The sequence below is a fragment of the Aplidium turbinatum genome, chromosome 7, assembly GCF_918807975.1.
Source record: "Aplidium turbinatum chromosome 7, kaAplTurb1.1, whole genome shotgun sequence".
In the NCBI taxonomy this organism is placed as follows: Eukaryota; Metazoa; Chordata; class Ascidiacea; order Aplousobranchia; family Polyclinidae; genus Aplidium; species Aplidium turbinatum.
In genome coordinates, this window is record NC_137478.1 from 16,743,347 (window position 1) to 16,856,348 (window position 113,002).

The following is a 113,002-nucleotide window of genomic DNA, read 5'->3' on the forward strand; positions in this document are numbered from 1 at the left end:
AGAACACGGCAGCACCTGCTGCAGGTGATCAGGAACTCGGCGCGCGAACCATGAAATGCTCGCATATGGTCCTGATACGCCTGCCCATCTCGGTAAGGTTGAGATGCCCTCCTGCAAGTGGAGAAAGAACAGAGAAGGGGGAATAGATTGGGGAGAGTGAGGCGAATAGGGCAGACGGACTTCAGTCTATTCGACCTCGCGAAGGGTGACTCGAGGTGGGTGGGACAGCCACGATGTGGTGTGGGATTGCGGATCGGACACTCGTCACCGTGTCGAAGTGACGAGTTCGCAAAAAGCAGAGAGTCTACCGGGGAGGCTTCACCATCTGGGTTGAGTGAGTGTCCACTCACAGGAACCTGCTTCCTCGTCGGCCAGCCTAAGCTAGTGGACTCAGAAGATGGAAGGGAGAAACCAACACCGGTCAGGTTATCTCTAGAAGTCTTCAAACCTGCACGACTTGAAAAGCTAGACATAGTTTAAATATAATAGTTCTAAAAAGCTGGTTATTATAAAGATAAAGAGTTTAAAGTTTAAAGCGACGTTTCTATGTTTTGGAGAGTTAACTAACAATTTAAATAACAAGTGACAGATTGCAATCAAATTGAGGGTTGAATCAGAGATTTGCTAAAGAACTGACAAAATAAAAATAAAAAACAATTTACGTTGATTCTACGTTCATCATCATCATAATCCATCGTCGGTTTGTTCCCCACTAGTGGGGGTGGCCGATTGGTTCCGCGCAGCAATTGTTTTAACCCCTTTTCTCCATTTCACCCTGTCCCTTGCATCTTCCTCCTTCAGTCCGACTTTTTGAAATTCATCCTTCACTTGTTGTTTCCACGTTCTTCTTGGACGACCGCGTTTCCTCTTCCCATCCACCTTTAGATCTAGTGCCTTTCTAAGAAAACTTCCTTCCTCCCTCCTTATCACATGTCCATACCATTTTACTCTATGGTCTCTCTCATCTCTAGCATATCCAACAATTCTTCAGTCCTTTTTCCCTTCTCGTTTTCACCCCACACATTGCTCTCACCATTGACCTTTCCGTTCTTCTCAGGATTGCCAGTTCACTCTCTCTCAATACCCATGTTAATGAATAATATTAAAATGCAAATGTCGGTTAAAGTTGAAAAGAAAACAAAGTTTGATTACGAATTAGTGAGACAGATTGGAAAAGGATAATTAATGCTTTAAGAGCAATTGTTTGAATTTACGATTGTGACGTCACGTATTAAACTTTAAGCCAGCTGGCAAAGTGACCATACGAGATACTTTACGACTAAAATACAGGACAACAATAAAATATACAAGACAAAAGGTCGCAAAATTGGTGGAAAACAATCAGTTCAGTTCAAGGATGAGAGATTCCGGATGAAAAGAAAATATGAACAACGTGTAATTTAAGATTAAGAAAGAAATAAAATTATATTGAAAGATCACTGGCAACACTAGGATTTTCGCAGAATTAATGCTAAAAGGCTATGATAAAGAAAATGGTCAAGATGGGTGAAAATTTGGGTAAAATAGATGGGTCAATTAGCTTATTTTTACAAAAATTTAGAAAGCACACAAGCTGGTTACACAATATAACTAAAATTATTTGAATTGATAAAAACTGAGCGACAATATTGATGCAAAGATGTTCAAAAATTAGGCTAGGATTTTTTGGTTTTTAAATGCTGCAACTGGATTTGAATTTATTTATGAAAATTACTATAAAAATACTATAAAACAACAAAACACAAATAATTACGGTTTATAGTGTTTTTGATCTTCTTTCTTCTTAAACCAAAACTTCGGGGTAAAGATGGGGGTAACAAGCCCAGGCTGGAATTGCGAATCCCGGTGCTTGATAAGGGTGGGAAGGGTTAGCTAGAGTAAAGGTTGGGTATTAAAGTATTCCGTGTTGATTGGGTAGGGTCAGGGCCGGATTTACCAATAGGCTAGGCAGGCTGAAGCCTAGGGCCTCAACGTCCAGGGGCCTCGAAATTCGGTTTCAAAGTTTGTAATTCTTTTAAAAACTTGACAAGTTTAAACCCTACCTAAAGTACCTTTATACATATCAAGCTTTTCAGAGTAGAAAATTCTATACACAACTGGTTTCAACCACGTGCAAACAGTCATTATTACGTCGTTACTCGTTTGCATCATAATAAAGGCAATTATTACGCGCATTCTGCTGGAAGCTTCTATGTTAAAGCACCGCAGTCTTCTCTGCAAAAAACAGTACGGTATCGGCAGTTGACATCAGGGCTGCAACTCCTAGTCGTTTTCCACTAGATCTAGTGGTTTTTGAAATAATCTAGTGATTTTCTTTTAATTTTGAGAGTGGCAGCATCAACTTTCCTTCTGTTGTTAACGAAGAAGATTTAGATGATTTGCAAAAAGAATAGGGAGCTTTGCCTCAAGCGTGCAATGCTCTCCATGATAGTGATAACCTTAGCCCACCAGAGTTTGGGCTAAAAATGGAAATGGACAACCAAGGTTTAAAACTTCTAAAGGAAACGTATCCGGAAGATGTTGACCCGAGTCCCGAAACTTACTGATGAACTTCTACATTTTCATTTGTACGTGAGACAAACACAAAACCAAGGGCTTACCGGTACAGAAGAGCAATCTATTTCCTTGTCTCATGGAAACCTTTATGAAATTATGTGCAAGGAAAAAATTAACACTACCTTTCCTAATGTGAAAGCAAAATTAAGACTGTTTCTAAGCTTAATAGTCACTAACTGCTCAGGAGAGAGATCTTTCTCAAGGCTCAAAAGCATCAAAAATAAACTGAGATCGACAATGTCTCAAGAAAAGTTGTCTGCACTGAGCAATTGAGCATTCTGTACATTGAGAGTGACAAACTTAAACAGATGAATTTTGATGAACTTTTGCATGATTTTGCTTTGACAAAAGCTAGAAAAAAAATTTGGTAGCCTATAGTCTTACTCTATTTGATGACTGTAACTATTTCTTATGTTCTCGTAAACAGTGGCGTAGCCAAGGGGGGGGGGAGGATGGGGGTTTCAACCCCCCTTTGGCACGCGTGTGACGGCCACGATATTGACGATATTGAGAATGATGCTTTCAGTCTCTAAAACAAAGTTTGCCTAATTTTAACAGAAACTGCATTAAAAGAGCGAGTTTTACCAATACCAAACATTCAAATATCTCAGCCAGGAATTAGCAACAAGAAAACATAGAGACTTAGCTTTATTTCCGAAAAATGCCGAAGAAAACATTATCTTATCCTTTTGCTATGCCACCGGACAGTACCATTTTACAGGAATATTCATACCCACATTTTTGTTGAAAATGCTCTCAGAATGCACCAAATTCAAAGTAATTTTTTAAAATATTGTGGGGGAGGCCACCCAGACCCCCGCTGCTGGGTGTCGTTTTAGGAAAACACGCCGTCAACCCCCCCCCCCCCCTTCCAAAATTCCTGGCTACGCCACTGCTCGTAAATAAACTTTACCATTATTGTAACGGTTGTTTGATCAAAGAAATTAAAAGCAAAACTGCCTTAACTAAATTTTTATTCTTTTAATTAAAAATTTGCACCCATGAATGTGGAAAATGAAAAGAACGAAGAGTTTAATGCACTCATATTTTTAACATTAAGCAATGACATGTGAAGTTGTTTAGAGAGAAATTCTGAGCTCAAAAATAGTGAGGGGCCTCACAAATGGAATAGCCTAGGGCCTCTCATGGTCTAAATCCGGCCCTGGGTAGGGTACTAAAGACTTGAGGTTGACGAATTTCCTTTCTTTAAATTTCCGAATGGTTCGAGACTGAGTAGGTTACCGTACTTTTCACTGGCAGCTAGCAAATTTACTGTTTCTGAAACTGATAATTTTCTTTTTGCTGAGAAGTTTTAATTTCAACTTTTCTGACCAAGTTTTGATTTCATTTCACTGCAGAACAACAAACTGAGCAATAAACTGACTGATTTTCCCCAATTCAGAGCCGAGAATCCTTCTTGTCTTGAACACTTTTTTGAGATCGTTGTCGTTCGTATGAAGCAGAAATTTTGTGGTCAGCCGAATGGAAAGACTTAGAGCCAACTTTTCGTCAAGTCATGTAGTGTACGGAGGCCTGTTATTGCATTGGGAGGGGAATAGATGGGACACCCAAAGATGATGTGGTTAGCTGTTTGCTCCGTCGCACCGCACTGACAAGCAGCAGAGTCCCTTATGCCCCAGCGTGTCAAGCAAGCATTGAAGCGGCCAACTCCCGTTCTTATTCGGTAAACTCCGCTAAATAGAATTTGATCAGTCAGTTTAACTCTTATATTTGTGGAAAGAAAAGAGCCAACAAAACCAGCAGGCGCCAGGGCAAAGGATTTACGAATGTCCCGCTGTAAAGTCGAATCTGCCGTGCGCACACGAGCTCGTCGAACGAAACCGTCCTTGTCAGGAAATACCTCTTCAATAATGCCATTGGGCCAAAGGCCACGTCTGCAAGTGTTGTCGACCACAAAAACGAACCAAGTCTCCTACCGACATATTTCTGACTGGTTGAAGCCATTTCTGCCGCCTTTTCAGCAAAGCAATTAGGGGAAGGTTTGGTTGGTTGAGCCGGGTAACGGTTGATCCATCCGGTTTTATCGCAACGTCGTGCATGATTAGTCAACCGTTTCATAACGAAAATATGGAAAAACTTGAAGTCCATCAGCACATGTAGTTTTAGGGATTTTGTACAAGCAGAAAAATTGTGAAGCAGTTAAATGTAAAATGGTAGGTAAAAGTAGTTTTGAGAAAAATAAGAAATGTGTTATTTTTTCCTACGATGTTTCATCGTTGTCTTAATGGAAATACTGGGATAGGTGAGGGTAACTTACTCTTTGTTTTAGTAGTTCTCGTTGCTTGATTAGCCAGTTGGTTCTTGGCAATTTTTCATGAATTTTGAAAATGGCGGCGATGTTAACAGTTGAGCCACTTGCAATGTTCACGGTTGAGCCATGCCTTTATCATAAGGAATGTAGTTTATGAGCCGATGGTCCTTACGTACTGCCCTAATTTTGTTGTACCGTACTGTAATTGATGCGTAGAACTGGTGTCCTAGCCGGGGGCGGTCCACTGCCCCCCTTAAACTTCCATAAAAGTATTTTTTCTGTAATGCGCCAGTTTGAGGGTAATTATTTTAGCACTCTCCCCCTTATAATTTTCTCGATAGCAACGCCACTGGTAGCTAATGTTCGTTTTCTTCACAAACCTCGCGAAATCGTTTCAGAAAGGTAAAAGCACCTTCGTGCAAAGTTTCCTATTCAATGATTTTCAGTGTTTTCAAAAATATAAATTTCTGTTCGTTCAGTGTTCACTGTTCTTTCATTTTAAGACACTAGACACAATACACAGTTTAAACTTTTTTTGATTGTTTATTTGCAAGATGTTCAAGAGAAGAGTTTATTGTGTTTGATGCAGATTGAGCTCTGTTTTGAGATATCTTTTGGAAGTGAAATAATGGTGGATCAACCGTGAACAACGGGTGGCTCAACCGTGAAATTTAGGGTATCATTTGAGCCGGCTAAATTTCAATTTTAAAATGCCGATAAATGATATAAATCGGGGTCAGTCGCAAACACAAACATGTTCACAAGAACCGCATAAGACTGAATTTTATCATGATGGATTCGGATTTTTGGTAAAGTTTGTCGTTAAATTTTTATTGCAGAAAAATCGATTTCTGGCTCAACTAACTAGACCTTCCCCTACTCCTTCAACCACCTCTTCCAGAATTGGTCAGCCAGCAATTTTTTCTTTAGTCCAACCAACCTTTTCTCCGCCATAGAACGGTTGTATGGCAGCTTAACATTATCGGTTTTCCATGGTAAGCCTATAGAGAAGTATCCCTCTTCCTTTTTAATGGTATCCTGCATGATGCTTAGTGCTCGTTTGTCTCCAGCAGAGATAGTTGTGATGTCACTATACTGATCTTCTACAAATTCTTTTTCAAACATTCTTTGCTTTTGGACATGTAGATCCTCCGGTTGAGACGTTACGAAATTTACAAAACAACCTGTGTCACAATTCTGTCCAGCAGGAAGCGACTCGCGACCAACCAGAGCCCAGCCAAGTCCAGTCATTACTGTTCTTGGTTGATCTACTCCTCCCTTCCTGATTTCGTAAATATCGTGCACTTCTTGCGCACCGGCCCCGATCAGCATGTCCACTTCATCTCCATGAAACGATGGCATGCTTCTCTTGGGTGCATCAAAACCATCGCGAATGGTAGTTGCCACAAGATGCATGGCTGGCATCAAACAATTGTCCGTGTTCTGCCCTCGAAGTTTATACTCTGTTGCCGGCCCCATGACGTCACACGGACTGGATTGTAACACCTGAGCAACTGGAGCACTCTGACTTGACCTTTCCAACATAGGAGGTACAAAACCTTTAGCCAAAAATTGCTTGCAATCTAGCGAAAACAGAAAAAGGTGCGAAAACCCCGGGGGTGGTCTAGTAGATACTTCGCACTCAGCCGGGCTGATAGGCATCGACAGGTTGAGTGCACTACCATTATCCTTCAACTCAGCAAGGCTGATGGAAGGAGTTGGCTGAGGTTGTGGACGTTTTTCCATTCCCGAGTTTCCATAAGAAACAGACTGAGTTGAGTCTGGATGGAAAACATTCTCAAAGACTGGGTCATCAGGTTGTTCTTCAACATTAATGGGGGAATTTCATCTCAGAGACTTCAGTTCCTCTTCGATCTTGCTTGTCTCGATCTCATACTCTAAGGCTTCTTTTTTGGCGGCAAGCCTTTGTTCTTCTTCTTCTATTGCTCGCAACGCTTTCTTTCTTTGCATGAGCAGTTCTAGAGCCATTTTCTTCTAGACCTCTTTGGCGGCTCTTCTGCTGCTGCTTGCATTGGACGAGCTCGATGATGTTCTGGGCATCATAAATCTTAAAGGAATATCACGACGTCTTATTCAAATAGAATGTGAACGAACTTGAGCCCTGCACTCACGTCGTTGAAATAATGTGATAGACTGTTGAAAATAATTCAACCACTATTCGAAATAATGTAGAACCCTATGTTCTACGTAGCAAGCGATTTCACCTATTGAGATCTCTCGCCAAACCCGAATAGCTAAGATAAGACGGTGCGGCTTTCTTAAGCAATTGGGTCGCTAATCTTCTCGTCTGCAGGTGCCAAACGAAATGCTCTCAAATAATTTCTATTAATTTTCAACGTTTCCACTCAAAAGGACAGTATACGTTTCCAATAGACAAATTCGAAATAAACTACGTCAAATTGAAATTGGTATTTAAAGACAAAGAAAAAGAGAGGGAGAAATTTCGAATAGTTGTGGCAAACACCTACAACGAGCTTAAATCTTGTATTCAAATAGAACGAAACTATTACTGTTTATATTCATCCCATAAATGAAGCTACACTAAAATAGGCCTACCATATTTTCATCCCCTAAAAAGAGGACATATTTCGCCAGCGAGTAAAATACAAGTAGGCCTAGAATGTTTCGTATGAAGAATTTTTTACATCCTTTTGGATAATTATAGACGTATGCAGCAAAAGCTACAGCAAAAAAACAGACAAGTTTGTTTGTTTCTCGAAAGCCGATTTATTTGATTTGTGTGACAAAATGAAAATGTGATGTGATAATGTCATAAAAATGTGACAAATCAGACAGTAGCCTAGGTCTGCAGGCATGAGCGCCGATCCCTATAGGACAGCGGGAACATGTCCCCACCATCTTTTTACATGTCCCCGCCATGTTTTTACATTATTTTTATAACGTACAAGGGAAAATATTAAACGAATGTCACAATTTTATTAGTCAGACGTTTAAAATCTATTGAAAGGAGGGAACAACATTTTGAGGGGACTTCAGCATGGTCAACCTCCTCAACTTCAAAAACCAGAGACGAAATATCGGTTAGAGAATTTTGCAGTCATTGACAGCGCGCAACAAAATCATACTGACTATTTCAAGTCGACTGATCTTGAGCAATACAAAATTCTACAAGAATCACTCTTTAGTGGAAAGCTACAATCACGTGTGGTAGACGATTATCCTGAGTTCTCTGACACAGAGTCCCTTGCCCAAAAACTATGCTTCTTCCTAAAGCAGTTCAATGGAAAGTCGGTGCAAGATTTTCGAATGATATTTAAGAAGATGCCATCCGCTGCTCGGCAAATGTTTCCGCAAGTGGAACTTTTTGCTCGACTTTTGCTCGTTTCACCAGCCAGCTCGTGTTCAGCTGCACGGTCATTTTCGACTTTCCGACATGTCAAAACTGACACTAACAATTAAAATATATAGGCTATACACCGCATTAGACTTGTACTTACTGTATTTGTTTACTTGTCAGAACAGACCTCCGATCTTTCTAGCTCGCTTCGCTCGTCGGCCCTTCATACCTTTCGTAATAAATGTCCCCACCAACTTTAGAGAGCGATTGGCGCCCATGTCTGCAGGTAGCCATGCCTTAACTTTTTTTCAGAAAAAAAAAGGATCAACTTTAACGAAATCATAAAATTACTTGCACAAAATATACGTAATTGAAGTTGTATAAGCTACAGCATGCTAAGGACAGACTCAACTAAAAGGCTGTTTCTTTCCTTGTAGCCTACCATTGTGGCTGCATCATAGATTAACGTGATTCTACGTTTGCATTCACATAAGTTGTAAGTAGGCTATGGCTATCCACGCCAGATGCAACGATTTATTTTGAAATAGGCTGTATGTCATGCATAGTGTACTTTGGATTATTTTTCGATTTGCTTCATTTGACAAATTACTTAGCCAAACCATTAAGTTGGTATTGGCCGAGTGGTTAGCGCGTTGGGCTCGCAGTCGAGAGCTTGCATGTTCGACTCCAGCCACTCGCACTTGCTGTTGTTTCTCTGGGCAAGAAACTTTACGATAATTGCCTCTACCCAGTGATGGATTTCGAGTAAATGGTAGTACCAAATTTAAGTCATAAGTAGAGTAGACAACCGGAAACAGACATTGCAGTCGGCTGCAGCGTGGGTCGGTGTACCGTACGTCGGAAGGTCCCTAGTCGGAAGGCGTACACCGATGCATAGCGCTCAAGTCCGCTTTCCCGCAATGCAGGATAAAGATAATAAAACAAAAACAAAACAACGTTTACAAGAGCTGAATCAATACAAAATAGATCAGAGTAAAAAAATAGTTTATTGTAAAAGTGTAAATAAATGAACCTTAAAATGTAAATATGTCAAACTCTTTTGCAAGTTTTTGCTCTTTTTCAATGTTTCATTTCTTTGTGATTTACTCCATTTTATGATTTTCTTATTTTTTTTAAATTTGTCCGCAATTTTTCGTTTCAAACTCTTTTGCAAGTTTTTGCTCTTTTTCAATGTTTCATTTCTTTGTGATTTACTCCATTTTATGTAATTTCTTATTTTTTTAAAATTTGTCCGCAATTTTTCGTTTTCATAAATTGATTGATCAGATTTCCTCAAATGAGGAAATTTCCTCACAAGTGGATTTGCTGTTCCACTCGCATTCATCGCTGACCATTATTGGGGTTTAAGACAATCGCAAAGCAATGTAGTATGTTTCAATGAACGTCTAATATTGTTTAGAACAGCAGATCAAATAGTAGCCTACGTCAATGTTTTTTTGAAAATCTATAAATCAGAATGTTGCATTAGTACAGAAATGGTTGGAAATTGCCAAAAAGTCACATAACAATGAAATCCTGTTGAAAATATGAGCAAGAAAACTGACAGTGTTGTACGCGTCAATGAAATAAATTGACGGCGTCAGCGCGAATTGCCTAAAAACTTTACGGGCTAAAGTACTGCGTAAGCTCTTAAAGAAATTGACGGCGTCAGCGCTAATTTCTAGCGCTATTTTAGCCAGGGTTTTACAAAACGGAAGTATTCGACTTCTAACGAGTTTGTCAAATTGACGGCGTCAACGTACAACACTGAAAATTGAAAATGTAAAAAAAGAGGACATTTGAGTATTTTTGGGTGTCCTCGGAGGACAATTTATTTTTCTTCAAAAAAGAGGACAAATCCTCTTAAAAGAGGACATATGATAGCCCTACACTAAAAGTACAAATACATGCCATGCTCACATCAAGCTACTAAACTGGTCAAATAAATTGGAGGATGGATGGAAAGCGCGTTCTACTGGACAATTGTGCGCTTAGAAAGCAGTGGCCCATATTTTGCTAAATACATAGAAGTTACGTTGAACAACAACATACAGACATCATAGCGAGAGAGAAAGTCGCTGTCCCATGACTCCACGTGATTCGTATCTAGAGTTTTAAACGCCGCGGCGTCGCCACTCTGGCGACAAATGTAGACCTAAACATGACGATGTCAGGACGAATATTGACGCAATATCTATGTACCGTCAAAATCAGAGAGAAAGCATTTCAGCCGGCCCGAACCGACGATGTGTTTGTAACACTTATGTTATGAAAGTTATGAAGTACAACCAATCAGTGATCACCATGCTTCTGAGAGGCTACCAGAAGGTGAGTAAAATGACTAGTTGACTAGCCTATTAAAGGCATACTAAATGAAATTTTCAAACGGGAATTAAGCCTTAAAATACGTAAACTGAACATTCAAGAATACATTTCAAAATAAATTACCGAAAAAAAAAGTTTTAATGGCGCTGGCAAGGCCCAAAGTCCAACGTTTCATTTATTTTCATTTTTTTTCAAAATGACCAAAAAGTGCAAACTCAGCTCGAGAATACGTCACAAAAGATAGCAATAACAAAACTTTACCACATCTGATGTTTTAACATCAGATCTGAGGTTTTGAGGAAACTGTCTGATGTTTTGATGTACATACATACATAGCCTACAATTAAATCGCCGGCAGTAACAACTGTTGCGTGATCAGTTGATTGCTCGTCTTTTGTTACGTAGACTGTACACTGTATAGTCGCACGCTTCGCTGCTCAGGCCCATTCTGGTTTTGAAAGCTCTGACAAAAGCACGCGCGCAATGATGGTCAGACCGCAATGGGGCAAAATTTTATTGAAAATTGTTTTATGGTAGCAAGTTAAACACAAAGAACGTGGAAAATCGCCAAGTCAGGTTTTTCCTTTAGTATCCCTTTAAGTTCTTACTACCTATACGTTATTTTAAAGTATGAAGCTAATGATCATACCAAATAGCCTACCTATTCTAGGCTATATTTGGAAGTTCTGATTATTTCACTTTAAACCATTACGGTTTTGTTTGTTTGTTTATCTTTATTCTGCATTGCGGAAAGCGGACTTGAGCGCTATGCATCGGTGTACGCCTTCCGACATACACCTGACCCACGCTGCAGCCGACAGCATTGTCTGTTTCCGGTTGTCTACTCTACTTATGACTTAAATTTGGTACTCCCTATTACTCGAAGTCGATCACTAGGTAGAGGCAATTATCGTAAAGTTTCTTGCCCAGAGAAACAACAGCAAGTGCGGGTGGCTGGAGTCGAACATGCAGGCTCTCGACTGCGAGCCCAACGCGCTAAACACTCGGCCACGGCTGCCACCTTTTCTTTTTGTTGGCTTTATTGCTGTATGATATTTTGTTTCTGCAATTGGTTTGGTCTTTTGATCTTTATCCTCTGACTGAAAAATCCTTGATAGGTTATTCCTGGTAGTTTTGCATACTTGTAGAGGCTTTTGATGCAATATCGCTTGATTTGCATTGATCAACAAAGAAAAATGAATTCAATTGAAGGCATCTTTAACATTTAAAAGTCATCGCAAACACACAAACATGCTAGGCATGTCCAATGGTGGATCTATAAAAACATTTTTGGGAGCACCAAGCAAGGGCGCGGGAAGTAGGGTGCTCAAGGGGCTGCAGCCCCCCCTAGAGCTAATTCAGCCCCCCTGGAATTTTCGATAATTGCTTCAGCCTCCCCTAGAAAATTCTGACAATTTAAGGTTACATAACGTTGTAAAGGAGGTGAGGCTTGTTGCCGATGCCCACTTCGTTTAAACAGTTGCAGTTGTAATTCGTGAATCGTCTAAACGTAAATATTTATTCATGTCGCTTTTTGATTCCGATGAAGTTGCCTGCAATTTGCTGGGTTTGTGTCCTACTCGTTGGTGCGTTCGTGCTTCTGCCCTCGCTCGTGTTGTTAAGTGCTACCCTACCCTGTTGCAATGTCTGACAGACATGACAGAAGATAGTTCAATGAGAGGAGACGCACGTACAAAGATATTCGGCTTGGTAAAACAAGCACGCACGATGCGACCTTATTTTGCGATTACCTGCAGCGGTAAAGTTTTTCAGCCTGCAGAAGCCGTCGCAAGATAGCTCCAAAACAAGAAAATCTCTGCTTCTACAGCTTTAGAATCCATCACCATTCTCCACAAACGGATCAAAAATCTCAGAAAATATGAATCCGTTTACAAGCCTATGGAAGCAGCGAACGTCTTTACGTTTGCTAATAACCTAAAGACGCCAAAAGATCCCGGAGTGAGCAAAACTCCAGTAAGATTTCGAAACACAGAGGAATCGGATGCTTTGTCGTTTGCGGGAGAAGGAGCGTGGAAACGGCAATACACTAAAGCCCTTAATTTGGTTCAAGCTGAGCTTGATCGAAGATTCAACCAGGCGGATCTGCTTACAGCAGCCAACAGAGAGAAGGCCCTTCTGAGCTGTGCAAACGGTGACGAAAAGTCTGATACTGAGATCAGTTTACCCGATGCCATCAGAATAATATCCTAAAAACGCAACTTACCTTGCTCAGCGACGTTGTAAGTGGAAAAATCGCAAACTCCGTTAAAAAGGTTGCTGAGATACTATCGCAACTAAACCTCCAAGCACTAGATCTTTTCAAAGAAACGCAGAAATTCGTGGAGCTCTGTCTTTGCCTCCCGATTTCAGCTGCATCATCAGAACGTTCTTTTTCTGCTCTAAACGCCTGAAAACATGCTTGAGAAGCTCAATGCCACAAAAAAAGACTTACTCATCTTGCGTTGATGCATGTCCGGCTGCGTAGTCGTCGGCATTCGTCGGCTGCGTAGCCGAGTGGTTAGAACGTCTGCGCGACGTTCGAAAGGACGTGGGTTCGACACCGCTCCAGAGCACGCGGCTGTGTCTCGGTGAAAGACACTTAAAGGCGAGCCAAAATAAGGGGAGCAGCTGACTCGAAAATTATATGTCACTTCGCTGCTTCCTGTCGTATCGCATCAGTGATCGCAGTGTACTGTATGTTATCGCAATGGGCGCAAATAAAAACATGATTATGTTCACTGTCGATGTCAAAGAACTCATGACACAGTTTATAAGGCACCTGCAGCTAATAAGGCCCGGCCAGTAATAAGGCCCACTCCCTGGATCTCCGTTGTTACAAATCTTTTAAACAAAATTGGAAGCTCTGATTGCTGCTATGGTGAATTGACACTAACTGGTAAAGTTTCACAGCATAAAGTTGAGAACTTTTTGAGTTACGGAAAGTTGAAGTTTGGGGGGACTGAAATTGAGTGGTTTTATTAATTTTCACATATTTTATACTGTTCTACAGTTAACAAACCGCTTTGACTTCCGTTTTTTTGCATTTTATGTGAAAGATATGTGCATGCTGATGCAGTAAAACCAATAAATTTGAACTTTTTTTCTAATTAAAGCAAGACTGATAATGATGATCAGACTAGGCTAATTTTGGTAATGAGGCCCATGGGCCGCTGAGGTAACGTTGTGCACCCCTGGTTAAGAAAGTGAGGGTTAAAGACTTGAGTGACCTAAACAATTCTTGTTACACCATTAATCCAATTTGTTATTGCAATGGAAATATCATAATTTCAAAATCAAAATACTTTATCATCCCTCATCATCATTGTCACAATCAAGGTGCAATGCCTCGCGATGGCTTGTTTTATTCTTCAACGAGCGTGTTGTTTGGTTGTAGAATTCTGGTGCGATGGGTTATTATCGGTTATGACCTGAAGTAACCTCTGATGACGAAATCTGTATTATGTAACGTGTTTTCTGGAATCATTTTCCCTACGTGACCTTCTAGAGACTTCTGTTGTTTACATTTAAATGCTACGTGACCGAACGATGGTTCTTTATGATGTAACCTTCTCGAAGTTACTGGACGGAACAGCCAACTATAAATAGTGGTGTAGTTTGTGTAATGTTTATTCTGATTATTCTGAGATTATTATTATGGTGATTATTATGATGATTATTATTGAGTTGGTTATGAGAGTTGTGCTATGAGTTGTGAATTGGTAGTTGATGCAGAAATTAGAGTTATTTGAGAAGCCGTTCGTTAAAGTTCTTCAAGAAGTCAGATTATCATTTCACTAGTAGAATTATTCGACATTTAATTGACTGCTTTTCGGTTATAACCCATTAAACCACGTCATTGAATCTTTCCAAGTCTTTTTCCTGGTAAGAGATAGAAAGAAATCGTGACAATCATCATTTTGTTCCTTCCTCGTATGGAGGGTTGGATACAATGCGCCATTGTTCTCGACCATGAGCTGTGCGTACTGCACATTCATAAGTTAATGTTGTCCATTTTGTGATGTTTGTAGTCCAAATCATTCTTGGTCTGCCTTTACTTCTTTAACCGTTTATCTTCCCTTCTATTAATGATCTTTGTAATGAATTTTGCCTTATTGTGTGTCCGAAATAGGCCTACTTCAATTTTCTTCTTTTGACTGTTTGTAAGAGCATTTTGCTTGAATTGAATTTGGTGAGTACTTCATCGTTAGTGATCTTTTGTTTCCATAAAATTTTTAACATTTGCCTGCATGTCCAGAGCTTGAAGGCATCGATCCGTTTCTCCATTTTTTGTGATATTGTCCAAGTTTCAGAATTGTATAATAGGGTCGACCAGATATAGCAGACATATCATCCCTACCATATCTAAAAACACCATGTCGCTTTTTAAAAAATGGGGCGGGGGAGGGAATAGTTGTCTCTGTGTATTTAATTATTAGTCATGTGCCTGTGTTGTCGATTAGAATTTGTTTTGTGGTGTTGTTATAGTGAAAATACACCTTTTCCATCACTTTTGGTGCTAATTCAAACCGGGCCTTATTCACAACACGTGCATCTAATAAGGCCAACTTGAGATTTTTTTTATTTTTTTAATATTTTACAACCTCTTTTACTTAGAAACTTGTTTCATAGATATGTTGTTTAGATAGACCCAAAGTATCCTCATTCCAAGTTTCGTTCAAAATTATGCAGTATTTAGAAAAATATTGAGGTTTGAAAATTAGCGGGCCTTAATAGCTGCAGGTGCCTTAGAAAAAACACTTGAGCGAAAAGCACTCTTCGGAAGCGTATTTTATATTGATTTCCTGAACAGCTGCTTTGTTGTTACCGTTCTTCATTTGTTACAATAACAAAGTGTGTGATTTGGCGTCGTTTTTTTGCACAGGAGGGGACCGAATTCTTACAACCCGCTCTTAAAGTTCACCTGCATAAGGGAGGTCTGGGGGGCGAAGCCCCCCAGAAGCTGACAACACTACGGAAGCTTTGGCCCCTCCCCTAGAGAAAAATAGTTCCCGCGCCAGTGCACCAAAGTTTAAAACAAAGAAAAATTCGTAATACAACATAGACAATGCAAAATTTGAAGTTAAGAAACAAACAGAGTGGTAGAGGGTCTGGGATGCTTGCCCCCCATGAAAGTTTACCTTGCTTTGATGACGTTTCGTGCACTTTAAGGCCTAATAATGTATCATATATTGTGTATCAAGACACACACTTTATATTTGACCAAGTTTATCAAAACTGGACTTCTGTAGAAGTTTGTGTTACAAATCTTGATTTCAAATTAAGGAAGCGTTCAAATATTACGTAACGCTGTTTTTCCGAATTTTTGACCCCCTTCCCCATGTGACTCCAACGTGTAACGTTTTTGTCAACCCCCCCTCCCCCACGTGACGCTTTTCCATTACAAAGCCCGTTTTGCCAGTTTATATCAAAATTATGATGTGGAAACACGTGCTGATAATATATCTTGGTTTGTATGCACCTAAAGCTTACGCTTGAGCAGGGGCTCTGGACACTTCCTGAGAGTGGGGGGTAATTTAAGCAGGGGCGGGAACGATGTTTTGACATCGACAGGGGGCTTATTGGATTATCGCATCATATATACTTCTAGGAGGTCGCCACCCAGACCCTCCTTCGCATTATTGAAAGCTTCAGTTTCTTATACAGTGTCTTAGGCGACATGTTTCGCGCCGAAGGCGCAAAATTTTTGCCTTTTAGCACGATTTAAAATCGAAAAATTACTTCAACAAATCTAAAATCGTGAGCAAAAGCTCTTTAACATTTGCCACATTTTTTGAGGTTTTTAGACAATTTTGACTGGAAGAGGGGTGGTACGTAAAAATTCCTCTCTGTATTCTTCCTTGGCTCAAGTGCTCCATATTTTGCACTTCAGACGCTAAATGGTTAGATTTAAAACATCAAAAGCTTTAATGCCAAAGTTTTCTATAACTTAATTTAGCCTACAATTGCATGAATACAACACGATAACCTGTGCCATAACATCCGCAGTGAAAGAAAAAGTTTCAGCATCTAGGGCAGTGGTTTTCAACCAGGGTTCCGCGGAACCCTAAGGTTCCGCCAGTAAGTCTAGGGGTTCCGCAAGTTTACATTCAAACCCGAGAAACTATTTTATTATTAGATGGCTCAAGTTTCTCATTGAATTTTTTATGAGAATAAATGTAATTTTTTACAGTTTGTATTTTTATTGTAGGCCTACATAAATAAATCTGAACATGAGTATTTTAATTTAATTTTTTTAATCAAACGATGTTTTTTGCATAAGGCAATTAAATTATTGAACAGGGGTTCCTCGAGTTTTTGGAATGTTTCATTGGGTTCCGTTCCACCAAAAAGGTTGAAAACCACTAATCTAGGGTCTAGGCCAGGGCTACTCAACTGGCGGACCGCGGTCCGAATCCGGACCTTCTGGGTGGACCTCGGGCTTCTGGAAGAATAACCTCATTGCCACATTTTAGGGCCTCTTTAAACAGATTTCCATTAGGGAAAAACAATTTTTTGTGATTATCCATGGAGCTGGGGGCTTCGCCCCCACACCTCCCAACGCTTTGCGTCTTCTCTGATGTGCCCTCCACACAGTTAGCCTACACTACAAAGAAACACAATAGGCTACATTTTTCCTTTTTTATTTCTTTGTTTGTGTCAGACAAAAATCCAAGTCGTGTTGCATACAACCTCAATCATCAATCATTTTATTTTTCGTCATTAACGCGTCCGGGACGAAAAAGATAATAACTACAAAAATCGATATAAACCTACCAGCACGTTAACGAACGGGAAAAGGTGGCAAAACCTTGAAAGGTTTAAAACGTGCCTAAATGAAAAATTATGTAGTAGGTTATATATCAATAGTTAGCACGGCCACAAAACCCAAAAAACAAATAGCAAAAAATAAAACAAAAACAGAGAAGCACACATGTAGAAATGAATGACAGCCTAATGAAAAGTGTTGTGGATTAAATTTGCCAGAAAAGTGTTTCGGTGCTCGTAGGCTACATATGAAATATTCACCGGACCGCAAAAATATTCAACTTGTCAAAATGAACCTTTGCTAACATTAGTTGAGTAGCCCTGGTCTAGGCCTACATTCAATTCAGAAAAAAATAAAATAAAAGCTAAAATGCATTAACTTTTACAACAACCGAAAAAGAAAGACATTGAAACAATGCAACTGTGGTGGGTTTCGTTCGTGAGTGGTAAAAGCGAAATTAAACAGTTTGTAGCAGTAAGAAACTATGACGTCACACATAGCGCATTGTGATGCGCAGCCTATATTTTTGACAGGATACATTGGCCATAGGTGACTTGGCGTTTGCGATTCGGAGTTTCCAAGCAAAAACCTCAAAAGTTGTGCAACAAAATAAAAACATGAAAATAAAACACAAAAGTAAAAAATATATTAAAAAAGAAATTTTTATCTCTACAATAGTGGGGGGGGGGGGGGGGTAATTTTGCATTAGTTACCCCCCACTCCGATTGGTGGGGGGGGTAATCACCCCCACGCCTCCCCTCTAACGGAACCCATGCGTTTGAGACATGAAATTTTAGCTACAGTATATTCTTTTCTTGGAATTAAAACGTTATGTAGCCTACCTACTGAAAACGTTTAGTAGCCCACCCGGTTCAACTCAATAGAACCACCTTGTCCACAGCTAACACATTCTCTAATCTCTATGTCTTTACTTCAGAGGTGACGAACCTGCGGCCCGTCAAAGAATTTGTGCGGCTCGCAAAACAATTTGACAGTCGCTCATGCATTAAAGACATCTCAAAGCTGTTTTATGTCTTTACGGGTACATCTTTATTTTGCTATTTTCTTGGTCTAAACACTAACTTTCAGAGTTTAATGAAACACTATTCACCAACTTCACCTTGTAAAAAACTTTTCAAAAATCCCACTAAGCAAAAAAATTCTATGCTTCAATGTTATTTTTTATTATTTGATGCTTCAATGCTGCATTAGATAGCTTCAGCTGTATGATTCGCATGGGCTTTTGTTTGTTGTTTGAAAAAGAAATTTCATTAACTGATTTGTTGTTTCGAAGCAGAATGGTCGAAACATTTAGTTAAATTGAGCAAAAAGAATAGAGCCAAAAAAAGAAGAAGTCATACTCATATGTAAGCAAACGCTTCGAAAATTAAACTGTCTTCATTATCAGTGCAAGTAGGTTACTGTTGCTCTATCCTTTTTGCTCAAGTTGATTTGTTTATATTTTTTACTGTTGTATGTTTCGATTCTGCGTAAGATAATTTCAACTGTGCGGGTTTTATTACTTTTTTTGCCGTTTGTTACTTTTCATAAATAATATCTTGAGTTGCTTCTAAAAGATTTCATAGTAGGTTACGATTGAAAAGTTGTGTGGCCGGATAACGCATATGTGTAATTGACAAAGTGGACCGCGACCGCATCTTTCACCGAACGAGGTCGTGTGGTTTCTTGCGTCACAATGCTCTGGGCACGAGTCGGAAAACTTCTACACTAACACCAGTATTTTATACTGTGCAAAGTTTCATTAGGCCTTTTTCTTTAGATTTATTTTTGCGTGTCATGTGAGGGAAAGTGAATTTTTCCTGGGCGTTTTCTATCTTACTGTAATACCAAAACTTAACAATTTTTGCTGCATCTTGCTGTAATATAGCCTACTCGTATAATCTAATTTTGTAACCAACCTTGCCATCAATATTACTTGGAGATCAAAGCTAGACATTGTGACGTAAAACTTGAACTAATTTGTGCGTGGTTAGTGTAGAAGTACCAGTATTCCCATCAATTCTTAGAGAAAAATTCACCTTTATTACGTTGATTCAATGTCATCAATCGTTGAAGCAACGTAAAAATCGAAAGTTTTCCTTCTGGAATGGAAGCTAAGGGATACAGTATTCACATTTTCTAGATGCGCGGGAAATTATATTCTCGCAACAACATTGTTCGTGCTATGCAATGACGATTTGTAGGCTATCGCTTAATTGTTCCTGTGTTATTTCTCGGTGCACAAATATGACCGATCTAGATGGTAGGCCTACTTCCCGCGGACATCACATGCTGTGACGCGTACATGTCCGCCGTGAATTTTGAGGCCTGCTATCCTAATGTTTCATTTCTGCCTCAAAATAATATTCACGACACAAAATTCTGTATTGCAGTAGGTATAATTAGCCTACATCATCATAACATAGCACGATGCTCTTCCGTGCCATTGTTCTTTATATAGCCTACCGGACACTTGTACCATTACTCGATGATGGATGAGCAATTGAGCATTATTGCTATATCTTATCTTAAAACTGAAAACTATTGGCCTTTCAGCCATGGGCTCTATCCAAGGGGGGGTGAGGGGGGTGATCACCCCCCACTAATTGGAGTGGGGGGGTGATCAATGCAAAATCACCCTCCCACTCATTTGGCTTTGAAAAGGTTTTGTGATATTTTATTGATCAAATTTAAAAAAATATATTTTCGCTGTTGGCACATTTTGAATTTTTTATCAATATGAATATATATTTCATTTCAATATGATTTTTTTGTTTGGCAACCCTGAACTACAAGCCAGGCGTTTACACTGTGTTTTAACTTAGCTTGCTTGGTAGCCACTTTAACAAGAAAAAATTCTGCCACTGCAAATGACTAAAATGACACCGCCAACCAATTAGAACATGTTATAAGAGGCTACCGTCCAATTGTGACTTTCTCGCACTTAGCCAGAGAGTTAATCTTTGCTTTGAACTTTATTTGGTAATTACAGAACAAAAAGAGCAATAGCAGTCGAACCCACGTCAATGAAATGACTACTTTCTAACCCTAACCCCTAAAAAGCCAACCAGCTGCCAACTTAGTCGGCAGCAGTGGCTGAGTGGTTAGCGCGTTGGGCTCGCCGTCGAGAGCCTGCATGTTCGACTCCACCTCCCCGCACTTGCTGTTGTTTCTGGTAGCCACTTTAACAAGTCGAAATTCTGCCACTGAAATTGATTAGAATGCAACCGCCAACCAACCACAACATGTTATAAGAGGCTACCGTCCAATTGTGATCCTTCTCGCACTCATCCAGAGAGTTAATGCTTGTTTTGTACTTTATTTGGTAATTACAGAAGAAAAAGAGCAATAGCAGTAGTGGGAATCGAACCCGCGTCAATGAAATGACTACTTTCTAGCCCTAACCCTAACCCTTAAGCCAACCAGCTTAATTTGCTTTCTATCATCTTCTTTTCGCCATTTTTTACGTCACTTAAACCGTAGCTTGTGATTGGTTGGCGGTTTCATCCTAATCAATTTCAGTGGCAGAATTTCGACTTGTTAAAGTGGCTACCGTTGTTTCTCTGGGGAAGAAACTTCACTATGAGTATAATTGCCTCTACTCAGTGATCGATTTCGAGTAATGGGTAGTACCAAATTTAAGTCATAAGTAGAGTAGACAACCGGAAACAGACATTGCCGTCGGCTGCAGCGTGGGTCAGGTGTACGTCAGAAGGCGTGCACCGATGCATAGCGCTCAAGTCCGCTTTTCCACAATGCAGGGTAAAAATATGAAAAACAAATAAACAAACAAACAAACAGCTGATAGAAAATCCAGCACTTGATTTGCTTTGTATCATCTTCTTTTCGCCCTTTTTCACGTCACGAAAAACGTAGTTAATGATTGGTTCGAGTTTTCATTTGCAGTGCCAGAAATATTTCTTGTTAAGTGACTACCAGTTTGCTTACCCAAAAATGCCCTTTCTGAAACATACTTTGTGAAACGACTTGGAAACCCTATGCCTCGATCAGAAAGAGATGCTGCAATGGGGGGTCTGGGGGGCGCAGCCCCCCAGAAGTTGAAATGACTATGACGATTTTAGCCCACTGTCCAAAAATCACCCCCCCGAATTCTAAAAGTGGATAGAGCCCCTGTCAATTCAGCAATAAAAGTTCCCTTTTTTCATAATCCTGCCCCCCCAGTCAAAAACCGTTCCAGCGCCCCTGGATACTTGATAGAGATTTTGTTGGTGCTGTTGGATATGATTTCAGCTTAATTTAGTATCCAAACGACAATACCAGCCAGCACAAATAAACTACCGTACTCGTTACGTAACGTTTTTCTTGGACCCCCTCCCCCCCGATGTGACGCTAACGTAACGCTTTTCATAAACCCCCCTCCCCCTCGATAGCGTTACGTAATATTTGAACGGTCCCTGAAGCTTTGTTTTGAACATTTTATTTTTATCATGGCCACAAAGAAATTTTAATAATTGATTTGTTGAAGGTTTGTAGCTATAGGCCTAGTGCTGTGTTGGCTTTCAATATAATTTTGAAAATTTGCTAAATGTGATTCAAATTTCTTTTATAGCGTAACATTTCACTTCATACATTGAAATAGGCATGGGCTCCGTTAGAGGGGGGCCGCGGGGGTGAGTACCCCCCCACCAATCGGAGTGGGGGGGTAACTAATGCAAAATTACCCCCCCACTAATATAAAGATAAAAATTTCATTTTTTATATATTTTTTACTTTTGTGTTTTATTTTCATGTTTTTATTTTGTTGCACAACTTTTGAGGTTTTTGCTTGGAAACACCGACTCGCAAGGCAACGCGAAACTACGTATCTTGTCAAAAATACGCATCACAATGCGCTATGTGTGACGTCATAGTTTCTCACTACTACAAACTGTTTAATTTCGCTTTTACCACTCACGAACGAAACCCACTACAGTTGCACTGTTTCAACGTCTTTACATTTTCGGTTGTTGTAAAAGTTAATGCATGTTAGCTTTTATTTTTTCTGAATTGAATGTAGGCCTAGACCAGGGATGTCCAACCTTTTATTATACTGGGCCGCATTGTCACTTGAAATAATTTAATGGGCCGCAGAACCTATTAAATTTCAAGAAAAATAGGTACATGAAGTAACAATTAAAAGCATTAATTTTATCTTTGAAAATAGGAACAAATAACACACACGTAGAAAGAAACAAAAATTTATTTTTACAATATTTTTGACATTGTTTTCCAGCTAAGGTGTTATCAACATTTGCATTAACACTTTGCTCCTCAAAGGGAGGCCAGATTTGGCCCCCCCCTCATATTTCAGTTGATTACTTGAAGCACAGTAACGCCATGCACTTGGTTTTTCTTGACTTTTCCTAAAATTGCCAGGCGGATCTGATGATACTAAATTTGATGCTAAAAGTTGTGTAGTTTTCTTGTAAATTCAAGATTTTGGTGAATTTTTGCTATTTCTAGCTAACTTCCAGCAAAGCGTGAAATGGATTACATTGCGATAACAAGCCATAAGCTCATAATTGCTTCGTGGATCCATATGCGCGAGCAGAGAGGAACGTCCTCTTGTTTTCCTTTGTTTGGTTTGACCTCAATAACACAAAGCGCGTTATTTCTAATGCTACAAAAAGAAGCCAGTGGTCACAAAGTTGTTAATTAAAAACAATAATAGCAAACGTTTTTTGCGTTATCAGCTTTACGAAGAAAAGCAATCTATGATCAATGTAGGCAACAAACTATTCAAAACAGTTGTTTCAACCAGCAAATATCCATTGACGAATAAAAAGCGTTACAATAAGAAATCTTCCCTTAGGTAGTGAGTAGTGACATGAAAAACCTGGTTTTGAAATAAACGTTCTATGGAAATACTCTCATTGACAAAACTTTCCATTGAGGAAATGTATCACTTGAAATGCTTTTGGAAAAAGCTGAAAAATTGGCGTTTTTGCAAACAGTAATTGTGAGATACAGTATGCTCAAAATTATGAGATCACGTAGCAGCTTACTCGATGACTACAGGTCCCTTCGCTGCTTTATGTCGCCTACGCTTACTTGTTATGTGTTGCATTTTTGTTCGACGGTGCACTGTGTATTGTTCCAAAGAGAGCAAAATAAAGATGATAATGCCTCGTCTTCACTACAAAATATTTTGTATTGTAGACTAGGCATAATGCTCGGCGTCACATTAGACAAACAACAAATCGGCTTTCTTGATCATTGATTCAACATCTGAATACGTTGCGCCAATGTATAAGAGGCCGGCTATTGTGAAAACCCGCCATTTATAAACGATCTGATTATTCCTAAAGTGGGATCAACTAATGGATCAAAGAATGAAAACACAATGCTGAGAAAACTAAATCTAAGTGACGAACAATACCGATGTCTTCATTTATTTTGCAAAAATGCTGCCTAAACTTATCAACAAAAATACCGAAAAAAACGGCAGGGATCGCGAAAGCAGAATTTGCTCGACTTTGGCATGAATTTAGTCAGACACCTAATAAATCCACACATACAATAACGGCCACACAACGGCTATAATATTCATAATCAACCTGGTTCTGGGCGGTTTGTGTAACAGTTCAGGGGAAGACACTACTTGAAATGGTGCACCACACAAAAGATTTTCAATGTTGATTGTGGATTTCTAAAAACCGGTGTGGATTGTGCTGCACAGTGACTTCAAGTTTAGGACAGAAAAGGCACAAAAATATCACGATAAAAACAAAGACCTTGTGGGAAATTTGTGGGAATCATAACACAATGCAAATACCATAAACGCGTAGTTTGCATGCTGCTCTAAGCTGGCCGGTAACCACAAAGGTAGACAACAAAGGCAGTTTATAACTAGATAACGGCGTAATAAACATTATAAATACGTAACCCGACAGTTTTCTTTTACAAGCGTTTTACGTCTAACAGTAAAGTCTCCGCAAAAATTTTGTGAAGCGTTTACAAACCATGGTTATGTGAAATTATTCATCATTATTATTTTTACTTTTCGGATGTTGTAAAACGTCATCAGAAAAAATCACAAAAAAAAACATTTCATTACTTCAATGTAGTAGGCCTAAGAATTTTTTATAGAATTGTAGCCACGTTTTATCAACCAAGAAGCCATTTTTTGGCCATATGAAGTTATACAAAATAATTTGCAATACTGCAAATGTTTGAAAAGAATCTAGGAAGTCTTCTCACAATCTAGCACAAAATGATTGTGTTTATTGTATCTCTGCAATATTTTTTATGACAAATTTTGAAGCTTTGTTATAATCATTTTTATCTTTCAAGTCATAAGTCCATTTTTTGGCCAGAAACATAATCGCTGCTTTGCTCTTGTATCGCTTCGTTGCGTTTACGCGTATTTTTTGTGTTCCAAACAATAACAACCAAGTCAGCAATTCAGTCCTTTTACATTGATTCAACATTTGTAAACGTTAAATTAATGTAGATCTGCTGACTGTGGGTTTATTTCACATTTCCTTTGTTTACGCATGTTCCTCACTGCGCTGTTGAATTGTTTCGACGCTGGCGGACTAAAATGCATTTTCAAATTGATCGACACAATCTTCAATAACAAGTGAACTTCGAACTTAGCTTTGTTGATGTAAATTCTGTATTTTTAGTGGATGTAATTCATGAGTTATGTTTATAAACACCCGTAAGCTAAATGACTTATGATGTAGCCTGCATGATATTTGTGATCACTAGCGTACGCAGGGGGGGGGCCATTGGGCCATGGCCCCCCCCCCTTAAGATGTTGTGTGACGTCACGATATTGAGAATGATGCTTTCAGTCTCTTTATGCTTGGGAATGATGCTTTCAGTCTAAAAAAAACTTGCCTAATTTTAAACAAAACTGAATTAAAAGAGCGAGTTTTGCCAATACCAAACATTCAAACATCTCAGCCAGGAATTAGCAACAAGAAAACGTAGAGACTTAGCTTTATTTCCGAAAAATGCCGAAGAAAACATGATCTTATCCTTTTACTATGCCACCTGACACCACCATTTTACAGGAATATTCATACCCACATTTTTGTTGAAAATGCTCTCAGAATGCACCAAATTCAAAGTAATTTTTCAAAATTTTCTGGGGGAGGCCCCCCAGACCCCCCGCCGCTGGATGTCGTCTCAGGCGAAAACGCCGTCGGGCTTCGCCCGCCGGTCGTCAAACCCACCCTTCCAAATTTTCTGGCTACGCTACCGTTAATGGCCCCCCCCTTGAGAAAATCCTGCGTACGCCACTGTTTGTGATGCGACTTGACACAAATCCACAATTCCAAAAGCGCCTAATTTGAACTTAGAAATTTCAGATAATTTCAACAGCTTATTCAATTGTCTTCTCTCTACTAAAAATATTCATACTACAAACTCAATTGTAGACCTAAAATACACAAACGAACATGTAAACAGCTATTCAAGTAGGCTAAGGTGTTACTTATGAGAAGTTTGGTTCCATAAAACAAGAAGCTGGCCATGGGTTTCGCAAAGCATTAGTTCAAGACAAAAATATAAAACAACGCAGTTTTGCTTTTTCAAATTCATGTAACAATGTTACTCTGTAACTATTTTATAATTAATGAGTAGCCTACAATAAGATTTGCTCGCATGTCGTAAATCTTTATCGACGCAATGAGTCGGCACACCGCACACACACTTCGTGCGGTTGATCGAGCTCTTTGTCCTTTAGAATTTTGCATGAAATCGGATTAGCACGGTTAATTAAAGGCGGCAAGTTAAATCAAAATTGTCGTTTTTGGGTACCTTTGCAAAAGTTGAAATATCAAGTTTAACATATAAAATTTTAGAATAATGACTTTTCAAACTTATAGACAAATGATTTTTTTTCACACCAGTGCAACTTCTGTTGAAATAGCACCAGCGGATCACACGTAACAGCTGATTGAATTTGATCCAAAAACGGCCCCCCCTTGAGCAGTTAACTTCCAAAAAAACGTTGAAAATCAAAGGGTTAAAGGACGTTGTCTTGATTCTTAGGATGTTCGCTAAGTGTTTGTCGGTCAATCTGTTTCTTTCTGCAGTTTGATGTTTTTCATGGATGAAAATAACTGCTCTATAATGCATGAGTTTCTGCTCTACAATAACATGCACAATAATTTTCTGAACAAATTAACTAATTTATTAAATTCATTACATGAATGTATTTCTTTATAAAATAAAGGAAGAGTGTGTTCTCTGTGGACAGTTTTCAAACATTCTCGACTTTGCAGTTCAAGCTGGAATTCGGGTGGCGCTTTATCACACTGAAATGAAACTGGGTCACTGAATAATTTTAATTCAATTTCAATCTTTTTGAAGTCAGAAAATCTGACTGTAAATTCTTCAATTTTACAAGCAAACCAGTAATTCACATAACTTAGCATACTTTTCATAGTTTACAGAACAGTCTTGAGCTCTTTCGGATAGACTACGAAAATATACAATTGCGCCAGCTTCCAGTTGTGCTATGAAAAGTGTTAATTTCCTGGTAAAACTACTTATTCGCTCGAACATTGAACTACACAACTGACCTTTGAAGATTCAAAGTTCAAAATACTACTTGGAGTGAAAATGATTAGTGGGCGCACAAAAATCTCAGGCGGGCCTCAGGTTGGACATCCCTGGCCTATAGCACCTCGGGCCTAGAATCTAGATGCTGACACTTTTTCTTTCACTGCAGATGTTATGGCAAAGGTTATCGAGTTATATTCATGCAATTATAAATTAAGTTATAGAAAGCTTTGACCTTAACGCTATTGAACTTTTAAATCTAACCATTTAGCGTCTGAAGTGCAAAACTGAAGGACTTGAGCCAAGGAAGAATATTGAGAGGAATTTTTGCGTACGTCCACTCTTCCAGTCAAAATTGTCTAAAAACCTCAAAAATTGTGGCAAATGTTAAAAAGCTTTTGCTCGCGATTTTAGATTCGTTGAAATAATTTTTCGATTTTAAATTGTGTTGAAAGGCAAAAATTTTGCGCCTTCGGCGCAAACATGCCGCCTAAGACGCTGTATAAGAAACTGAAGCTTTCAGTGATGGGAAGGAGGGTCTGAGGGGCGACCTCCCAGAAGTATATGTGATACGATAATCCAATAAGGCCCCCGTCGATGTCAAAACATTGTTCCCGCCCCTGCTTAAATTACCCCCCCCCACTCTCAGGAAGTGTCCGGAGCCCCTGGAAATAGGCCAAATTAATTGTCAACTAGTTGAGTGAGCAATCCGTCAGTAGGTTTACTACTATACCATTCCTATTATACAACCTAGTTTACGTCAGTTTGTTTTAGGATGGACGCTCGACTGCTTTAGAATGGACGCACGACGCTTTCCTGCGTCATTCAAACTCGAGTTTCAACAATAAGTCAACCGTTTTAGTGCCGCAGCTGGCTGTACTGGAGCTAATTTGTTTAGGTGGGGGTTGCATAATTCGCCGATATGTGTCTGCGGAGCGGTAGAACAAACAATGCAACACATACTCCACGAATGTCCCATCTTACGACCCCCAAGTGGAATCACTGGTATTCGACAACTGGACCCAACTACCGTATCTTGGCTGCACGAGGAGGCATTGCCAATCTAAGCTACTGCAAGTCAAACGAGAGAAGAAGAAGAAGTGCCGCAGCTATGTGGGCGTTTACGTTGAAGTCTGAGTACATGTTGAGATTCAAATAAAGTTATCTGTTTGTTTACGACAGTTCGTCCGAGATAGTTGGACGCCAAGGATTCCGCGAAACATTACATGGTGTCAGAAGTGGATTCGAAGTTCGCGAAACATTACAAAAAGTAGCGGTAGCGCGCGCTACTTTTGTAAATTGGTAGCGCGCGCTACTTTAAAAGTAGCGGATGCCCACCTCTGGTTACAAATGGCATGAGAACTTCAAAGGCAACTTTCGTAATAAGAGAATAACTTTCCATTTGTTGGTTCAAAACGATTGATTTGTTGTGTTAAGTTTCTTTTTTGCATCTTGCTTTCTTGAAGCTCGATAATGTTATCCCAGTATGGACTGTTTATATCTGCTGTTGAAGTATCATAAGCAATTGGTCGACGTATCCATGCTGGATATTACGTTTGTTCAAGAATGTAGTTTTGAAATCAATTTTGCAACTTCTGCAAATGCTCAGTAAATACTGGCTTAAGGCCTCTGAACTGCTGCAAATGCTCAGTAGCCTAAATACTGGCTTAAAGCCTCTGAACTTCTGCAACTTTGCCATTAATTGCTGCATCGGAGCTATACTAGTGCAGTCGTGGGAACTTAAAAAGTGGTGTTTATGGGAACATTTTTTAATCAAGCTGATACTTTTCTCAGACCTTCCCCATATTATGCAGATGGCTCAGAAAAAAATCCCCATCAATCGGATGATGGGAAACCCCCCTTTTCCAAGTGACGTCACAATCCCTTTATGAAAATTTCAAGTTTTTCAAAATAGGACATAGGCTTATCCATCATTTTTTAGCTTTTTTCAAGGGGAACAACTTTTTCTATTAACCAAAACCCTGAAAATGTACAGAAAAAGAGTTATTACCGATTAAGAAAAAGGATAAATCTGTGAATTTCAGGCAAATTTGAAATTATTCGTCACTGTTGGACTTATTCTTCTATATTCTATAACAAAAATTAAACAAAGTAAGCGAAACGTAAATTGAAGCTATCATCAAAAACGACAAAGATGTTGCTTTCCTCCTTGTCTTGTCCCGTTTCATATCTTCATTGTAGGAGAATTCCTTTTCTTCGGTACCAACATCGACGTTATGCAGAAGTGAAAAAAAGTCTTCATTCTTAAGTTTTTCGTCTAGTCTCTGGAATATGTCGTTCATACAAATTATAACTTAGATACGAAAAAGATGTGTAATTTAGTAAGCGTTGAATCTTCATTGCCACAATACCAGCTCTTGAATGCAGTTATAGAGGCTTCTCCGACCTCGTTTTGGGAACTCCAGACATTGCTGATAATTGCAGAATTCTCTTTCAGCGTTTCTGATTTTCGCAAACTTCTTTTCCCTTTTCCAAATATCGATGACGTTGTGTTGCATCCTGACCATGCATGGAGGAAAAGAAGATCTTTAATATTTGGGTTGGCTTCTTTGATTCTCCAGGCTTTGTTGAAGCGCTCCTTGGTCGAAGTAAATATCATCATGAGTGTCAGTCTTCCAACGATGCAGTAACATAGCCAGCCGTGGCCGAGTGGTTAGCGCGTTGGGCTCGCAGTCGAGAGCCTGTATGTTCGACTCCAGCCACTCGCACTTACTGTTGTTTCTCTGGGCAAGAAACTTTACGATAATTGCCTCTACCTAGTGATCGATTTCGAGTAATGGGTAGTACCAAATTTAAGTCATAAGTAAAGTAGACAACCGGAAACAGACATTGCCGTCGGCTGCAGCGTGGGTCAGGTGTACGTCGGAAGGCGTACACCGATGCATAGCGCTCAAGTCCGCTTTCCCGCAATGCAGGATAAAGATAAACAAGCAAACAAAAAAAACATAGTAACTACATCAGTATCATCAGCAATGACATTTACTGGACCTTTTCGAAGAGAAGCATAATCAAGGGATTTCGCTACAATGGAACCTTCAGCATCATCAGAGCATTTTGCTTCGCGTAATTAACCGCCATGCGATGCACCTTTCTCCTCTGCTATGCAGTTTCATTCTTGTGCATTTTGTTTTTCAATATTCATTGTGTAGATCAGTTATTTTCAATGTAGATGTTATTGCAAAATCATCAGAGCAGTTGTGAACTTCAACTTCGGATTGTCTCAGAAGGGTAGAAACAAACTTGATGAATTCAGCCTTGGTTTCGATGCAGCTGAGGTAGTGATCTTGAGTAAAAGGAAGTGAATTGCTCGGATCAATTTTCACAAACGTGCTCTGTGGAACGGAATTTCGGCGCAAGTGCTCGTGACTTTTAGTACTTTCGTCATCATAGACATCAAACACAACAACAGCGTGGGTATTATGGTTTTGGATATATTTCACATACGAATTACAAACTTCCGAAAACTTCATTCCTTTTTTCCAGCGAACTTTATGTAGTAGGCCTAATGCACCACCGTCAATAATAGAAGTTGCTTGTTGATTTCCTCTATGCCGCAGGGCTTCCCGATTCGTTTATCACCCCACACCCCATGGGATTGATGAAGCCAATCTCGCACCCCCTGTTTTGAAGCGGAGTGGTTCTGAGAAAAAAAAATTTAAAATGCGTACGAAAACAACGCAGTAAAGCAGCTCACCGGTCTTTATATGGCTAACGAATAGAAAAAAGGACAGCCTTCAACAGCGCAATCACACAAAATGCAACAGTGAATAAATAAAGAAATAACGCAAACTGAGAACATAATGGCGTTAATCAAGATCTTTGACTTTTCTCCTGCCTCTGCCGTTCCTTTATTGCAAGGACCACCGGCGTGTAATGCCAGTTGCTACTTGCTAGTCAGGCCAATACCAGTTCTGTTTTTAGCCTGACTAGTAGCTGACACTTTCCTTTGCCTCAGTAAAAACTTCGTTCTCGCTTAAAACGCGTACTTTCCCAATGTGTACGATAAGAAATTGCCAACAACGAGCAAACAATTGCCAACAATGAGCAAATTGCTGACACAATATTATCACATTATCCGCCACCAATCGCGTGACGTTCGGACCACAGCCTTTTTGTTATCAGCAACTTGTTGGGTGGTAGGCCTACCAGTATTGTTGTTGTGCATTGTGCTGTATGGGCCAACATAGAATGCTCTGAGAGATAATCACCACCTCCCTCGTTAAACAAAATCCATCTCTATACGCGGTGTAACTCTTCTTCGTCGGTGGATTCTCGCACCCCCATCAACAGCTACACGCACCCCCAATCGGGAAGCCCTGCGACGAAGAACCAGGAAAAATAATTTTTCGAAGATAGGGTTTGTCAGGCTTTCTCATCCTGCCTTCCTTGAACATCGACATAGGCTCTGAAGTCAACTCGAATTCGAAAAATTGCTCAAGGCTTTCCTCGCTTTCAGAAACAGCAAACATCCTATTGAACATGACTTTCGAACCAATACCACTTGCACTACTTTTTGTTTTGTTTACTTCCATTAAGGAGTCTAATGGTTTGATCAATTGATTGATGCGATAGTAATTGCTACCCCATCTAAACCTTTTTGGATATTTTGACCAATTTGCTCCGCTTGTTCACAACTGACGTTATCTTTTCCAGCGATGGACACTAGACCGTTTGAAAGAGAAGATAGGTTTACATCTGGTACCAAGAATGGGTTTTTCGTTGTTAACCAGGCCAGAAACTTTTACAATCTTTGTAATCCCTCTTTTTTCTTGAAGCACCCAACTCTTCATGCTAGTTAGCCCACTTCATAGAAACTGAGCCTTGTTTAGTTGAGTCATTGCTTCATGAATACTTGCCGAGTGACTCACGCTAAAAACGCAAAGATGTCGAACACTTTCTGCATACTTTTCCTTCCGTCAATCCTCCACGCGACTTAATTGAGCGCATAAGAGCTTGCTCGATCGCAAGATCTTTCCAAATTCCGGTGAAGCTTTTTGCTGTCCTCTTTACTGTATGCTGCTCGGTTAGGAGTTGATCGTAGGTCTACAACCATAGATGAAAAGAGGATTCTGCAATTATCAGCAATATCTGGAGTCATAGTAGCCTAAGTATGCTTCAAATACAAAGATAGTTTCACATCTTTTTCGTATCTAAGTATAATTAGTATGAACGACATACTCCAGAGACTAGACGAAAAACTTAACTCTTTCATATCTGGGCTTTTTGAGACGATGTTTTTCTGGGCAGGGGCACAAAGTGCCTTAAAGTTTAACCGCTTATAACTTCTTTCAGTTATGAACTAGAATCTTTTACCGCTGGAAAAACAATCGCAAGGCCTTTGAGCGTTGAATGATATTAACATGTTTGTAATACACATTATTAAAGTTTGTTAATAAACGTGTTTATGAACGCGGGTCAAATTTGAAAGCTGCCTGATTTTTATAATAAAGAAACAAACTTTCGTTTTTCCCACTCTCGTGTCATTTGCCTTTTTCTAGACCTCTTTTTCGCTGTGATGGTCAGAAATAAAAACTAAACTCATAGACCGAGAGCCTACGACAGAAGATTTCACCCCATAAGGTACAAAAGGTTTGACCCCTTGAAGTTACTGGGGTCAACCATGTCACTCACAAAAAGTATGGAAGATTGACCGCACCGGGTGGATCTGGTCCCTAGAGCCCCCTAAAAAGCCCAAAAAGGGGGTTAATTTCACCCCATAAGGTACATGGACCAAACTTGGTGAATACGAAGTTTTATGTCAGGACATCACAAAAATATCAAATCTAACAATATTTTCGAGTGGAAAGGTGATGTAAGACCCCCCCGAAAGTGACCCCCCAGGAGGTTAATTTCACCCCACAAAGTACATGGACCAAAGTTGGTCAAAACAAAGTCTTATGTCAGGACATCACAAAAATATCAAATCTAACAATATTTTCGGGTGGAAAGGTGATGTAAGATGACTTCAAAGTGACTTCCCATAATGTGACCCCCTCGGAAGGTTTATTTCTCCCCATAAAGTACATGGACCAAAGTTGGTCAAAACGAAGTCTTATGTCAGGACATCACAAAAATATCAAATCTAACAATATTTTCGGGTGGAAAGGTGATGTAAGATGACTTCAAAGTGACTTCCCATAATGTGACCCCCTCGGAAGGTGTATTTCACCCCATAAAGTACATGGACCAAACTTGGTCAAAACGAAGTCTTATGTCAGGACATCACAAAAATATCAAATCTAACAATAGTTTTGGGAGGAAAGATGATGTAAGACTCCCCTAAAGTGACCCCCCGGGGGGTTAATTGCACACCATAAAGTAGGCTACATGGACTAAAGTAGGTTAAATCGAAGTCTTATTTCACGGCATAACAAAAATATCAAATCTAACAATATTTTCGAGTGGAAAGGTGATGTAAGATGTCATCAAAGTAACCCCCAGAGGGTTTATTTCATCATAGAGTACATGGACCAAACGTGGTCAAAACGAAGTCTTATAGGACACCACAAAATATCAAATCTAACAATACTCTCAGTTGGGAAGATGATAAAAGACCTACCCAAAAGTGAATCTCCTCCTATAGTTTAATTTACTTCATTCCTTACTCGAACCAACCTTGGTGTAACGGAAGTGCTATGCCAGGACAGTACCAATGGATTAAATCTAAAAATATTTTTATATAGGTTTTGGTGAAATACATTCACAAGCTGTCCCATGATGCATGAAATGGAACTATAGCCTACTTTACAAAATGTTTTTGTATAAATCATATTCAGTCAATCGAAAAAAGGCAACAGGACATGACAATACATGGCTTTGTCACACCAAAAACAGAAAGTAGCCTATATGAGAAGCATATAGGCTACAGTCATGGGCGCCGATCGCTCTCTAAGATTGGTGGGGACATTTACTAGGAAAGAAAGGGCAGACGAGCGAAGCGAGCTGAAAGATTGGGGTCTGTTCAACAAACAAACAAACAAATAGGCCTACAGTAGATAGGCTACAAGTCTAATGCGGTGTATTTTAATTGTCAGTGTCAGCATTGGACAGCAGAAGTCCAAACACTGCAACTCGGCAACGAGTCTCCGGCGAATTAAAAACGAAGTCCTTGGTTGATCCTTGGCTTGTAATGAAGGTTGATCGCATTCAAAACTTTATTGTGCACATAGCAGACCATTGCATGATTTGGCCGTTTCTGTGTCATGGTAGATCGTAACAAAGTTTTGATACGTCGCAAAGTTGAAAATGAGCGTTCAGCTGAACAAGAGCGGGCTGGTGATATGAGCAAAAGTTCCACTTGCGGAAACATTTGCCGAACAGCGGATGGTATCTTCTTGAATATCATTCGAAAATCTTGTGCAAGGGACTCTGTGTCAAAGAACTGAAGATAATCGTCTACCAAATGTGATTGTAGCTTTCCACTAAAGAGTGATTCTTGTAGAATTTTGTAGTGCTCAAGATCGGTCGACTTGAAATAGTCAGTAAGATTTTGCTGCGAGCTGTCAATGACTGCAAAATACTCTGACCGATCGATCTTGAAGCTTAGGAGGTTGACCATGGCCATGTCCATACTGAAGACGATTTGGAACGTGACAAGTCTTTTAAAAATTGGGTAGGGTAAGAGTTTTTTCAATTGAAAAAAAGCTGCCAGCCAGCCTTCCAACTGCTGATTTTCCTATATATAATTTTTTGCCAAACCGGTAAAGACATTTCAGCAGCTCTTAACCTCAACGTAATAATAACTGAAAAATAGCTTTTTTCTTATACAAAAGTAACACAAGCTACACTTACTGCACTACATGCTTGTAGCCTACGACTCTTTCAAAGTAATTCTAAAACTCTGCACTGTGTGGCCCTGGCGTAACCAAATTAAATACAATTTGCGAGTTACACCAGGGTTTCTCTGCCTAATAAAACATTTTTACTACGGTTGGGGCTTCCTCGCATAAAACAAAAATGTTGTCCCCTCCTTTCAATATATTTTAAACGTTTGACTGGTAAAATTGTGACATTCGGGTAATATTTTCCCTTTTACGTTACAAAAATAATGTAAAAAGATGATGGGGACATGTAAAAAGATGGTGGGGACATGTAAAAAGATGGTGGGGACATGTCCCCACTGTCCTATAGGGATCGGCGCCCGTGGCTCCAGTAGCCAGAAAATTGATCCAAGATCTTGATACGACCACTAAATGTTGACTTAATTAAACAACTGACCATCCAAATAAGACGAAGAATAAGACGAAGAAAGTGAAAGCAACAGCAGTGACAATGAAGAATAAAGAAACGACCGTTTACATTTACACAAACAATCTCTGTTTATGAATGAACAGTTACAATAACTGATTAGAGACATGAAGCAAATGGCATTAAACAAAAATTTACTACATTGGGTTTATTGGGTTATTTATTGTAGCAGCTGGAAAATGTTCATTACTGCCTGAATTAACGTTCCAAATGGTTCACTTCGAAACGTTTTGATTTGGATAGTCAGTTGTTCGATTAATTCAACATTTAGTGGTCGTATCAAGATCTTCAATCAATTTTCTGGCTACTGTAGCCTATATGCTTCTCATATAGGCTACTTTCTGTTTTTGGTGTTTCAAAGCCATGTATTGTCATGTCCTGTTGCCTTTTTTCGATTGACTGAACATGATTTATACAAAAACTTTTTGTAAAGTAGGCTATAGTTCTATTTCATGCATCATGGGACAGCTTGTGAATGTATTTCACCAAAACCTATAACTTATAAAAATATTTTTAGATTTAATCCATTGGTACTGTCCTGGCATAGCACTTCCGTTACACCAAGGTTGGTTCGAGTAAGGGATGAAGTAAATTAAATTATAGGAGGAGATTCACTTTTGGGTAGGTCTTTTATCATCTTCCCAACTGAGAGTATTGTTAGATTTGATATTTTGTGGTGTCCTATAAGACTTCGTTTTGACCACGTTTGGTCCATGTACTCTATGGTGAAATAAACCCTCTTAGGGTTACTTTGATGACATCTTACATCACATTTCCACCCGAAAATATTGTTAGATTTGATATTTTTGTTATGCCGTGAAATAAGACTTCGATTTAACCTACTTTAGTCCATGTAGCCTACTTTATGGGGTGCAATTAATCCACTGGGGGGTCACTTTAGGGGAGTCTTACATCATCTTTCCTCCCAAAACTATTGTTAGATTTGATATTTTTGTGATGTCCTGTCATAAGACTTCGTTTTGACCAACTTTGGTCCATGTACTTTATGGGGTGAAATTAACCCCCCGGGGGGTCACTTTCGGGGGGGTCTTACATCACCTTTCCACTCGAAAATATTGTTAGATTTGATATTTTTGTGATGTCCTGACATAGAACTTCGTTTTCACCAAGTTTGGTCCATGTACCTTATGGGGTGAAATTAACCCCCCTTTTTGGGCTTTTTAAGGGGCTCTAGGGACCAGATCCACCCGGCGCGGTCAATCTTCCATACTTTTTGTGAGTGACATGGTTGACCCCAGTAACTTCAAGGGGTCAAACCTTTTGTACCTTATGGGGTGAAATCTTCTGTCGTAGGCTCCCAGACTATCAACTGAAGTGTGAAGACGTATTGTCGCCTGATTAGTTACGCTTGGCCGGCCAACAAACAAACTATGACAATTCGATGATTACGACGATCTTGTGTGTGTTCGAACAATGCCCTTAGAATTGCGACTGCATTCCACATTTCGCTGCTTTCCAGATAGAATAAACAAGTTTTATTCCGTTACAGAAAGTCTGTCCCTGATGTTTCGTCGATGCATTTCTACGTTGAATCAACGTAAAATGCTTGATCATTATTGTAACAATATGTTGCTTACTTTGATTGTAGCCTATCGCACAAACTAAAAATCAAACATTACGATTTTATCTTTTTATGTGCTCTACCCTTGTTCGACGACATTGCCGAAGTCATAAATACGCTTGTTTCTTAGAAGATGCTGAAGCCCAAATTTAATTATTTTTGATTTGACTCTTTTTGATGCATGTTGTATTCCCATAATCATAACAAAATTGCTCGATTATTGATTTCACAACGCCTTATCGTACCCTAGATTCTTGCAAGTAGATTCACTTGTATTTATCTCGTAGAGCGTCGATACAATATAATATAACACCTGTCATGCTACATACATAACGTGTTTTGTCAGCACCACGGTGTAATGAATTCTAGGTCATTGATTTTCGTGATGAGTTCATAGCGTACCTACAATGAAGAATGAGAGGTACTTCAAGCGGTCCCATCATTGCTAAAAATCATTATACGTTTCACATATTTGTGTAATCGGTTGTAGCCTAACAGTCAAATTATGCCAATTTACTGTCATTCAACTTATTTAGACAAATATAGATGAGTTTATATCGGACAGAAAACAAAGTATCCTGGCTCATTTTAATTTCTTTGCGCAAAACTTATAAACTTTACAGCTATTCTACGTCATTTTGATGTCTTATGGCACTTTGTTATTTATGAGATGAAGAATACTTTGAATAAGACACAAAGCATTCCTGATTATTGCGGCAAACTCTTGAATTATGTAAAATCGTACTGATGAATTCCTCTAAAGGTGCGATATAGATTATCTGCAACAGGTTTGCAGTATATTTAGCTCTGGGAGTAGGCTACTATGAGCAACTGTCCAAATAAAACGACATCTACGATATGTTAGTATGCTAAAGACCAACGTTGCGTACAGGAGTAATGTAGAAATGCAGATAATACCATGGCGATATTACAAGTCAGGTTACATCATTAGGCTATATGAAAAAAATATGTTTTATGGCTCAATTAATTTGATACTGAAAAGGCCAGAAGTAAAGTAATAAACTTCGGAGCATAACCGTAGGATTTAGAGGAAATTCGGACTATGAATATCAAAGCTAACACATTAGCGAACATATTATTCAAACGTTTCGATAACTGCTGTTTTCATCGTCAGTCAAAAGTAAGAATGAAGCTATGTTTTTACAATGGCAAAATCAAGCGAAAAATGCAATACAGTAGTTGAGTCACCTCGGCTATCAAAATCAGTCACTCAACAACGATTCAACATCTGCCAACGTTGAATCAATGCAAATGGCTGACTCAGCCAGCAAGGGATAGTATAGCGTCTGAATAATAATTGTAACGAATGTCTGCTCTTTCCTCCAATTATTGTATTATTAAATTTAACTTCTTAATTGCTCAAAACACGAACAGTTGAAGAAAAAAATCTTATCACACCCTATATTGGATTTATTTTTCTTGCAAAATGAAGTCCTTTTGTTTCAGCAAGTGGCCCGTGTGTACCTTATACCACAGTTCAAAATTATGGTTTCGAATGTGTATTATGATGCAAGGCAAACGGCAAATTTATTAGCAACCGAAGATGAAAGAGATGCAAATTTTTCGGATAGCGATGTTGATTTGCCTTTATCTGATGGTGAAGGTGGTCCACTAACATCTGACAAGAGTAACGAAGATGAGGTCGTGACCGTCAGACATAGGCAGTCCCAACGTCGTAGGAGCCATGACGTCAAATCATTAGATAGCGCCTTGGATGAAGAAAATTACCATACATTGCCTGACCAGGAAGAGGAGCGAATGTCGGTGGTTGTTGACTAAAGAAGTAGAGTGAAAGTTGTTTGGAGTACCAAGCAACCATCAATAAGAGGAAGACAAAACTCTGCTAATGTGGTGCACAGTTTACCAGGAGTAAAGCGCGATTATCAATATGCAACGACGTCGTATGATGCATGGCGTTTCTTATTTACAGCAGAGATGATCTACATCATTGTTTCAAGCACCAGCGCATGTATACGAGAGAGGCTATCGCGAATATCGGAGGCTCAACGAACATCTTGGCATGCTTCACATTTTCAGCAAACTGATGCCATGGAACTAGAAGCATTCATTGGATTGTGGTGTATTAGAGGACTACTCAAGCGAACATTTCACCGAATTAAGATTGCTTTTCCCATTTATATGGACATCCTATATTTAGTGCGACAATGTCGTTGAACCGATTCAAATTTCTGTCTGCAAATATTCGTTTTGATGATAAAAGCACTAGGGCCAATCGCTGGCAAAGTGACCGATTTACAGCAATCAGAGAACTTTTCCAATATTTTACTGGAAATTGTGAAAAGATTTTAATACCAGAAGACTTCCTTTCACTGGATGAGACTTTGTTTCCATCCCGCGTTGGTGTGTCCTTCAGGCAAAAAATAAGCCTGCTAAATATGATTTTTTGCTAAGCATAAATAGTGCGCGTATGTCATTCACCTATACCGCCATAGCTTATGCGGGTAAGCCAGTAGGTGTACCAGGACCACACTATCTGACTTCCACTATGGAATATGTGGAAACGTTGGTACACAATTTGGACAGAGTTTTTTCGCTTCAAGGACGAAACATATCCCTTGATCGCTTTTACACTTCACTTGATTAGGCAGAATGGCTTTGGAACAAAAACATAACTTTAGTTGGAAAATGGCAAAGCAATAGAAAAGGGGTTAGCGAGTTAAAATCTCTCACTGATTGGGAAGCCTTCAGTACCAAAATTTACTGGGAGGAGTCGAGAAACCACATTACCGTTACGTCGTACGCAGTCAAACCAAAATCTACCGGTAAACGCAATGTTCTGGTCTTATCAACTATGCAGCCAATCCTTGGAGTAACCAAAGATGACGGAAAGGAAAAACCTGCAATAATCAAGCTCTACGATTTTACCAAGGGTGGGACTGATGTCGTCGACCAGAAGATGGCATATTATAGCGTCAAGCCGAAATCAGCAAAATGGGCTCTGTCTGCATTTTCTTACATTTTAGACTTTGCGCGGGTCAATGCGATGACCATTAGTTACTTGAACCGCGAGTTGTCCTTTTCACAAGCCAAGGGAGATGAAAGTTTTGTGGAGGGGTGGCAGCTAGCCATGTCATTAGTCAAACCACACATGTCTAGACGATTGGATGATGTACCCATTCTACGTGGGTCACTCCGCCATACAATGTCAACATTTTTGGGACGAAACCATAGATTAACAGCAAACTCAAATTTGCTATTACCAGTGGTTTTCATAATGAAATAACGGGCTATCATAAGATTTGTTCTTATCATGTTATCGTTGATTATGAGATTAGATATTTTAATCACAGTATTTGGTCATTTCTGCTATATGGCTGTGAATCGTGGACTGTATGCCCGAAGATAGTGAAGAAGATCAACAGTGCTGAAATTTGGTTCATTCGTAGAATGATGGGAATTAACTGGATGGATAAAATCACTAACGAAGAAGTGTGGAGACGCTCTGGGTGCACCCCTGGCGTCCTCATCACAACTATCAAAAAAAGGCAAATGACATTTATCGGAATGGAACACTCGGCAATGATGGGGCGATTTCCTGGTCAGAGACACCAGGGGCGTCCACGTTTGGAAATCTTCAAAAATCTTTCAACGTGGACAAACCAAAATTTTGAAAATCTAATTAGAAGTATGGACAATCGATCGTTGTGGAGACTCACGGTAGCCGACGCATTATTCAGGCATGGCCGATGATTTGGTCATCACCGTTTTATTCAAAATCGGGGTATTTTTCTATCTATTAATTGATCGAAATATTACTTATAAAGCTGTGCGGTTCAATTTCATTACCATTATACTTGACGATGCTAATTTACTACACTTGCAATACGGTCTGTTTTGTACAATATTTCGCACAAGTCATATTTTTTTGTGACTGGAATATCTTGTCTTCGAAAAAGTTTGATAAGTCAGTTTTTCTCAATGCAATGACGAGCTGCATGTCTTCATTTTCAATAAACAGTGCCTGGATGACTTTTTCCATTTTCGCTGATAGGCATTACTTTCACAGATCAAATGTTTGTACTGTTTCATCGTCTGACGATGGTGAACCGCTGTAAAGCGGCCGATATTTCCTGCGAAAGTTTTGCGTAACAAAAAAGCATTCATTCCAGAGGAATGCAATTTGAAACAAACTCATGATTTTCTTAGGTTGTATCGCAACACCGCTGAACGTTGTATCGACATAAGCAAAGTATCTATAAGCTGCTAGCACTCGCAATGACACGATAGGACATATCAAGCTGTGCTTATTTCTCTACGATGAGAATTAGGTCATGGCAAGAGTGGCAAACCAGAGTTGACCTTTCGCTGCTTGATATTTGAGCAAACAAATTATATGGTAGATTATAAATATTAGTGCAATTTCTTTGTAATGTAAAAACGCCCAAAAATGCCTTATATTTATAAGGAAAAGTAAATTTTTGTTTAGTTTAGCATTACTCCATGTTATAATTCAAAAATATGCGTTCGAACGGTCAATTTTTGAAGCTGTTTTCGGGAAATTAGAATAAAAACCTACTTTCTATCGTTTTTTCATCTCAAACACTTTATTTCAATAACTTTGTGGGGTAAAATTTTAATTTCTACACGCACAATACACATGGCTATTATCTTGCAAAATATTTTGGCTCTGTGATTTTCATAGTTCCCGTTATTAGCGATTAATTAGCACGGGGCTAAAATAGCCCGTGTCGAATATCGTGACGTCACACGCGTGCCAAAGGGGGGGTTGTAACCCCTAACCCCCCCCCTTGGCTACGCCACTGAGATGCTGTATCGGAGGATGGGGTAAGACACATCAAAAGACGCATCGCTTGGCTGAAAATCTACACTGTCTTCGCCGTTCGCAATGAAGCGTCCACGTTATAAGTTGCAAACTCTTTCACAGTTCAGAAGAGCTTTGCCAGCGCAGAATTGCATCTTTTGTTGTTACCCAACCAGAGATCTCTCCCCAACCACAATTTACAAAACTCACTCTAAACTATTACTTACATACGTTCGACGTCTGTTGATGTTGTGTATGTCTTGTAAAAGCGGCGCGATCATTTCGGTTACAGCTGCACAAGCTAACGCAAGGCGAGGCACAAAAGGAGATGCTCATAATAATTTGACGTCTACTGGCGTTGAATCAATGCAAATAGGGTGATGTTTCTATAAAAGATTCAATTCTGCCGGCGCGTAACACCAGTGAATAAAGAAACAACAGGAGAAAATTTCTGCTCTTAAAAAGAGCAAACTGCAAAATGTTTCTGACAAGGTGTCATAAACCACGTTGTATTTCAAAAAGTATCTGAGATACAAATTTTTGAGTAGCATCTCCAATATGCGTATGAACTTTGTGACAAAGTCATGAAATTTCAGCTTTTTAGAATAGTTTTATCGTATGGTTTTCAGCGTTTAAAATTTCGTAAGGCATGAGATGCCCTAGCCCAGGCATGAAAGTGTTAAGAATAAAGGTTTTTTTTTCACTTTTGCATAACGTCGATGTTGGCACCAAAGAGGAGTGCTCTTACAATGAAGATGAAACGGGACCAGACGAGGAGAAAAGCAACATCTTTGACGTTTTTGATGATGATGATAGCTTCAATTTTTGTTTCGCTTACTTAGTTTAATTCTTGTTAACGAATGTAGAAGAATAAGTCCAACAGTGACGAATAATTTCACATTTGCCTGGAATTCATGGATTTATCCTTTTGCTTAATCGGTAATAACTTTTTTTCTGTACATTTTCAGGGTTTTTGTTAATAGAAAAAGTTATTCCCCTTGGAAAAAGCTAAAAAATGATGTATAATATGTCCTATATTGAAAAACTTGAAATTTTCATAAAGGGATTGTGACGTCATTTGGAAAAAAGGCCCAAAAGGGGGTTTCCCATCATCCGATTGATGGTTTTTTTTTTCTGATCCATTTGCGTAGTATAGGGAAGGTTTGAGAAAAGTGTCAGCTTGATAAAAAATTTTTCCCACAAAAAACCTCCCACGACTGCACTATACTACTACCTCGTCCAAACGTGGAAAGTTAGCGAAGTTGTTATTTTCCAATCGCTGTCATCACAACTGGAAATTCCTCTGAAAAGCACTCATTCACTCTTCAGTTTCTATTACATTTTTACAACCTCCTTGCATTTGGTAATTCAGCTGATTCAGAGCACCAAAGATGTCAGCCAAATAAGCCAAAGTTACTAAAATGTAAAAATGAACTGTTAGGCAAACTGGGTTCTTGGAACAAATCGAAGGGCTTCCGTGAATGTTTTTTAGTTTCAACGTATTCTAGTCAACAGAAGTTCCCTTTTCTACACGATTTCAACGTTTAGCGACGTTAAAACGATGTAAAAACGGCAATTTCTGCTGGTCGGGATAGCTAGGCTACGGTACCCGATAATTTATTTTCAATCCAAGCTGTAGGCCAAACATTTGGTTAGCCTTTTCATTCTGTTACTAAGCTTTGGCACAAAAAATAAACCATGGTTTTTCAAATTAAAATATTTTGTTGATGTGAGCAAACATTTTCATTTAATAGTTCAGACATTTTTCGCTAAATTTCATTTTAATTTATTTTTCTTTGTCGGAATGCAGAAGAAACGATATTGTGGAATAAAATGCAAAATTCTCCAAACAAACAGAAGGCGTCATTGGATTTTCAAAAAATCTCCGAACAGGACTCGCCGAAACGGCCCATTTCGGCACTTCAGCGTGGTTCAAAAATATTTGCTGATATACCACTCAGTAGGGCGTGTGTTAGTGTTGCAGAGGACGTTCGCGCCGAACCCCTGGTTAAGAACCACTGACTTAGAACAAGCCACTGGAGAACAGAAACATGAACTATCAAATTTGATGAGGGATGGGGATGCTTGGAGATACTATGTTGATGGTGTTCGGGTATGCACGAATGGATGATGATGATGAATGTCCTAATAATCAGTGTCTCTGGCTTTGTTGATTTAGGCCTTGTATTACGTACGTCATAATACGATTATTAGGTACACTATAGCGTATTTGCAAGGCATAACCACTATAGTTCGCACAAACTGCTCAGATTCAAGTTGAGAACTTAATCGGGATTATTAGCCTACTGCAATTCAACTTGCAGCTTTTTTTTAAACTAACGATGGCAGCTACAGGTCGATAGCACTTTCTCGCAGAATTAAAAAAAAAACAGCGATATAAAGTTGTCCCAATGTTGTCTTGCTGAGTATGCAGTCGAACAGCAGATATATGATTAGATTTTTTAACTGAAACTGGCATAAACCGGCTCCAGTGGCTTAGTGTGTTTGTCTCTGAATCGGTAGACATTGGTTCGCTAGGCCTACCCTGTCAGGTCATAACAAAGACTTTTAAAAAGTGACACTGAATCTTATTCCTGCTTGGCACTCAGCAATGGAATGGATTCGGGTGACAATGTGCAGTTGTACCTCTATAAGGCCGCATTAACACTGTCTGCTTTGTAAAGCGCTAAGGAGCAACGCATTCTGCGATGAATACACTGTTATATAAAAACTGTTATTATTATGACTATAGCAAGCAAGAAAAGGAAGTGGATAAAGAAGGGTGCTGCAACCAGGGAAGATGGAAGCTACAATGTTTCTTGTTTTCAGTGAAAACAGAACTAATAGTGTCTGCCTGGTTTGTCACCAGACTGTTGCGGTTTGTAAGGAGCATAATGTTAAGAGACTAACAAAACATGCTGGTACATTTGACAAGCTATCACAGGATGACCGCGCAGAAGAAGTGAAGCAACTTAAGACAGCGTTGCTACCCAACAGCTGTGCTTTGAACAAGCCCACGAGCCAAATGAAAGCATCACCAAAGCAAGCTATGGTGTGGCTTAAATGCTTAACACGGTAGCCCAAACCATTTTCAGAAGGTGAGTTTGTAAAACAGTGCCATACAAATGGAGTAGAATTACGATACATAACATTAATTTACATCTATTATTGTGCGAAATACGATCATCAGGTGTTGTTGGCCCTCGGGCAGTTTCGCGTTCACAAATTTAGCTTCCCATTAAAAAGTTTGGAGACCACTGCTTTAAACATAGCTGCTTGGTAGGCTACTGGGAGGAATCAGAAGGTGAAGATTTCCCAACACAATTAAAAATAGTTATAAAAAACGACCACCCGGGTAGAAGTATAGGTGCTTGAAGCATCTAAAAAGTATGTGATATTGCAAGAACTGAGCTAAACAAAAAGTTAATAAGAAAAATCGAAATATTAAACTTGTGAGAAGTTTAATGTTTATTTTTTTGCCAACATAACCCTTTGAAGACTCAAACTTTTGATTCAGTATGACAGCAGTGGAGCATGGAATGGTCGCCATATACAATGAAAGTTGAGCGTGGCCTGAAAATCACAAGTTTACATCCACCAATACCTAAAGAACACAATGAATATAACTATAATAATGACAACGGCCGCTATTTTGGCGTAGGAGGACCTCATGTTCAAGTAATGGGCATCTTGCTTGTATTTCTTTGATAAACTTGCAAGGTTGTTAGCTTTGTCGCCAAGTTCTGCAAAAAAATTATCATTAAGTTAAACTATATTAGAAATTCATGATTCAATATTGTTTCATATCACAAATGTGCTCTGAGATGAAATGTGAGCTGAAGTCCAATATATTACATAGACCAGTGGTCTCCAACCTGTGGGTTGCGACCTCACGCGGGGTCGCCATAACTACCCGAACCCACCCCCATTGTGTTCTTTCTAAAATGCTCAACCAGCGTTTATTTTCTTGTTTGTATGTGAGATGGGTGCTGATCACACAGGAGCAGTCAAAAGTGCGTTGGGTGTCACACAGTCGAGTACTGAAGCGCGTTAATAAACAGAATCATTTGGCCTTGGCTTAACAGTTTGGTCAGAAAAAGGTCATTGCACATGTGGCTTACTCGGCCGAGATATTTGATTCGCTAAACTGTTTGAATCAAACCATGCAAGGTTCTGGCTTTAAAATAATTGATCACACTGCCAAAATAGCCGCTTTCTACAAAAAACTTATCCTAAGACAAAATTACGTGAGGCGAAATGAGTTTGACATGTTTCCAGAACTAGCCTACAATGCATTGTCGACAAAGGTGTGTCTGTCCAAGATACCACATTTGGACACCTTCATCCTTCAGCAGTTTAGCAAACAGCTTGAGCATTATTCCGGTGATATCATGATGCCATTCAAAGAACATGACTGAATAATCATAAATTTTCCCTTCGTGTTACCAAAATTTACAGAAATGACAGTATACTGTAATAATAATCATGCTTTTATTTGCGCCCATTGCGATAACATACAATTACACTGCGATACGACAGGAAGAAGCGAAGTGACATATTATAGTCTTCGAGTCAGCTGCTCCCCTTAGTTTGGCTTGCCATTAAGTGTCTTTGCCGAGACACAGCCGCGTGCTCTGGAGCGGTGTCGAACCCACGTCCTTTTGAACGTCGCGCAGAAGTTCTCACCACTCGGCTACGCAGTTGATGCAACAAACCGCATTTCTTTTAACTAGTTTAAATTGCGTGTACGTTTTTTCGAAGAGTGTGTTACGTTTAAGTGACTACTACATCAAAACTTTTGCAAGTTTTATACTCTGCTGAGAGTAAAAAAAAACACAAATGATAAATATTGGAGAAATTGAGTCTCCTTTAGAACTTAAGAATTTTTCGTAGCTTTATCGTAGCTTTTACTATGCCAGTAGGCTACAGTTAAAATAAACGAAAAGATACACTATTTGAAAAAAATACTCGATATTTCGATATTTTTGTTGTAATTAAGAAACGAGTTTCTCAGTCTTCGAAGTTAGCGTCGGCGCCAAGGTGAATGCCGAGACAGATGAATGAATGGCGCATTAGTGTCGGCAATAAAAATGCCGAGGCCACACAAGCGGTGGCAAGGTTAGGGTTAGACATTCCTCCCAGTCATTATGCCACAGCCATAGATTTGTTCCTTAGTCAATACCCTGATGGAGCTCTGCGAAAGAGAAAGAGGCGTGTGGATGGGTATCAAAGCACAAAAACCGCAAAACGTGGATGCTCCATTGCGAACGGCAAAGACAGTGTAGATTTACAGCCAAGCGATGAGCCTCTTGATGTGTCTGATTCCAGTGATGACACGACAACCTCGTCCCTCTGATACAGCATCTGATGATTCCGATTCTGACAGCTAGTTCTTTATTAAACAGATTTTGTGTTGCTCGCAGTATCCCAATTGTGCCGAAATTATATTAGTGCATACGTAAATCTAGGCAATCTTCTTGCAGAGAGCAATTAATTTGTTACCGGTAGGGGAAGGGAAGGTAATTTGATACACTTTTAACATTTTTGCCTGTTAACTGAAAATTACGTGACACAAACTATTGATTTTAAATTCAAATGAAAGTCTGATCCCTTACACACTTTTTAAAAACATTTTCACTTTTCTATTTTTGTTACTTTTTTTTTTTAATTGAAATTTTAAAAACGTCACTCAAGTCTTCTTCTTCTCTCGTTTGACTTGCAGTAGCTTAGATTGGCAATGCCTCCTCGTGCAGCCAAGATACGGTAGTTGGGTCCAGTTGTCGAATACCAGTGATTCCACTTGGGGGTCGTAAGATGGGACATTCGTGGAGTATGTGTTGCATTGTTTGTTCTACCGCTCCGCAGACACATATCGGCGAATTATGCAACCCCCACCTAAACAAATTAGCTCCAGTACAGCCAACGTCACATCTGATCCTGTTCAATGTGACCCATGCTTTTCTTGAGAGGTCTGCTCCAGGAGGGATGGAGAGTGCTGGCATAACTGAAAACTGGGGAGGGATATGTGGCAGCTCGTTCCATTCTTGGGTCCATGTTTCCATGCAGCTGAAGTTCTTATCCACAAGTTGTGTAGCATATCGATGGAATGGGCGCCTTGATGATAGGCGTTGAGGTCTGACTGGTCCATTTGTTTCACTCAAGTGTATCAATTTACCTTCCACGGAAGGTAAATTGATACACCCGGAAGGTAATTTGATACAGTAAAACTAATACAGAAATCCCCTTTGACAGCAAAGCAATAAATGAAAATTTAATATGTGGTTGGCGTGCTTGGGTGGAAGGATGACTGTTGAGGCCTATGTGTGCGGCGAAGCTTCTGCTGCAGGATGGACATGGGAAAGATCATTGGCTGGAGTTCTTATTCAAGGGGGGTGCTTTGCGCTTTTCTTATTTCTTGACAGCAGATAGCGTGTAGGCCTACGAAAGCTTATATAATAGCTGTTTCCCAAAGTAGCAGGTCGTTAATAAAAAATAACTTATTTAAATCAACTAAATCAATGACAACATTTATTACAGTCACAAAAAGAATTTAATATACTGTATCAATTTACCTTCTCCACATGTATCAATTTACCTTTTTCAAAAAAAGTTATAAAATTATGATTTTTGTATGCTTGGATGCACATTGCAGAAAAAACGTGACATGCCTTTGAAGCCTTATCAATCAACTGTAAAATGAGTTTGGTTTCATCTTTCAGGATCTTTTCTTTAATTTTCCAGACGAAAATAATCATGATTTAAAAAATTTACGAAAATACTCAAAAAACACACTTTTACAATTTTATGCCATAAAAGCACGAGTTAGCTGCATGGTGCAATTTTTGTAGGCATTATTTTCACAGATCTTCCACCTAATGACAATATTTTTGACTAATATTTTTTGTACATTTCTGTAGGGGGGGTGTATCAAATTACCTTCCGTATCAAATTACCTTCCTTTCCCCTACCTGGTTGAGCAATTAACGTTATTTTATAATAATTTAACGTCGCTACATGTCGAATTAATGTAAAATAAACACAAATTTCTTATTGGGCATTGTTGTTACGCAATATAACCCGCCAGGAAAATTAAATCGATTTGTGCTGACTTGAACGTTGAATCAACCCAAAATTAGCTTACTTTTTCTCTCCATGAGTTATTTAACGTAAATTACAGTAATAGCGTGCGTATCGCATTGCTCGCTTTATCGCTACTTTTGGTATTATTACATCACAACAAATCAAACAGTGCGGTCGTGATAGACTACTCTAGTATATTTTTCGCTTCTTGTTTTACATGTTTTGGTACAATTTTTTTCGTAATAAAGGTTCACAGCAATTGCCGAGGCAGTTTCAACTTTTGCCGTTTGGCCTCGGCAACGTTTTTGTAGGGGTTTGCAGTTACGAGCTAGGGCTATGATAGTTAAAATATCGAACGAAATTGAAATAAATATCGATATTGAAAAGATATCGTATCGAAAATTCGATATATTGCCCAACGCTAGTTGCGACCAGACGGAGTGGTACGAAGTCGATCATTAAAGCGGTTTCAATTATCCGATTTCACATGCATTTTGAAACCGGTTAGGCTTCACAACTGGTCATTCTATATTCGGTATTCTATTTTGGCCATCCCTAGATGTCACCCCTTTGCATCTGCAACACGCGAACTGATGTGCGTATTATCATGTGACCTTTAAGTTGTCCTTGTTGCGCAATCTATGTTACCTTCGTTCAGTCAGTTCAGTTGCTATTTGTCTCGCCAGGTGAACGTTGTATTAGCCTGCATCAAACCCAATAAATCCCAGATTGTGTCTTTCGTTAAATAGAGATGACATCAACATGGTGGCGGCGAGGATTATTATGAAATGCTAAATTGAGTAAGTTCAGAAGACAAGCAAACTACAATGAACATAGACGCGAGAAAACCATCTTTGTTGGATATACACAATGCAAATGTGGCGCAAATATTCCCAGACTGGAAGTACGAAGTAGAAATCTACATGATAGCCAGTGGAGCGTCCAAAAAAAGTCAGGAGGTTCAAACAGCAACAATACTCAACTGTGCTGGTCCTGAGGTAATCAAAGTTCCAAAGCAATTTACATACTTAAGTGAAGAATCCACTAGTCCTGTTAGAAAAACTGTAAAATTTTTGTACGCAAGCAGAAAGCGAACTCGTTCACACTCGAAGATTATGGGAAACCAAAGTAAGCAAACCTTTTAACTTTTTCATGACTGCCTTATGAAAAGCAGAGCTATGCAATTTTGCCACCTACACCGAACGGATGATTAATTGAGATATCGGTACGATAAAATTGAGATATCGGTATGTAAGAAATTACAAAGCATCTTAAATAGAGAAGAAAATCACGATTTGGATACAACAATCAAAATTTGCCGCAATTTTGAATTAAATTGAACCGAATTGTAGAAGAAGCCAACTATTCTGTAACAAATGTGCACAAGCTTGATCGTATAAGTAAGCAGGAATACGAATACAACAAAAGCGCAAATAGTTACATTGTTTTTGAATGTAAATTTATGTTCTGCAGTTTTACTTCTGAGTCAGCTATCAAAAGTGTGTTCAGCATATCGTATGTGGTTAATGTGTTGCCTTCAGTACTAATACCTCTTTCATCTTAAATATGTCTTAAAATTACTTCACTGTATAATAAGAAAATGCCGGGTGATAGCACACAGCCTTGTCTTGTAAACTCCTTTATGAATGTTCATATCGTCACTGTAAGCATCATAAATCCTGAGAGCAGCTGATTGTTCATAATATAAATTCTGGTTAATTCTTAGATCTTCGTCATCAATTCTAATTTAGTCGAGCATGCATAATATTTCATCTTGTTGGACTTTATCAAAAGGGCAGTTCCATCGTGACGGACGTAACATTCAGAGAGTTATAGTAGTCCGTAATTTTTGATGAAATAGAAATCTTGGCAATTTTACTACATAGCATGAAAGGGTGCCCTACCACTATGAAATCACCCCAAAATTTTTTTCGTAGCTGCTTCCTACAAAACAGATACAGCTCGTTTATCATGCGTGACGGACGTACGCAGAGAAACAAGAAATCATGAGTAACTTTCGTAAGATACGAAACGCTCTGATTTGTACATAGGTAACTGCAATTTTTTAACTTGATCAGTTTAATGAATGAATAAACTAACTCACAAAAGTTGTTGCACAAATTTATTGTGTGAATTAAATACACTGTGCCCCAGAATGTAACGTGACGGACGTACAAAACTTTCGTGACGGACGTACGGCTCTGAATTTAAGCAGGAATAGTGCAAGAAATCTACTATAAAAGAAGTGAAAAATTGCATACATAATACAAAACTTAATAGATGGGTTAAAATTTCCAATATATATGCTTTAATTGAAACCAGCCTATACAAATAATTACAATTACGGTATAGTTGAAAAGTGAACTCTTTCGTCTAATATTAAAATGAACTAATTTAATATAAAAGTTTATTGTTCATTACCAGTAGAATCACTTGTGTAGTTGCTGTAGTGCCGTACACACACAGTTATAAGTCATGTATCTTATAAGTATACTAGTTATAAGCCATCGCCACACACTGCCACTTTTGTGCATCACTAAAATTTCGTAGTTTGTGCTCGCTACTTGTTGAACTTCACCAGGGTAAAATTCACTATCATATTCAACAAGTACCCAAGAGCCATTCCGTGTCAATTCACACAGTCAAGAAAATCAACCTCTTCAATTTTTCTTAAATTTTACACACCTTTTTATTATCCTATATGATGAACACCTGCAAAATTTGAGTGAAAATTATTAAGATACACGAGAGTTATGAAGCATTTAGTTTGGGGGGGTCTGCCGAGGGGGCACATATTTTTTAATTTTGGCCATGTTTGAGGCCCTATTACTGCTAAATTAAATTAGGTAAGAACCCAAATTTTTTACATGTGATAGTACTTCTGCCAAATATTGAAGAAACAACATTGTTCACATTGTCACTCTAAAAGGTCAAAGGTTATAGACATCCAAAGTTGGCCGTTTCCAGCTCTCGGCTAAAATTTTCCAAAATTTGAAAACCTTGCCAAGACCCTATTTTTGATTGGTTTTGGCTGAAATTTAGTAGAAATGTTGTTTACAGGATTCTCTATGAACTGAGAAAATTTCAGTACAAAATATTAAAGGGGTTTTGAGGTATTTAATGTGAAACATGGGTCGAAATGAAAAAAAGCAAAAAGTGGGGTCCTTTTAATACCCCGGTTACCCATGACCCCAGTGAAAATTTGCACTGAATTTTTTTTTACATATTCACTAAGATATGACAAGTCTACCATGCAAAATTGATCCATGGTTCTCAATGTTTTCTTATAGAAAATATTCGTCAAAGTTTGGACAAAAACGCTAAAAATTAGAAATGAAAAATTCAAGGGGAGTAGGGGTGATCATTATTTTATTTTGCTATTGGCTATATAAAGTGTTCTAGATGACAGTAGCAATATTATGTGCTTGACAAATAAAAATGTAGACCTATGAATAATTTTTGCAAGACGTTTTATGCATAAAGTTTAAGACATTATTATCTTTATGTGTTTTGGTTACACTGTCCGATATCGTTTTGTTCGATCTTTTGGTATTAAATTTTCTTTAATTGCATAAAGAAGAAGAAGTATATAACATCAGAATGCCCAGTTAATGCAAGCCGAAATTTTGTTCACAAATTCACTAAGACGTGACAAGCCTACCATGCAAAATTGATCCATGGTTTTCAGTGTTTTCTTACAGAAAGTATGCGTCAAAGTTTGGAGAAAAACGTTAAAAATTACAAACGAAAAATTCAAAAAAAAATACAACAATATTGAACTATATATATATACTAGAAAACATTTGAAGTGTATTTTTGATTGTGATTCTAGCAATTGTTATATATTTGACAACTGTAATGTAGAGCCTATATATATATACCATGTAGACGTGGTCCTCATTATCAGTGAACAAAATGGCAAATTTTGTCATAATCTTCATTGCTCAGTTTGTATTGTTGTCCAGAAGAACCATGGATACTCGGCACAGCAATTGAACAAATAATGTCATGAAATGGAATCCAGCATGTTTGTTGATGTCTGATAGTCTGGGCCAGTTTAAACATTTGTTGCTTTTGTTTAGTATCATAAACTGAACATTGAAGTCTTGCGTTTCATAGCTTTTTTCACAAATAATGCCAATGTACCAATCAGAATCATATCTGCAAGCCACATATTGGCCTACATTTGCATCATTTTCTGGGGGTTGTGATTGACCTCGTACCACATCCACAAGGGTATGTGAAATATCATTTGACAGTCGACGCATTTTCTAAGACTCACATGATTGTGGAATAAAAGTATGATGTGATCTCGTGCCTGTTATTGTTTTACACAATGCATATCGCTTTTCCAATTCAAATTTTGTGTTGAGGTCTTGAATTTCAGTTGAAGAAACCCAAATATGTTTAAACCCAGAAATGTGATCTTGCTCCCATTGAAAAAGATCTTGTGGTGTGAGAATTTGGTTGGTGGTTGCTGCGTGAAGACTTGCACGACTGCACTGCACATGCAGCTAATTTTTTGGTGGTTTTATCAACTCCATCACATAGACTTTTGCCATGAGATGTAGCAAATAAATGCCACTCAGCTTCAATTCCAAAATCTGTTGAATGATGGCAAAGATTGATAAAAAATTTTACGGTTTTTGTATTGTGAAGCAGCACCATCGCTGAAATAGATCATTTGTTCACATTACCAAGTGATTTGATAATTGCAATTATTTGGTTAATGAATGTATGCATTGTGCTTGTTGAATGTTCCAAGTGATCTGATATTGCAACCAAATTTTTTAATGTTAAAGCTCCATCTTTTTTGTAGTCTATTACAAAAGGGTGAAGGGTTGCCAGGAGTGTTGTCCCAATGGAACCCTTGCACGGCATCTTGGACAATAAATGAGTAGAGTAGTTCTCAGCAAAATCAAGTAGTACTACGACTTCATCATCAGCTAAATTTTGTTTCAAGTAACTTGATTGTGATTTGCTAATGAAGTGATGGGTCTTCTAAGCTGTATTTGGTACATTACGACTCAGCTCTTCGGAGCTGAGTATCTGCTTTGTTTCTACTTTTTATGTTTGATTGTAATATTGACCATCTTGAGTTGAGCCTGATGCAAATAAATAAGTAAATAAAAGCAAGAAAGGTGTCACACAATGATTCAATAAAGTCATCCAGGCTTTTTAGCTGCTCAGTTAATTGTCGTTCTATCAGTATGAGCCCATTGCTTGTCCCTTATAGTATCATCAAGATCATACTGGTTGCTGAATGTATCAATTAAGTAGCTCTTCAAACATTCTCTGCCAGAGCAATCATTGCACAAACTCATCATGCATTCTTTGTTAGAATTATGGAACACACCAATTTTCCAAATAGTCTGTGTATGTCAGCTTATCAGGTTCTTCGGCTTGCATTAACATGGCATTCTGATGTTATATACTTCTTCTTCTTCATGCAATTAAAGAAAATTTAATACCAAAAGATTGAACAAAACGATATCGGACAGTGTAACCAAAACACATAAAGATAATAATGTCTTAAACTTTATGCATAAAACGTCTTGCAAAACTTATTTATAGGTCTATATTGTCGTTTGTCAAGCACATAATATTGCTACTGCCATCAAGAACATTTTATATAGCCAATAGCAAGATAAAATAATGATCACCCCTACTCCCCTTAAAGTTTTTATTTCTAATTTTTAGCGTTTTTGTCCAAACTTTGACGAATATTTTCTATAAGAAAACATTGAGAACCATGGATCAATTTTGCATGGTAGACTTGTCATATCTTAGTGAATATGTAAAAAAAAATTCAGTGCAAATTTTCACTGGGGTCATGGGTAACCGGGGTATTAAAAGGACCCCACTTTTTGCTTTTTTTCATTTCGACCCATGTTTCACATTAAATACCTCCCAACCCCTTTAACATTTTGTACTGAAATTTTCTCAGTTCATAGAGAATCCTGTAAACAACATTTCTACTCAATTTCAGCCAAAACCAATCAAAAATAGGGTCTTGGCAAGGTTTTCAAATTTTGGAAAATTTTAGCCGAGAGCTGGAAACGACCAACTTTGGATGTCTATAACCTTTGACCTTTTAGAGTGACAATGTGAACAATGTTGTTTTTTCAATATTTGGCAGAAGTACTATCACATGTAAAAAATTTGGGTTCTTACCTAATTTAATTTAGCAGTAATAAGGCCTCAAACATGGCCAAAAATAAAAAAAAATGTGCCCCCTCGGCAGACCCCCCCAAACTAAATGCTTCATAACTCTCGTGTTTCTCAATAAATTTCACTCAAATTTTGCAGTTGTTCATCATATAGGATAGCGAAAAGGTATGTAAAATTTAAGAAAAATCGAAGAGGTTGATTTTCTTGACTGTGTGAATTGACACGGAATGGCTCCCAATCACTTTTTTGATAGCAAGCACTTTCTTCTACTTCAGACGTTCATGTCTTCATTAGATTCTCCATAGTTAAAAAGATATAATAACAACAGTGTGCTGCTTATCATCGGATGTGTAAGCCACAGCGATGATGTTGCTGTCTATGACTGAAACGTTATGTGGCATATTATCAAAAGTTTTGATGTCTTGAGATCGCAGCTGGCAAAACTTGGATAAACCAACTTTCTCAAAATGCATTTCATTTTCTGTCAAAAACAATTGATATGCTTCCTTCAGAGACATGGTCATTGGTCATATACCGTATTTGTTGTGTTTGCTTTTCCATCGTATTTCCATCATCTCCTTTCTTTCTAATAATGATCCTATCTTTTCTTCCAGGAGCCTGCCATGATCTATCATTTTTGTCATAAAACTCTTGAACTTTCATGATGGTGTCCAGCGACAAGCCTTTGCGTTTTTTCCTAGTGTCGACAGGAAGATTTAATCCTTCTGCTTGAGCAGCTTTTAAAATTAAGAATCTTTTGTTTCCTTGGTGAATGTGGCAAACACCTGGACATTTTGCGCCAAGCCTTTCCAGTTGCTTGATTTGGCCCATATAGAGACAGATTTCGCGATGTACTAGATTCAGCAGAAGCGATTTTTTTTTTTTTTTCTTTTTGATATTTCAGATGCGATTTCTTTCCTTAATTCTGTGTTCTTCAATTTCTTGCTGTGTCATTCGTTCTTTCATGGTTTTTCTTTCTTTCTCTTTTCTGAGACGATCCTTGTTTAAATGGTTCAAGTATAGCTGTAGATTTTCCTTCAATTTCTTATTTCTCTTTTCTTGCCACTGCTTAACCTATCAGTTTTAGCCATTGCTAATCACCAAAGATGAAAAAATATCTATTCAGCTACTGTAGTGAACACAAATTCCTGTGACTTACTGGCATCAAGTGCTGGAAAGAGTACAAAACCAGTAACATAATTTATAATTATGTTCTACACTGAAAGTTAAAAGCCATGTTTCTATCTAACTTACAAAGGTATCATTTGCTTGAAACTTTAATTTTTTGCTATCACATCCTTCAACTCCTATCATACTATGTAGATATTCACTTCTCTTCTTCCTCAAAGATAATCCTACCCTTGTGCTTCTGTTCCCTTATTGTTGTGCTCATCCTATCCTTTTTCTTCTGAAGACTTCACAGCCCTCTTGTGCACCATTGTTGTAACAAAAGTTCAGTAATCAGTAGGTTACACTTATGAGCTCATAAGATGTAGAAAGTGTAATTGAAAACTATGGGGTTATAATAACTAAGATTTATGGTACCTGGGATAATAACTTTTTAAATCAGTGACAATATAAACAATTAAACATGAGCATGATCCCTGCATTATTAAGCACCACAAAATGACTAAGTTAAAGTTAGTTAAACAGTATTAGTATCTGTAATGGACGTATGTGACGGACGTACGTGATGGACGTTCCATTATGGTGTACATCCGTCACGCATTTTTACTTAGTTAAACAAAAAAATTTTGAAAACCATTTGGGATGTAGGTTGGTATGTAGGAACTAAAAGAAAAAATGAAGTTTCAAAATTTTAATTCATCTAATAATTTAATAAAATAAAATAAAGGAAAAAATTTGTGACGGACGTACAGGACCCCCAGGTCGAAGTCCCACATGCTATAAGTCCAATGTGACACCTTGTTCAAAAAAAAAAATTTTAGAGATTAATCTTACACTCATTTCTGATTGTACAACAGCAGTATTGACGAAGTTACTTGAAATATCAATCAGAAACTTCAGAATTCAGTATATGAGTATTTTTCATGATTTTTTTGGCATTTGAAATGATGTTCGCTTACTGAAGCATAACTTCCACCCATTTTGTGTGGGGGCCGAATATATTTTTTTTCTGAAAACTAGAAAGAATAAGCTTTCCAGGGATACCATTTTTATTGTTATCAGATAAAAAATATGTTTTGATGGGTTGGTTGTCCTTATCATGGAACTGCCCAAAAGCTTTTTTATAGTTGATGAAGCACAAGTGCAGATCTTTCTGCATTTCCATTGATCTTTGGGAGAGATCAGAATGAAGACCGCATTCCTTGTCAGGCATCAACCCATATTGACATTCGTTTATTTTTGGGTGTAATTTGTTTCTACTTCTGTTCATGATGACTCTCAGCAGTAGTTTAATAATATGGGACATTAGGCTAATTGTGCAATATTTTTCACATTTTTTTTTACCTGTTTTTTCGGGATTGTAATGAAAATAGATTTTGTAAAATCAGTTGAAATTTCACTGGTGTCGTATATTTTGTTGAATAGTGCATGAAGGACGTCGAAGCTAATGATATCCAGTGCTTTCATCATTTCAGTGCTAACTTTGTCTGGGCCTAATGCTTTGGTTGTTTTTGTTATACTTAAAGCACATGTTATTATAACCAAATCTGCTATAAACAAACATAGCTCGACACAGTTAGCTTAAAACGACCAAAATCCACCACATTTATCGTTTACGGAAACATGACTGAGTTTTGAGAGTAACTAACTAGGAGTGAGAAACTCAGTAATGAGATCATTTTGAGGTCAGTTATATGAATAAGGAATTAAGAAATACAATAGTTTTGTTATTTATATACTCGTATACACAAGAACAACAATACTTTTCCATCATTCTAGAAGGGGGGGGGGGGGGGGGGAAATGGGTTATGAACCATAGTTACTGATATCTCAGGGTGGTGCCAACAAACAAAAGGTTAAACCACTGCTTAAAAAATTGTTGTGGTTAATGGAATACACAACAGGCCTCTAAGCTATCGGTGGCCATTGTCACCAAACATTCGTTAAATGGCCACCAAAACTACCAAGTCAGTAAGTCAGCCATGTTTGGTTGCCGACTTCTACAAACAAACATTTCTCCACTTCGTTGGTATTTAAAAAAAAGTTAGTCCACTCAAGTTCAAATTTAAAACTTTTTTGTCCAGTAGCATTTGGACATAAAACTTTTTTCCCTTCACTCGCATTTGCAACGTTTTTTCACAAATAAGGTGAAGTCTCACATACTGAAGCAAAATATTGCTGATAAAAGTTTCACATAAAGCCACTAGAAAAAAGGTTTGGTGAGCCATGCTTAGTTGCCGAAAAAATAAAGGAGCTTACAGGCCTGCACAAGATATATCAATTAATACACGATGGCGGAGAGCTTGGTAAATTTGATGGAACTTAAGTGCAATTTTTCATCCAATAAAAATAAAGGTACAATACAACATTAAAAATTCTTTAATTCAGGAGACAGTGCTAAAAATAAATATTCTTGTACTTTTACACAATGTATTATTTTAATACAATTCTCAAGCACATTAAAAACTTGCAAATGTTTCACCTGTTAAGGCAACACCCCTTTGCAGAACATCATCAATGTTAGAGACCATTATCCGCTGCACATCTTGCAATTCAGAAGAAACTAAACTCAAATTCCTTCTGGTTCTCGTATCTGTGTAAGTTTTCTTTGTTTTTTGCATGTAGGTGTCTAAACAAAAATACATCAAAGGATGTGTAGAAAAGAATATGTTGTTGCAGTCCTAGTGTTCCACACCACTTGCTTCCAGACAGCATACACAATTGCCTTTAAATAGCAACCACATGCTTTGGGATGTAGAGCTCGGCCACACACGAGCAACTTCACTCCAGACAGAGGAGACGTGGCAAGCACACTTCATTCGTGACCTCAAAATTAGTTTTAATAAAAAAGATAAAAACTCAGCAGCTGAAAACTCAACAGCATTGATTGGCTTTTACGCATTCACCGGAAGTGATATCTAGAAACGGCAACAAATTAATGACGCATGAACTGCGACAAGAAGATTTTCGGTGCCTTCACAGCTTTGGGTTGTTCAGATTTAACAGAATAAAATGTGTGTGCACTGTGCAGTCAGAACGCTTCGTCTGTTTGTTGTATAAATCAAAGATTAAAAAAAAGAGTACAAGAAGTCCGCTGGTTCTTGTTTTCTAATCGTGGTGCAGAAGAAGAAAACCTTCATCTCCTATAACAGGGCTACTCAACTGGCGGACCGCGGTCCGAATGCGGACCTTCTGGGTAGTGGGTATTGATAGTGGAAGAATAACCTCATTGCCACGTTTCAGGGCTTCTTCAAACCGATTTTTGCTGGAAGGAAGCAATTTTTACTGTGATTATCCTAGTTGCTAGGGGGCTTCAACTCCCGGACTCCCCAATTCAAGATACATTTTACCTAAAAATGTGGTTTGGTACAGATAGTTTAGCTTTTGTGGTTGCGCATGAAATAACTAATTCACCGGACAGCTAAAACTCAAACTGAACCTTTGTTTTGAGTAACCCTCCCCTATAAGATTGTTATTGCACATTCGGCAATCATTGTATAATGTATATCATGACATGTTATTGCTTAAAGTTGCATTGTAATTTATGTTGTTGGTGATTGCTTTGCTGCTACGTTGTCTTAAGTTCCTTTTCAAAACAGTAGCTCCTACATTATCATACTCTTGTCCAAAAAGTGCAACTTTTACGATACAGATTCCTAAACTTTGCGATGAACATCCTTTCACGGCTAAACCAATGCGGCATTCACTTTTTTCAATATTTAGTTTGTATTTCGCCGTTTGAGCCAACTAACAATATTGCTTTGTTAAAATGACTGTTGAATACTTGTTACGAAAGTTACACATGTAGAAAACAGCCTAGCTTCCGACCAGATGTTCAGAAATACAGATGATAAAAACCGCTATTTTTATGGAAAGGAGTTCTCTTCCAGAAGAACATTTTGAACACTGGCATAGACGTTGACAACTAAAAATAGCCTACTTCGGTTATTTTATCAACAAAAGAAACCCGTTGTGTCAAATAGCACAAAACGTGTGTGGCGAAATGTTTGATGCCAGGCGTTAGAACTTCAATCAAAGCATTCTCCCACAGTGTTCAAAATGGCGGCGCGGACACCTTGGGAGTTTCTCGCGTGAAGCGTTGCTTTTAGGCCTTGCCTTGAAGTACTTGGCGCAAGAAAATTTACTCGTCGGCACTCTTATGATTGTATCACGTGATGCTTCCCCTCCAATTGTTCCTCGACCTGACGACGTTTAGTCCTCTCTCAGTTTTTTCCCTTTTTTTTCCGTAAGGCACAGCGTTTGTCGAATAGTGACGGCACGTGTCAAGCGACGTGGTAGCCGAAAAAGTGAAAAATTGCAGCCTGGGAGTGCCATCCGATTGCTACAAAGCCTTGAAAGTATTCTCAAGCCAATAGAAGTTTTATTATTTCAGAGGTGCAGCAACTTTATAAGGAAGGTATGATTGAGCCGAGTCGTTCGCCATGGCGAGCACACCCTCTTGTGGTCACCCACGAAAATCACAAAAAGCGTATGGTCATCGATTTTAGCCAATCCAAAAACAAATTCACTTGTTTAGACACGTATCCTTTATCTCTTATGTCAGACGTAGTGAACAATGTCGCTAGGAACAGCAGTTATACAAAGTTAGATTTACAAAATGCGTAGCCTACCACCAGGTAGAAGTTCCTAGCTGCAAGATTGAAATTACACTGCTTTCGAAGCCAATGGAAGCTTGTGGCAATGGAAGAGAAGGCCGTTTGGCCTAACGAGTGCTGTACCTGGTATTTAACGGATAATGGACAACATTATCAAAGACTACGAGTGCAAAGGTACGTACGCTTATCGTGACAATATTACCATTTGCGGAAAAACCCAAGAAGAGCACGATCAAAATTTCTTGCAGTAGCTGGAGAATGCAATCTAACTTTCAATGAAGCAAAAGTAGTTATTCGGCAGATACAATCGACTTGCTTGGATATAGAATCTCTAAAGGTAGGTGCCTTAAGTCCTAACCCCGAAAGAGTGGAATTTCTTCTCAAAATCCCGCCTCCAGAAAGTAGCAAACAACAGCAGAGGGTTGTCGGCTTATTTGCGTATTATGCACAATGGAGTACGCGTTATTGTGATAAGATTCAGCCTCTAATTCGAAAAACTACCTTTGCTCTGAATGATACAGCCCTAAACTCTTTCATGACATTGAAAGCTGAATTAGCCCAAGTTACGTTGGGGTGATAGATGAAGAAATATTATTTACAGTAGAAACTGACACATCTGACATTGCCATTTCAGCCAATTTAAATCAGAACGGGCGACCACTTGCTTTTTTTTCCAGGACACTCAACAAAAAGTGAAAAAGTTCACTCAAGCTTGGAGAAAGAAGCGACGGCAATTATCCAAGCCATTCGAAAATGGAGTCATTTTCTAGCGGGACCCCGATTCCAACTTGTCACAGATCAAAAATCGGTGGCATTCATGTACAACAGCAACAACCATGGCAAGGTAAAAAACGTAAAAATTTTGAGATGGCGACTGGAACTATCACAGTATGATTATGAAATCGTTTATTGAGCAGGGAAGTATAATACTGCTCCCGACACTTTATCTAGATTCTAGAGGGTATTGTGCAACTATGATGGACAATTCCTTGTATGAAATTCATGTGGCCTTATGCCACCATGGAGTAACTCGCATGCATCATTATATCTTAAAACAAAGAATTTGCCTTATTCTATAAATGACATCCTCTTGTAAAAGTTGCGCTGAGTTGAAACCTAAGTTCTACAAGCCAATTGAAATTCCATTGATAAAAGCTATGCAACCTATAGAGCGCTTAAGCATCGATTTCAAAGGACCTTTACCTTCTGTTACGAATAACAAATATTATACATTCTGACTGTAGTAGATGAGCACTCTCGATTTCCTTTCGCCTTTCCTTGTAGTAAAGTAGACACTGAAACTGCAATCTCGTGCATGTCTAGTCTTTTTGCGATGTTTGGTAAATGTGGCTATGTGCATTCGGATAGAGGTGCATGGTTTATATCCTAAGGACACTGTGTCTTACATTACATGTACAGTTTGCGTATTCCTACCAGCAGAACTTCTTATAGTATAAGAAGTTATAGTATAAGAACTTATAGTATAAGTTCTACAATCCATGGGTTAATGGTCAGGGCAAAAGATATAACAACGTAATTTGGACTTCTGTAAACTTGCTTTGAAAACTGGAGATCTCCCTATTTCTAAATGGGAGTGTGTTCTACCTGATGTTTTACATTCCATGCGTTCTTTATTATGTACTGTAACAAACGTGACACCACACGAGCGATTTTTCAATTTTCAGAGTCGTTTAAGTCTAGGTAGGCCTATTTCCACACCTACTTGGGTTGAATGTCCTCAAAAGGTTTTATTGAGACGACACGTTTGTGCTAGCAAATATGAACTGCTTGTCGAAGAAGTGAAAATGACTCATGCAACTCCGAACTACGTGCACATTCGTTTTGCAAACGGACGCGAAACCAGTGTCAATTCGTGACATCGTCCAACTGCTCGTGGTGGCCTGGACGAATCGACTCTTATGTTGCCTGATCCGTGAGCCCTTCAAACTCACACAATCTGCCTGGACATGAAGAGATAAACAAACCACCTGTGGAATTTCCCGAACAAGTTACATCAAAAAAGAGTCTGTCAATGAGGATGCACCTGCCCCGTCATCGGAAATTCATATACCGACTGATTCCAGCGAGCACCCCATGCCCTGGCGCTCATTACGTTCAAGGCGACCACCTAATAGATTTGTGAATTAATTTTACGTCTTTAATGCATTAATGTCATTGATTTTATGTTGATCCCTATTCATAATCTTTGGAAGGGAGAATGAAATGTTATTGCTTTACGTTGCATTGTAATTTACGTTGTTGCTGATTGCTTTGTTGTCTTAACCCTTTCGCTGCTATAGGTATGTCTAGTTCCTCTGCTAAGCCCTTTTTTAGGAAAAAATATGCATTTTCAAATGAATGTGCAAAAAGTACTACAAGAGCTTTTTTGAAAATTTCTTTTGTGTATTCGATTTTAAAAAAGGTTGGACTAATAAAAACAGGCAAAATTTTAGAGTTTTGCGCAGTTAGATTGTCACGTGACGTCATGGCAGCCATTTTTGATTTTTTCATTTTTGTGAAATAGTGAAGAAAACGTTTTTTTTTTTGTAATGAAATGTAGTTAAAAAGTCTTTTTTCTTACTAAATATGGATAAAGATACACAAAACGAAAAAAATCAATTACTGAATAACATTTAAAAAATGAAACTGGTAAAAAAAGTAATAAATTAAAAAAAAAAAAATTTAGAAAAAATATGCATTTCATAATGAATGTGAAAAAAATAAGCTCTTATTAGAGCTTTTTGAATTTTTTTTTTGTGATTTAGATTTAAAAAAAGGTTGAACTAATAAAAAAAAGGAAAATTTTAAAATTTTACACAGATAGATTGTCACGTGACTTCGTGGCAGCCATTTTAGGTGCTTCAATTTTTAGAAAATCTGTAAAAAAAAGTTTTTTTCTAGTAAAATGTTGTTGGAATGTCTTGTTGTTTACTGAAAATGGATAAAAATACAAAAAACGGACAAAAAGAACCATAGAATACCATGTAAAAAATGAAAGATAGCCTACATTGAAAAATAGTTATAGTTTGTAGGCTACATAGTGATTGTAGTCTTCTATCACATAGGCTAATGCTTTTCAATAAATGTTTTTGCTTTCTTTCACAGTACAAACTTCAGGCTGTTGAGTTTGGTGAGAGCAAAATTTAGACATTTACTCGTAGGCTATACGTCTGATGAATCTCTATTTTTTTCATCAGGTGCAGCCAGGCCCGGATTTAGGGAAGGGCAGAGGGTGTAGGTGCCCCGGGCCTCCCTTTTGAAGGGACCCCCGACGTAAAAAAATGTAATTTTGTGTTATTATTTTTTTTCGGCCTTTGAAGTTTCTGCAAAATGCTGTGCAGTGCTGGATTACTGCTACTGTACACGTAGAGGTGGTTTTTCGCGCCGACGGAGCTAAAAAAATTTTTGCACGAGGCCCCCCCGATCTAAAAGTGCCCCCGCCTCCCCATCAGCTAAAGCCGGCCCTGGGTGCAGCTACAGAATAATCCAATTTTATGTGGTAAACCCTAAAACAATCTTTATCTGCATGCAGGCCTGGCTGGCTTGGACAGTCAGGGCAAACTTGAGCGGACCATAAATGGAATTCTGAATGGAAGTCAAGCGCCACCAGACTCTATTCGTTCAGCCCCGACGCCGACACACGCTCCATCGGCCTAAGGCTACCAAGACAGGCATGGGTGCGCCTCAACCGTCTTCGTACGGGCGTCGGGCTTTTCCGCTCAACCATGCACCAACGGGGAATGACCTCTTCCTCCTCCTGTGACTGTGGTGCCGAGGAACAAACCGCAGACCACATCATCAATGACTGTTCCGTCTTCAAGCCATCTAATGGAGTGGAAGGTCTGCGTGTCATGGATGATGAAACCAAAGACTGGCTGCTCTCTAGTAGCCTTCCAGTGTAGTCCGGGAACATCGTAAATCTGGGGTGGTAAAAGAATAGACCCTCGGCCCCAGAGGCTCACACGACGACCACCCTCTTCATCATAATCAGGAGACACATCCATGGATCTATCGTCAAGATGTAAATCATAAAAATCATTCAAATCACATTCCCAATCACTCCCCGGGCTGTCATTGACAACATGCGGAAACGAAACTTCTCTATCAGCAATATCAAAATTGTCCTCGCTGTCTGTGTCAGCAAAAATCTGACCTACCGCTTCCTCCGTATTGAATCCACTACCTCGCACATTGCTCCCCGACATTTTAAAGTTTGATGTTTTTAAACAGCTACAAATAACTTCTAGTGCATAGAAACAAGCCAAGCTGGCGCGTGCAAGTCAATAACTAGCTTTAACAAGGTTTTAACTGACTACCCGGTATTACCGAGTACACGCATTTCACCGACATGTTGCTATACCCGGTAACACCGGGTACACGCACTGAAAGGGTTAAGTTCCTTGTCGCTTTTACTGGTGTTTATTTTCAGTCTGATTTGAGTTTACAGTTTCTGTCTTCAGAGTAACCTAGCTGCATTTTTAGCTGAACAAACTTCTCTAATAGAGGAATTGTAGATGGTTTTACTACAGTATATAATAATCATTCGCTATCCCCGCTTGCAGCAGATTGCGCATCAACATGGGTTACTTGACAGGTTTCCATGTGATCTTATCAGCCGTACTGCTTCCATGCTGGCTCAAGGCAGATTGGAAGAGGGTGATATGTCACAAGGTTATTACTCGTTTTATTCTCACTGCGTTATGCAAGAAAGAACACAATCAGTACCCTTTTTTAAAGTCTTTTGGTATGACCCGACCTGGAATCGAACCCAGGGCTACCAGCACCAGAATTTTTGTTAGCGACTTTCACCTCAAAAACTCTGAGTCAACCCATATAGGCTACGAAAAGGTGACTGAGCATCAAAATTTTTTTCGAGTTAGTTGTAAGAATAGCGTTTTGAGCCAGATTGAAAAACAATAATGTGCATAATCTTTGTGATAATGATTGAAGACATTTATCTGCATTACAAAATGGCATTCCTGCATTCATTGAATCTTTGTAAATATTTGATTTAGGACAGTGTTTTTGTTATTTATCAAGTATTATTGATCATATGATGCATCAATAACGCAAATTTTTTGTTGTTTGTGTTGTGCGTGTTAATTTCTCAGGGTGTATTCTAGCTTAATATAGTTTTTTTAGCATTCATTTGTGCTTTTGGTGTTGTTCTTCCTTTGCCGAATATTGTGAATCAGTAAATCTACCATTTCAATGGATTAATAATAAATAGGTTATTTTTCATAATTTTCATCCGATTTGCAAAAATTGAAACTGAATGTCCACTAATCCTTTTCGTAGAACACAATTTTTTTTATCTATCATGTTGTTGCTTTACTCATCACACTTTCAAAGGGTGAGAGTTAAAAATTTCAAAAACAAATGTTTTTCATCGATGTTGAATCACCCTAGTGTAGATACTTGGCTACTTAAGAAGGCATACTTGTATGGCAAAAGCTGTACATAACCCTTCGATCAATTTAATGTGGCAGCCTATTCTCTATTTCTTCAATACAGACTATCTGTATTTTCGTTAAGGTTTTGCGCAATGCGCATGCACGATTGCACATAGTCATGAGCACAAATGGAAATAATCACTTTTCCGTGTTTTACGATAAACCAAAACCAGAAAAACTGTTTGCGGCTGCCCTGCAACATTATTACTTATTTTGGTAAACTGTAATAAATAATACTTTAACTTTAAATGACATAAACAATAAGATAGGTCTTAGAATGTACTGTTGTATCTTAAACTCAGGGCTAAAATTGAAATTAAAATTAACCCTCTCCCTTACTGTAAGTGGAATATTCTATGCAATTCACATCTACGCAACATTGCAACAATGCACAGTTGCACACCAGTCACCAATCGCACACTACAGCTTTATTCAGTTTCACTGGCCAATGGCCATCTTCAGAAACAAAGGGCAAACATATCATCAACAGATAGGACATGGTTTGGAATTTCAGGTTTTGATACCATAAAACGATTGATTCTATTTTAAGTGAAATACAAGTCTAGTAAAATACAACACGTTTAAGCACTATGCGCTTTAAAACCGATTTTGTCTGTATTATGATTATATTTATTCACTCAAGCGACAGCAAAAAAACATTTTGACATAAATTGAGGTGTAATTGCTTTTTTAATGATTAAACAAAAACATGGGTAATTCAATCATAATGAGAACCATACAGTGTGCTTTAATGCAAAACATAAAAGCAGTTTTAAGTGTATCATCATCATAATAGGAACTCACCAAACTCAATAAAAGCATACGGCCTGGAAACAGAGCTGACTCTGTTGCCATATTGAACAAAAAACTCAGAAGATAATTCATCCAGATATCCAAATGCTAGTTTTTTGCTAAAGCTTGATTCACAAAGGATGAGATAGCAAATACCCTTAGCAATCATATAACTGCAAAAGAATAAGAAATTTATGTATTACTAACTTTTTAGTACCAGATTTCAGAAAACACGTAGTGGGGTTCAATGAGTTTAAAGGGTTCCATGAAAGTTCTTCTATTTTTAGGGGAATTGATTTCTTGCTTCACTATATTGATGCGTCATTCTGATGTTTAAAACCACTGTGTCGCATTCACATTCCAAGTAGGCCAGTTAGTTAAACAAGGGGTTATTTCTTACTGAAAGTTTTAAAATACCGGTAACTGTTTATTTGTTGGTGTCTAATCACTTTTTGAAGTGAAAAACAAAATACTTGATTTTCTGACAAGCAATTTGTAATTTTTGTTAGTGGTTGTTCTGTGACAAACACGAAAGTACATCATGGGTTCCGCGATGACAAGAAGGTTGAAAAGTGCTGATCTGGACACTATGCGCAAGAAACAGATGCTTTCTCAATCCTGCCAAGTTTGATTGATTCCAGTTGTTTTTATTACATGAATCCTGATCTGTGGAAGCTTGAAGATTTAGATTAAGTGAAAAGGAAGAGTACTGTCAATGCCTACTATCATATTGTTGGATTTTATCGTATTTACAGCAGGTCAGAACAAACCTTCGGTTTTATAAGTCACCTACAATATATACAGCATGGACCATTGTTCCTGTATCTTGATAACATAGTTAATAACATGTTTAAAGATGGATAGAAATATTGTCTTCCTTGCCATCTCGTGTTACTAATGTCAATCTTTAAGTATAACTAATATATACCAATTTTCAACCAACTAAACCTTTCAACAAGCAAAAATATTAATGTTAAAAAAACAAGCCATGCAAAAAAAGCTATAGCTGTGCAGTGTGCAGGAAAAAGATTTCTTAAACCAGTATAGTCGTCAATTTGGTCTACATACAACTTGCTGTTCAATTGCAGTTGATCACTATTCTTGCAATTCAAGTATTTTGGAAAAGTGAGTCGGACTAAATATGATTGATCAGTAGAAGCAAAAATGAAAAAAATATGATGCTGGAGAATTGTATTGTACATAAGGTGTTCTATGCTTTTATTAAGTGCATGTTTTCTAGACTGATGAGTTGTTAATTTCTGATTAATGTCAATATTGAAAACTTTCGTTATATCTGCAATTATAATAAAAATATATGCCGGATTTATTCGAAAATAAGTTACAACCCTAACTCTGGCCTGGTAAAATGACACAAAATTTTTAAATTGCACTTTGATATTACTCGTGTAGAAGTTGCACTCTGACTCCGTGGGCAAACATTCAGCACAAAGTTCTGTGTCTTATGCTCAAATAAATATGGTGTGGAAAGAATAGTAACTTCATGAATTCAAAAAGACCTGTTCACTTTTATTGACCTGGAAAAAATGTTTGATTGTGTGCTGCGAGAGGTGTTGTGGTGGGCAGTGAGGCTGGTTGGCGAGGAGGAATGGATTGTTCAGTAAGGCGATGTGAAATTTGAATGGACAAAATCGAATTATCACACAGGGTGACTACTGTTGTGTAGAGTATTTTTGTGAAGTTTTATGCAATAAAATCCAGTATCTGTAAACATGTAAGCATTTTAAGGTTAGTACTTGCTAATTCTTGCAAGGTGATTCCACAAAAAATACTATCACAACGCATCAATCCACGTGATCCAGATAGCGCGCTCTGAATGGCTAGTTAGGGAAAACGCGTTGTGTGCCGCACACAAGCGCGTTCAAGCGATTGCTGTCTGCTGCTGAGAGCCTGACTCCTGAGACTAGAGATTTATAGCTTGATGCTGATTACTGAAGATAAGGCTGCAAAATTCAGATAAGAAGTTGTGCTCAGCCGAACTGTTTGCTATAATTTTATGCTTGGTTGTTTAATATAATCATTCAGGCTTTGGTTCAAAGTTAGGTTAGGCTAGGTTTTCCAAATTGTGTAAAGTAGGAGGCAATGTCTGTAATTATCAGGTCTTCTGGAATCATCATTCATCATCATTATCAGCCATTGTTGTTCCACTGCAGGATGAAGGCCTTCCCCATATCTTTATAATTTTGTCTGTTTTTGCACATTTGTGTCCAGTGTTTGTCAAATTGGTAGAGTTCGTCTCGCCATCTTGTCTTCTGTTTCCCTCTTTTGCGTTTATTGTCAAGCGGTGTCCACTGTCCAGTCAGTAGCTCTTCTTGTCCATCTGTTGTCAGTTGTTCGCATGATATGTCCTGCCCAATTCCACTTTAAACTTTTTATTGTTTGAATGATATCTTTGATTTGTGTTTGTTGTCGTATCCATTTGGCTGGTTTCCTGTCTTTCTATGTAATGCCTAAGAGTACTTTTTCATGTGATCTTTGCGCAGTGCGTAGTTTGAGTGTTAGTGCTTTCGTTAAGTTCCATGTTTCTGCTCCGTATGTCATTGTTGGGAGAATGAATTGATTATATACTTTTCATTGAAATCGGTAATTTACTTTTAAATATTGAGCTCGCTCTTCCAAATGCCTGCCAACCAAGTGTAATTCTTCTTTTAATTTCTTCTTTATCAGGTGATGTGGTTACTATTTGGCCAAGGTATATGTGTATTTGTTTCCGTTTTGGAGATTGGCTCCATCTAATGTAATGTTTTGGTTTCCTTTGACATGGTGATTGAACATAACTTGTGTTTTAGTCAAATTCATCTTGAGATCGACCTCTTTGCTTGTCTCGTCGAGTTCAGTCAACATCGTTTGGAGTTCATTGGGTGTTGACTGTTGAAGATATCAAAATGATGTCATCAGCAAACCTGAGATTGGATTCGCCATCTACATTGATACCTTTTTCTTCCCAATTTAAATTTTAAAAAATTTCTTCTAAGCATGCTGTGAAAAGCTTAGGAGAGATGGTGTCTCCTTACCTAACACCTCGTTTAAGTTGAAATTTGGCTGAGTCTTTGTGTAGTCTGTTAAGGAATAGCAATTTTGATAGATGTGTTGAAGGATATTGATATATGTCTGGTCAATTGCTTGGTTTCTGATGGCTTGTAGCACTGCAGGGATCTGTATTGAATCAAACGCTTTACTGTAGTCAACAAAGGCAAGGCAGAGAGGCAAGTTGTATTCATTTGTTTTTTTCGATTATCTGGTTGATTGTTTGTAGATATCTATGGTGGATTAGCCACTTCTAAATCCAGCTTGTTCTCTTGGTTGGCATTCATCTAGTTGATTAGCTAGCCTATAGAAAAGGATCTTGGTGAAAAGTTTGTAGACACTACTAAGTAGACTGATTGGTCGGTATTGGTTCAGATCTTTGTGATCTACTTTTTTGTGAAGCAAGATCATGATAGCAGTATTCCAGGCTTCCGGAGTCTTTCCCTGCTGAAGGCATTCAGTGAAGAGGTTAGCTTGCCTTTTCAATATGGTCTCTCCAGTATCTTTTAAAAGATCATTAGTGTAGTTCTAATAAGATGATGTTCTAATAAGAACTGCTTATTCAGGTCAAGTTGCTATTTGTGGTTATGACATTTCTGCATTTTTGATATGTAGCTTTGAGAATGACACTAATAAAGTTCATTGTATTACTGAAGGCTCAGACAACTAAGTTTTCAGCACTTAAATTCTTAGTTCGGTCTACTGTATTATTATAGGCTATGTAGACTAGCCTTTTTTCAAAAAATTACATTAATTTCTTTACATAGCCTATTATCCTTAATTCATAAAGCTGACGTTGTTGTGGGTAGCATTGTTAACTGTTAAATCATGCCTAAAAGTTCTAAAAAGAGAGTAAGAAGCACGGAAAGCTCTTCTGTCATAGGACCCTCGAAGGAGCTTCCCACTGCTGATTTACCAACACTACAATATGTTCTTACATTCTGTGCTTTCTTGAAGGTGATACTGAAGTACTTTACTACTGTAACTTTTTCTCTGACATGTTTTGATTAAGGTAGTGGCACAAAACATAGACCAACTCGTATATTTTCATATGGATGAAGGGTACTTGTTAAAAGGGTACTTGCATGAGTGAACAGTACACGTACAATAACCAACCAGCAGACACTTTTCAAAACCTTAATGTGTTGAAATAATTAATTGCACGTTCACAGAGATAGAGCACTCATGAGGAATTATTTTTTCAGGAAGCTGGAAAAAAGCTAACTATTCTCTTTTCAAATGAAGATCGCATTCCTAAAACAGAATTGAAGTTTTTCCTCTCCCAACGTTATCGTGGAGTAGAAGCACCGTTGTACCAAACTGGGCCATTTGACAAAAGAACAACGAAAACGCTTCAAAAGAGAGTTTACAAAAAGGTGAGTTTTTACATATCTTTTCAAATTTTTTTGTCTGGTAATTTTCTATGAAATGTACCAAACTTTTCTTCGATCACAGGCTTGTATGAGTATATTCTTTGATAACATGGTCATGCAGAGCCAGGTCCCATGTTGTGTACTGGGGTCGGTCAGTTGTTGTCATTGACGTGGCTCTTCTAACAACATTTGTTGATTGGAGTCATATGAGAAAGAGAATGGGGTTACTGCCAGTTCTACAACCCCACTTGACCATTGCAGATGTAGTGCAACCAACTCTAGATACAAACGAAATCGGTTAATAGTATACCGCTTAAACGTATCAATCGTTTATTTGAATCAAAACCTGAAATCCCAAACCAAATCCAATGTAATGTTAAGTAAAAACATCGGATAAGCGTATACCGCTTAAAAGAATAAGTCGGATAAAAGCATCATGATTTGCTTCTCGTTTGCATACTTCATTCATTTAATCGTATAATTGTACCTGTAAGCAAAAAGAGAATGTCTCTTTTTTGCTTTGCAATGTTCAAAGGCGAAATGAAGCAAAGGTGAGACAGACGCATGCGATCAAAACAAAGGCAAGTGTCTGTAATCCCTGACGATAATCTTATGTGCTAGACATTGCACTGCAAACAACCAATTTTCGCATAGCTGGGCTTCATTAAAACAGAAGAGCAGACAAAAGGAATAATCACACTTCCCAATAAAGAAGTTGAAATGCTTTTGATGTTATCCGTCGGCAACTGGCCTTCCAAGGAATGGACAAGGACAAATTATTTCGGCTTGAGAGGGAAGCAAGCATGTCCAAAAGTTTAAACCAGATTACTTTGGAGAATTTTTTTTAATGCTGAATACAAGTAGCTTACTGTTGTGCAATATAGTGCGTAATTTCATTTGTGCAGTTTCGTTCAGTTGAAGAACATTGCAAATTAATTATTTTACCAGGCAGCGCAAACGGTTTGAAAAAAAAACCTTTGCGATTTCAAAACAAACAATGAGTGTGAGCCGCGTTTTTCTACGATACCTCTATTTTCGTAGGCCACGTTCCATACTCAAAACTACACAGCAGGTACAGAGCTAAAAATAGCACGCTTGAATCAAAAACTTCAACGCCAAAGTTCGCGTTGTGACGTCACAGATATCGGTGATATGAAAGATTGCCGATTTGTATTCCGATTGCTGCAACTTGCAGAAAAATGCTTTGATCATACATGCTCTCGCAGTCAGCAAAGCTGGTCTTTTTTACATTGATTAAACGTCTGTCGGACAATGAATCAATGTAAAAAGGACAGTTTGCTGGCTGGAACATACAGCATAGTGTTTAACTGTTTATGTAACCCAAAACTAGCAAACTCTTCAAAGTTTAACCAGAATTGTAAACAGTTGTAGGAAGTATCAGTTGCAATGTGCGTTGCAGCCTAGTCAGCACAGACGTCTTCTCAACAATTACGCCCATTCATGATAAACCTTTTTCTAGTAAATTGGTTAAACGAATCAATCGTATCAAAACGGCTGGCAAATAGGTGATACGATTAACCGATTTCGTCTGTAGTAGGTGGTTTAAGGATTTCTCCTTTTCCTAAAGCATTTCCTCACGGGAAAGTGATTCAGATGTTCTGATTTCTATGTCTGTAAAGGCAGGCTTGTGCTTTCACTAAAGCTAGTCAGGCTATGTCGAGAAGATTTTTCTTGACTATCACTGATTTTTGCTGCCATTTGTCCGAAAGAGTATTATTTGTTATGTTTGGCATATTATATTGTTTTTCGTTGTGACAGTCAGAAAAAAAAAAAAAAAACTGAACTGCGATTTACATGGATTATTTTGTGTTCTTTACATTCATCATTCACACAAAAAACTTGTTTTTCAAGAGCCTCAAACAACTGCAAGTAGATGACTTCGCTGCAGCAAAGAAGTCGCAAGTGGTAGAGAAAGAGAACTGGAAAAAACAGCAGGTTTCTGCAGCAATTGATGAAGAAAATGACTCTCCTTTCGAACCAGCTGCACCTGGTACATCTGAATGTCACAATGCCCCGGTAACCAGTGATTATCCTGCTCTGCAATCTTTTGCTGTAAACATGTTAGAAAATATTCGCAAAGGCAGTAACTCTGGTGATGTTTCATGTCCGCACTTTTACCCCACCAAAATTAAATTTTGATGCCAACTCACTGTGCTCTTTAATGGATTAGGACAATGCCACGCTTACCGAGTCTATCCTTACTTCACACTTGACCATTTCGAATGCCCTCATTTTCCTGCCCATACTCACTTACTCAGGCTGTGGAGCACCTCATTCGGGAAGTCACTAACGCCTGTAAAGTGTGGAAGTGTTGCTGGCCATCGACGACAGGATGGTATGATGTAAAAATAGATGTGAAAGTTGTTCTAATAGAGAAGTTTTACACTAATTTTGAACAGAAAGGCTAGCAGGTGAATCTGAGGATGACATTGTTTAATGTTTATACACAATGGCAGTTCACTGATCGATCAACTCTAAAAACCTTAGTTTCTTCTTCATCATCTATCATAGACATTCTAACACAGGGGTTCCCAACTTGGGGGCCATGGCCCCCTAGTGAGCCATGAGACTTTTTTAAGAGGGCTATGGAAACATTTGAAAAATAATAATAATTTTTTTTAATTTATCATGTCCAAGTCCACTCCAACACTATATAACAAAAAAAATAAATTAAAATTTAATAAAAATACTAGTAGCCTACATTTTGCTCAAATCTGTGGGTTTTCAACAATGTTACTTTTGAAGACAAAGCAGCGCAATGTCTTGAATATTCAGTATGACATGCGGCTTGCTCTTTCCACCACCAAACCAGCAATTAAGACATTGTCAGTGCAAAAACAAGCTCAACCATTACATTAACTGCATAATGTAATAACTAATTCATGTGCTATCATGTTTATTGTGTGAACATTGTATTTATATCATTTCAACTACTGGTTACTGTATAAACAAGTTTTTTATTTAAAATGACGTTCCATAATTTTTTGAAAAAGGTTGAAAAAAGTAGGGTGGCCATTGATGTCTCAAAATTTTCAAAGGGGGCCACGGTATAAAAAAGGTTGGAAACCCCTGTTCTAACATAAGCAGTAAACAAGCTTACAGCACACTCTTTCATAGCTAAGTGCCAAGCTAAGTATCTGTCAGAACGCAAACAAACACTAAACTTTAAAAGCTGTATTGCTATTTTGGATTTTGCAGAAAATTACAAGCTTGTTGTTCAAGATAAAGTGCAATCATTCCACTGGAATCAAAGTCAATGCTCAATACATCCAGTGGCATTTTATTACAAGAATTCTGAAGATAACTTTGTACAACCATCCATGTGTTTTATTTCAGATGATTTGTGCCATGATACAGCATTTGTCTACAAATTTTCCCATCAAATTACAACTTTTGTACGCCTTCCATTAAACAAAAAAATAAAGAAAATCGAATATTTTTCTGATGGATGTGCACTGTGCAGTTCAGTACAAAAACCTGCTTAACCTCTGTTGTCATAAAACTGATTTTGGAATGGATTGCTCCTGGACTTTTTAGCCACCAGTTATGGTACCAGTCACCAGTCTCTAGTCACCATAAAAGTTTGCCAACAGTCTCCTTGTGATAAAATAGGAAGCACAGTGAAACGATTGGCCACTAGAGCAAGTCTTCAAAGACCTTACACAAACCAAATTCTCGATTTTAATGCATTAATGAAGTTCTGTAAAGAGCACATAAAAGTCATACAGGTTTTTGATATTCAAAGCAATGAACTTGAAAGAATTCGACACAATCTTTCTGAAAGGTGGTATGTTCAAGGCTCCACTGTACAAGTGTACATGGCACATGATCTTTTCATTATTTTGCACCAAAATCTTCTCACAATATTGCATTTAAAAGGATTAGTGATGATAAAGTATTTAGTGGAATACACAAATTCTTTGAAACTACTGCCTCTCTTTTTTAAAAGTTGGTGACTATGTTGTATGCACAATGCACATACGATTTATATTGGTGGATTGGCATGGTGCAAGAAGTTTTTAGGGATGAAGGAGATGTCAACTTCAAGTTCATGGTACTTCATGGACCATCTCAATATTTCTATTGGCAGAGGGATAATTTCTGCTGTGTTCCTTCAGAGTATATTTTATGTGTTGTTTCATCTCCTATTTTATGTGTTGTTTCATCTCCATCTCCTGTAACAATATCTGGACGCAACTATGTAATCAAAAAAGAAGACTTGAAGAAAATTGAGCAAACCTTCAATGACCTTGTGTAGATACTTGTGTACTGTGAAAACTGATTCTCAATTACCCAACCAGAAAATTGGCTTAATCAACCACTTAAAAAACTGCTATTGATGCATCCAACCTTAACCTGTTAAGCGTCACTCCTGGGAAATGAAGTTGCTTTCGTATTGTCATCTTTTTTGCCAATTATCGTGCACCGCGTCAGGGTTACCAGATGGCCTAAATTTCGGACTAAAATCGATAAATTGGCCTCATTTCATTTACTGTGTATGACAGCTATCAAATCATTCGGACATTTAGCTTGTGCCCTAATTTGGCTGAATTTTTATGACCTCTGAAAAGTTTTTTGGTTCAGTTCGTATTCCTAGCACCAGTTCTGTGCAGATTGTTTTCTGGGTATCAGCAAATCAAAGGGTGCAACGAAAGGCTATTCTGAGTTTTATGTTTTTTCTTGCCTGTCTGTCCCTGCATTAATTGCTACAATCGTGCGGCTTTTCGTCATGCTGTCATTCACATTTTACCAAGACAAACACCAGAAACTAAATGAAAGGTTCTCTGCACATGAGAGATGTAGGCTACTCAACCCAAGAAGAAATTGAAAATTTAGCAATAAACATCGAAAGTATGCAATAGGAATTGGAGTTCTGCCATGTCTTGTGTTCTATAAAGCCTATGTTAGTTTTATGCAGTTTATGCACAACAACGCAACTTGTGTAAATTGCTAAAGAGTGTAGGCTAATAATTGCTTATTGCTTTCTCTGTTCTGTCACATTCTGGAGGTGCTTGATGGTTATGTGCCAATGTTTAATTTTTCTGCGAGAACAGTGAAGTGCTGAATGATAAATAAAACAATTTTTATCATTTTTTCTAAAATGTCCGAATTTCAGACTGATACTGTCTGAATTCCTTCAGGATTACCTGGCAACCCTGCAACGCGCAGAGACTGGTTTGTGTGCTTACAATAGCAGTTTTTTCTTGCAGAATGACTAATTGTTGTTGTTTTATGTTAAACAATCATAACTAAATAAAAACGTTGAACGTTGTTGTGGCACAGTTTATTATTAGTCTAAAAACGGATCAACAGTGTACACTATGGCCTACTAATGGCAGATCCAGGGGGAGCGATCGTCCCCTCCCCCCTAAAACACAGAAGAGTAACTTCATTCAAGGTGTATTTGCAAAGTCATAATAATGTAGAACTACACATAATTGTTTTTATTGAAATCCCCCCTCAAAGGTTACTTAATTGCTGGATCCACCCCTGCTATGTAGGCCGTACAAGTACCTCTTGCCAAACCAACGAACTGTGCTTGCAGTTGCATTGTTGCTATGACGCTTTTTCACGCTAGATTGATCAGAGAGTTTCCAGAAAGTTTCCTTTTTTCACCACTTCTCTTTTCTTTGCGAGAAACGTAATATGTCGTGGCTGACAGATCGATGTAAACAGCTCAAGTCTGAAAACGGCATATGCCGTTGGTGCCAGTTCTAAGTGAACAACTGTAAACGTCTTATGCAGTTGGTGACGCTTAACAGGTTAAAAGTTGATGAAGTGATTTCTGTTTGTGTTGTTTGTATTGAGATCTCTTACAATGTTTATGGTACCGGTACATAAAAGTTTACTGAGTTTTTCATTCTGTTCTACATTAAGACAAATAAATAAAATACAGCAAAACAAAGACAATAGGGATATACTTATGGAAATGAAGAGTCTAATTCCAAAACCACTCAGGCGTCACTTTTACCAAAATTGAGTTTAGAGTGTAATTAGGTAGAGTATTACCATAGGTACCTACTATCAAATTCTTTCTTTCCAAAATCTTTTCTATCTGCTTCAAATTCGACACTAAAAATTGTGTTTGTTTCCAAATGCACTTACGCGACATCACACTTTGTTTCCAAAACCATTTGTATCCACATTAAACCAATCATATTAAGCCATTGTGTCACGTGACATATCGCTGATTGTTGAACCGTTTTTGTCATCATTTCGTGATAAGCAGCAGTGTTACCATTTGGTAACTTTCACTGCCAAATTAGAGAAATTTGGCAGAATTTTACGTTGTTTGGCAGTAAAATTTTAAGTTCGCAGAATTTTGGCAAATGTTTTTGGTGAGTTGGCAGTTAGTTTGGCAAAATTTGAAATGTGTTTGGCAGTTTGAAGCATCCACTATCTGGCAACACTGATAAGCAGTGTTGTAGGCTTGCAGCCTACTGTTGCAGTTACTAACGGTGCTTAGTAGCCTACTTGAGCTTCATAGCTGTGTTTTTACTTTGTTTAAAATGGATTTGGATTGTGGTGATGAATTAATGGTGGTCAGCTTGGAAAAATGGTTTCAAAAATTGGTTTCTTTCATTCTGGCAATTTTTATTCTCTAGTTTATTTCCAAAACCACTTATATCCACGTTTCGAATTTTATGAAAAGGCGATTGTAAGTCCTCCAATATTTCTTAGATATGGACAAACGTCATGTCTCAATTCAGTAGGCAGTTATACATCGTCAGAAATCAAAAGCGCATTACATTCATCAAGCGAAACTGTCATAAACATTTTTCGTGGTTTTCTCGAAATCACCAAAAGTGGATGTAAGTGGTTTTGGAAATAAGCTCTTCAAATACACAACTAGCAGATGTTCGAAGAGCATTTGATGTACTCTAAATCCTATGTTTCAACTTTATAGCCATTTTTTCATAACAATTTTAGTTAAATTACTCGTGTTTTCTAAGTTGATAATTTAGGTTTTTACAAAACTTACATCAACCAAATTTGGTAAAACTATTATACTTCAATTGCTTTGTTTCAAAAAAAAAAAAAACTTTTTGCACCTTTTTCTCAAGGCTCCAAAATATTCCCCCAAAGTTAGCGTATCAAAAATAAATTAAGAAAAACTTACCTAAATTACTAGGGATGTGCCGATTACAAAATTTTTGCCGATGCCGATTCTTTGGTTAAATGATTAAAGCTGCTTTTAGTTGGCGCTCTACAAGTGGTTGCGATTTTGTTACAAGTTGCTGCCTTTGAAATGTCTAAAAGCATTCACTTTGTCGCCTGCTCTAGACAGCGTGATTTTTTACAGTAGTTTTTCACTTCTTGCGTGCTACAAAGTGGTGATAGACACTCGTTTTATTTGTTGGGGACAAAAGAAAGTCCGGGGATTGGGGAGGTCTACTACACAGGTGGTCCGTGGCAATATGACAAGAAATTAAAAAGTCACACATATAGTCATATAGCCTACGTTGTACAGTACGTACCCTGTCAAAGATAATTGCCGCAGTTCTTTACAACTTAAATGATTTCGAAAGCTTTTGCTATCCAGTATCGTAAATCTTACTTAAGTTGCACCTTCGTTGCAGTTAAAAAATTGCTTACAAAAATTCTCGTATTCCTCAAAACAAAATAACAGCATTCATAAAAAAACTCAACATTTTGTCAGGACGCGAAGAAGAAGAATTAAGACTTAGCTGAATTATCATCTGATCGAACTTTAGGCTAATGCTTAGTTTCAATCAAACAGGCAACAGCTGCTATTGCATCTTTCTGGTTGAGTGTTGTGGAGGAATGCCCATTGCAATCGCAAAAGGAAACTAAAATTTTACTGCCTTTTGCCACGACCTATGTCCTATATATGTGAGACAGCATTTTCAGCTTATGTTTACCAACATGAAAACAAAATGTAGACTGTCCAGACTTTCCGTGGATCCTGACTTGCGAGTTTGCCTTTCACAAATAACTCCGAGAATTGATGACTTATGCGATCCCATCCGTCCCATTGATGTTGTCAGTTTATTAAATAAACAAAATTCGGTTTTATTCATTTTTACCTTTGTATTGGGGGTCCGCGAATAAACAGATTCACAAATAATGGTCCGTGAATCAAAAAAGTTTGGGAAACCCTGGTCTAAATTGTGACGATTGTCCACCATTTTGTAAACTCTTGTTTAGTAGTACCAGATCAAAATACTTTCTTTGAAAGGACGAAAAACTTTCAAGGAGAAAATCAGACCAGATAAAATATAAAAGTTGAATGATTACACAACGATTAGAAGCTAAAGGAGAAATGGATTATTATGTAATAGTTATTATTTTAGTGCCGCTTGCAGTATGTGAGGCGCTAAAAGCAAGAAGAGAAAAAGCGAGGGAGTATAAACCTCAACGGAACAGACTTACTCCAGCAACTGGAGAAAAGTTGATGTTATTGCATTTTAATTTACGTGTCTTTAATTTTGAATATTAAAAGCGGAAATGTTCTTTGTAATTATTGTTTAATCGTTGTAAAATTCGTAGTCACTGAAAGTTGCTTAATGTTAATTTACTAAGCAGAGAGAAGTAAATTCCAAGTATAGGCCTATTACGCTTAATGCGTTCCAAAACTATTGTGTGATTGCGCAAACGTAATCAAACCAGCTACCCGGTAATCTTCTTTCACGTGTTTGCTAAGCAACAAGATTGGCTGCAACTCTGCGTTCGAAAACAATACTAATTTCTTCACAGAATGTTTTTCTTTTTTCGCCTATTGATGCACTTTGAATGCAAGGCTGGTGTGTTACTTTTTTAATTTAGGTTTTTGTATATTCAATACCGCTGCGTTTATTTTCTTTTACACTCTAGTCTTTTTTTCTTCTTGTTTCTGGCACCTTCTTGAATTCTGCGAGAAAAATACTGCAAACCGCACAACATAATATTTCGCACACTGCATTAAGCTACGTTGATTTTGCACTCTGTGAGCAATAGCCATCTACCTCAGGACTTAATTTATTGGGAAGATGACATCAGAAGATGACGAGGAGAGTAAATTAAGTCCTGAGGTAGATGGCTGAGAATCTGCATTTATCTGTAAAAAATGTCTTGTTTATGCATCCGTATCAAAAATTAATAGGTAGCCTATGTTACTTTAAAAATCATTGGACTGTTAAGCATACTGGGAACCAACATACATAATACTTTATTGGGTTCTTCAATGCATAATTCTTGAAGCGTTTCAACCTCTTTCTATCAAGGGGTCCAAGAGATGCTGGTTGGTTTGTTTCAAGTAATTTAAGAAACTTTTATATCTTCTGCCTTATCTTCTGGTAGCAATGTTTTGTTTTTGTTAATAAGATTTCCAGCATTCTTAGCAGATATCATAAATCGTGTTGTCAGTGTTTCTCGAAATTTAATTAAGGCAGCAGATTCCTTTTTGGCATGTTTATATTTCTTGTAGTCATCAACCAAACGAATAATTTTGTTTTGGATATTTTGTTTTGTCATCAGTGGAATGCAAGCAGACTGCCATACTTTTGCTAGACATACTGCTATATCCCAAGCTGCGAGTTTCCCACTCTGGTGGTTACGAAGATTCAATTGAAGATGATATATGTATTTCTGAAGAACATCTCCAGTAGTTGGTCCAAATTGTGCTTCCTTAAAATGTTTTAAAGGCTGCAAATTACCAAGCAAACCACCATTGTTCATTTTACTCTCCCTCAGCTCCATGCAAGGGCTGCGATTTTTGCCTTTTTTGATGACGAGGTCACTCGGCACGCGCCATCACTATTCGACAAACGCCGTACCTCACAGAAAAATAAAATGGAAAAAACTGAGAGAGGACTAAACGTCGTCAGGTCGAGGAACAATCGGGGGGGGGGACATCACGTGATACAATCATAAGAGTGCCGACTTACGTAAACTTTCTTGCGCCAGGTACTTCAAAGCAAGGTCTAAAAGCGACGCTTCACACGAGAAACTCCCAAGGTGTCAGCGCCACCATTTTGAACACTGCGGGAGAATGCTTTGATTGAAGTTCTAACGCCTGGCATCAAACATTTCGCAACACACGTTTTGTGCTATTCGACACAACGGGTTTCTTTTATAGATGAAATAACCTAGGCTACGTTGAGTTGTCAACATCTATGCCAGTTTGTATTTCGCCGTTTGAGCCAATTAACAATACTGCTCAGGTAAAATGACTGTTGGATACTTGCTAGTTGCTATGAAAGTTTTTCACATGTAGAAAACAGCCTAGTTTCCGACCAGATGTTCAGAAATATAGATGAAAAAAGCCGCTATTTTTATGGAAAGGAGTTCTCTTCCAGAACATTTTGAACACTGCGGGAAAATGCTTTGAACGAAGTTCTAACGCCTGGCATCAAACATTTCGCCACACACGTTTCGTGCTATTCGACACAACGGGTTTCTAACTTTATTTATAGATAAAATAACTTAAGTAGACTACTTTTAGTTGTCAACGTCTATGTAAGTTTGTATTTATGTCTGACTTATGCGCTTGTTCCAAGATTGGAGAAATGTTTTGCAATATGAATAAAGAATATTCGACAGATAAGCACGGTTGCAACTCGACTTCCATCCACTAAAAGCATTTCTGTGATTACGTAATGGGCGATTTTGCACTTGCATTCACAGAAGCACAAAACCCAGCTAGCAAAACTCGTCGTTTTTACATTGATTCAACGTCCGCAGACATTGAATCAAAAAAAACGAGATGCAGAAAATATACTAGAGTACCGTAGTCTATCACGACCGCACTGTTTGATTTGTTGTGATGTAGTAATACCAAAAGTAGTAATACTAAAAATAGCGATACGCACGCTGTTACGTTAATTTACGTTAAATAACTCAGGTGGGAAAAAGTAAGTTAATTTTGGGTTGATTCAACGTTCGAGTCAGCACAAATCGATTTAATTTTCCTGGTGGGATATATTGCGTACCCAGACAGCAAAAAATCATCATTTTTACATTGATTCAACGTCTACAAACGTAAAGTCAATGCAAAAATAACGAATTTTGCTGCCTGCGTAACAATGCTCAAGAAGAAAGTTACGTTTGTATTACATTAATTCGACATCTAACGACGTTGAATTATCATAAAATAACGTTAATTGTTCAACCAGGTAGGGCCTACCGGTAACAAATTAATAGCTCATTGCGAGATGATTGCTTCGATTTACGTTTACACTAACCATTTGTCACATTTTGCAGATTTTGATTACAGCTACTGCTAGTGCTTGACTGACATTTTTTGAAATGTTTTTACTTTTTGCAGTTTCCTAATGACATAAAACTTTTTGTAAGCAGTAGCAAATGAGAAAAAGTAAGTTGAAAAACGCAAAATCAGACTGTTATTGAAAATTAACAGTCTGACTAAAATCTTCGAAATCAAATTTTCTTTGTTTTTTAACATGTGAGGATGTTAAAACCTATTGTGTCATCTGGGGAAAAAAATAAAAAAAGCGTAAAAATCTAATTTTTAGAAAATTTATTTAAACGTTCGCCCAAAGTTAGAAAAACCTAGAAATTTCTGCAAAATGTGACAAATCAGGCCGCATCTTCAGGTGGCCATGCACTAACATAATTTCGGCACAGTTGGGATACTGCGAGCAAACACGAGTCTGTTTGATAAAGAACTGGCTGTCAGAATAGGAATCATCAGATGCTGTATCGGAGAATGAGGTTGTCGCGTCGTCACTGGAATACTTGAAGACGCAAAACTGCCGGTTCATGAACGCGCGATGCCATTTGATCGGAAGCATTACTTTACTGCCCAAGAACCATTTATCGAATTTCGTACTTCTTTTTGGTTATAGGCAAATTGTTCGTAAGCAATTGTTCGTAAAGCAATTGTTCGTAAGCAATTGTTCGTAAAACAATTGTTCGTAAACTGTTTTTCGTAAAATGAAATCCGTAAAACAATTCTCCGTAAAGCATTTCTTCGTATACATCAAATTGTAACTGCATGCACGAAAAAATGCTTTAGAAAGAATTGTTTTACAAAGAATTAATTTTACGAACAATTGTTTTACGAACAATTGCTTACGAACAATTTGTTGGACACCCTACTTTTTTAACTTGACCCCGTAGCTTTTCTAATTCCGATTTGTTTCCGTGATAAAAATCTTTACAAATTTTGCAAAATACCACACTAACTTTTCCTTCTGTTAGCAGGTAAATTCCACTTTTAATTGTATCTTCTTTCACCATGATTTATATTTGCAACGACACCAGTAAACAATAAGCATTCGATGAAAGAATAACTTTGCGTAACAATAAGAGGGTATTTATAAGGTTGCGAACATTCTACAGTTCACAATCTTGAGCATTGTCAGCGCATAAAATACGGAATGGCCAGTTTCGGTGAGTCCGATCCCTTAACGGGGGATTTTTTCAATTTTTTTTTTAAATTATTGGGTACCGTAGCCTAATTATCATTGCCGTTTGGGGTTAGGGGTTAGAGGTTAGGAACTTACCGAATCGGACTCACCGAATAGTAGCAGACTCCATAAAATAGCTTGCGTGATGCTCTGGGCTACCGCCGTTTGACACGCGATGAAGAAGCGCATAAAATTTCGTTTGATTAAACATTAAAGCATACGGCAATTGCCGCCACAATCCAAGGTTTGTTGATTTGGTGACTGCAATGTTTTTGCCGTCGTAGATGAAAGCTAATTTCGAGGGCTGTATACATGTCCGTCCGGTAGGTATATATCTTAGCGCTTGATACTCCTTTGCAATCACTCAACCACCGTGCGATTAAAAACTTAAGTAAGTGACTCTGATACCACACAACTTGTGCGGTAACTCGCGGCCAAACGCTTAAAATCTGACTCTTGTGACGTCATATTACTATTCAACAAACAAACGCAGAATTTTTGGTCATTCAACAAGAAAGAAAAAATCGCAGCCCTGGCTCCATGATGGATTTATAAATGAATATATACACATGGAATATTAGACAGAAGTGTATACAATATGTTATATAATCATACAAGATACAAGTAGAAAATGCTAACTGATCAATAGTGAAACCTGAAATGCATTACAGAAGTCAGAAGGTTATCGTTAAGTTCAGCTGACTTATATAATCTATTTTTTGACACATGATTAAAATACATAGACTACATTAAGCTGGGTGAGAGATGCTATTGAAATTGTGGCGGACCGTGACCATCTTGCACTTGATCCAGAGCTCTTTCCGAGCAATGAAGCGTGTATTCTAACATCAAGTGCAATGTGTACCCAGATGTTAGCTACATTGAGACGATCGGTTCCATGTTATACTGTATTGTATATGACTCCAGGCATTTAACGTTTATGGTGCCTCAGGAATATATCTCGTTGTAAGAATGAAGCAACTGCGACAAAATCATTCATGCATGACTGTTTGTTTCAATTTTTTATAATAATAACTTTTTTTCTGTTGCTTTGAGACACTTTTTAATATATTTTTTGAACTCCTTACCCCCAAAAACCCCTTGGCAGCAACTTTCACCATTTTTCTAGTATCATTTGGCAATAAATTAACAAAAATCAGTCATGCGTGACTGCATAATCTGGGTACTTAAACGGTCATAACTGTGGTACCGATTGTCCAATTTTAATAATTTTTTTTAAATTCTTCAGCTGAAGAAGTGCTTTCAGATAATCTAGATATCAGCATACTAGGTTAAAAGTAAAGGGGTTTTAAAGGAAATATTTGTAATTTTTATGAAAAGTTGTTGCTAAGCAACGGCAAATAACTTCCAAGACATTGATCAAAATAACTTTTTATGCATATTTTTGAAATTAGCGTTAAAAACCCATGCAGAAAAATCACAATATAGAAGAAAACAAAAGAAAGTCCGGGGATTAGGGAGGTCTACTCCTGATTTTTTTCCCCGGTTATTTATCGGTCATTGACCGATTTTTTAGCAAAATGTCCAAAAAAAATATAGTCAATTTGGTCAAAATGTCCGAAAAAATATATAGTCAATTGACTATATATGACCAAAAATGACTAAAAATGACCGCAATAAATAAAATTGACCAAATTTTTTCAAGTCATTTCAGACAAATGACTGAAAAGTCTCAGCGAAAAAACCCCATGTACTGTGTAGTCATCGCAGACCATCAATGGTCCCCGGACCACAGTTTGGGAAACCCCGATTTAGACTACCGCACTCTGAATGCTCGTTGACGCTGATGTGGTTGTTCAAAGAAGCCATTCTTTGATCGGTATTTCCACGCGCTCGCTTTACTTTTGATTAGGAAAGTTTGACAAAGAATCGGCAATTTTTTTCGATGCCGATTCTCCAAAAATTGCCAATACCTGTCGATTCCGATGCCGATTCTGATTAATCGGCACATACTTATAAATTACCATTTGAAATGTTCATTTTAGCATAATTTGAAGTGCAAAAATGAACTCCTTGGGTTCATTGTTCATGTTTTCATTGTGAAAATCATTCAAGGTAAAGAGTTATTGCCAAAATAAGAAGGCGCAAAATGAAAAAAAAGGCTGTGCTCAGCTCCCAAAATCCTAGTGGTGGCCGAAATTCATAGTGCTCTATCTCGGTCCCCAATGAAGATATTCCAAAAATTCTTTTTGCTATTTTCATCATTTTTTAGTATGTACAAAATATGTCAAAATAAGCAAAATCTGTGACTGGGATGTTTGATAATAAATGGAATTACCCCTTCGCAATATGGAACAAAGGACGTAATAACTTGCACTAACTAAGATAAATGGAGAAAAAGCTCATAGCAAGCCTGGGAAAACCAAACAGTAATCCAGTTAGCAACCACTGGAATGCAGCAAATAAATTATGCTAAAAACTTACTGAAACAAAAGTTTTCCAGATGCAATTGTGCAACGATCTGGACTCTGATTGTTCAGCTTTCGAAATAATAATTTAGCTTGATTTTGATAATCGGTTAGGCTTTTTCCAGTCTGAAAATCAAATTACCATAAATAGAGAGAAGTTACAATTTGTTTAATGTTCATATGAGAACATATACCAAATTGAAGAAAAAATATAGGTTAAATCAGCACTGCTTAAATGAAACACATGAAATTTTGGGTGAACAGAAAAAATGGCACGGAAATAATGGCACAGGAAAATAGCACAAATACAAAACAGGAAAAATGGCACAATCACATTTCCTTGCTTAATATTTGAAATTTAAGAAGACAATTTTCACGTAATTTACACTAAACATTTCCGAAACCCATACTGTGACTGACACCAAATACTGTGAAATGTGCTATAGTCTTACAAAGATAAACAATGAGTTAACCCTTGGTGACCAGCTTGGTGTACAAGTGCCCTTGGTAACACATCTTCGCTCCTCTCTTGTTGCTCTGTATGACTTATGGTGTATGTTCGCTGAGGTTTGTTACCCAGACCTTATGTACCAAAGTTGTTTCGACTTTACCTGACAATTTTCCTAAAATTGCATCTAAGTGCTTACAATAACATGTGAATCACTCAGGTGTTCGTTTGTTTAAGTTACAAAATAATGAGGTGTTTCCCTGATTTATATACTGTTAAATGGTGTCATACCTAAGAGTATAAATCAAGTGATAAGTCACAAAACAATGTGTTTATCATGAATTGTGAAGGTTTTTGTTAAAATGAGTTTGCACAAAACAATGAGGGGTCACAAAACAAGGGTCTCTTTGAACTCCAGATTCAGCAAAGACATATCATTGTGGTATTTTTTAATAAAATCGAAATTTTGCATGCCAACAATAGTCATTTACATATATCAACTTATCTACCATAATTCAGTTTCAATTTAAACAACCTTGTTCTGGTTCTATGATTAATGATGTTTAGAAAGTTTCTCAACTTTTTTGCACTATATGCTATCATTTTGCACATTTCTAATGACAAACGAATCGCAAGATAAGACACATACCGTATATACTCAAGTATAGGTTGATCTCGTGTATAAGTCGAACCCCTACTTTTGAGCTGAATATCGGTGAAATTTCCTTCTCCCTTGGTCGAAATAAGTCAAATAGCTTATTCAACTCGATGGTTCATCTAAGTAATAAGTATTGGCATTGACATACCACGAGGTAGTTACAAAGCAAAGCGTAGAGTAACTTACGCTGCTGGAATAGTTACGTGACACTATTCCCCTAACCACAAATATTTAGGAAAATAACCCGAAACATAAATTTCAAAATAAACAGGCTATTGTTGGTTTAAACTCAAAAACTGAAATGGCACAGGCAGGGAGATTGCCATGCCCTATTTTTGCACTAAAAATTGGACCAAAACCGCTTTCCAGATTTCAGCAATCAGCAAATGTTTGACCTAGGCCCAGAAATCTTTCCCAAATAAAATTGAAAACTTTCTGACCGTCTGCACTAACTTTGCTGTAAATTCTCTTCTAGTGAGCGTAGAATGACCGGTGAAACATCAATAGAATCAGAAAACAATACTCTAGCGCCATGTGACAAATAAAAGTTAAAACCAGCAACTGCTAAAATAGCGATAGTAAGTTTCGCGGTTCGAAAAATTTTAACATTGCGCAAGAACGACCATGCTTTTGGCCTATCGGGTTTGATCTGGTCATTGAAAAGGTAAAGAAGTGTAATGAAGTTGACTCATAAAACTTTTCTGTTTTTGTGAACCAACCCAGAAAATTGTCCACTTGAAGCGGTTGACTGTCTCGTATCATCACTATAATCCTTGTCTCTCAATGTAACAAACAGTGTAGCAGCCTCATTTTCTTTATCACAAATTGATTTTGCTATCACAGCATCTTCAGTGTGATCATGTCAAAAGCAAAAATACTATTAATTAATATTATTATTGCTCTTGACATGAACATACTGAGGAGTGAGGATGCTGTGATAGCGAAATCGATTTCAGGCCTCGAAATTCGTTTTTGTTGACGGCAGACAAACGTGTTCGGTCTTCTTCTTCGTCGTATGAGCTGTTCTTCCGGACTATATGTTTGGGCATGATGTCATCAGCCACTCGACAGTCTTGTCATCTAGTGCCTTCAGTCCAAGCGTTCCATGTGGTGGTTGATGGATTGGGCAGTCATGGACGACATGACCTACTGTCTGGTCTGTGGCGCCACACTCGCATCCCGGTGAGGAAGCCAGGCCCCATCTGCACATGTCTGAACGAAAGCGACCGACGCCGGTTCGTAGGCGGTTAAGCCGGACCCACGCAAGTCTTGCGAGGGACATTCCCAGAGGGTGGGGATCGACGTCGGGTGGGAAATCACGAAGTCGGGAGGTGTTGTTTTGCCACTCCATGCTCCATGTGTAGTTCGTCCAGTGTGCCGCACTTATTCCAAGATCTTCAACGTTGTTCAGAAGCTGTCGTGCGGCGGGCACAAATGGGCGTCTTTATTTCAGTTGCTGCTGTCCTCCAGGTAGGCGCTGGAGTGTACTGTGGAGGAGGTGGTCGGGGTCCAGTGCGTGACGAGCAAGGGAAATCATGGCTCCTTTACGGCGAAGCTCAGCAGGTTGGATGCCTGCAAGGATGGGAAGGCAGTCCGTTGGAGTGGGACGCAGGCATCCAGTCACAGTGCGTAGTGCGTCATTGATGGCGGTGTCAATGTGGCGGGTGTGAGAGCTGCGGCACCACACTGGTGCGCAGTACTCAGCGGTAGAATGGACGAGGGCCAAGGCAGCTGTGCGAAGGGTTTTCGCATCAGCTCCCCAGCCGGAACCAGCCAGCCGCCTCAAAAGTGCAATGCGCGCAGATAGTTTTTTGCGCAGTGACTCCAGGTGTCGTCGGTACGTGAGTGACCTGTCCAGGGTTACGCCGAGGTAGGTGGGTTCGGCGCAGTAGGGGAGGTGTTCGTCATCGGTGGTAATGTTGATCTCACGTTTTGCTTCCTTGTTGTTTAGATGGAAGGCCGCCGACACTGTCTTTGCCTTGCTGAGCTATAGCTTCCATTTCTGGAGATATGTTGATATAGTTGACATGTCCTGGCTTAGGTTCCTCTCCATTGACTGCCAATCTCCGGCCGGATGCAGGAGAGCCAGATCGTCTGCGTAAACATACTTCCTGGAGATGGTGTCGGGCAGGCCATAGATGCAAGTGTTAAAGAGGAGGGGAGCCAGGACAGAGCCCTGTGGGACGCCGTTCCTGAGTCGATGTAGTCCACCCCGCCAGACGCCACCGGTGGAAAGGGCAAAGCTGCGGCCTTGCACAAGCTCCATAATCACATGGACCATGCGCCTGCCTGGAAGGAGACGGAGCAGCCTGCAGGCAAGGCCGCTGTGCCATACAGTGTCGTAGGCAGCCGTGAGATCGACAAACACGGCGCCAGCCTTCTTTTTTGCCGAGAAGCTGTCCTCGACGTCCCGGGTCACCAGAGTGACCTGGTCCACGGCCGATCTTCCGCGGCGAAAGCCGGCTTGTTCCCGAGAGAGCTGAGGGTCTATCATTGGTTCGACACGGGCGTAGACAAGTCTCTCGAGCATCTTGAAGGGGACACAGAGCAGAGAGATGGGGCGGCAGCTCTTCGGATCCCCTGGGGGCTTCTTCGGCCTTGGGACTGCAACCACTAGGGCTCTTCTCCAGATTCTTGGGATGCGCAGGTGACGCAAGCAGCAGGAAAGGAAGTCTTTTAACCAGGACCTCATAGAGGGGGCAGCTTTGAGTATTAGTTCCGGGCATAGGTGGTCAAGGCCCAGGGATTTGCCTGGCTTCAGGCGTTGGAGGGCGGAGGCAAACCCTCCTGGGGTAAACTCACCAGAGATGTTGCCCTCGACAGGTGTTGGGACCTTCCAGAGGTCCGTCATTTCCCTAAGGACGAACTTGTCCGATTCGCGGCCCCTCGTTCCGCACACTCCATTTTTCACAAGTTGTGGGTTGATGGCATTTGCCGAAATGGGGCATTGGCGGCGAGTGGCACGTGATCTGCCAGTGAGGTTGTTGAGTGTACTCCATGCTGTTCGGTCTGAGCAGCTATCTCGGCGGACAAATTAAGTCTCACAGAGGACACACCAGTTTTGACATCGATCGTCACGCTTAATCACTTTATCTTGATAATTCTTCGCCATTTGAGAACCATAGCTACTGTTTAGAAGGCTTTTTAAAATTTAAGCAGAAGTCACTATGAAAAGCTTTCATCAGACCAACGACGTGCGCTTGAAGAGTCAAAGCGTCGCGAAAATGCTTCATACGCCGCATAACTGATTAACTTCCGCCGAATGAGGTCGTGTGGCTTCTTGCATCACCATCTTGGCACAAGTCGGAAAACTTCTACACTGCCGCAACTATTTTCTGCTGTACAAAGTTTCAAAGGCAAGAGGATTTTTTTAGGTTTATTTTTGAGCGTCATGTGAGCGAAAATAAATTTTCCCTGGGCTTTTTCTTTCTTGCTGTTATACCAAAACTAAACAAATTTTCTGCAACTTGCTATAATAGCCTACTCGTATAATCTAATTTTGTAACCAACCTTGCCTTATCAATATTACCCGGAGATCAAAGCCAGACATTGTGACGTAAGGCTTGAACTAAGTTGCGCGTGATTAGTGTAGATTGTAGAAGTACCACCGATACTCCCATCGGTTCTTAGCAAAGAATTCACCTTTGTTACGCTGATTCAATGTCACCAATTGTTGAAGGGACGTAAAAATCGAAAGTTTTCCTGCTTGAATGGAAGCTAAGGGATACAGAATTCACATTTTCTAGATGCGTGCTAAAATGCGGGGGAAATTATATATTTGCAACAATTGTTCGTGCTATGCAATGACATTTTATATTGTATTGCTATTTCTCGGCGGACAAATATTACCGATCTAGATAGTACTTCCAGCGGACATCACAAGCTGTGATGGCGGACATGACTGCCGTGTCCGCCGTGAATTTCGAAGCCTGCGATTTGTGATAAAAAAAAAAGGCTGGTACACTGTTTGTTACATTGAGTGACAAGGCTTAAAGTCTAATGAAAAGTAGCCTTTGCCTAGGATGCAGATATAATTCAGATATATGCATCAGAGAATGTAGAAACTTATTTAAACATGTATAATACACTATACAGTATACACTGCAAGCTAGTGCGGGGTGTTCAGAGCCGGAGGCAAATTCAAGAGAGGTAGGCGAGTGGTTAGCTTTTTTTAAATTTGGCGTGGAACACCTGGCTTCACGTCTATGGTTGTTTAAGCCTAATAAAGTTAGTTAGAGTTAGTTTGATAGAGTTAAAGTCACTCAAAGCGAATCAAGATATTTGAAGACTTGGTCAAATCATTTTAATTCCTCCATGTTGTTTTCGTGTTTCTTATGCTGTGTTGTTGATTTTAATTTCTTTAATAAATTTCTTATGTCGACTGTGAATTAGGTGTGTGGGTGAGGTAGGCGTGTGGTAGTACAAGTAGCACCTTTGAACCCTGGGCAGTCGCCATGGATTGTTACACCATGGGTCTCGGGGAACACTGGTCTTGATCACACACCAAACTAACAAGTGGGTCCACGTCCCACCTCATGGGCAACAACCTCGACTGGTTGGCTAAAACTTGTTAGAAATCTTGCTGCCTTGCAGGAAATACTTTTTAAGTAAAGGCTAGGCCCACCGCCAATAACTGTGGTTAGCGTCAGGAATGGTATCCGGCTGGAAAATCTATGCTCCAAAATATTATCTAAATGCAGCAAAAGCTAAAAATGGCCCCTAGTCCCCAGCAGCCCTTAGATGGGCAAGGGGTGTGAAGAATCTCTGGGTTCCAAGAAAACAGAAAAACATTGAAAAAAGATTATGGTGTTAGAATCGGATGCTGGAATGTGGGAAGTTTGTGTGGTAAAGGAATTGAAATATGTGAAGAACTAAGAAAAGGAAGGGTAGATATAATGTTGCCTAGAGGAAGTAAGATGGAGGGGACAGTCAGCGCGGTTTTTAGGTGCCAATGGGAGGAGATATAAGTTATGGTGGTCAGGAAATAACACAGGAATCGGTGGTGTTGGTTTCTTGGTAAAAGAGGAATTATGTGAGAAAGTAATAGAAGTTAGAAGAAGGAGTGACAGAGTGATGACAATGGTACTTGCTTTTGAAGAGGAGGTAGTGAGGCTAATCTGTGCATATGCACCTCAAAGTGATAGGGATTACTTAGAAAAGGAAAGTTTTTATGATGTTTTGGCAGAGGAATGAAATTTACGGAGTTCAAAAGAGTTGGTGTTTGGATTAGGAGATTTTAATGGACATGTTGGAAAACAAGCAAATGGGTTTGAGGGCATTCATGGAGGGTATGGTTTTGGGGAGAGAAACATGGAAGGAAGAATGCTACTTGAATTTTGTGATGAAAGAAAACTTTGTATTGCCAACACATGGTTTAAAAAGAAAGAGAAAAGGAAGGTGACTTACAGCTCAGGAGGACATGAGTCGGAAATTGATTTTATTGTGGTTGGGCAGGAACAGAGAAAGTACTTGAAGAATGTGAAAGTAATTCCGTGGGAGTTGCAGCATAGACTAGTAGTAGGAGACTTAAATATGAAAAAAGTGAAGAAAATTGTGAAGAAAAAACGAGTTTTTGTGAGAAATGTGTGGAAACTGGAGGAAAAAGAAACGAGAATTAAGTTTGTGAAAAGAGCAAAAGAGCTGGTAAACATGAGTGCGCAGGACTTGTAAACATGAGTGCGCAGGACATTTCAGAAAGGTGTCCTAGCAGCATGTGATGAAGTATGTGGGAAAAAGAAAGTGAGGAGGGATCATGGAGACACATGGTAGTGGGATGAAGAGGTGAAGCATGCGATTTCACAAAATAGAGATGCATTCAAGCAGTGGCGCAAAAATGGGTCAGACAAGAATAAAAAGAAGTATAAGAGTATGAAAAAGAAGGCAAAGAGGGTTGTTGCAAGAGCTATGAAGAATGGTGCTGAGGAGGAACTTAATAAAATGGGGGAAAGCCAAAACAATGTATTCAGACTCATAAAGCAAATGAAACAGGATGGGAAAGATATTGTAGGGGGAAGATGTATAAGGAGTGGAGATGGGAAGTTGCATTTCAGCCCGGAAAGCAGAGGAAAAGTGTGGAAGGAACATATGGAAAATGTTATGAATAAGGAGAATGTATGAGATCATATGACAGAGGTTGATCTGGTGGAGGGTCCAGTGAGAAAGGTTACTCGTGATGAAGTGGTGGAGGCAATGGGGCAAATGAAACTGCATAAAGCAGCTGGTCCATCAGAAGTGAGCGTAGAGATGATAAAAGCAAGTGGAGAGTTGGGAATTGAAGTAATGCTACAACTTAGCCAAAGGGTATTAGATGGAGAGGGAATGCCGGAGGAGTGGAAGCATAGTACTGTTGTTCCACTGTTCAAGAAAAAAGGAGATGTGAGAAGTTGCAGTGCATATAGAGGTGTAAAACTACTACAGCATGGAATGAAAATTGTGGAGCAAATACTAGAAGAGGTTGAGAACATTGGTGAAATTAAATGATATGCAGTTTGGATTTATGCCGGGAAAAGGTACAGTGGATGCTCTGTTTATATTGAGAAGAATGCAGGGGGAATACCGAGAGAAGCAGAAAAAACTATATATGGTTTCGTCGACTTAGAAAAGGCATTTGACAGAGTACCAAGGAAAGTGGTGGAGTGGGCAATGAGGAAAAGAGGTATACCGAAGGTATTAGTGAGAGCTGTGATGTCTATGTATGAGAATGCAAGAACAAAAGTGAGAGTTGGATCAAATTATTCAAACGAGTTTTTTGTGAAGGTTGGTGTACACCAAGGATCAGTTTTGTCACCTCTGATATTTGCTATTGTGGTTGACGCTGTAACTGAAGGAGTGAGGGAGGGCCTATTGAGTGAAATTTTGTATGCAGACGACCTGGTCTTGACAAGTAATAGTATCGAGGGACTGGAGAGAAAGTTTGAGAAATGGAAAGAAGCATTTGAAACCAAGGGTATGAAGGTGAATCTTGAAAAAACAAAAGTGATGGTGAGTGGAGCAGAAGGAACAGTTGTTGAGAACAAAGTAGATCCCTGTGGAATATGTGGCAAGAGAGTGATGAGAAATTCAATGCAATGCAAGGAATGTGGAAAGTGGGTACATGCAAGATGTGCTAATGTCAAGAGAGCCGCAACAAGATTGGCAAAGTTTTTTGTTTGTGGGAAATGCAGTAAAGGAAGGAATGAAGTGGAAGGCCATGATGATGAGTTCTGCCATGGCATCGAAACAGTGACAGACTTCTGTTATCTGCGTGATCGGATAAATGGAAGTGGTGGATGTGAAGCAGCGGTGACAACAAGGGCAAGATTGGGCTGGGCAAAGTTCAGGGAATGTGGGGAAATGTTGCATGGCAGAAAATTTTCACTAAGGATGAAAGGAAAAGTATATCGGAGCTGTGTGCGGCCTGCAATGCTATATGGCAGCGAGACATGGATATTGAGAGAGAGTGAACTGGCAATCCTGAGAAGAACGGAAAGGTGAATGGTGAGAGCAATGTGTGGGGTGAAAACGAGAAGGGAAAAAAGGACTGAAGAATTATTGGATATGCTAAAGATGAGAGAGACCATAGACCAACTGGCAAGGGCAAATGGAGTAAGATGGTATGGACATGTGATAAGGAGGGAGGAAGGAAGTTTTCTTAGAAAGGCACTAGATCTAAAGGTGGATGAGAAGAGGAAACGCGGTCGTCCAAGAAGAACGTGGAAACAACAAGTGAAGGATGAATTTCAAAAAGTCGGACTGAAGGAGGAAGATGCAAGGGACAGGGTGAAATGGAGAAATAAGATTAAAACAATTGCTGCGCGGAAACAATCGGCCACCCCCACTAGTGGGGAACAAACCGACGATGGATTATGATGATGATGACTGTTGCGTTGTGTAATGGCATCTGAGTAATGTCATCACTACTATTGTGTTCTCAAGTCTTTAAAATGTTTGGATTGATATTTTTTCTAAATAAATAAGAATTAGGAAAATTGCGGATAAATGGGAATTTATATATATTGTCCTACAGATCAACATCGTTTACGGAATCCATTACGCCAAGGTTCGTTTTTTTTTCAGACAAAACTATGTGAAAATAATCAGTAGGTATGCAGGAGCTAACCATGTCAAATGTAAGTAAATTTATTCCAAAATAAACGTGCAGTTGAAAGATTTGATGTATCCATGAATTTCCCCAACTGTGCATTTATGCATTACGGATTTTTCCAATTCCGCAAAAATCCTTGAACTATCAATTACGATCTTCGTCGGTATGTGCAAAGTTAATGGAGTTTTCGGCTGAAATTAATTTTTTGTAAGGTAGACGCAAGTAGCTAGAAGTGAATTACCACCAAAAAAATATATATTCAGAACTAAAGAGTGGGTGATGAAAAATAGTTCGTGTTTGGGAAAAAAAATTCGTGGTTAAAGGAATTACCATATTGTCCACAAGGTGGCAATAGTGCTGCTGAGAAAACTGCTTTCTATGATGAATTTTCGTAATAGAGAAATATTGCTTGAATTTGCTGACAGTTTTGATATGGTTGTATAGCCTACAGGTTGTATAAATCACATTTTTCAAGAAGGATGCAGAGAAATTGGTCTCCTACAAGCCGGGTGGACACACCACAGTGATTGACTATGTTTGTAGAAAAGAATGATCTGCAAAGATCCGAGATGTGAAAGCAATACCTAGTCAAGAAGGTTTCAGAAAGCACAGACTGTTAGTTATGAATGTAATTGAAAGAAAGAACACTAGAAACACAGAGAATCAAGTCAGTAGAAAGAGGTTAAAAGAAAGGGTGCTAGAAAAATCAAGAAAATGAAACATCTTCTGACAGGTGTCAAACCAATAATCAAACTAAAACTATTGGGTAAATAATCAAACTAAAAAATCAAACTAAAACTATTGGATCAGCGTTCAGCAGCCTGCCGCTCTGTAGGAAAGCACATAAGGTGGTACGGTACGATGTTGGAATCAGCAGAAATTCCAGAGTAGCCTACCCAAAACCTGGCCGAAAAAGATCTTTTCCCACCCATGACCGTCTCAGAGCTATAGATGGACGTTTTTTGGAGCTAAACCCGCCTACAAAATCTAATTCAAATTATCAACGGTGTATTGTATGCAATAAAATGGTCAGAGAAATTGGGAAAAAAAATTCAAAAAAAAATGAAATGGTCAGAGAAAAGAAACTAAGTATTGATGTGACAAGTACGAGGTATCGCTTTGCCCTGCACCTAGAGCTGGGCAATATTTTGATACAATATTTTTTCGGCAGCGATATTTATTCACCATGCTCCGATTTTATCATTTATAAATGTACTGAAATTATAGCAACATTTTCGCATGGGCAGACAACCCTCAAGTGTGTGTGAGCATTGTTTACGCATTGCAAGCAGTCTTTGCGATTACGCAATCCTGCTTATTGATTCCCACATGTTGCGTTGTTGCGAAGGATGAAGTCTGGTAAATACAATAGGAAACTTGCAAGCTGACTGAATTTACGTAGTATAGCGTAGCGGCCGTAGCATAGTGTAGCGGCCGTAGCATAGTGTAGCGCCGTAGCCTAGGGTAGCTACAGGGGTCTGCTACTATTCGGCTAGTCCGATTGGGCTGATCCGATTCGGCTAGTCCGATTCGGCTACAGCCCGATTCGGCTAGTCCGATTTGGCCGATCCGATTCGGCTAGTTCCCTATTGGGCTACAGTCTTTAGCAGTTAGTTCCCTATTCGGCAATTTTTTTGAAAATCCAACGATAATCCTTCTGTAATCCAACATCGTTTCTTTTGCATTCCGACAAAGAAAAACAAATTGAAATGAAATTTAGCGAAAAATGTTTGAACTATTAAATTTAACTGTTTGCTCACATAAAATGGACAACGACGTCTCCTGTTTATTTAGAGAATGTTGTAATATCGCTTCTTTTATAGTTGAAATCATCGAAGCTTTAGATGAGTGGGGTTTAGACCTAACCATTAAGATCTTAAAACTAAAAAACGAATTAAATTTATTTTTGAACTATCAATGTTTGCTCAGATAAAATTGACGTGTATCATGCATCGCCGTCTGCATGCAAACTTAGAATATATTAGAATCCTCAACTATTACAAAATTCTAAATCCAACGACGCCTTCTGTTTATTTGCAGTGGAGAATTTTGTATTTTATTCCACAATAGTTGATCTCGAAGCTTTAGATGAGTGGAGTCAAGACCTAACCACTGAGATCATAAATCATATTTATGACACCGGTTACATCCCTAGTGATATGGTACGTTCCATATTCATAACTTTACCAAAAAAAAAAACCGGAGCAACAGAATGGTCACTCCACAGAACAATTAGCCTTGTGAATTACGTAACAAACAGCTCACTCCGAATCATGTTGATGAGATTGAGACCAAAACTACAATCGGAAATTTCAACAGCACAGTTTTTATTTGTTTCAGACAAAGGGACCACAAAAGGAATTTTTACATTAAAAATGATAACAGAGAAATGTATGTCCGGTTCTTCTGTTTATTTAGAGGATTTTGTATTTTAATTCGACAATATGGTATCTTTTGCATTCTTGCATTTTATCCAGTGTTTACTTTTGAGTGCTTTCCCAGACGGCAAAATCCGTCATTTTTACATTCATTCAACGTCTGCAGGCGTTGAATCAATGTAAAAATGACGAGTTTTGATGTCTGGGTTCGTTCAAAATATGTGTTTTACATGAAAATAACAGTTTTCATGATTACCAATAGGGGTTAATGAGATGAAGTCTCAGCCAAAACGTGTCAACGAAAAAAAGACAGTTGCCAAATAACGTTTGCCATAAAAGATGAAGTTAAAACCTAAGTGGCAGTTTAGAGTAAACATGACCTGAAATTCCTTTGGTTAGTTCCTTCGTTAGACTCTCAGTTGATGTTACTTGATCATGGCAGAGGAATCGATTAGTACACAGCGCAAAGGTGAGGTTTTTCTACATGATGGCTACATGTTTCAACTAGCTCAATATAGTCCAGACGGGCTTGCAGAGGAATCGATTAGTACGCAGCGCAAAGGTGAGGTTTTTCTACATGATGGCTACATGTTTCAACTAGCTCAATATAGTCCAGACGGGCTTTAGAAATATAATACTGGCGTTGTTCCCGACGTGATGAGAAATGCAAGGCTCGCATCCACACTTGTGTGGCAACAAATCAGGTAATAATGTGTGTTATGATGACTATATTTTGATCATTTGAGAAAATGTGCCAAGAAATGTCAAGTACTTGAATTGTAATAATCGCAACCATTGTTCACCTGCATTGACGTTGGACCTGGGAATGCACCACGGACTGGCCTACCCTAATAATTACAACTGCTTTGATAGTGACGTTGTGCTATTACTTATTACTAGGGCCATTTTTTTTACCTAAAAAATTAAAAAATATGACTTTATTTTTTAAAATATATGATAATATATGACTTTGTTTTAAAGCATCAAATTTATGCTAATCTCTAATTAATAACTCGTATGTAAGTTTTTACATGTATTTTGAACAATAACACACTCGAACAACTAACAAAACACTTCTGTTTCGCTTGAAAATCATTACAAAAATGCAAATGTCTAATGCATCCACTGGCGCCGACTTACGGGGTGGCCAGCCACGCCACCCCATAACCTCTATGGCATGATGGCAGCCACCCCGTTTAGATTACATTACTTACTGCAAATAAATGTAATTTAAACGGACATTTAAATCTTTTTTTGATCATTGGTTTTCGCTTCAAGTCAACGTAAAGCAAGAGGTGAACCAATACAGTATTGCGAAGAAAATGATTGTTTTTGTCACAAGCATGATACTCGCGTAACATCAAGCAAGCTACGTGAAGATTACGCAACACGTGGCTACGAGTTTTTTCCTTGTTGTTGTTGCGATCGTTTTATTTGTTACTTGTCATAAGTCATTGTTACATTTGTTAGGTTTACAATGGGATTTATTAATCAATAAAATACGATCTTTCCATTGCCTCCCTCAAAAATCTTTTTTGAAAAATTTTAAACTGCTCATAATATCGCTATAAATTATGCCAGCTATAAAATACTTGGAAATAAAATTATCTCGATGATTTATAGCTCCACCTCCTAAATGAATAAATGAATATCTATTTTCAAATTTCATTAAAAAAAATGCAATTTTCGACATTCCAGTTTTATTCAGCTTAAAGATGCCACCGAAAAAGCGTTCAACTGTCGCAACTGTTTGATCTATTTGCAAGCAATGAAACAAGATCATTAATGCTTCCAAACGTGATCTGCATTGTGAAAATATACTTATCGTTGCCTTCCACCACCTGCGAGGCGGAGCGATCGTTTAGTAGTGCACTCAGGCGCATAAAAACCTACTTGTGATCTACCATGACGCAACAGCGATAGAACCACATCCTAATTTTAAATGTTTATCAAGCTGAAGCTTAACGGTTACAACTTGACCAGTTGATTAACAGTTGGATTGACAGAGCTGCCGTTCGCAAAAATACTTTTGCCAAATGTTAAATGTCGGAACGACAACATAACAATCAAATTCACGACATACTTCCTGTGGTTTGTTGTAAAGTTGTTTTGTAAATAATCGAGCTACAAATCAAGTGTGAAAAGACAATTGCATCTACGAAACACGCTTAGTAAAAAAACAAAAACATGCAGTTTGAAAGTTTTTAGGTTGCCATATTGTGCTATCCGCCACCCCGTGCAAAATTAAAAGTCGGCGCCTATGCCGGTGTCATAAATATGATTTATGATCTCAGTGGTTAGGTCTAAACCCCACTCATCTAAAGCTTCGATAATTTCAACTATAAAAGAAATTTAATAATTCAAACATTTTTCGCTAAATTTGTCGGAATGCAAAAGAAACGATGTTGGATTTTGTTGGATTACAGAAGTTTGCATGCAGACGGCGACGCATGATACATGTCAATTTCATCTGAGCAAACATTAATAGTTCAAAAATAAATTTAATTCGCTTTTTAGTTTTAAGATCTCAAGGGTTAGGTCAAAACCCCACTCATCTAAAGCTTCGATAATTTCAACTATAAAAGAAATTTAATAATTCAAACATTTTTCGCTAAATTTGTCGGAATGCAAAAGAAACGATGTTGGATTTTGTTGGATTACAGAAGTTTGCATGCAGACGGCGACGCATGATACATGTCAATTTCATCTGAGCAAACATTAATAGTTCAAAAATAAATTTAATTCGCTTTTTAGTTTTAAGATCTCAAGGGTTAGGTCAAAACCCCACTCATCTAAAGCTTCGATAATTTCAACTATAAAAGAAATTTAATAATTCAAACATTTTTCGCTAAATTTGTCGGAATGCAAAAGAAACGATGTTGGATTTTGTTGGATTACAGAAGGATTATCGTTGGATTTTCAAAAAAATGCCGAATAGGGAATTAACCGCTAAAGACTGTAGCCCAATAGGGAACTAGCCGAATCGGATCAGCCAAATCGGACTAGCCGAATCGGGCTGTAGCCGAAAAGGGTAATAGCCGAATCGGACTAGCCGAATCGGATCAGCCGAATCGGACTAGCCGAAACGGGCCATTCCGAGCTACAGCTAGGTAGATACTTTATTTTGTTTTGCTACTCACAACATTAACACTCCTACAAAAAAAGAAAAAGTTATCTGAAATTCTGAGTTTAAGAATCAACCTTTTTATATTGTTTTTGCTTAGCTTTAGTAAATATCTCGAATACCTTACTGCAGGTCTGTGGTATAACTGTAGAATTACTAAAGTATACTATCAGTGTTATTCAGTACAGTATTTACAATGTCAGCGGCGGTATCAGGTTCATCTGATCCTGCACAGCCTGATGCTGATACTGCTGGAAAAAGATCTGCAATATGGAAGTACTTTCACTTGGACCAGATCACTGATGGTGAAGGTGTCTCACTCCGAAGTTCTACTGTAGTTGTATGTTTGCTTTGCAAACAAAAAGTGAAAAGAGGAAATAACACCATAAACATGTTTGCTCATTTAAAAATCAAACACCCCATTGTTCATTGCGAACTGACTGTTGAAAAGCATAGCAGTGAAAAAGTAAAAGATGCTAGTAAGGCCAAGGGTAATGCTGCTATTGCTGGTATAGGCGTCGATTTTTTCTTAGAAGAAAGGAATTCCGGGTGGGCGAGAGTTTTCAAACAGATTTCATTGAATGTGTATGTTTGCAAATTTGCAATGGTTAGTCTTTCTCACAAAGACTGCGTTTTGCGTCACTGCAGCAATTAGGCTTTAATAGGTTTGATGTTTGCTTTCTTGCGATCTTATTAGCGCAGCTAAACTAAACAAACTTCTTTTATGTTTTCTATTGCGACATAAAAAGTGTGTGACTCGTGACCAGTTCTTTAAAGTGGCGCCTTCAGATTTGCCGCAAAATGTTCGGACAGGTGACTGTGCGAATATTACGGTTTTGTACCGCGCCAAGCTTACATAGCCTACAATGTGGTCATTATATCACGCAGAACGAGTTCAGTCTTCTTCTTCATCGTGTGTCACACGGCTGTAGCCCAGAGCATCACGCAAGCTCTTGCTCTATCGTTGAACTCGGCCAAATCCTGTGCAGAGCACCTTACTTTTAGGTCAGGGCATTCGAGTAGATGTTGCATCGTTTGCTCCTGTCCGCATTTGCAACTTGTGCTCCCCATGGAATACTCCCAGTGTCTCATCAAGGTTTTACACCTGCCAATACCAGTTCTTAAGCGGTTGAGTTATCGCCAATACTTTCACGGTTCACGTTTTCCGGGAGGAAGGCTCTCCATGGGTGTGAGCTCCATATTGGCCAATGTCGGTCCGGCTGCCAGTCCCTCCTGCCATAGTTGAACCCGCACATTGGCGGCGACATCGTCTTGACGTAACAGGACAACTGAAGCAAGAAAACTTTTTCTTGACTTCAGACGCCTGTGTGCTGGAGTTTGGCCATACAGTGAGTGTCTCAAATCCATGTCCTGGCAAAATCTTTCCTTTCTGCTGGTCACGCTTCTTCTGATGTTAGGGGGAGTAATTCCAGACAGAATGTGCAGCGACGTGATGTTGGTTGTTTATTTACAGAAAAAGGTTTATTCGACCAACTTTTTCAGATTCAAATTAACTTTTTTAATTGATCACGCTACTTGCTGTACGTTTGGCGAAAATGTATTCGGAACTTTCAAAATGGAAACAAGATGCAGCATGACATTATACAAAAAAGCAAACGTAACCAAGACGGAAAGCAATGTAACCTGTTGGATATAGGCGTACATACCCCAAAGCGCTAATAAAAAACCTAAGAACAAATGAATGACATACAGAAGTCTTGTGAGGAAAGATTTGTAAAAAGCGACAGTTTCAGTACGGTACGGATTTAGTTTGTATCAAACTGAAGTTTGATTGTGATGTAACGAAAGTGAGACCATTCGGAGAAAAGATCAAACGTGGCTTTCTCTCACCAGGAATTGCCAGTTGCCGTAGAAAAAACAATGCAGTGAGTACCGCCCTGTTTTCAATGCAGCGTTGTTGTGGAATTGCTTTGTTCTGTCGCATACGTAGTGAGAGACATAGCGTAAACAAGAAATTGCGCTGCAGTTGATTGGATAATTCAGCGTTTAACAAAAACGGAAATAATTGTAACAAACACTTCATAAGTGTCATGAAAACAGGGTGGGCGAAACATATTTTTCCCACCCTCGTTTCACGGCAGGCAGCCCACCCTATTTCGACGCCTATGATTGCTGGTACTTCAAAACAAGGCATGCCAGCTAGTGGAAAGCAAGTGCCAATCACTTCGTTCTTTTTTTGAAGCCTTACTCAACATCAAGTGATAAGCATTCATGGCATAAATCAATCACAAAGACAGTGACAAAATTTATAGCGAAAAATAATGTGCCAGTTTATACTGTATAAAAGCCTGGGTTTTCAGAAATGATGAAGACATTGGACCCCAGGTAAGCACTGCCCAGTACAAAAACTTTTTCTAATCAGCATCTTCTTACATTATATACTGAAGAAAAAGCAAAGCTTAAAGGCTCACTTGACAAACAATTAAAAGACCCATCTTTTTACTATTCTGCTACTACGTGTATGTATGTAGTCCAGCATGACTTGCGACCCTTACATGTTATTAACAATTCACTACATAGACTCAGCATGGAAACTGCAGGACAAATGTTTGCAGTGCATGTTTACTCCAGATGACCACACTGGCGAAAATATAAAAGAAGCACTGTTAACAGGCTTAGCCAATTGTTTAGTGAAAGGGTGTTTTCACTTAGTGGCTCAATTGTTTCCAAGAACAGATTGTGCCGAAAACCCTGCAATGTCAACATGCTGACATTTTTGTCCAAAATCTTTAATTTGAAAAGTTAAATCGCAGCATTGTTTGCAATAAATGTTGTTCATTTCAGTACCAGTGCTCAGTATGTTTTTCATGCAGTTATAGAAAGCCGCGCTTTGCGATTCGCTGTAAAATATCGAAACTTAGATAATATCATTTTATTTTTGGTAATATCGTATCGAAATTATTTTACCAGCATCGCCCAGCTCTACCTGCACCGTGCTTCAAAAGCTATTACACCAAAACCAATTATTGATTTCTTTTTCAAAGTTTTTTTGTTTTTGTTCAAGATTATATATCGATGTAAAATTAAATGCCAATGTTTGCTTATATACAAAACACCACTGTTGCTTTTATTTTTCAAAGTATTCGTTTATTTCGATGTAAAATCTAATGTCAATCACTTACAATGTTTGCTTTTATACAAGACACCACTGCTGCACTCATTTCAAAAAGTTTTCTTTTATTTTGATGTAAAATTAAATGGCAATCACTGACAATGTTTGCTTTTATACAAGACAATACTTTTTGTAAAAGACAGTGCAAAATGCAGAAACGCGAGAAAAAAATGACGTTTACCGCGTCACGATCGCGGCGCGCAAATACCGATTGAAAGTGATTAAAGCCAAAATAATACAAAAAAGGCTAAATGGATATTTACCTGTTTCTATTAAAAATAATACATGACTTGTGACTTTTTTTTTAGTCACACGTTATCTTGTCAGTTTCAGACTTGCGACGTTTGTGACATCACATACAGATACATTTCAAACAATAGCAAGTATTTCACAATGTAGATTTTAACGACCTGTTGTGGCCTGATGCTGCGAGTTTGCTGTGGTAATAGCGGATTGCACTAGCTTTCGGAACACATTTGCCTAGTCATTTTCTATGGCGAATGGTGTTGAAGTCGTTCTTTTAGGCAGCTCTTTAAATTGCATAAGTTAGCTTACTTAGAAACATGACCAAAAAGCAGGTTTAGTTGAGTATTACTACGGTGGAAACAAGCAAACAGCAAATGAAAAAATTTCAGACAGCCACAGTGCCACTTGTATGAAAAATAGTAAAGCTGATTTCAATTAGAAATACGATGAAACTTATTAAAAACTTAGTTTAGTTGCTACAGGTGATCAATATGCACCAATCCCAATGTGTGTGAAGGTGAAAAGCAGATTGGAAGCAATCAAGACCTTATGTGTCCTACTGTCCTTGTCTGACAATACAACAGGACTTAAAACTCGTGTTCTTTTTCCGGCAGCCATCATGGCCTACTGAGAGCTCCTTCTTGGCAGCCAAATCTGTGTGCTTGGAGGCCAAAATACAAATAAAGAAAGCACAAGTACCAGAATTAAACTTGCAACGATGTTTGATCACTTAGCGTTGTTGAAGTCTGGGTGACGTTCTGCTATAGAATTGTTGTACCACGCAATAACTGCTTTATCGGGATTGTAATCCGGTATTGCAGGACCATCTAACGACACTAAATTGTTTCAACTGCTCGCTGCTCAGTAAATTGTTTCAACTGCATACCGTGTTTCATAAAATCTGACCATTTGTACCATTACCATTATGATGTCACTATTGAGGGTGTGAAGTCACTAATCCACAGCAAGAACATTTCTCAACTATGAAGACACGTGTTTTTCTTTTAGATGTCAACTAACCCCGTTCTTCTTTTTAACAAAGATTCAATGTCCGACAACATTGAATCGACATAAAAACGACAAAAACGCCAGCCGATGTAAATTAGCACTTCCAATTAACACTTTGTTAAAATGACGGGAATTACAAACAAGACTTACTGCGCTGGTGACTGCAGCTGGATATATTTCATACAATAGCAAAAGTTCCCGCACAATGCAACAGTGGTGATTATGACGCGCTGACCTAATTCTGCGTCACGCTTTGATACTACATATTTGTAACAGTTAATTCACGATCATTCTATTGCGAAATTAAATAATTGGCTAGAAGAAACCGGCGGCCAAACTTGGCCGACTGAGGAGGTAGTAGGCTACCGGTGGTTATTCAAGCACTGCTTAGCGGCCATGACCGCCGGCTGCTTTAAGGCTTGTACGACGTGGGATTATTTTACCTTTCACAAAAAATATTTCTTATTGCTGAAGAGCGAGGCTACTCTCATTTCAAAACCGGTTTGTAAGTAAAATATGGTTGGGCACTGCTGATCTAGATCAGGGCTTCTCAAACTATGAGTCGCGACCCCGTGTGGGGTCGCGTAATGAAATTTTGGGGTCATAATGAAATAGTTTAATTTAGTCTAGTGCCGGTAGGTTGTAGTCTTGCCATAAAGTCAATTGACCGCAACCGTCGGTGTGAAATGTCGAGCGATAAAGTATAACCAATCGTAACAATTGATGCGTTGTTACGCTATCATTGCTGTAACGTGCTGATCAAAAGTAACCTTACCGCTTGCATTATAATTTCAGAGTAGCCTAGCAACTAGTTTCTGAACGAACCTAAACCTAGACTAAAGTTTAAAGCAGTTACAAAATTAATTGTCTATGGATCAGTGGTTAGGTTCCATAGATTCATGTGGTAACAATGAAAGCACAAAGAAAACAATAGATAAGTCAGAAAGAAAAGGAAAATATAATTACTCATTTTTGCAATATGGATTTTTTTGGGATTCGTGAATTGGGTGCATTTGTATTTTGTTATAGTCTTAATTAGGGTCGGATTATTCGTTTGTTATTTCTTGTTTTCATTCGTTGCTTTCATGTTTCATTGTTGTTGTTTTCATGCTCCTTTTGATATTGTTTTACTACTTCAGTAAGAGAATTATAAGAAATATATTTCAACAAGACATTTATCGACTAGAGCTGGGGAACACTTGAATTTGAATTTAATACAGAAAAGTGACATTAAAGATCACATTTTCTCGTGTACAGTATGCAAAAACAACGTTTCTATAAAACAATTTGAGATCACGTCCAGAGGCAGGTCTGAGTATCAAACTAAAATCTTAGAACGTAACAATCCACCTTTGAACAGACAATTGTATGCTTGCAGCTCATCTTTCTTACTCTCTGTATTTTAAAATTAGTTTTTTCGCACCTTGCCTTTCTACAACATCATGTGATCTGTTCAACACCTTTTGATGCAGTTACCTATGATTTTCGCAGAGCCTATATCGTTGAGTTTGAGCTAGTCAAAAGTACTGTGCAGTTTTTGTTTTTTTCTGTTTATTATATAGTTATAATAACCATTATATTTTATTCAGATATAGTTAAGTTGTATGTATATTCTGTTTTTTGTATGTATATTATTCCTGAAGAGGACATCGTGTGATGTCGAAAACGTTCGATATTTAATTGTTGCGTAGTTTTGTGTTTTTTGTAAATATAATAATCTTTAATATGTTACACTTGATAACGTTGCTCGGCTTCGTATGCCTATGGTTCAACAAGACAAAACTCTCTACCGAAGCTGTAGAATTATAAAGTAAAGCCAAAAAAAAACGAAACAAATTGAGACAAAAGAACTAACCCCGTTTTAATGTCATTAACGTGGATGTCCCCATAATGAGGTCGCATAGAGATATATTTTTCAAAATGGGGTCGCAAAACAATAAAGTTTGAGAAGCCCTGATCTAGATGACATCAACTGCAGTAGATGCCACTGACAATTGATAAAGGTGCATCAAAGTAAAACAACAACGGTAAAGGCAGCAGATGAACAGAGAACACCGGCTACAAACATAGACGCCATGTAATCAGATATGTCATGCACTAGTAGGGCCAAAGAGTCATTCTCACTACAAAACTGTCTGAAGTCCTCATTATTTTAGTATATGTGGGTGAGACCAAAATTTTGGAGCTCCCATCAGGTGCTTTGAGTTAGATGGTAAAAGCAATCCTGGGTCTGCACCCTGGCTCAAAGTCAAAAACAATATGTTTTTCATCAAGTTGCAGTCTTTAATTTATCTTGCTTGCTACTTAATTCATTTTCTTTATTTGTTTTAAATTTACAAATCAATGAGATGTCGTCATAATATGTGTCAGAATTCGGTAAGGAAATGTAATTGTACCACTTTTCCTCAATTGCATTTGTGCCATTTTTTCTTAAAACTGGAGGAACCTATTTGGTTGTAACTTAACAAAACTATACATATACAAACATACCTGTTCATCATCTTGCATAGAAGCTGCCAGTGGCAATCCATCCCCTACTCGAGCTATCATGGTCATGAGCACCATTTTTATTTTGTATCTCTTTATAATATAGACTCACTTTAAAAATGATCACTTGCTGATAAGCATCTCATTTGAAATATACTTATAAACCTAGTGTCAAAAACATGCATTAAATAGGAAAGCGGTTATACTTATAACATAGAAAAAAAGAAGTTGCTGTCACTGTTATAATATTAACAGGTAGTCATGTCCGAAATTACAGTGATGACTTTATGCTAGAAAAAAATTTATGACTGCCTTGCAAAGTATTTGCAAGCAGGAAAGCAGCAAATATGTGCATTAACATGCATTAAATAGGAAGCGGATATGCTTATAACACAGAATTAGAAAAAAAGAAGTTTATGTCACTGTTATTATGTTAAGACGTAGCCATGTGGTAAATTACGGAATGGCCTGTTTCGGCTAGTCCAATTCGGCAAATTCCCTATTCGGCTACAGTCCGATTCGGCAAATCCGATACGGCTAGTTCCCTATTCAGCTACAGCTACCGCAAAATGACTTCGGACCTTTCTAAATTTTCAAGAAAAACAAGCATTTTGTATACAATGAAATTTTTTAATAAAAACTATTGACCTTTCTTAATAATTTGTCATATTGCATTATTATAACCTTCTTCACATTTTTCACAATCTTTGCATTGTTAGTCACAATGCTTATTGTTAGTGGTATGATCTGATGTAAAACGCACAGCTACAAACCTGCCGTAAATTTTGGTAAAAAGGTCCAAAGTCATTTTGCGGTAGCTGTACAGTTTTGAATTGTATTTTGTATTTTATTCCACAATGTCATTTCTTTTGCATTCCGACAATAAAAAATAAATTGAAATAAAATATAGCGCAAAATGTTTGAACTATTAAATTGAAATGTTTGCTCAAATAAAATCGACATGTATCCTACAGTACATCACCGTCTGTATGCAAACTTAGAATATATTACAATCTTCAACTATTACAAAATTCCAAATCCAACGACGACTTCTGTTTATTTAGAGAATGTTGTATTTTATTCCGCAATATCGTTTCTTTTATAGTTGAAATCATAGGCGCCTAAGCCGTGGGGGCCAGGCCCCCACCTGGGTTTTTTTTTCGGTCATTTATCGGTCATTGACCGATTTTTTAGCAAAATGTCCGAAAAAAATATAGTCAATTTGGTCAAAATGTCCGAAAAATATATAGTCAAATCGGGTGTTGCAAGGTTGAGTTTCGCTGAGGAACGTTGAAGAAAGTTTTCTCAGATAAAACACGACAACGTTTCTCAGCGAAACTTAATGTTGTAGCTCATAGGCGCCTAACTATATTTTTGGCCGTGGGGGCGAAAGCGTGTTTCATCAGCAGCAACATAAATTCAGCAAAATGTTACGCAGATGGATGACATAATTATGTCGTCACACTAGGATTGCTTTTATTGCCACACTAGGAATTATCGCTACGTACGACCTACCGTTAATTATTATAAACAAAACTCGACCACTTCGGTTAAGCAAACACATGCCATGCGTCTGCGTAGGCTAGCGGTTGATGGACTGCGACTCTTTAAGCTAAGCACAACATAAAGTTTAGCAACGAATTAGATTTATTAGTATGAAACAAGAGACGAAAAGGTTTACTAAAAAGTAAAAGGTATTCTGTAAATGGAATGACAATGTCTTGAAAATGGAATGCAAATACTAACTTGTTCATACGCTTGAAAATATACCTGTTGAAAGTAAAATCATTCACGTTTACATGAATTCAACAGCACGTCCCCTTGAATATATTTAAAAGTTGCTGACATCCGTAAACAGTCCTTGAAAAATAGTTACGGAGAGACGTTTGATTAAGTTTTCGACTTGACATAGCTCCCTTTTCACTACAATATCGCAACTTATGACTGACCTGCTTTCAATTCGCTGTAAAACGTCCGTTTTCGCGTTGCAGATGAAACAAAAGATGCCTTTGATCGGGTTTCTATGGCAACGATCGTGTGTGCGTCATTCAGTTTGCGTGAGTCCGTTGTTGCGTTGATTATTCCGCATGTGCGCAATGCGATTTGTACCAGCCCTTGTTGCGTTGGTTGGTGGTTACGTCGTGTTCAAGTTCATTTTCACAGCGAGCGAGTCACTGCCGCAACAATTCACTGCAGAGGTTTCGACTTTCGAAAGCAACATCGAGTCTGTTTGCAAGAGCATAAAGCTAAACGCACGCTTCGTCTACGTAGCAAATTATGTTGTTTTTGGGTGCATTCAACATCTGATGACATTGAATCGACACAAAATGGTAGATTTTTGCTATGTCGCAGGCAGCAAAATCAGTCATTTTTACGTTGATTCAACGTCTGCAGACGTTAAATCAATGTAAAAATGACAGATTGTGTCTGGTGTGGAATTGTAGCATCCTACTCGTTCTAGTGATTATTTATCGCGAAGCTGTTGCGGTTTGCATTCAAAAAATGTTGTCCTGCTGCCGTTCGCTAGTTCATCTATTGTTTTATGTATCAATACAGCATAAAAAGTTGGCCCCCATGGCTTAGGCGCCTATGTTGTAGCTAGTCAGGAAGTGCAAATTTTGGTTTGTATCAGCTACTTGAAAGGAAATATTTTCATCTGAAAAAAATGACCGAAATAAATAAAAAATGACCGAATTTTTTCAAGTCATTTCGGACAAATGACCGAAAAGTGTCAGCGAAAAAAAAAAACCCAGGCCCCCACGCATATTTCTGCGTGGGAGCAACTTTTTATGCTGTATTGATACATAAAACAATAGATGAACTAGCGATCGGCAGCAGGAAAACATTTTTAAATGCAAACCGCAACAGCTTTGCGATAAATAATCACTAGAACGAGTAGTGATGCTACAATCCAACCCCAGACAAAAAAATCTGTCATTTTTACATTGATTTAACGTCTGCAGACGTTGAATCAATGTAAAAATGACAGATTTTCCTGTCTGAGACATAGCAAAAATCTACTATTTTGCATCGATTCAATGTTATCAGATGTTGAATGCACCCAAAAACAACATAATTTGCTAGGTTGACGCAGTGTGCGTTTAGCTTAATGCGCTTGCAAACAGACTTGATGTCGCTTTCGAAAGTCGAAACCTCTGTTGAAGAGAATTGTCGCGGCAGTGAATCGCTTGCTGTGAAAATGAACTTGAAGTCTCAGCCCGAGGTAACCACTAACCAACATAACAAGAGCTGGCACAAACCGCATTGCGCACACGCCGCATAATCAACACAACAACAGACTCGCGCAAACTACTGCCGTTGCCATAGAAACCCGATCAAAGGCGGAGAATATGCGCATCTTTTGTTTCACCTGCAACACGAAAACGGGCGTATTACAGCAAACTTGAAAGCAGGTCAGCGATAAGTTGCGATATTGTAGTGAAAAGGGAGCAATGTCAAGTCGAAAACTTAAACGTCTCTCCGTAACTATTTTTCAAGGGCTGTTTACGGATGTCAGCAACTTTTAAATTTATTCAAGGTGACGTGCTGTTGAATTTATGTAAACATGAATGATTTTACTTTCCACAGGTATATTTCTATTTTCAAGCGTATGATCAAGTTAGTATTTTTATTCCATTTACAGTATATATACCTTTTAGTAAATCTTTTCGTCTCTTGTTTCATGCTAATAAATCTAGTTCGTTGCTAAACTTTATGTTGTGCTTAGCTTAAAGAGTGAGGACTTCAGACAGTTTTGTAGTGAGAATGACTCTTTGGCCCTACTAGTGCATGACATATCTGATTACATGGCGTCTATGTTTGTAGCCGGTGTTCTCTGTTCATCTGCTGCCTTTACCGTTGTTGTTTTACTTTGATGCACCTTTATCAATTGTCAGTGGCATCTACTGTGTTTTAGTCGACTTTTGTTTATAATAATTAACGGTAGGTCGAACATAGCGATAACTCCGAGTGTGGCAATAAAAGCAATCCTAGTGTGACGACATAATTACGTCATCCATCTGCGTGACATTTCGCTGAATTTACGTTGCTGCTGATGAAACATGCTTTTGCCCCCACGGCCAAAAAAATAGTTAGGCGCCTATGGTTGAAATTATTGAAGCTTTAGATGAGTGGGGTTTAGACCTAACCACTGAGATCTTAAATCATATTTATGACACCGGAAACATCCCTAGTGATATGGTACGTTCCATATTTATAACTTTACAAAAGAAAACCGGAGCAACAAAATGCTCACTCCACAGAACAATTAGCCTTGTGAATCATCTAACAAAGATCTTACAACACAGTTTGGATTTGTTCCAGACTAAGGGACCACAAAAAGGAATTTTTACATTAAAAATGATAACAGAGAGATGTATGTCCGATTCTTCTGTTTATTTAGAGAATTTTGTATTTTATTCCACAATATCGTTTCTTTTGCATTCTTGCATTTTATGCAGTGTTTACCTTTGAGTGCTAAAAATGAAGAATTTTGTTGTCTGGGTTCGTTCAAAATAAGAGTTTTACATCAAAACAATTACTGTCCCAAGCAACCCCATCCATGTAACTGTTCTAAGTCTGTTGTTTTTAAATACTTTTAAATGAATTTCAAGCAGGTTTATGGCATGGCAGGCATGTTTTCTTTTAAAAAAAGTCTTGGAATTGAAAAAAACATTATTGATCCTTATTTCTTTGTACTCACTCACAGTCTGACTCATAGAATGACCTATACTGAGGCAAAGCACAAAAAGACATTGCTTGGATATATATTTGCAATCAAAGTTTAAAACTGTCGCAAGTCACCCCCTTCTACGGTACGCCATATAACCCGCCAGGAAAATTAAATCGATTTGTGCTGACTCGAACGTTGAATCAACCCAAAATTAACTTACTTATCTCCCATGAGTTATTTAATGTGAATTATTGTAACAGCGTGCGACATGCGTATCTTGTAGCTCGCTTTATCGCTACTTTTGGTATTATTACATCACAACAAATCAAACAGTGCGGTCGTGATAGACTACTCTACAGGGTTCGATCTTAGCGGTAGTCCGCTAGCCAATGGCTAGTGAAAATTTGCGCGGACTAGTAGAAATGTTGCAGTACTAGTCCGATTGGCTAGTGAAAATATTCGCCGGTGAAAAGTTTTGGTTTACAAAATGGCGATTGGCGACGTCACTCTCACTCTGAAATACTGCAGAAATTTGCTTGCCAGAGACGAAATTGCACGAAGAAGGCTGCAAAGTCGGTCAACTGAGCACGTGACTACTTTTTTCTCGCATTTTTGCTAGACACGTCACGCGGAAGGATAGTAGTGAGCACGCCAGGTCGCCAGAGTTGCCAATTTGGCTTTTTTGAAGCCAGATTTTGAGAATTTGGCTGTTTTTCAACTCGCTTGGCTCATTTTTTTTAAAATAAAAAAAGCCAGAAAAATTAGGCTTTTTCTGGCTTTTTTTTATGTTTCATCGATTTTTATTCAAATTAATAAAAAGCCAACATAATTTTGGCTTTTTTTGGCTTAATTTTCTCTTTCGCGATTTTTTTTAGGAA

At 38.4% G+C, this 113,002-nt stretch overlaps 1 protein-coding gene across 1 annotated transcript; it reads right to left on the reverse strand.

The window, feature by feature from the left end:
• Positions 1-42,669: 42,669 nt before the first annotated feature.
• On the reverse strand, positions 42,670-107,613 carry LOC145774376 (vesicle-trafficking protein SEC22b-like). Its single transcript, XM_082585614.1, has 5 exons — positions 107,456-107,613; positions 85,904-86,013; positions 66,661-66,821; positions 58,270-58,416; positions 42,670-45,151 (listed from the first exon to the last, which is right to left on the reverse strand). The coding sequence occupies exons 1-5, from the start codon at positions 107,528-107,530 to the stop codon at positions 44,997-44,999; spliced, it is 648 nt and encodes a 215-aa protein (XP_082441740.1). The 5' UTR covers positions 107,531-107,613; the 3' UTR covers positions 42,670-44,996.
• Between the last annotated feature and the right edge of the window lie 5,389 nt (positions 107,614-113,002).

Excerpts from the sequence above, each read along its gene's own strand:
- LOC145774376 (XM_082585614.1), bottom strand. The coding sequence starts at position 107,530 with ATGGTGCTCATGACCATGATAGCTCGAGTAGGGGATGGATTGCCACTG. Across the intron at positions 86,014-107,455 it reads CTATGCAAGATGATGAACAG|ACTGGAAAAAGCCTAACCGA; the intron begins GTATGTTTGTAT and ends TTTGATTTTCAG. Across the intron at positions 45,152-58,269 it reads AAGGGGTGTTGCCTTAACAG|AACTTGGCGACAAAGCTAAC; the intron begins GTGAAACATTTG and ends ATTTTTTTGCAG.